This window comes from Lynx canadensis, chromosome A2 (assembly GCF_007474595.2).
Source record: "Lynx canadensis isolate LIC74 chromosome A2, mLynCan4.pri.v2, whole genome shotgun sequence".
Taxonomy (NCBI): domain Eukaryota; kingdom Metazoa; phylum Chordata; class Mammalia; order Carnivora; family Felidae; genus Lynx; species Lynx canadensis.
This window is the reverse complement of record NC_044304.2, coordinates 111,370,654-111,514,832: the sequence shown is the minus strand read 5'-3', so window position 1 is coordinate 111,514,832 and position 144,179 is coordinate 111,370,654. Positions and strand designations below refer to the sequence as shown.

General features: G+C 36.2%; 2 protein-coding genes and 1 pseudogene across 2 annotated transcripts; 2 read left to right on the top strand and 1 right to left on the bottom strand.

The window, feature by feature from the left end:
• Positions 1-62,906: 62,906 nt before the first annotated feature.
• LOC115501681 (triosephosphate isomerase-like) lies at positions 62,907-63,903 on the bottom strand. Its single transcript, XM_032592499.1, is given in 3 exon segments — positions 62,907-63,323; positions 63,326-63,797; positions 63,799-63,903. Coding segments are annotated over 3 exon segments (846 nt in total). The 3' UTR covers positions 62,907-63,054.
• A 17,212-nt stretch (positions 63,904-81,115) lies between these two features.
• Positions 81,116-143,012, top strand: LOC115501670 (annotated as a pseudogene).
• A 417-nt stretch (positions 143,013-143,429) lies between these two features.
• On the top strand, positions 143,430-143,927 carry FERD3L (Fer3 like bHLH transcription factor). The gene has a single exon (XM_030294935.1). The coding sequence runs from the start codon at positions 143,430-143,432 to the stop codon at positions 143,925-143,927; it is 498 nt and encodes a 165-aa protein (XP_030150795.1).
• The last annotated feature ends 252 nt before the right edge of the window (positions 143,928-144,179 follow it).

Sequence of the window (144,179 nt, the reverse complement as noted above, 5' to 3'; positions counted from 1 at the left end):
AAGTATTAAATTTAATACCAAAATACACAATGGAATTTACATGTTACTCATGTATAAATAAATTGTACAGACTCCATTTAAAACAAAATCAAGCATACACAAAGTTTCTCTCTGCCCACAATTAAACAATCTCTTCTGAATATATTGTACACTTACAGGAATCCTGAACTAATATTTTAGCACATTCTCTACAAACTAGGCACTTTAGATTTCTAGTTAAACTTAGTTCATCCAATGATACTTCAATTACCTCCTTTTTACAAATGATGAATTAGACTTAAAATGTCCCAAAACCTACAAGCAAAATTTAAGAGAGTCTGAAACTAAAGCCTGTGCCCCCCTTTTTTCTTCCATTTAGAATAAGAAAAGATTCTCCAAAACCTTTTTCCTGATATTTCCCCAAATAGGTAAAAAGGAAGAAAGTATTATTTTTGGCATTATTAACATCCAGATTGGTCTATAAATCTTAGTCAAGGTACGAACTCATCATATATTTCCATATTCAAAAATGTATATGAGAAAGGGCTTTCAAACTATCCTAAATGGACCCAAGATTTAAAATTTAGGGAAAAATATATCTCCTTTCACATTCAAACCTGACAATAAATAGAATAAAGTGCTTTTTTTTTTAAATTTTTCTGTATTACAATGAACCCTGACTTAAGTCATCCATTTAATTGGCTTAAAAATACAATAAGATATATGCCAACTAATAAGTAGATAAATTTGAGGAAAAACAAAATTAACTTTGGTGGCTAGTTTTTAAACTTTTTAAGAGTTCTGTATCTATTTTGGAAAGCAGTCTTTTATCAGATGTGCCTTTTGCAATGATTTTCTTCCAGACTGTGGCTTGTCTTCACATTCTCTTGACATTGTCTTTCACAGAGAAGTTGTTTACACTAATGAAGGCCAGCTTATCAATTATTGTTTTCACTAATCTTGCCTTTGGTGCTGTGGTCAATCAGTAATTGCTATATATTCAAGATCATCTAAACTTTCATTATGTTATCTTCTAGGAGTTTCAGAGTTTTGCATTTTATATTTAGGTCTATGATCCATTTTGAGTTAACTTTAGTTAATAGGGATATAAGATATATGTTTAGATTCTTTTTTTTTTTTTTTTTTTTTTTTTTTTTTTTTTTTTTTTTTTTTTTTTTTTTTTTTTTTTTTTTTTTTTTGCTTGTGGGTGTCTAGTTGTTCCAAGGACACTTTTTGAAAAGAACTACCTTTGTTCTACTGTACTGCCTTTGCTCTTTTGTCAAAGACTCATTGACTTTATTTATGAAGGTCTATTTCTGGGTTCTCTATTCTGTTCCATTCATCTATTTGCCTGTTCTTTTGCCAATCCACACCTTCTTGATTACTGTAGCTTTGTAGTAAGTCTTGAAGTTAGGCAGTGTTAGGCCTCCAACTTTATTATTCTCCTTCGATATTTTGTTGGCTATTATAGGTCTTTTGACTCTCCATGTACACTTGAAAATGAGTTTACTGAAATCCATGAAATAACTTACTGAGATTTTGCATTAAATCTATAGATAAATTTGAGAAGAACTTGACAATACTGAGTCTTCTTATCCATGAATATAACTAATTTATTTATTCTTTGATGTTCATTCATAGTTTTTAACTTTATTTTTCTATTTTCTTTAAATTGTTTTATCTTTGTGTCTATTGGTTTAACGAGAGGGTAGGCACTCTGGGAGGATTAATGGTTTAGTCCTTCAATCATTCATTAGTGCTGTTGAGGAAATAGATACTTCCTAATGAAAATCCATAGTATAACTTATTCACCTTATTTTTCTCTAAAATTAAGTAAAAGTAATACTCATGAGTATGTTTCTGATTTAACCTTTATGAGCTAATTAAATGCGTATTTCTTAACTGTTTAGTGCCAAGATTCTATATTCAGGTACAAAAAAGCATAAATTGCAAGAGAATGAAATACTTGGTTTTGATTTTTTTTAAATACAAGGTTCTACATTTATTTAAGTCAGAAAAAAAAATTTTCCCCTCTGTCACTTCAGGGCTGGGTAGAATATTTCAGACTCTGCATGACACCTTATTAAGGAAGAAAATGAATGGTGAAAATCTTAAGGAGTCATCCCAATATTAGTATCTATAAAACACACAGATTCAGTGTGTGCCTGGGTAGATCAGTCGGTTGAGCATCCTGCTTCGGTTCAGGTCATGATCTCACGGTTCCTGAGTTCGAGCCCTGTGCCGGGTTCTGTGCTGCCAGCACAGAGCCCGGAGCCTGCTTTGAATTCTGTGTCTCTGTCTCTCTGCCCCTTTCCTGCTCTCTATCTCTGTCTCTCTCTCTCAAAAACAAACATGTAAAACACACACACATGCACACACAGACTCAAGCTTCATTATCTCCTCAACACTAATTGGGTTTTATCATTACAATTGTTAGACAGTTTTGGCCATAATTAGATTCAGGGTAACTGGTATAAACCTAACAATTTTGGAATAACAATTTTAGTTCCTAGTTTGTAATTTCATTCCATGGTTGTCATTCAAATGTCGGTGAGTCGTTAAGAATTTGGAATTATCTCCCCAAGGGTTTGCTGTGACTTTTGCAAACTCAATCACAGCAGAGCTCCTAGTGTGTAGAGCAGTCAATGTCAACAGTTCCTCAAGATACTTTGCATTAAAAATAAAAATTTCAACCACCTCACACACATTTGGATGGCTACTATTTAAAAAAAAAAACAACCATAAAATAACAAATGTGGATGAGGATGTTGAAAAACAGGAATCTTTGTGCACTGCTGGTAGGAATATAAAATGGCTCAGTTTCTATGGAAAATAATATGGCGGTTCCCCCAAAAATTAAACACAGAATTACCCTGATCTAGCAATTCCACTTCTGGGTATAGACCCAAAAAACCCATAAGCAGGGTCTCAAGGAGATATTTGTACAAGCACATTCATAACAATATTACAATAGCCAAAAGGTGAAAACCACCCAAGAGTCCATTGCTGGATAAATGGATAAATGAAATGAAATGGAATATTATTGAGTTAAAAAGGCAGGAAATTCTGACACATGATACAACATAAATAAACCTTGAAAACGTTATACCAAGCGAAACAATCCAGTAACAAAAAGACAAATACTGTTTGATTCCACTATATGAAATATCTAGAGTAATCAAATTCATAGAGACAGAAAGTAGAATGGTGGCTTCCAGGGGCTGGAGAAGTGAGGGGAAATGGAGAGTTATTGTTTAATAGGCATAGAGTTTTAGTTTTGCAAAATGAAGAGTTCTGGAGGTGGAGTGTGGCTATTGTACCAACAACGTGAACGCACTTCACATCACTGAACATTTAGACATGGTTAAGATGGTAAATTTTATGTTGTGTGCATTATGCCACAATTAAAAGTTAAAATACACTAAAAATAAAAGATTTCTAAATTCAGGACTATTCGGTATACCATACTGTGCTATGAACTGATGGGAATATAAAATAATTGATAGGTGATTCTACATTTTCAGGTTGCTAATAACAGGGAACATTCTTTGAGTGCTTTTTATGTTCAGCACTTAAATGCACCCACTACATCCTTTAGTTCTCACTCCGGAAGAAATGAGTACTATTAGTTTCCCAGGTTTACAGCTAGGACAACTAAATTATAGAGCCTGCCCGAGGTCAAACCTGTCAATGGTTGAAAATGGATTTGCACCCATATCCATTCACTTCCAGCCGATATACAAATTCTGATTTACTTGGGTAATTACTTATTTTTTCAAGTATAAAAGTAATACATACAATTCTTTTAACATTTATACCAAATCTTTCATGAGAGGTTTTGTGTGTGTGTGTGTGTGTGTGTGTGTGTGTGTATTTATAAACACATAAGAATCCTGTTCACTATTATGCATGTCACTGAAAAGTACAAATTTGGAAATGTAGCACTGTTAATCCAATACTGGGACTAGCAATCTGGTGGCTTTAGTGATTGATATTCCTGCTTTTGTTGCTGACATTATAGCCTCGCACATCACCTGAGTCTTAAATTTTTCGTTAGTAATGTGGGATAAATTTATGTTTTCACTCACAGTGTGGTGTATTGGAAAGTGTACTGTTAAAAGAATCGAAAGATTTCAGTTCAATTTTAATGGATGTTATTTAGTTATGTGGCTTTGGAAATATCACTTCTTTAAGTCTAGTTTTCTTATTATGTTCATGACCCTATTGCAACAGGATCACATGGGGTTAATATTAGCTACTTATCTTGAGTTCCTTAAATATTGTAGGTTAATCCAAATTAGTACTCAACATTTGAAAAGTAGCATTTAGGTGTAATATTATGAGCTATAAGCATGTATATCTGAACAAATATTGGTTTATAAAATAAAAATAATTACACCAAATTGGTTTTAAAAATAATTTTTTCTTTTATTGATTTCCATCTTTAGGAATGCCACCAGGAAAGGGAAAGAATTCATTACCGTAGTATTTACTTTCTTCTTTCTCTTCTTGCATACTGTGATGAGCCTCCTTACTCTGTCATTCTATCATCATCTTGACAGTCTCCAAGCAATATTTCATCCTTCCCTTTTCATCACCATCCTTATTTTGTACATTCCTTCAAGAAGCAAAAACAACTCTCTCCCCTCATCACAAATAATTTAAGAAATCCTGATACATATGCAAAAACAGCCTGTTCAAGGTCTCTCCATATTTTCCATTTCCATGCAGTTCTGTTTCACTTGTTGAATGTGGGAACTTTGGTTTCAACTTCTTTCAGAATATGGTTCTATACAGTGTCATTTATCTTCTGCTTTCAGTGAACATGATATGCTCTAATCAGTGAAGAAACATTAAACTATGTAAGGATGGTCCATTCAAGTCTTTGCAGGTCAACAATGCACTCCTTAGAGAGCTAGTCAAAATATTATGGTGGTTAAGATGAAAGTATAATTTAGATAGGATCTTTAAGTTTTGCAAATACCAAATTCAGTTCAATGTGTTGAATATGTCTCTTGACTACTTCCAGTTTTCTCTATATGCTCTATGCTCTATGGCTTTCTTCAGGCTATTTTTTCTTTTAATGAATATAATCCTAGTTCAATTTTTTTAACCAATATTATCTGTTACATAAGTTAAACATATTGATTTGACTTTAAAAAATAAACCAAAACTTTCCCTAAAAACCCCATTTTCTTAAAACTGTTGTATATAATTTGTCATCAAATTAGGTGTAAGATTTACACAAATTGGAAAGTACATTTTGAGGGCAAAATTTTAAATGTTGAGGAGACCAGTGCAAAATGAGAAGACACTTTGTTGAGTTCTCCCATCCAGAAAAAATATTACTGATTTGTGGAGTAAGCTACTGTAGCAACATGTTATTTGGCCTGACCATTACATAAAAAGGGGCTCCTGCCATTCTTATTCTTCCTTGCAAATTTACCTCCCAGAAAAGAATGAGATAGGTAGAATTTTCTTTCTTCAAAGAAAGAAATTTTGGACCTATGGCTTCAACTACTCTGCCAAATCCTTTTTCGTGGGTGTCTAGCACCAAATTCTCCTCGATTTTAGGCAATACATTTGAGCAGTTAAGTTAGAAAATTCAATATTCATTCAATTCATTAAAGCAAGATAGGGAGGAGTCTTTGGAAGCAGTTTGAAAAAATTTTATACTACAGGTTGTATTATTCTGTGGTAAGACTGGAAAAAGAGCATTAGTACACTTATATTAAAGATTTATTGTACCAAGTAACGATTGCATGAGTAAGATCTGAACAAAACAGCCTCTAATCTCGTCTTCTTTTAAGAAAGAGCTAAGCATATCAGTGAAACTGGCAGACATATAAGGCTGTTCTTTGATCTGTGCATAATATAAAAAATGACTACAATGTCATCAATGTGAGAGTTCAGAAAAAAGAGAACTCCGGCAGCTTAGGAATTGGTAATCCTGGTCTTTAAGAAGTACTGTGCTGTTAGTTTCCTCTATCTCATTGTAGTTTTCATCTGTAAGGCTTTGTAAAAGATGTATATGGAAGAATCCACAGGTATGTTCAGTAAATACAAAAAAAAAACCTTAATAAAAACAAATGAAGACATCTATCTTACAAGAGTCTGCACAATGTCTCCAATTAGGCAAATCCTCTCATTACAATTCTATTCTTTACAACCTATTATAGTCACTTAGTAATTGCTATCAAAACAGTCCTCTTGATTAATTTATCTGGAAGAGTGGTTCTTATCTTCTTTTGGAAACATAGAACTTCATATTTTAACTTTTCTCAAGGACCTTTAATTGTCAGCAATTTTTCACTAAATCATCTGCAAAGTACTCTACAAAAAACTCCAGATAGGAATTCTAGACAGATTAAGCCTTTTAATTAGTTATTCTTTTTTTCCTTTCAATGGCAACAGAGCTAGGGGATGTGGCTTCCAAATATTTTAGTTCGATTTCCTCAGGCAGGATACTGCTCCAAGATGAGGAAAACAAACATTTAACACATTAAAGTACAGGAGTACTTGTTATGAATCAATGTATTTCACTTTCTGCCTAGTTTAAATATCACATTGTCAAATGACAATTTTAAGCACCTGATTACAAAATACAGAAGTAATTGTGTCTCATGCTTCTCCATCTGCAAACCTTTTCACATATTGAAGGGTTTTGTTGCTTAGTTTTACTGATTTTTTTTTCTTCACTTACCTTGGCAGTGACCCCCATAACCATCAGCAGATCCATTATTAGTGTTTTTCTAATTGACACTCAGTTTCATGTTTCGGGTTATAAAATCATTTTCTCCCTGTGGTTCCTAAAGAAAGTCATATTTTTCTACAATAAGGGGTATTTATCACAGAATTATGTAGAAAGAGTATCTGTTTTCTTGTTACAGAAATAACTTGAGAACTAAAAATATAATCCATTGCATAGGTAAAGATGGCTTGGCTTAAGAGCAATTGTTTTCTGAGAACACACCGCATCTTCTAGAAGTTCTCTGATGGCCACCAGTCTCAGTCTGGGTGGGTTGCATTCCACTGCTGAGGTACTTAGGTTTTCTATTTAATTCAAATGTCACCATCAGGGATGTTGATTTTTCAATGTTTTAGTCTTGGAGACCCAACAAATCCGCAGCCAATGAAAACTCATTCTTTTAGTTTTGTGCCCGAAATATATCATCATGTAACTTTAAAAGATCATAGTTTTTATTGCAATATCAGATGGGCTGCATTTGTTACCTCCCAGCAGATTAACCTCCAAGTCTGTACCAATTCATTAAACACGCACATCAGTCACCAGACTGCAATATAATTTATTGCAATTAAGCACTTCTGTGTTGGGGAACCAAAATAAGATTGTCCATTATCAGTACTGTTAATGGTTTTCTGAGCAGTTGCCAGTTCATTCACCCCACCCACCCTTCAATAATAAAATAATTTTGACAAAGGGTCCATGTTTCAACATTTTTAATAAAAACAAAATAGAAAAACCATCAGTAACTGAGCAGTAAAGTTTCCTCTCTCTTTCTTCCTTGCCAAAACTAACAGAAAGGAAAATGTCAGTCTGGCGTTTTGCCAAAAAAAGAGGAAATTGAATGGTCTCAGTTCTTATTCTTTGACTAGTAGCATTGTGTACATAGAATGCTTGGCTCTCGGGCTCATTTTGACAGAAGTGAAACACAGATAAGAAGTTTTGAGGACTCCATTCTGCAATTTATAGACCTTGATTCTGTTCAAGATCTTTCAATACCACATAACAAATCAATGTGATTTAGAAAATAATGTTGTTTCTGCCACTGACATAAGCCATATGTGAACTGCTAAGCTACTATGCAAGCCACAGCTATAAATTTTGGTCACTTGCAGGAGATACCTTATTATTTAGGGGCCCAAAATAATTCAAACCATTATCATCATCTTGAGTGATGTCTCACTAAACTGCTGCCTGGCAATGAGCTGAATGAAAGGTCTCTCACACTAAGGGCAGATAGAGCTGTTCTTAAACAAATTTCCCAGATAATTCATTCAGAATAATAGGACAGTAGCTTCTGTCTAAATAACAGATTTTGATATATCAAATCATTAAGGTTCCTTTCACAGATACCATGAATGTAATCTATAGAATTCAAAAATCTGACACAGACAATGTTTGATCCAGATAGCAAAGTGATTAATTACAAAACAAAAACAAAAAACAAGTGTGGCAATTTGTCTCCCTGCGGAAAACAAAACGTGCTCTTGCTACACTGTTAAACTCAGTCTGAATGTCTCACTGAGAAGCAGCCTGAATGCTCATCATTTTTGCTGGAAACAGCTGAATTAGTGTATGTGGTACAAAGGACAGATGAAATACTACACTGTACATAGGATAGAAAATTTTCTGCTTTGTTATCTTCTTTTATAGTGTATGCAAAGCATGGTAATGAAATTCCTTAGTCATTAGATATAATCTCACATAAAAAGAAATCTAAATTATTAATACCCTCTTCAGATTTGGCCAGTTATTCTATTTCACATTACAAAAATAGGGGCACCTGGGTGGCTGAGCCAGTTAAGTGTCTGGCTCTTGGTTTCTCATGAGTTCAAGCCCCAAATGGGGCTCCACAACTGAGAGTGTGGAGCCTGCTTGGGATTCTCTTCCTCTCTCTCTGCTCCCTCCTGCCCTCGCTCGCTCTCTCTGCCTCTCTTAAATAAACTTAAAAGAATTAAAAAACAAAACAAAGGAAAACAAAACTACTTAGAATCACAAAGTATTTTCTTTAACATCAAATCCCCTATTAAGCTTACTTTGTAATTATAGGGGAAAGAATTTTTCTGAGAAATAAAATGAGATTAGATTAATATGTCTAAAACAAGTTTCCAAAGACTACTCAGGAGCTATATAGTCTCAAAAGAGTATTCTAGTTTCTCTACTTTTCTTCTTCTCATCTCTTAAATATTCATTTTTATCCAAATATGGCCTCTTACTTTACATTTGCACAGAGAGCCATTCAACTGCTTAGCCAATTTCTAAAATGAACTCAAATCCTCCTTAATCATAATCATATGAAATATACTTAATTACTTTGTATAAATTATTTTTAAGCATGCCAAGTTCTAGAAATGTTGGGTTCAAAACACATAACCAATTAATATTAAATTTCCCTCTGATATTCTTAAAGCTAAGAATATTTGCTTATATTAATTATATTAATAATAATATTAGCTACTAGGCTAAGCAAATTAATTGTTTTAAAACATTTTCATTCTTCAAAATTGAATATTTTGAAATGATTGGCCATTTTAAAATATCTTATTTAAAATGATACCACAAGAAAACTATAAGGAGATCTTAGATTATTGGTGCAAAAAGTTAATACTTTTTAAACTTACCCCTATGAAATGTAAAATATTTACTGAACTAGGTTTTGTAATTAATATCTATCTTCTTATCTTTAAAAAATGACTTTTCAAGTTGAGGAAAGGGACAGAAACAGAGTTCAAAATTGTCATTTGCTTGAGTTTGAAAATAACAGAAAAAGAAAAAATAATTTTTCTACTGATTTTATAAACACATAACATGTAAGACATATAATGTAATATATATAAGTATATACATATATATATAATATTGCATATAATACCTTGTATTAGGAATGAAGGGAGACATAAAAAAGTCTAAGGTACAGATCACTGGATAAAAGTGATTAATTAACATAATTAAGACAGTAAAAGAAATATTCATTAAGGGACATTGTGACATTGCTCATAAGTTTTTTTATGGATTAAATTTGTTATGGTTCAAATTTGAAAGAAAAAGATTTGACTGTCAAAGGTGGAACACTTTCCTGGAGTGGAATGTGGAGAATGAAAGCATGAGGGTTGAAGGTGCACCCCATGGGTACAAGGGAGAGAAGCCAAACAGAGTAGTCATTAAGGTGAAAACTGGGTCAAATCACCAATAAAGAGAAGTTGAAATAAAACCTGAGTGTGAAGCAATAGCTTTCTAATTATAAATATGCTTGGCTAGAACATAGGGGGTGAATTGGCAGGAAAAGGCCAACATTAATTTTGGTGGATGTGTTGTAACATGGAGAAGCTCTAAGGAGTTTAGAAAATCACTATACATTAGCAGATAATGTATATAATGCAGCCAATTAAAGATGAGGAAGGGGCACAGGATCGCTGTGGTTTACATTATTATCTTGTTTTAAAAGAAATGGCCCTATATTAATGTTACTAATGTTACGTTTGGGAATCAAAGAGGAAAAGCTGAAACCATGCTGGGTTCATTTCCATCCTGCAGAAGAAAAGGCACAGAATGCTGAATTTAGTTTCATGATATTCTTGCATGGTTAAAATAACACATAAATCAAAAAACAATAACCAAAGAAAGGATCCCCTTAATACATGGACTGCAGTTTAAGACCAATTATCTAAGGATGGACAGTGATTACATGTCCTCTCTCAAATGTATCTCAAAGGGTAATTTTACATGAGGTACTACTACAGGTTAGGAGATTTAATTACAATAAAGGAAACACAATCCTATGATTAGGCAAGACCTCATATGACATTAACCTTTACCCATTATGCCTCTGGAAACAGAAAAAGAGTTGAGCTTCCTGAACTCTGGTTTTCCAACCTATTCTGACCATTTTCTAAGCATAAGAGTAATAGAATATACGAGAATATATAGAGAATATATAGAGAATATATAGAGTATAAGAGAATGGCGCTTTTAGCCCTACTTTAGAACTGAGGGAAGAAGCTAGCATGGTGGACTGGCTCCAGGGAATGTGGACTTCGTTGCACGGATATTTCTGGTGGTTGGCTGACAGGTGGGAAGAAGACTTTCCAGAGGACCAAAACTACAGAGAAAATTAAATAGATGCTTACTTATGTTTCTCCTTCTTTCCTTCCTTCCTTCCTTCCTTCCTTCCTTCCTTCCTTCCTTCCTTCCTTCCTTCCTTCCCTCCTCCCTCCCTTCCTCCCTCCCTCCCTTCCTTCCTTTTCCCTCCCTCTGACTTCTGAAAGGTGAAGTGCCTATAACTTCCAAGAAATTGTCAGGAAAGGACTTAAAGCTGCTAACACTGAAACCTCCATATCCTCCCCTAGCTTTTCAGTTTACTGTAACTGAACTAACCAACATTTTCTCATGATCAGATGAGGAAACCCAACTAATATCAATGCCATCAAGGTTTCACCCTTTCACTGAATTTTAACATAACCTTCTTCAACACAAGTGTAACAGAGTGAAGGGAGCGCCTATTTCCATCATCCTGCAACTAACTGGATATCTTAGCGTTCCCCTGTCTTTAGACACAGAAGTTCAGGCCAAGGACACTAGGGTGGATCTGTGGTCTTTACAACATTCATGAAATCACTAATACACTGTAGAACCAATGGGATCTCGAAAATTAAATCGTGTGGAACTCAACTTATCTGCCTCAGAGGGATTAAGAGTACAGTTCAGTCTGGCAGAATTCAGAACTCTGGTTCCATGGAGTCTAAGTACTAAAGACATGGGGCTGAACCATCCCCCCAGCTATAATTATGCAAGTCGTGTATGGCAGGCAAATGCTATAATTAAAATCAGAAATTTTTTTATCATAATTTTCTTTTATTGGTGCATAACTTTGTGAGAAAAAAATGCTCTTGTGTGTCTAAAATTTTCTTCTCTGGCATTGCACACTTCTTTAAAAAGACTTGGATAAATAGTGGGTCAACTCCTTCAGAATGAAGGTTGTATGAAAATATTACAAAATAATTTTAAAAGTTAACATTTTTATTTTCAAGTTGAACTTTGTACTACTAAAATGTCTCACATCTTCCACGCTAAAATATTTCCTCTTCTTAGGTAAGTTCCCTTGAAAAGTTACTGCAATGTTTTCTTGTTAGACTATTTTAACTTAAAAAGAATACAGAGGTACTTAAGCCTTTTAAATGAGAATGCAGAAGAAAATAAATAACTCATAAACCATTAACCTGAAAACTTTCCTCCAAAGAAGCATTCTTTCTTGCTTTCTGTAAATTCTATATGTGCCTGTTTCCATTCTCCAATTTAATTATAATTCCATGATCCCAACACTGATGTGGAAAGTGTCACTGTTTCCCCTATGACACCTGGAACAACACATTATACATGGGGGAGATCCTCAACAAATACTAGTGATCCCCAAATCCTGGAAGATGTCTTACTTTCCTTAAATTGCAGATTGTTTTTAAGTTAACTGCAATTTTAATAACTAGATAATACTCAAGGATGTGAAAATATAAACTTAAAACACATGGGAAATATTACACCGGGATATTTTTCATCAGTTTTATTTGCAGAAATCAAGCAAATAAAGCACATGATTAACTAAAAAGAAAACTGTAATGCCTCCTACAACTATAAATAACTGTTGGCCCTTGGTATCAGTGGAAGAAAACAGAAGGGTGAACAACCGAGCTGACAGATCCTTGTCGGAAAGCCTGTGTTTTGAATCAAGTGATTGTGTTTTTATACTGACATTTGACTAAGGTGGAATCTGCTCCTAGGGGGACCCACTCCAAGGGAAATAATAACGTCCTACTGTAACGACACCACACAGGAGGCTCAATAAAGTTGTTCAGTTTCTCCAACCTTTTCCCTTCTTCACATTCCACCCCATGCTGGGCGTATATCATCATGGAACAGATTCACGTAAAACTCCCTCTTTTACTTTTCCCCCAAAGGATTGCAAGTGGTTCAGTTTTCAAGTTTACAAAATCTTTTGTTAAAAGCTAAGGTAGAAATGACAACAAAAATGCTAATCAAACACACGATACACAATGAATGAATTTTGCCTGATGAATCACATAGCAAATACAGTGGTTAGCTGGAATTGTGATGCAGACATTTATACCAGATATTAAGAGAGAGAAGCATGTGTCCTAGACTTGGATGCTCACCAGAGTGAAAGTGTTTTTTTCCCCAGATCATTTTTTAGAAAGAGTATTTTACAATCCTGTATCAAATTAAAAAGGAAATCTTAGGGGTGCCTGGGTAGCTCAGTCATTTAAGCGTCCAACTTCGGCTCAGGTCATGATCTCACGGTTCGTGAGTTTGAGTCCTGCATCAGGTTCTGTGCTGACAGCTCAGAGCCTGGAGCCTGCTTCAGATTCTTTGTCTCCCTCTCTCTCTGCTCCTCCCCAACTCACACTCTGCCTCTGTCTCTCTGTCTCTCTCAAAAATAAATAAATGTTAAAAAAAAATAAAAAGAAAATCTTAAAGGTTTTACTTATCATTAGTGAATTTAATAATCACAGAAGTTGTAAGTAATTAAAAATATTTTTCTCAATAAAATTAAACTATGCTCCAAAAGCTCTTGGCAGCCTGTGAAATATAACAAAGAAACTTTGTTCATTATAATATGTACCTAAAAACAGAAAGTTAATCTCATAGAAATATGAACATAAAAATGATTAAAAATCATTTTAGATTTGACATTTCAACCTTACTATTTAGACCAGCGTGCCACAGATGTGCAATGTGAAATCAGAAGGAGTCCACCAAGTAACAAGTGTGAATACCAAGAAGACAGAAAAGACATCGGTTCACTTCTCTCTACTCTCCACACCTAGAACAAAATCTAATGAACAGAATGGCTCTTTAGAAAGTACTTATGAAACAAATGAATACTCTACAAACATGTTTTTTTAAATATTTTTTTAAGTTTATTTATTGAGAGACAGTGGTGGGGGGCGGGGCTGAAGGCAGAGAGAGAGGGAGAGAGTATCCCAAGTGGGCTCTGTGCCATCGGAGTGAAGCCCCATGCAGGCCTGGATCTCATGAACCCTGAGATCACAACCTTAACTGAAATAAAGAGCTGGGCGCTCAACCGACTGAGCCACCCAGGCACCTCTCTACAGACATGTTAATAGGCTTTTCACTCAGAAGAAGGAGTAAGATGAAAGGAGTTAAAAATTATTAAGACCCTCTCCCAATATTAAATTATTCTTCCAGATCTAAAGCCAATCTCAAGAATCCTGAACTAATCTGCACTGGGGGGGGGGGGGGGGAGAGAGAGAGAGAGAGAGAGAATGAGAATGGATGACGACACTCAGGTTGATTGCGACCTAGTCACAACTTCTCACCCTTATCTCAGGGGCAGAGAACAGATGTTATTCATTGTTGGATATACTGTTCTCCTCACAATACAGACACGTATATAGGTTGTAATACTGACTGTTTTATAAGATAAAAAGAGCAAACAAAACATTTTCCCAGGCCTAAGTACACCTTATAGAAACTTCCCCATTTCTTTGTTTTCCTCTCTAGCAAAGCTCTTCAAAATACCTGCCTATATTCAGAGAACAGTGTGTGGCAAATTGCAGGGCTCAACACATATTTGTCCAATGAATGAATGAAGAAGAATAGCACCACATTTAAAATGTAGTATCAGTATATTCCATGTTCTGGTTTGCCACAACCCTTTCTTGATTTACATACTCAATATAAATGTTTTGACATCTACCACCTACGGTGGCAATACTCTGAGCAAAGTACCGTGTGTGTGTGTGTGTGTGTGTGTGTGTGTGTGCACTACATGCATATATATGCACAAGGATGTGGTGGTGAGAAGAAATGTATCCCAACATTACAGCCCTCAAAGAACTTATAGTTCATATGTACAAAATTTAACTATACAACAAAGCAGTTTAATATGGTAAATGCAAGAGATACTTTATTTGTTCATTCCTTCAACAAATATTTGTTGAGCATCACCAAACAGCCCACGCTTAAGAAAAGCAACAAAAAGTGGATGGAAATAAAGAGCAAAGTGAGACCACAGGGGATAAATGGCAGTCTTCTAGATATATTTAAGACTTGTTATAAGTGGCAGGTTGAACTGGACTTACGAGAGTTAATAATAGATAAGAAGGAGGATTTTAGTGCATTTAGAAAAATAAGAAGAAACAAAAATGTAATAAGTGACATTTCTAAGCAAAAGCACCTGAAAAAGTGCAGGCAGTAAAATATCCCATGTAAAGAAGCATTTGCTTCAGTCACTCCCTGGAGAAGAAAGATATTTTTGTTCTGAATACATAGTATGTAGAAAAGACACAGACTCCACAAAATTTATTTCAGGCATGAGGGGAAAAAAAGCCAAATACCAAGAAAAATATGTTCCAGACTATGACGATCAGATCAAATCATATTTTTATGAAATACTATGTGGGAGCATCCTATATGGGCTTTTTATCCTAAATTTTTTTAAGACCAAACTAGCCAAGTTTTCATATGGAATTATTGCCCTGCTTTGAGTCTATAATGGTAGATATTATAGAATTGTCAAAAGAGGTTAACTTCAATTTTAGACCATTTACATTCTTAGGCATTTTAAGAATTGCTCAACAGGAATATCTAACATCAACTCCGAAAAGCCTTTCACTTTGAAAAAAGTATTAGATACTTTGAAAAATACATAGTTTATAGCAGAAATGCTGTGTTCAGTATTATGTTTTTCAAAAGGAACGTTTGTCTGTTTAAGTGATAAATAAAAAGTTTCATAATGTGGTAACCATACGGGTCTGGGAAATTACCTGCTGCTCAATTGCTTCTGAAAATTTCATTTAGATCAATATTTGTGTTTAAAAATCAATATGCAGATAGTTATCAAGGCAGAGAATTGGTTCCAAATTAACTAAAACATTCAGAGGGAAAAATATCAGGAAACGGTGTGTCCTTGTTTCAAGTACATGGGCAAATTAAATGTCATGTTAGCAAGCTCTGAAAAACTTTTCAACTTGGGCTGTAGCTCCTCATAATTCACCTGAGCCCCGATGTGGTTCTATCAGTCTGCAATGCTCTATCTTCAGAGCAGACTCTCATATTCAATAACAAAAAAAAGAAAGAAAGAAAGAAAGAAAGAAAGAAAGAAAGAAAGAAAGAAAGAAAGAGAAAAAAAACAAAAAAAAAAAACCAAAAAACAGCACTTCTCTGCAGTAAGGAAGGATTAGGAAGGGCTGGTCCTAACAGACACAAAGAGTGGGCTCAGAAGCAGAACACCTATAAATTCACATTTTATTAGCCTGGTTCACATCCTGCTCAACTCCTCTCTCACCCCACAAGAGAAAATTCCTGTTTACATGTACAATCTCCTTGGGACTATGGAGGAGTATGAATTGTGCTCTCTGAAAAGAACTACAGTCATATGTGGGGAAAGTAAGCTTAATATGACCTGTGAGGGCTGTACATCTCCTAATCTAAATTCCTCTTAAGAGATCTACCATCATCAGTCCAATGAACTCAAACAGGAACCTCCTGTGAGCATCAGTTACTTTCAAATGTTCTACAGTTAATAAACCAATAAAACTGACAGGTATGACTGACATTCTTATTTTAAAAAATGAAGACGGACTAGCATGACTAAAGATAGCTTCATATTCTTAATGTAGCAGGCTCTTTGAAACATATATTGAGTGAGGTTTTTTTTAATCTGTTTTGTTATATAAACAAACATTCCTATTCATATGAATTCTAGCCTATCGAAGACTGAAGTTAAATGACTTATCAGAGTAACCTAATGGAAAAAACACATAATGAAAAAAGAAAAAGCCAGGGTGTCCAAATATTTTACTCAATGTGTTACCTGTGATAAAGACTGTTAGACTGGGTTACAAAAACATGAAGTTCTTAAAGATGCAGTTGGTGGAATTCAAATAAGATATAACAAATATATCATGCAACCCTATCTTCAGTTGCTTAACTTCTTGTTTCAGGTAAATTGTTTTGTTTTAACCACTCTCTGTTGACATGAGAAGCCTTAAGAACAGTAAACCATGGGGACACGGGTAGGAATCTGAAGATGGTTCAAAAGGGAATGTTCCAGAGCCAGGTTTGAAAAGTTTGAAAGAAAACAGCAAGCAGTCACCTTACACCATTGGCTCACATTTGGTGTGACTTTAAGGCAGAGGGGTTTAGAGTAGTTTACTTCTTTAAATCTCTCCTGGCCCTTATTATTTTATTTATTTCATTAATGAATATATAGCCGGCCCTGTTCCCAAAGTACTTGCAGTTGCTTATAAAATTCCACATGGTAAAATAAAATTTTAAATTAGGGAAATCATGGAATAGAGAAAAATGAGGCTCATATATTATGCAAAAGCAAGAGAGTAAGAACTCAGAAACAGATATGTACATTTCTGCAAAAGAATTAAAAGTGGGCCATAAATTAAGGTCCATCCAAGTCCTCTATAAGACAAACTGAAGTGAGAAATATGATTAGTTATAAAATTATCGTCATGCATAAAATAAAAATATGCCAGCTAGTCCAGAGGAACACACATTTTCCTACAATGAAGTCCACATAAAATTCTCCCACAGTTCCTCTTAGAGGCAACACTGAGGAACTTTGGAAACATCATCCTCAGTAATACTCCTACATCACATAGAGATCTCCACAGAGCTGTTTCTTACTGTGGCTGCCCTACCATGTTCGCAGGAAATTCATGCCAAAGCACAGTTTAATAAACATTGTTTCAAAGGATTGCCAAAACCACACAATCTATGCACACAGCTTTCTGTTTGCCTCACTTGATCCAGGGGTAAATTTGTACGCAATTTAGCACACTAGATGGACTAGACTCCTTCAGGCAATCTTTTTCAGTATTACTTCTCAAAAACCAAGTTGTGATAAGGGTTATAGTCTCTGACAATAAGCTGGAGTGTGTAGATTGTATATGGCTGGCATGCTTGACAGTTTGTCCAACCCAGTTCCAAAATCACTGCTATTGGAAAATACAAGATACTGGTCTGAATCATTTTCCACTCCAACTCCACTGATAAGTGTACGAAAGTAGTATCTTCAGGAAAGCCAATATTATTTTGGGAAATAATTCTGGATGTGCTACAAACACATACATTGTAACACAGTTCACATAACACTAGAATTTAAACTCCCCAAAAAGTGGCGATCTTTGTCCATTTTCTTCAATGCTATCTCCCCAATGACTAGAAACAACATCTGGCAGATAGTTGATACTCAGTAAGAACTTTTTGTTTTTGTTAATAATTGGCTAGAAAAATGATAATAATAAAGCTGCTAAGAGTCAGTGGCAATTAAAAATTGAACCTACATTTTATCACAAAGCTTACATTTACATTTAATAAAGAGTAGTATGTGACATCTTTATTGTCTACAGATAATGCTTTCTGAATATTTGGACTCAAGGATGCCTTATATTAACTTGGATGTCACCCAGGGACCCATGATCTACAGATTGGGAAGCGCTGGATAACAACTTTGCTTTTATTATTTGGGCCTTGAAATACGTCTCAGAGGATTTCTCAAATTGCCCACCAGTGCTGTAGAAAAATGGTGTGGTTAAGTGAGTGGGATATGAACTTCGCAGACCTACATTTCAATCATGGCTCCACCATATTCTAGCTGAATGGCCTTAGGTAATGCACTTTGCTTCTCTGAAGTGTCCAAAAAGAGCATAATTATATGTGCATCAACTAAGTGTTGTGAAGAAAAATGAAATACTTAAAGTGTTTCACACACAGTAAAAGTTCTTTTGTAAAGTGCTCCTGTCTTTCCAACAGATGTGAGATGGATATCAAAATTTAATTCATGACACCACTCTTGGTTCCTTGTAAGAAATTATTTCCATTAACATCTTTTTCTTTTCTCTACAACAAGAGGACCTATAGCCACATTTGAACCCAGTATCTGATCTACCAGGGGATTTTCAATGGACTTTGACTCTTACAGTGTCATTGAGATTCAGCTTCTAAGTAAGTTTAATATCTGGATTTCTCATATAATTCTCACGAAAGCTCATCCTATAAGCAACCCCCTGAACTTAATGGTATGAAGCAAAGAAAAACACTAATAATTCTCCATAGTTGTCATATTACTCCACAAATATTATATACTTAGTGACCTACTTCCATACCAGACCAGAAGCAAAAATAGCAGCCCTGACAGTTTCCTGGTAAAATATTAACAATTAACATGATACTAACAAGTGAGCATTGCTTTAATATTTTTACCTAATATTTTGTTTAGGGTTATCCAAGAGAAAATCTAAATAATCAATGACCCTTTAGCGTATCTGTGACAGGGACTACAAGGATCTCTTTCATCTTTTCCTTTTCTTGTAGCACCAGACAATAGTTTCTTTATTGTAGTTATTACTGACATTAATGCAAATATTTCTGACAAGTGGAAAATCTCCTTGTAATTAAATTTCTGTTGTACTTTAATGTTCCGTTTTTCCCTTAAGAAAGTCCCTGTTAACAGATTTCAAGCTGTGATAATAATATTTTCTTCCTATGTTATCGAAAATTGTAATCTGTTTTCTTTCTTGGACAGCACTCAAAATAGCTGTAAGATTTAAGAAAACTGGAAAAGACACTTTTTTCAAAGTTTGGGTGAACTGTTCTTGAATATCAACTTAGAGTTTCAGTAGAATGAAGAACACTACCAAACCTAACTTAATAACTTGAGCTGGAAATTAGTCTCAACAAATGTTATACTCTAGAAATTGCTGACTTCAAAATTTTTTTTCATGTTTATTAATTTTTGAGAGAAAGAGACACACACAGAGCATGAGCAGGGAAAGAGCAAAGAGAGAGGGAGACACAGAATCCGAAGCAGGCTCCAGGCTCTGTCTGAGCTGTCAGCACAGAATCGGACACGAGGCTCAAACCCATGAACTGTGAGATCATGACCTGAGCCAAAGTCGGATGCTTACCTGAATGAGCCACCCAGGCACCCCAAGAAACTGCTGACTTTTCAGAGGTGGATGGGGAAGTAAAGGGAGAGATAAATTAGAAAAATTGAATTTATATGTACTTTTAGACCCATAGCCTTTGTTATTTAACTTGTGACTTTTGAATATGACACAAATTCTGAAAATAATCTCACCGAGCTCAACTTCTCTGTTTTTGTTTTGATTATTTTACTTGAACAGGGATAGCCAACTATGTGTGATATCAAATTCCTTAATAAATAAGACTAAGTTCATGACAGATAAAACTCAGCCTTTTAAATCCTTATATTTCATATTCTAACACACCTACTTTGAGCCTTTTTTACTTTTGATTTTTTTTAAATGGAGTCTCTCAAATAAACCAGTTTTCTTCAATTCCAGCCAAGTAACTGACTCCATTAAAAAATAGGTTATGGTATGTAAAACATTTAGAGAAAAATAAGCTGTTGTCCCCTCTGCACTAATCAAATACTTGTAAAACATAGATGCGATAATAAAAAGTGCTGCAGAAAAAAAGCCATAGCAGCTTCATAAGCTTTAGTCATCATCTAGTATTGCTAACTAAACCAAATGTTCATTTCTCAGGGTTTACCAACTGGCAAGAACTCACACCCACAGGGAGGGCAATGGATACAATTCTTGGTCTCAGACAAAACTGGTGGGGTTGAGACCAATATCATTCACTGAGTTGGGGCAACGAGAAAATTTTAGAAACTGAGGTTTTAGTTTAACAAATGAAAACAATGACCTCAGATACATTAGAGGACTTTATCAAGATGTTAAGCTACTTTATCATCACACTAGAACAACAGCTTAATGAAGGCTGTTAACTTCCAGCCCCATAGTCCTTATTCCATACTGTACTGTTCATCAGTAGAGATCTCTTGTTAGAACTTTACTTTTTTTCTTTTTTCTATTGTATAAGTAGGCTCCGCACCCAACATGGGGATTGAACTCACAACCCTGAGATCAAGAGTCACATGCTCTACTGACTGAGTCAGCCAGGCGCCCCTAGAACATTTTTATTCACAGTTGTTTTATAGCTATGTGAATAGAGGATCCAAACTGTCCAGATGAACATCAGGGATTTTAAGTATTGGCAATTCTTTCTTCTACTGCATCTGCAAAACTAAATCATAGTCTCTGCAGAGATAAGCTATCAACTCACTGTGGACGTCAGGAAAATGTATCTGTAGAACATTTGATGAAAGAAGGATTTATAGTTTATCACAAGCCACTTAAATGGCCAAGTGGTAGGACAGTTCAGAGACTTCTGGTTTTCATTAATAGATAAACTTATAAAACTTGCTCCCATTTCAAAGATGAACTGCCTATTTGTAATCCTTGAACAAATAAAAATAACCATGAAAGAGACTCAGAGGTTCAACAGACTTCAAATGGATGTGTTTGGGTTATTAGCACTTTAACCAACAGATGTACCCTTCAATGAAGACAGAAAGTTAACATCTTGGAAGGTTCCTGATAAAGGTAGAGTTGAAAAAAGAATCAGCACAGCCTTTATCACAAATAGTTGAGAAAGTTTGCTGCCACAATTACTAATAATTGATTTATCAAGGAAATATTTCCAGTTACTCACCACTAATATTTCACTCTGCTAGTTCTCATCCTAGGCTGTCAGTGATCGTTTTTTGAAAGCAACAAATTAAATTCCCAATTTGCTAATGCCATCAGAGAGAGACAAAGCCCTCCTAAAGAAAGACTTCCATGTGCCCTCAACTGTTACTTCCAATCAGAAATCCCAGCTCCTAAATTACCAAACTGAATGATGATCTACAGCTAAAGACTTGTTTCTGGTACTATATATCTCTTCTCTAGAGCTTTCAAGAAATAACTCCCAGGATAAAGAGATCATATGCAACAGTAATCAGCATCCCCTGGTCCTGTGAAGAATTAACTTTCTCTGAAATCCTTTCTCCCCTTCCCATCCTACACACACACATTATTTGGTTGGTAGTCTTTAGCAAATGGCAAAAAGATGAGTGACAACTGATACTCAATGACTTCTAATGGCAGAAAATTAATCTCTCAGTGGCAGAATTAACCAAGAAACTTGCAGGCCATCAACAGTACAGCTTCATGCCAAATGCATGAAAATGACTTGTTTCCTAAGTAGTTTCTTTTGCAAGAATGTGGAGCTCAAGGTTCTTAACTATAGTCCTATCACTCAGAATGTAACATCCAGCTAGTTACTTAAGGTTTTGGACCTCATTTTTCTCATCAGTAAAACAGGGATAAAAATAGTACCTACATTTATAAGGTTATTACATAGCACAAATGAGATTATATACATTTACTGCTTAGCATAGTGCTCAATAAACATTAGCATTCTCATTGGATCCCTTTGCTTTTTTTAAAAAAGAATTTTTAAACAAGATTGCAAATACTGTATTTGGGAGAACATTTACAAGTCAGACCCAGGAAAAGAAAATTCTATGGCTCTCTCCAACATGCTTCTTAGAATGCATGTTCTTTATGTGGTAGACACTATAAGCACTCTTGGAGTATATGTTTATGATATTAAATATGTGGTAACATATGCAAATTCTGTTACAGAATGGATATCCAAAAACATATAATGTAACTAAACTAAGAATGTAAGGAAATATGAGGGCATGCAGGAAAAAAAGGTTAATATATGAAAAGAATGCTTTTGGTCCACTAAACTTTTTAGAAGTGGGGCATGGATTTGGCTCTGTTTCTAGCAGTCAATGCAAAGAAGGTAATGTGATTATTGCATGAACCACCATGTTTAAATGATAGAAACACTGTAGATGCTGAGGATAGGAAAAGGGATTTTTTTTAACCAAACACTACTGATTACTATAACTCTACTAATACATTCAATCCTGATAAACTATAAAACTATCTACAGACAGCAACAAATAATATAACAGGAATTTATTCGGGGATGAATGAGATGACATTTAGGAAAAGAAATTATGTTGTGGCATTTGATAAAGTAACATATTATTTCTGGTACATATTTAAATCTAATGTTAAAATGATTGTATAGCACTATAGTATTTTGGTCACTGTGTATCTTCATTCCTTATTATTGATGTCTAATATTTAACTCATGTTATATGCATTTAATCAGAAGATCGAAGTAAGGTTTCTAGCATTTTTGTAAATTCTGGCTTTAGTCTAGGCATACCACATGATGTCATGTTCTTCACAAAGCACTCTCCAAAAGAGCATTTCTGAGAAGTGAATGACTTAGGGATTTCCTTAGAGGAAATTTATTCTTAAATCTGCGCCCCCCCCCCCACCCCTTGCTCTCTCTCTCTCCATTTCTATTTCTGTCCTTATCCCACTCCAGCTTGAAGCTAAAACTGGGCCCTAAAATCTAGAATTTACTCTGCTAATGTATAAATGTTGAATATGGTTGCTAAAACCTTTAAGAATCTTATTGGCTTTACAATATCAAACAAATAATGATAATATTATGACTACATGATAACTTAGCATTAAACTTATCTTTTAATATAATATTGTACACAGAAGGAACTAAGATTAAAAAAAGAAAATTATGTATATTCTGAGGGTTTCTATTATAGGTAAGTATATCAATAAAACCAACTATAAATATTCTTCTCAGTAGCTGAAGTAGAGAACTAGAGAAGCAAATTTTCCATCATTTAAAATCTAAATTCACATGAGAAATTGTCAATATCTGTGAGTTACTGCAACTAAATTCTCTATGTTACCTTAAATAGAACATAGCATTGGCGATGTTTACTGAGAATTCATCTTTTCATCACGTAGCTCCTTCTTTAATGCTTGTTTAGGTTTTGACGAATAAGGATAACTTAAGGACATCTCAAAATAGAGATACTGTTCCTTGATCTTTTACTGCCCAAACTCTCCTTTTATTTACTTATTTTGAGTGAGGGGTTTGGAGAAAAAGACTAATCATTGCTAATGAATTTGGTGCTGGTGAAAAATGCCAGATGGGCAGTCACAGAGACTGAAGTTCTTTTATTCACAGGCAAAAGCAGAGCATTTTCCCTGTTATACATGGCTTTCAGATGCAACTTAGAGTACAAAGTTATCGTGCATTCCCAGAGCTGTACAATCTCTTCTTCATTAATCAGCATTTTCACATTTCATCAAGTATCATTTCTGATAGGCATATTCCAGCTACAGAGAAATCACCATTTCTCGTTACTCATTTCTCAGACAACTTTGCAAAAATAGGGGTTTTACATTAGCAATGTCTTTTGGCAGAAGGTTATATAGTGTAGGGAAAACAAAATAACATATATGATGACCTTTTTTTATTCCTTCAGTCATCCAGTTAGAGCAGATTTCTGCCAAACCAGTAGATGTATATATGTGTGTATTGAGCCAATCTGCCCAACTTAGAGCATTCCTGATTTTTAAAAAAATAGAAAATTCATACTAGCTTATAATGAATGGTGTTCCCAATTATTATGCCAAGAGAAATGTTCAGTTAGAGTGAAATGACAGTGGAGATGGCAGAATAGCTTTTTATGATTATTATTTCTTCAGAATAAACATTTTAACTGTGTCTACAAAGTACCAGTCCAAAATTCTTAAAGAATTGTTTTAAAAAACTAAGACCCCTCAAGGATTTACCTAACATGCTTAAGGTTACCCAGATAATAAACAGAAGGAATAATAATAAACCTGAATCTCTATGAACATAAAGTCTATGCCATACTATTTCTCTGTTGTCAAATCTGTATCTCCAGACCAGATCTCCAGTCTCATGTGTCCAACTGCCTTTGAGATATTTTCAACTTACTATCAGCATGTCCAAAATTAAACTTAATATTCACTCACTAATCAGTTCCCATTCTTTTGGAGTACACATTTAATTTTTTTATCATTCAGGTATTCAATTTTCCATTTTTTTCCTGTAAAATTCTTTTTGGTTTTCAGCAATGGGAATTGTCTATATATATATATATATATACATATATGTATATATGTGTCTATATACATATACACACACATATATATGTATATATATACACACTATATATATACATATATATACACACAATATATATATACATATATACAAATATACACAATATATATATTGTGTATATATACATATATATAGTGTATATATATACATAACACACATATATACACACTATAATATATATATATATATATATACACACACATACGCACACACACTATTTCACACAAAATTTTAAACTATGTACCTCTTTAGATACCACAATGTCAAAATACATAAGACAATCAAGACTAGGAGGGTACACCCTAAAATAAAAATTCTTGTATTTGAATAGAACAAGTAAAAGTGATATGTTTCCTTTTTTTTCCCCAAAGTAACCTTTAATATATTGCATCATTGTAAGAATGTGAAAAATCCAAGGAGTGTCACCAAAAGTGTCAGTACTTCCTCTTTCCATTGCCACTACCCCTATGCCACTAACTCTTTGGGGCCTTGTCATGAAAGTTTGCCACACATTCTGTTCCCTCTCCAAAAAGCCGTTCTGCAAAACTTTACGTACCTGATCTTCTTTAAACAAATCGTTTTAAGACTCGTTCCTATACAAAAAACTTGGGCAGTTGTTTCAAGTCTAAACAGACTTTCCATAACTTTATCTAACTTATGTTTCCAGCATCATCACTTCTTTAAAATGAGTACTTTCCTCCTGCTAGCTATCACACATGTCTTACTCCCATCCTTTGTTTATGTCTGAAAAGCTGCTGCCATCTTTAAATAACGCCTTTCGCTGAGAATTTAGTTAACATGCCAGGTCCTTTATAAGTCCTTCTCGATGCCTTACTTTCTGCTTCCTTCATGTCTTGAAAATAAAGTCTATACCACATATTTAGATACTTGCTTACTCAGTGCTGTTTCATATTAGTCCCTTTGTATTTTTTTGCATATGTTTTGTTGAGACTAGGAAGTAGGTCTTATTGCCCTTCCTTTGAGCATTCAAGAGCATTCAGTAAATAGCAAAAGATTAATAAACTCTGATATATTGATTGAGATTAATGCTTCCTCTATAGCAGGTATTTACTTTAAACACAAAGAGATGATTTCAAAGATTTCATGAATTTTCTTTTAATTCAAATATTAGCATATTAAAATTTAAGACACCCAGGATTGAATAAAGCATGAGTTCTTAATCTTAATGGGTTAGGTTCTTGGATTTGTGAACATTCCAGTAATTTCCTACCCAGAGAACTTCTATGGTTAAAATATATATATATTTTTTAATTCTGTAATCTTTTTTTAATTATAATTCATTTCATTCTGCTTGACAATGAGTTTTGGTTTATTAAGAAATATATTATCAATTTCCTTTATACAGAGCAACCATAAATACTCTTCTACTAAAACTGTAAATAATCTTTTCTTGTAGGTAGTAGCGTAACTGTGTTTAGTCCCTTTAGGTGTTTCTACTCAAATTGGCTTAATTTCTTAAGGATCTCAGGAAAAGATAGGTTGTATTAGTTTTTTTTTTTTTTCATCTCTTTTTAAAACAAAATATTTGCAGAATTTTTTACTTGAGTTACAGCTTTTTTTTTTTAGTGGTACATTTTACGTTTTTAATTTTTATTTTTTTAATATAATTTATTGTCAAGTTAACTAACATACAGTGTATACAGTGTGCTCTTGGCTTCGGGAGTAGATTCCCATGATTCATCTCTTACATACAACACCCATTGCTCATCCCAACAAGTGCCCTCCTCAATGCTCATTACCCATTTCCCCTCTCCCCCAGCCAACCCCATCAACCCTCAGTTTGTTCTCTGTATTTAAGAGTCTCTCATGGTTTGCCTCCCTCTCTGAAACTATTTTTTCTCCTTCCCTTCCCCGATGGTCTTCTGTTTAGTTTCTCAAATTCCACATGTGAGTGAAAACATATGATATCTGTCTTTCTCTGACTTATGGAAAGAGCCCAAATGTCCATCAACTGATAAATGCATAACGAAGATGTGGTTTATATATACAATGGAATACTACTTGGCAATGAGAAAGAATGAAATCTTGCCATTTGCAACAATGTGGATGGAACTGGAGGGTATTACACTAAGTAAATGCTGTATTCTTAATAAAATAAAACCTCGGTAATTTAACTGGTGTTTGGATATTGTTTAAACCAAACTTAAAATCTTATTATTAATTTTTTCCAGAATCATGGAGTCTTGGAAACCTTATATTACCTTTTCAAGTAATTGTTAAAAATATTCACTGCATTAAAAAAAGCAAATATTATTCTTATATATTTAATTATATTAACCTTATGGCAAACTACTGACATTAAGATTTTTTTTAGTTAATTGCCAGGGTGCCTGGGTGGCTCAGTAGGTTAAGCATCTGACTCCTGCTCAGGTCCTGATCTCAACGTTTGTGAGTTTGAGCCCTGCATTGGGCTCTGTCCTGACAGCTTAGAGCCTGGAGCCTGCTTTGGATTCTGTGTCTGTCTCTCTCTCTTCCCCCCAGCACCCTCCTCCCCAGCTCATGATCTGTCTCTCTGTCAAAAATAAACGTTAAAAAAAATTTTTTTTAAGAAAACAACAAAAAAAAACAAAAAACAAAAAAATTTAGTGCCAAATATTAGCACTTCGTATATACCTAGCAAGTTTTGCAAAATTATGAGAAAAGGAAATGAGCATATGAAAATATAAAATTATGAAAAATGAGCAAAAACATACCTAAGGTTTCACAAATGTTACAAAAAGAATAAAAACGTTCTAACTTACTACCTAAAACTCTATTCTGGACTACAAAACTTTTAATAAAATAATATATAAAACAATTAAATAAAGGAGATAAAATACCTAACAGCAGATAGTTCAAATCTAATTCTATCATTAATAGGTATGTACTTTGGACAAATTCATTAACATCACTGAATTTCCAGTCACTTCATCTGAAACATAATGAAATAATAATTCTTATCTGTCATCATGATGGGAATTAAATGTGAAAGTATATATGAAGTATATAGAACAGTAAACTGATGCACATGAATCACTGGTATTTTTATTGTCAATAAGATCAATGAGATGTTGAAACAAAATGACCTAGAACTGGGGTTGACTTCTAACACTTCAGATTTCCCTGTAGGATATTTTTACATACTTTCTTAAACTCATTGTTCAGCTCTGTATGCTTATACTGTACCCTACAAGAATCATGAGTACTATTTTTTTAAAGTTTATTTATTTTGAGAGAGAGGGAGAGCACCTGTGCAAGCAGGGGAGGAGGAGACAGAGAGGAGGAGAGAGAGAATCCCAAGCAGGTTCCATCTAGCAGTGTGGAGCCCGATAGGGAGCTCTAACTCTCCAACCTTGAAATTATGACCTGAGCCAAAACCAAGAGGCAGACACTTAACCAACTGAGCCATGCAGGAGCCCCTCAGGAGTATTATTTCTAAGTGGCAAGAACATGGCCTCTATTTCCAGGCTATTCTTCACTTGCCTAAGTAGACCTCCTTGCTTATTAGTATGGTTTCCTCACCCACTATGTCCTTATCAGGATCTGGGTTCCTCAGTCCTCAGTACTTAACTCTCCTGTATCTTCAAACTGCTTGTCTGCATTTGTTTTCTCACCAGTATGATAACGCATCTTTCAGGAACCCCACTTGGGACCATTAGAATAGGAAGCCAACTTGAACTTTACCCATACAATGCTACCAGGTGCATATTATAATTATATGCACCACAATTTAACTCCTTTTAAATGACCAATCAAATATAATTTAAAACTCCTTTCCTCTTATCTTCCATGGCATGGCTGCAGAGATTAACAGGCAAAAGAAGAGTAACCAGAAAGTTATCTGTAGGTATCCAGAAAGTTATTCATCTCTGAGACATATGATCATTCTGATCTCTGTGCTACTTAAAAAAAAAACAATCACTTCTATAAGAAACATTGTTTTAATGACAAAAAAATAGATAAAATAACCTAAGCAATATCACACCTAGGGAGATTTATAAAATGCATCTACTTGATCCCAGCCCAAAACAGTTAAATAAGAATCATTTGGGGTCACCCGGGTGGCTCAGTCGGTGAGTTCCAACTCTTGATTTCAGCTCAGGTCGTGATCCAAGGGTCAGGAGATTGCATCCCACATCTGGCTCCATGCTGATGGTAGAGCCTGCTTAACATTCTCTCCCTCTCTCTCCGTCTCCCCCTCTGCCCCTCTCTCCTACTCGTGTGCTCTCTCTTAAATTAAAAAAAAAAAAAAAAAAAGACTCATTTGAAAACCAGTGCCCTGAAAGAAGGTAAACACGTGCACATCTGCTTACCGAGGCTTTCAAGCATTCTTCCTGATGTGGCCACCAGCCTGGCTTCCATCTGAGCAGACAAAGGTTTCAGGTTCTTCATATCCAAACAGACTTCACAGTTCCTGGGCAATGCCATCATGAATGTGTGTTTTCTGGGCTCTGAGGGGGAACTCCTTGGCGGTGGCTGTGGCAGAAGCTAGGACAACAGGTAATATAAAACTCTGCAAGGTTGATTGACTTTTATTTTAAGACAAAGTGACTCAAGAAAATGCATTTTGGAAGATTAATTTAATCCACGTTTTGTTCTTTGTGATAATAAAACTTTATCTGAGAGTTGCTGTGAAACTTTTGTGAGTCCCTTTGACCAATGTGAAACTTCAGTCAAGTAGAAAACGAAACCATTTATTTACCAGAGTGATAAAACATGCAAGCGTCACATGTAGTCTCTATATAGTTTTTCTTTAAACAGCCTAATGGTTTCTTTAAGGTACAATTTAAGGACATGATATCAATTCATGTTACTTGAGCTGTGTTTACATTAAGACTTAGTTTCCTTTAAGTACTGTAAACATAGTAGCTTCAATGGTGCTTAGCGCATCCAGACACTCAATAAATGTTTTTTGATGATGATAATGACGAAGATGATTTTAACTCGTGTGTTCTTTCTCTTTACTTCCACTGAATGTCTTACTGAAGATCAGACCACGGGTTGTCTTATCAGTTTTATTTTTTTCTCAAAATTATATAGTGGGGCTGTTATATAAGTCTATTTCTTTGTTGTCTTCATTTTCACAATGTCAAATTTTAAAAAGGAGGGAGCGGTACATTTTCTTAATCCAAGCTGCAATCTTCTATCAGTAAGGCAGGTAATATGCCCTTTTATGCTCTGTGCCTTGTTTTTCTTTTCCTCACTCCCCTGATCTTCCTCAATAGCTGCTCTTCTGGTTACAGGCAATGTTCCCACAGGTAGTGCCATGAAGGGAGGGCAGGGGTCAGAGGTCAGTGGACTTGCTTTCATGTATGTAGCACTTACTGTAACCCAATGCATCCCCCTCCCCTGAGCAAAGCATTTGTCTTCTCAGCATGAATTGTCTACATGCAGAGCAGAGTAGGACCCCGCATAATGCTTGAAGATCCACATTTGGAAAGTCAAAACCCACACTTGAGACTTAACTGCATTCCAGTCGATGAGAAAACAAGTATCAAACCACGCCAGCACCTCGTTATACTTTGAAAATTTGAAAATATTAATTGCCTGGAGTTCCAAAGAGTAGTTCTCAAACATCTCACTCGACTACAGACTACATGCAAAAGCGAGTTATGCACAGTTAGTTGTTGCAGTGGCTTCCCTATAAAACAAAGAATAGCCAAAAACACTACACAGACCCCTTCCAATCAAAGAGCCAGAGCTTTAAAAGTTAACTTTACTGCCTGATTCTGAAGTTTTCATTTTCTTTGCCAGACAGGTTCAAAAAGAATGTCTGTTTTCATTTCATCAAGCTTAATCCATACATAACATCCTTTCCCACTATTTACTAGACTACAGCTATCAAATGAAGATATGATGTCTGTGTTTGGGTTAGTTGCTTTAAATTCTAATGACCATGATGTAATCACTGTAATCAAGAAAAGCTTGTCTGTCTTTAGATTTAGGTCCTTTGCCATTGGCCTGGCACACTTTTGAGACTTTTCATTAAGCTAACCACAATTTTGCCTGATTTGTAATTATCAGTGAGCCTGCTTTACACAGTCTTGTAGCCCCAAATTAAAGCTTGTTCCATTGGTTTTTGTTGTGGTGGTTGTTGTTCCGACAAAACAATTTACAAATATTTGGATAAGAAAACTTTATCAGCAGTACGTTTTTTACTATACTGATGTGTTTGTGCAATTTAGCATTTTTTTTTCAAATTATGCGATTTTTTTTTTTTACAATCACATCACAAGTAGAGGTTCTCCTCTTCCCTAGTAAATGTTTAGAGAAACTTGGACGTTTAGAAAGAATTAAGTTGAAAAAAAAAGATGAAAATCATCTTTTGTGTATATTCATGAGTGTATATTGTGAGTGTATATTCATGAGAATATATTTGTGTATATTCATGAGTATATACATGAATGTAAAATGTTCTCAAAATCTTCATTTCTTTGTTTCATAATCATCTTCATAAATAAAATGGAAATCATACACATTTTCCTAGTGTAAGGTAAGTTAACTTTTGTAAAGAAAACCCCATGATGTCCCTCTTCTAGGCACCAACCTTAAGAGTTACAAGATAATTCTTTTGGTTGTTCACTAAAAAGGAAACTTAAGACCCTCTTTCTCTTTTTTCCAGGGAAAAATACTTGCTAATGAATTTGGAAATCAAGGGCCATTAAATGATTTTGGTAAAAATAACTACTACAGTTGATAAAATTTTGCTACTCAAATCCACTTAAAACTCCTTTCATCAGAGATGCCCTAGAAAACATTTGCATTTAGCTACTTTCCTGACATGTCTGTAAACCTACAAAAATCTGAATGTAGATGTCCCTGTATTTATTTTGCACATATGGGATAGATTTTTTCAGTCTTTTAGGTTGCAAGGTGAGTTGACCAAAAGGGGAAGGAGAGAATGATCTAGTTGCTAAGCAAAAGATTGGCAAGGACCAGGGATTTTTCAAGGAAGGCCTGATAAGCTTTCAGTAGTGTCCTGGGAATGTGATAGAGAGAGGGAGTATTCTCAAACTCCCTTGTTCCTTTTTTTCCACTTCTTTTAAACTGAAGGCTGTGGGGTATTCAAATAGGAACATGAACAGTTGTTGGGGTTTTTTTCACAGTACGTAAATATGACTGTGGAAGACTTTAAACCTTCTGTGATGCCTTTACTCCTTTGCCTCATCAATGGCAGAATTATAGATGGATGGTCATCACTTAACCCCCACGGGATACCATCCAGCAAGGTTAATTAATTAACCCACATTAATTAATCACTAGGTTGGTTGAAATAAATGGATTGTCATGTACACTCTAGTACAATAACCCTTTGGTAGATGCTGCTTCATTTTCCCCAATTAAAGTAATTCATGAAAGCCAAGAAAAAGAAAGAGACAGCAGCATTAATTCAGCTTATTTAAACTAAGCTCTCTTTAGAACTTATTTCATACTGGTTTTAATAAAGTAATACTTTAAATGCCTGATGTGAATGTCACCAATAGAATGTCACCAATGCCAATTTCAGAATGGCAATAGTGACTTAGTTCCAGGAATGTAAGGGGAACAACAATTTTCCTAGGTGGGAGTGGTGGAAACTGTAATAAAATACAACCCAATATGACAGATATAATAGGGTGTTTAGGTTAATAGGTGTGGTACATGTATATTATAAAAAGTTGTTGTTGAAGCCATGCCTATTAACCTTTAACCCTAGAGCCTTATTTAGCAGTCAACTTGCTTACCAGCAGGATAGCTTTGTGATTTCTTAACTAGGTCTAAGCATAAGTAAGTCCTGACAGTGTGACAGGAAAGAGAAAAAAACAATTTCTCATGTTTCCTAGAACATAGTCTAGGAAACTAAAACTAAAACTAGAACTAAAATTTTTCTAGGAGAATTTTAGTAAACTGAAAAAAAAATAGGTTTTTAATTTGTATTATGTGATAAGAAAGCAACTATATCTATTTCAACATTATCAAGTTTTAAAATGCAAAATTTTGAAGAACCACGGACCAAGAAATTCAAAGAACCATGCAATTTCAGTGTGTGCTTTTAATTTGTATTAACTTCTAGTAAATGTTCATTGCGTGTTTTTATGTGTGTATATATGCATGAAATTGAGGTGTAAATTGATATAAATTGCATTTGTGCTTAGATTTTGTTTTCAATTTAAATGAATAAATTTTTTAATTGACATTTTAGCGATACCCTTGAAAGAAACGGAGCTACTCTCGCACAGCACAAAACCAGGATTCTGATTCTCTAGCCTAAGGAGATGCAGATGATGCACAGATCTCTGTGGCGCCACTGGTTACACTGCTTCATCATATCTTCTCCATCATTCTAGTGATGTCATTTAATGCCCCATATGTTTAATTTAATTTTTATGTGTTTACTCCTCCAGATACTCTTATATCCTTATGGGAATGGATCCCAGAAGCATCAAACACAATGCCTCCTGAATAGTGGCATCTTAAGGGAGTATCTGTGGTCTTGGTTTGACTTAACTCTTATACGCTAAGGGTTTTGTGAGGCTAAGAAAATACTAGTAGAGTATGCGTGTGTTGTTTGCAGGGAAAGGACATCAAACATCATGAGGAAAGGAATGGGGTCAAACAAACACAAGTGAAGAAAGTGGAGCTGTGTTTGAAGAGGGGGAAACTCATAAGGAGATAATGAAAGGCAAAGCAGAAAACATAGATTCAGTGGTCATTGGTGGGGGGGGACATGGGTATAGGATTGAAGCATTTATTTATCCTTTGGATGCAGAAGTCACAAATCCAATGCCAAAGAGTACCAGGGAGCTGAAGGCTATGAATGAAGCCAGTCAGGGGGAGACAGCAGTATTGCAGTGTCAAAGTGGAGTACATCATCCACAAAATGGGCACCAATTCTCAGCTCTAGCGATCAGTGGCATTCAGGAATTCAGGCACCATACTGCCAGACCTTCAAATCTTTTCAAGAGTAGCCAGACTCTATTATTTTGTAAAATATTCTAATTTTTAAAGATAACCTTTGGGGGCGCCTGGGTGGCTCGGTCGGTTAAGCGCCCGACTTCGGCCCAGGTCATGATCTCACGGTTCGTGGGCTCGAGCCCTGCGTCGGGCTCTGTGCTGACCGCTCAGAGCCTGGAACCTGTTTCGGATTCTGTGTCTCCCTCTGTCTCTGCCCCTCCCCTGTTCATGCTCTGTCTCTCTCTGTCTCAAAAATAAATAAACGTTAAAAAAATTTTTTTTAATTAAAAAAAATAAATAAAGATAACCTTTATTTAAAAACAACCACAGTGTACAGGTCAAATAAAACATATCTATAAGCTTGATACGATTCATGGACTATCAGTTTGTGACTTCTAGTGTCTATAAAGAAGAGTTGTGGAAATATTTTATCATTTTGTTTTCTAAAATCATAAGGAATGAATTTTTTACTGCCATATAGGAAAGGACACAATATGACATCACATGACACCTTTGGACACTCTCATATAGTGATGCTGCTCAAGAGACAACCAGCAATTTCAGCAACCGGTCCAGAGCATTGCTCAAAGTATAGGTGGGTCAGTAGTCCTGGAATATGCTGAGAAAATGGAGCTCCTTTACGCAGCTACTCTTCCACCTACTGGTTGGGAGCAACTGTGGGGAACTAAACTCTGGCTTTTTCCAGTCTAAAACTCAATTTGATGCACAGATATAACTCACAGTCTCTTTGAGTAGTAGTTGCTATCTCAGATGATTCCTGGGCACCTCCCCTCCCAAACCTATACACGGGCTTCATCCACTTGTGCCCAGCAGAATTTTCTCTGTCCATCTGGTTTCTGGGCACTCTGTTTCTAAACTGTTCCTAAACTTCACAGCTGACTATTCTTGTGCATTGTTTGGGACAAAGGAAATCCCCCTGGGAACAGGGGCCACTTGACCTTTGCTAAGTTTTCTCCTCAGTTAAAACAGGTTCTCTTCTCAGGTGTCTACAGTCTCCAGCTGGACCTTGGACCGATGGCCCATTTCAGCCTCTGCCATGGCTCACCACACCCCTCCTAAAAGGCCCAGTGGATCCCACTTCATCAACCACACCCATCTCCTTCCTTCTCAAATTTCCCTGAAGACAGAGAGAGGAAGTATTCTTTATCATATCTGTTTTCTACAATGAAAGTGCTTTGTTGGCAAGCAGAAGGGGCATCCTATCTATACTAAGGTCCAACTCTACGTATGGATCCTCCATGGTGGATTTTTGATATCTAAATGTGAGCTAAAGAAGTATGGACAATTCTTTCTCTAATCCCCAAACCTCGTTTCAAGCCTACTACCATCTTGCAAAAACATAGTTAAATATTGTCTAAGCCTCTCTCTCTCTAGAAGTGGGGTGGTTCAGTCAGTTGAGCATCTAACTCTTGATTTCAGCTCAGGTTACGATCCCAAGTTTGTGGGATCGAGCCCCGCGGAGGGCTCTGCACTGGGTGTGGAGCCTGCTTGGGATTCTCTCTTTCTCTTCCCCTCTGTCCCTTTCTCCTGCTCACTCTCTCTCTTAAAAAAAGAAAGAAAAAAAAGAAATGTATCTAATCCACACATCACCCTTCACACCAAGCCCAACCTCCAGAGACAGGGAAATGTGCAAGCAGCATAAGCATGAAAGTCATGCATTTAGAAATGCAAAAGGGGAAATCATACCACAAATTCCAAAAATTTACCTGTGTTACCTAAGTTTTGCAGGGAGCTACAGAAATCAAAATCAAATGAAGCCATATTCCCTTCATCCCAAATTTGCCAAACTCCTTTTGCAAATCCTGTTTCTCCAGTTCCAACTCAAGGCAACTTTTAAACACTCAAGGCTTGTGCATCGCAGGTCTGATATAAATATGCCATGAACTTTTTCTGATAACAGGAACATGGATTCTGAGGCTTTTAGACATATTGAACGACTTATCTTTTTACTCCAACTAATTTCTACTCTCTGACTCTAGAAGGCACTCAAAACACAAAATGATTTAATACAAATGATGTAATGCCATGGATATAGTTTAGGCTTTTCCTTGCCAAAGTTCCATTAAAAAAAAAAAGGAGAAGAGAAGAAAGAAAGAAAAAGAAATTATTCTCAGAAGACACTGCACGCGATGAAACCTATTTTTATCTCTCCACCACTCCCCCTTCACTCAAAACGAAAACCTCCTCTTAAAAGCTTGTCAACAAATGTTTCAGAATGGTACAGTAAAGAATCCTTGTTTTTAATGTGTCACAGTTAATAACAATGCTTGCATTTATTGCCTCCATAAAAAGCAAATATTCTCTGATTATATAAACAAAATCAACATTTGAAACCCCAGTGTTTTTATGTTGTTTCAGGAATATGCCAGCAAATCAGGATTATGTGTTGAAGGATTTGAAGTTAATGTAGCTAATTCAAGTCCAGTCACCTACAGTTGTAATTAGGTGGAGAAATTAGTGTATAATCTATACTAACTTAAGGATAGGGATACATCTTCACAGCAGTGTGTGACATTAGTTTTATTTTAAAGGAAAAAAAGAAAACCTACACAATCTGTTTCAATATTCATCCTCCCCCCCCCCCAAAATTAACAGACTGTTACTGAAATGAAAACTGTGATATTACGAAGAATTGTAACTAATGAATGAGCGTAAAAATAGCAAACAGCAAGGTTTAAGACGTTTGCTGTTCTTATTTTAGAAGATGACTACACAAAGCCAGCCTAAAGAGGAGGATAAGATTTCACATTTTATTGGCGTTTAGGGAAACTTTATACCCTGTCTCTGGAAAATCAGAAAGGGAAGTGGTTATAAGGAATCCACATAATAATGTATGGGAAAGCCAACTAGAATTTACAAGGGAGGGGATTCTGCTGGTGAATCAAAGAGCTGCCAAGTCACATGTTGCACAATTTATTAATCGTGGGCTGCTCCACCAGCCAGCAGTTTCTCCATTTTCTCCTCATTTATGACTCTATTCCCACTAAGCCAGTAAATTATTTTTGGTGCAAAATATGTGTTATGAGTGAAAACACAACACAGAACAAAATGAGAAGAAAGTAAACATTTGGCAGCTTTCAAAAGCAGGTGGAACAGGTCCAGCTTGTACATTGTCTACATTTTGAGATTGCGATTTTGGCCAGGGAATGGCATTTTGTTGTTAAATGCTACACAAGTCTCAGTTTGGTCTTCAAGGAACAGGGACACAGCATCGTTTTGAAGTCCAATTACTGGGGATCCGCTGGCACTAAGAAATGGTATGTGCCCTTGACCTGCTCTAGCTTCCCACTGTGACCGCAAGTAAAAGAGGTTTATAGACAACTCCTGACAGAAAAGATTTTTCCAGCAGTTCTCTTGAAAGATTCTCTTTAATCACTAATATGTATTGCCACTATTATCTTCTATCTGTGCGTGAATATCTATATAATCTCTTTCTTTGAGAAAAAAAGAGATCTTTATACTTGGCCAAAATTTTAAGGTAGTGCATGCCTAAATGCATGAGATTTTCTTTCTTTCTTCCTTCCTTCCTTCCTTCCTTCCTTCCTTCCTTCCTTCCTTCCTTCCCTCCTTCCTTCCTTCCTCTTTCTTTCTTTCTTTCTTTCTTTTTTTTTTATGCACAAAATTTTCTAAACCTGGATAATATCAGACAGAGGTTTGCCTCAGGGCTTCTCACTCTGCATGCCTCTTCACCCTCAGTCCAAAGCTAAGACACTTCCGACCATGGTAATTTGGGCTAAGCGGATGGAAAAGAGGAAAATCCTAAGAATTTTGTAAGCCTGTTCCTCTAAATAAAATGCAATGGCTCAAAGAAACAGTATCTCCCTTCCAAACGATATCAGATGCCTTTTCCCCAGACCAGCCTGTGTGCCACTGAGCTTCACAGCCTCAATTAATCTCACTGAAAAAGGACGATAGGAAAAGGTATGTCCATCTATCCTTACATTTCCCAGAAAAACAGTATTTTTTAAATATTCTGAATGATCACTGTCTGCCTAAACAAATAATACAGAGTTTGAGCAGGCAGAGCCACAAAGCAGCACAGAGCCTCACAGGTGTTTGGAATTTTTGGTGCATCCCCTCTTCTCTGTTGCGCTCTTTGTAGCAAGTATTCGCAGATGTTCCCAGGACTCCTCCCACTCCCCAAAGAGGAGGAGTTTGATACACCTTCTCAAATCCCTTCTATATCCCTCCTCTATCTTTATCCACCTTCTCTGTCCTCGTGGCCCCTGTGGACTCCTGCCAACTTGCCACAGTGACTGTCCTCCTCTTCGCCTTAGCTCTCGTCCCTTCCTCCTCGAGGACTCTGCCTCACCACTTCTCTTGTGCTTCTTCACTATCTCTACTCCTGTGGACCGCTGCCTTTTATTTACAAATGTAATCAAACCATTCTTACACACAATACCTCTATTTACCCACTTCCCAATCTCTCCAAAATTTGCTAATATTCGCAGAATCTTTGACTTCCAGAATATTACAGCAAGAAAGAAACTTGCAAATCTTTAATCTAATTAAATGATGTTGCAAATAAAGGGAAAATCCCATGCCTTTGTTAGTCTTTCCTCTATGCCCACAATTTTAAGAAATCCATTCAAAGGTAAGGAATGACTCATATTTATTTTTTCTTAGTCTTTATCTTTTCTGGCTTTGCTATTTTTGGTAATTGTTTCTTCTCAGAGAATTATTTCCTCCCAGTTACCCAGAACCCTACATTTATTCCAACATATAGTCATCTGGGATCATCCCAGATCCACACAGCTATCACTAGCCTTCCCATCAGATTTTACCCCCAATTCTTAGAACCATCCATGATTCCCTCTTTTCATTTTTACTTTAAAAATAATAAGAAATTGGGGCACCTGGGTGGTTCAATCTTGTAAGTGTCCGACTCTGATTTCAGCTTAGGTCATGATCTTACAGTTCGTGGGATCAAGCCCTGCATCAGGTTCTGTGCTGAAACTGTGGAGCCTGCTTGGGATCCTCTCTCTCTCTCTCTCTCTGTCCCTTCCCTGCTCATGCTCTCTCTCTCTCAAAATAAATAAACTTTAATAAAATAGTAAAAAGAAATTGCATCCACATTCTCTCTTTTCTATTGCCCTTTATGGTTCTCACTTTTTCTTTATGAGCCCTTATAATAAGCTCCTAAACAGGATCCTCACATTCTCTATCCTCCCCAGTAAAATTGCATGTTGGTCACTCTACCCTTAAAACCATTCTTAAGCTTAAAGCTCCAACCCCAAATGCAGTTGCCAGCTAAATAAACTACAACACCTAGCACTCAAAGCCATTCTGAATCTGGTCCCAATTTTTATTTCAAGCTCATCATTCACTAGTGTTTTTTTGAACCTTAAATTATAGTCAAATTGAGGGACTGGATGCTCTATAAATTTATTCCATGATTCACACCTGTATACCATGCCACTCTCTGTTACATTCATTTCCAGTTTCCTATACTTCTTTCCTTCACCACCATTTCTATTAACTAAAAGACTCATGCAAGGTAAACCTCAAAGAACATCTCACTCATGTAGCCCATCCTGATCATTCAAAGAGAATAGAGCTTTCTCTCTTTGGGAAATCACAGCACCACACATTCCATTTGATGCCACCTAGGATATTCTGTCTTATCTTTGAAACACTTGGGTCCTTATATCATTCCTTGCCTGAGAGTATAACTGAGAGGCTTGAAATTGTTTGATTTTGTTCCTTCCAGAAATCTTTGCACATTGTCTTGTGTTTAGATAATCAGCTATCAGCTATAAGTTTAGGTCTTGTCTTACAGATTTTAGAAAACTCAACATCATTTAGACTAAACACTCTACCCACACCCCAACTTGATCCCTCACTAAAATTTCTCTTTACAGAAAAGCCCTAGACTGGGCTAAGGGTCCACCAGTGATTTGGTAATCCAGTCCAAAAAGCTCAGAGTCTTCTTAAATTTCTCATCTTTCAGCATAATTCCCACCAATCATTCACACTGGTAAATAAGTCTTGTTGATGTGCTATTCAAACTCCTTATTAATCTCTCACTCTTTTCCATCAACACTCCTCCATCTTAGATCAATTCCTCAATATTTCTTACTTTGACCATTGCCATAGTCTGGAAACCATATCTGACTTCTCCTTGTGACCTGCCTTCCACACTGCAACTAGGGTGATTTCTCTCAATAAGACAACTGATCATTTTAACCTTCTTTAAATTTTTCCAGGCTCCCTATAACTTAGAGGTGTGTCCAAATTCTTTGTATGGCTTGCAAAGTCTTTCACAATTTGTCCTCTGCCTTCCTTTCCAGACTCATTTTATGCTACAAGTTTACATAAATCATGCAAACATAGAAAAATTTTATGATACCACTCTCCCTTGCTTAAGTAAATTCTATTTATTCTTCAAGACCCAACTTGATCTTCCTTCTGGTACACAACATAAAGGTATATAGCATATCTTTTGTCTGTCAAATCACATAGTAACTGTAAATTTACTTATCTATTTTCACCAGAAACAGAGAATCTCTCCAGAATGGAACATTGTAAAATTTTAGTTCATATTCATAGGGTTTAACAAAATACCTCGAATATATCTGTAGAATTTTTAAAAATGTATAAATTAATTACAAACACACAGTAATTCACCTCTGATTTATATCAAACTACATGTACTTATAGTAGCCTTTTCATAAGTTCAAAAACAAAGAAAACTAAATAAGGTTTTGTTTAGACATGCATATTTAAGTTAAAAGTAAAAAAATAAACAAGAATACAATAAAAACAAATTTTAAAATAATTGTTTATTCTGGTGGGAAGGTGAGGAAAGACAGGATAGTGGAACACAGAAGTAGATACAAAATACTGTTAACCTACTTCTTTGACTGGACAGTAAATTCACTGTTGCTCATTCTATGTTGATTAATTATGTTTTTAAAAATGTGGCCATTCATGTACCAATAATAATAAAGTGTCATGAACCAAAGGATGCACTTAATCTAATTTAAGGGGGTGTTTGGAAACCACATTGGGCATCAGATTTCTTTGGCTACTAATTAACAAAAACTGCAATAGTTATTTTATAACTTACATCATAAAAATCAAATGTTTATTAAAAAGTGATGTTTTTATAAGAGGATGTACCTTTTGAGAGAGAGAGAGAGAGAGAGTGCAAGCAAGGGAGAGAGGTAGAGGGAGGGAGGGAGGGAGGGAGAAAGAGATAGAGACAGAGAGAAAGAGAGAGGGAAAGAGACATCTTAAGCAGGCTCCACACTTAGCACAGAGCCCAACACAAAGCTCAATCCCACGACCCTGGAATTGCGACCTGAGCCGAATCAAGAATCAGGCACTCAACCAACTGAGCCACCCAGGTGTCCCTCACTATACTCTTTTTGATCTATTGTGTCATTGGGAAAAATATGAAAATATGACAGAACAGATAGGACTCTACAAATGTGAACATGCAGACAAATATATCTACACTAATGTTCAGATTTGTTGTGGAAATTTACTTACAAAATGGATCTCTTCTCTGAGGAAAATTAACTACAATAAAAATAATACTCACAATTGAGTGTTCTCTTGAATACACTAATTAGATTAATTCAGTCTGTCATCAAGCATTTATTGAGGAACGGCTATATTCCAGAATACAACAGATACCGGGGGCACAAAAATAAATACAACAGGATTTCTGACAACAAAGAGCACACACAAACCAAAGCTTCCTCTTATGTCACATTTGTATCTTGGAAAATAGGCTTAGCAGCAACTTGATAGAGTGCAATTCATAGAAATGATTTCTCCTCTGTCCAATTCAAGTGAAATTCTGAAAATTTTGTGAAAGGTTTCTTTATATAAATTTAACAGAATGAACTGTTTATGGTACCTTAATTCCCACTATACACGAGTGCTTTTTTTTATTTCTCTAACAAATTCTCTAACAAAAATCTCTAACAAGATGAATGTGACATTTTAAAAGTATCATTAGAGGCTGGTTTCTCGGAAAATTAATATTAAATGCAGTAATAGTTATCAAATCTTCATATTATACTTTTAAAGCCTTATTATTCAGTAATTTATAAAGGGAGTTTTATATAATTTTATTTAAAATGGAATAATAACTTTGGCCCATTTCATAGTGACTTTGGAAACACTGTTTAAAATAATGTGAATCAAATTATAAATTCTGACTTCTTGCTTTTGGAATTTTATAGTAATTATTTATAGACCTTTTTGATATATACACAGTATCTACCCACTTAGTGGTGATATCATACATAAGAAACAAAAGTGATACAAAACTTCATTCAAATGAGAATGGAATAAGATATATGTACATCAGAAGACCACAAATGTGAAAAAGTATAAATAAAACTCACTACAGACTTTATACAGAGTAACATTACCTGTGAGTAACAGGCATGGGGGAAATGTTATAAGTTGTGTGTAGTATTGTGAATAGCATACATGAGTTAAAGATTCAGCTCAACACTGTTTTATGGTAAGTAAAGAAAGTGAAGGATACAGTGACAAAGTAGAAAAGTGAGATTAAGGTAAATGATAAATCGTCTGATTCTTTTTACTTTTATTTTACTGTTATTTAACATATATTTCACAATTACCGTATGATTCACAGGTGATATGCTTGGAGGGGGAATCCATACTTGAAGAAAAGTATTTGTACAACACTCTTAGAAGTGGCATGTGTAGTCTAAGTCATCTAAGTCATCAAAACTTCATAAAAGGAAAAGAAAAAGAAAAAGAGGGAAGAAAGGAATGATAGTTTTGTCGTAGGGATAAGCCTATGAGATTTCAGTGATTTATCATAATGGAAAGGCAGTAAGTAAAGAGAGAAAAATGAGAGCTTTAGCAGAAAGTACTTAGCATAAAACTTCAAAGAGACTTTCCATAATGTCTGTGATCCTAGTTATAAAGAAAAAAGAAAAGAAAATATCCATCTACTTAAATCTAAAACAAATGGTCATTTATATGGCATAAGTACCCTTGGTCCAGACAGGAGGGTCAAACCTGAGAAAAGAAAGAAGGTAACAATTCCTTCTTTGGAACACAAAGAAAACTCAATTTCATGGCTACACTTTCTAATGTTAGGAATGGAAAATCTGAGCTTCCTTATTCTAAATTCTCTGCATTCTCAGTTTTGAGAACTGAATAAGCCAAATCTAAACACATCTTTATGATTTACATGGATACATTTGTTTCTATTCCCAATCATAATCTATCACTAAATCTTAAGACATCGGGAGGTAAGAGAGAATAGTTTTGTTTTTTCTCAATATCTTGATGGGTTTATAGCCACAAAAAATGACACCTGATGATTTATAAGGAGTTGAATATTATTTTAAATGTGAACTGGTAATTTCATGAATTGTTATTGCACTTTATTTTTTCAAAACATATATATCAACTCATTTGATCATCTTGGCAGTGTGGTGACATACTTTGTCATGTTACAAATAAAAACACAATGACAAAAACATTAAACAGCTGACCTAAGAACTCAAACATGTCAAAGATAGATGTGCGAAGGAAGCCAGGCTCCATATGACCCAAGAGTACATTCTGAAAAGACAAAAAAACTACTCCTATTACAATCAGGAGGAATTCAGATGACCATTCAGACTCTCAACACTATTTTAGGAGACCTGTCTTGGGAGGTCACCTGTACCTTCACCTTGTGAGTCAGTGTCATGTAACATTCAGGTGTACCTCTTAGTATTTGTGTTCTCCCTCATACCAGCATCAGATGATCACACAACTATGAAAATTACACAAATAGTACACGTTGACTATGGAAAGATGAAAGGCAGAACAGATTGAGTCATGATTCCTAAAATATACCTTGAAATACCTCAACATAAGCAATGTGATATAATGTATACCACATTATATGTATAGTATGCATGCACATATAAGTAATAATACATATTACTTAAGTTAAGGCAACACCCAAGTGCCCACCAAGAAAGCATATTTGCAAAGTGTTCAACTGACATGCGAATCAAGAATACCAAGTTTTAACGCAGAAAGATACAGCATAATTTGAGAATGGGCCACACTTGAGAGATGGCTACCTATTCCTACTAAAATTTCTACCTTTGATCAATAGCCAACGTTTTGTTAGTTAGGTTACTGGATATCCAAAATGGGTTTTTACTGGTGAAACTAGTGACATATCTTGTTAATTTGAGTGATGAAATGAGCATTCATTAGCAAAATTAGAGGTAATCGAGATATATGGATTGCCTAAAATAATTTACAACTTTGCTACTGAAAGCAGGTCCAGTGTCCAACAGCATAAACATCACGTGGGAGCTTATCATAAATGTAAAAAATCTCAGGCTACACTCCCACTGGCTATATCAGAATGTGCATTTTAACATCATCCCCAAGTGATTCACAGATACTAGTTTAAAAGGATTCCTAGGCAGGTTAAAAATGAACTCTAGCAAGACCTGTAACTTATACCCTAAGGATACTGCCTTGGGCTCAACCCTAGAATGACTCTTCAATCATAACTTGGCCTCTGTTGACCAAAAGAATAATATAAAGCTGCTCTGGAATTCCGCGCCTGCTTAAGTAAATCTTTTATTCACAGTGCTAAACAGGGTAGATAATAGGACAAAGAGCTTTGATTCATCAAATCTACAGATGAGGTAACTATACATCCAGGACAGACTTACTTTATGCCTACTGTCTCAGTATAATTACATCTAACACTTGAACAACAAGAGCTTGAACTGTACTGGGTTCACTCATACATGGATTCTTTTAATAAATATAGTAGAATGCTATAAATATATTTTCTTTACTTGGGATTTTCTTAATAACATTTTCTTTTCTCTAGATTAGATTATTGAAAGAATATAGTATATAATACACTTAATATGCAAAATGTGTTTTAATTGACTATTTAGGTTATTGGTAATGCTTCCAGTCAATACTAGGTTATTAGTAGTTAAGTTTTCTGAGAGAGTCAAAGTTATATGTGGATTTTTAACTGTGCCCTTAACCCTGCGTTGTTCAAGAGTCAAGTATATTAATAATGACCCATTTCACTTTCAAAAGTTTCTGAGTTTACATTATAAATTATGTGATCAATCTAATTATCAAGTCATATGAATTTTCACTTTTGGGCTTGCTTATTAATAGTAGTCTCCCACATTGATAGTTTTTACGGGGATAAGAAATTCAGAGCTTTTCCTTTTGGACCTCTAGCATTTATGATGTCTTAAGATTATCAGTTTATTCTGCCATCCCTACAGTTCATCCTATCTAAAAGAATTACCAACTATGATGAAGGAGGTCTCGGTGGATTGAGAATTACAAAAGAAATCAAATGTACTTTCAAACTTATAGTCTGCTACCCATAACTCTGTAAGTCAGCTCTTCTACAAAACGTTTTATGATTTTAACAATAAGATGGGCTGGAAGATGCTCCAGTTCTAAAATAAACATATTGATGTGGAAGTAAATCAAGATTAAAATTTAAAATGTCTTAATCCAGGGGCGACTGGGTGGCTCAGTCTGTTGAGCGTCCAACTTCAGCTCAAGTCACGATCTCGCAGTTCATGAGTTTGATCTCTGTGTCGGGCTCTGTGCTGACAGTTCAGAGCCTGCTTCGGATTCTGGGTCTCCCTCCGTCTCTGCCCCTCCCTCCTCTGCTCACTCTGTCTGTCCGTCTGTCTGTCTCTCTCTTTCTCAAAAATAAACATTAAAAAAATAAAAAATAAATAAAATGTCTGAATCCAAAAACTTAGTCCAAAAAAAAAAATCTAAAATGTTTATTATTTATCCAGCCACATCTTTGCTAGCATTAATACAACCACTAAAATCATATGCATTTTAGCCAGTATTAAATCTTAATCAATGTTTTGAATCCCTATCATAATATCTTACAATTAATAGGTAAATTGATGGAATTTTCAGGCTTTTTAAGTTCAAAAATCGAAGCACATCATCTAAACCAAACCACATTTGTAACAATGCAATTCTAGGCCATCATTCTAAGTTTTTGTTTTCTGAAAGTAAATAAAATGGTTTGGAGCTCTCATTTAAATAGATTCTAGATCTGTGGTATAGTTTTGGCAAAGATAAGTTTTCTTGGTACATCAATGTTACCATAATGGTTAAGGAACTTACGAACATAGCATTTGTGGTAGTCAGTTTACAATTGAGAATCGAAAGATGCATTTTGAGGATCATAAATAAAACTAAATACCCTCTTATTCAAGAGAAGGAATATCCAAAACCTGACCAATTGTACAAGGATCCCAATTAACGAAGACATTTCTTTCTAGCGTGCAGGCCAGTATGTGATTACTGTACAATTGTGGAAGAAGATCTCTGTGGACTTACTGTCTTAGACAATTCCCTTTTAATCTCAGCGACTTTCAACTATTCTTACATCAAACGTGGCAAATTAACTTGAACGTTAAGAAATAACAATAAATGCATTTATCAGACAGATTTACCAGGAACAAAATGGTAAATTGATTGAAATACTGTATTGATTGGTCATGGAATTTTGTCAAAAAGATAGTTTTTGAGAGTACTGATAAATCAGGAGGAAAAGCTCACAACACACTCAGTTACAATGTTGCAACTGAATGAAATGCAAATAACCATTAATTTTTCATTCCAACTCATGTCATACTCCTCTCTCAATGGTTCTATATTAGTTTCTATTGGAAATTTATAAAGCACTGCTTTCAGAATTTGACAGAATACAGATAATTGTTTATAACTGATGAAAAATGGCCATTCAACACCACAAAACAAATCCATCCAGACAACTTAGCAGTCACACCAAAATATAGAAAGATAGGAGTATGTACAAAGAACTGAAACATATAATCACTTAAACTAAATTTTTTGCCTTATCAGCAATTAATGCAATTTAAGAGTTAAAGAAATCAATGAGTTAAATTCTCAACATTCCCATCATAACTGACATGTCAAATGTGTTGAAGACTAAGTTGCTAGAGATGTCTTTCAAATTTCAAATCTGTGAATATAAATTATTTTACCCTTGAACTTAGCAAAAGGAAACTAATGGACATCAATAACCTATATTTATTACCTACTATAGTATACCCTATAGTAGGGTATAGTATAGGATACCCTATAGAAAGCACTAAATCAGAAGTTAGGAGATATCATAGGAGTTTCACTTCTACTCAACTACTCTTGTTTTATTCCTAACCACTGAGAGCATAGGATCTAACTAGGTTCATATCTTAATTGAGCCACTTACTGGTCATGTGACCTTGGGCAAGTTACCCTCCTTCTGCCTCAGATTGATCATTTGTTATATGGGCGTGAATATAATAGTTTTTCTTTGAATAGTAAGTGTGTTCATTCATACAAAAAGATTTAAAACAATGCCTGGCATAGAGAGTATTTAATAAATATTATCAGTACTCTGTAACGTACTTGGTTTCACAAAAATTTAAGACGAGTGTTTCATAACAAGTATAGACTAAGTTTCTCCTTCCCCCTACATGCTCACTTGAGTAGATCTGATTTCAAGGCAGTCATCTTCAAACCTTTTATCTTACTCAGTACTGCATAGCTGAGGCAATCATAAGATAATCTTATTTAAACATATTTAAACTGTATTTTCAAACAGGATATGTATCTACAAGGAAATACCAAGGGAATATATGATGTCACAAAATAGTGTGACACATCCATATACAAATATAATCATATAAAAATTGAGGGGCTATAAAAAAGCAAATAATTAAACAATTAAACAGAACTATGAAGTAGAAAACAGAGGTCACTACATTTTAAAGTAAAGCATAACAGAGATACTTCAATAGAATAATTTGAGAATCAGTACTCAAAACAATAAAGAAATGTGCCTTTTTTAACATTTATATCTCCGTGATTTGCGTAAGTAAACTTAGACCACGGATTCTACTACTGACGTGGCTGTTGACCTGATTTAAGTCAACTCTGGCACTAGAGACTGAGAAATTCCAGCTGTCATTCTTGACAAACTGCTTCTTTTGTTGAAAGGTTCTTCTCCAAGGTTGTCTTTATGATAGCTGAGACATAACAATTTTATTATAACCAAAGACTCAAGTTCACAGGTTTTTGTAAAACCATCTTAAAGTTGCATGCATCACTTTTATCTTTGTAAAAAAAAAAATACTACGAACACTATGTACTTAAGAAAGCTCACAGTGGTTTTACCCAAAAGGAAAACATTGCTTTTGTCACCACACTGAAAACAAAAATACCTTTTAAAAACCTTGAAACAAAAAGTCATCCATCAAATACTCTTACTTATATAGAAACTAGTCATAGTTGTCTGGCAATGTGAATATTTGAACTAACACACATGAGATTTTCTCATATCATAATAACAAGAATTTTGTACAAAATATAGTCATACTAAAACAAACAAAGACCTTAAAAGAAAGGGAAATCCTGGTTTCCAGAATTATGGAAATATATCAAACTAGAAGTGGTAAGCAGAAGTGAGAGCTCAGGGGAGTTTAGATCCACCTGTGGGTTCAAGAGTCTGATGACTGGAATTCTACTGCTGGTATGGATACAGGAGATGAGAAACATGGTAAGCACAACATCTTTAATAGAGCCTGAAAATCTACTTCCTCCTTGAAAAAGGAACACAGTCTGTCACTGACGCAGATCTAGGGACCAAAATAAAATAAGACGAAAAGAGGAGAGAAATCAAAATTTCAGGAAGGGATCAAGCATGAGAATGCAAACTGAATTTATACTATTTTGCCTTTATTGTTTTTGTATAGTTTTCTTTTTGTAAAACACAAATCCTTTGGGGGCGCCTGGGTGGCTCAGTTGGTTAAGCATCTGACTCTTGATTTCGGCTCAGGTCGTGATCTCAGCGTCATGACATGGAGCCACACCTTGAGCCACATCTCATGCTGGGCATGGAGCCTGCTTAAGATTCTCTCACTCCCTTTCTACCCATCCCCTGTTTACACTCACTCTCTCAAATAAATAAATAAGTAAACAAACAAACAAACAAACAAACAAATAAAATTACAAATCTTTTTTACCTCAAATTGTTAAATCTATTTTTTTTCTAAAATTGTAACTAAAAATTAACTGAATTCTATATTTTATTTAACATTTTACTCCTCATCACTATATTTCCCAACAGAACTATTTGGTAAGAACCAAATTAAACTCAGAAGGAAGAAGTGGTATGCAATGATGAAGAAATAAAATATTAAATGCTAGTAAATCTAAATAAGTTTTTGCCAATAATAAGTAATAGTAGTGCCTAATTTGGATAGTTTAAATATAAGATATAAGACACAGAAAGATGTAAATAAACAACTTTTTAATTCCCATGGTTGCCTTCAAGTAGAACTTGAACCAAAGCTTACTGGTGAGCTTGCTCCTTACTTGTACACTCAACATATATATAACAAAATCACCCAAAAACCCGAGCAACTATGACCATACTTCATTACAGCAATTATGAATGAAATGGAAGATAATATGAATAAATACTAAACCACTGAGTAGCAGAGGCTCTAGAATACATGCATTTAATTTAAAAGGCAGAAGAGTTCTGTGTGGCTCAAAACGAACACTAAAGTCAAATTAATTTGTAATTTTCTACAAGGTTATTGAAATGATGCAGAACAAAGGTTTTCAGTATGATGATCATTTGCATCATTTCGCTAATACAAGAGAAAAAAAACCTCTATATAAACCTACTTGACATTTATATACATATACATATATACATACATATATACATATACATATATACATATATATATTTGAGACAATTTGTTTTGATCACCCTTGTAAACTTAGAGCATATGTCTATGATTTGCCTATATTTACACATGAATATTTGTTGAATGAAAGAACGTAAATATTTGCCATATTTTTAAAATAAATAATAAATAAATGTAAGGAAACTAATACACTTGACAAAAATAATAGAAAAAAAATAGGATAGAGGAAAGTAGAGTTAAGGCATTCTTGAGTTCTTTTATTATTCCAGTGAAGGACTCAAATGCCCCTAGGGGCACCTGGATGGTCCAATCTGATGAGCATCAGACTCTTGATTTCAGCTCAGGTCTTGGTCCCAGGGTGATGTGATCAAGCCCCAGCAGCAGGGAGCCTGCTGGAGAGTCTCCCTCTCTCCCTCTGTCCCTCTCCAACTCATGTGCACTCTCTCTCTCTAAAATTAAAAAAAAAATTATAATGCCATCTAAATTCAGGCTTTTTTAGTCAAATATGAATATTTAGTTCCCATAAAACTAAAGAAATAAAAGGTAGGGAAACATGATGAGGGGCAGAAAAATAGAAACTGCAAAATAAAATAGTTGAAATTATTACAAATATCTGAGAAATTATAAGAAGCAAAAAAAGCCACTTATCTATTAAAAGACATGTAATTTCATCCTATATAATACAAGAGAAAATCCATGTATATCCTGTTGACAAGAATTTTGCAAAAATGAATAGCAAACACTCATAAATAAACTAGGACAAGGAAATAAAATAGAAACTACAAAATGGAAAGGAAAAACTAAAGTGTTACTTCTTGCACAAATATGATTTTCTGCATAATATATGGATAAGCATCTATAGAAAAATTATTACACCTAAAAAGAAAGTTCAGCAAGCTTTCTGAATTAAAGGTTAACATGTAAAAATCAACTGTACTTCTTTTTTTTTTAATTTCTCTAAGTTTATTTTTTGAGATAGAGACAGTGCAAGTGGGGGAGGTGCAAAGAGAGAGGGAAAGAGAGAATCCCAAGTAGGCTCCTGCTACCAGCACACAGCCTGATGTGGGGCTTGAACCCATGAAACTGGGAGATCATGACCTGTGCCAAAACCAAGAGTCAGATACTTAACCACCTGACCCACCCAGGCGCCCCTCAACTACACTTCTGTATAGTAGCAACAAATAAACAGAAAAAGATACTTTAAAAATGTGTAAGGTCCCCCCTGAAAAACTTAATCTGAGATTTCTCCATTAAAATATAATAAAAGCAAGAATAAAAATATTATTTAAATAACTGAAAAGTTATACCATTTTCTTTGATGGAACAATTCAGAGATTCAGTATGTTGAAGATATCAATTCTACCCAAAATAATCTACAATTCCAGTGAATTTCAATTATAATCACAGAAAGGTGTGTGTGTGTATGTGTGTGTGTGTGTGTGATCAACATAACAAGCTTATTCTTAAATTCATATGGAAGGGTAAAGGGCAAAAATAATCAAGAAAAGTTTAAAGAAGTAAAAGAAGAGTGACTTGCCCTACTAGATAACACTGTAAAGCTAAAATAAAATTTAAAAACCTGGTAATAATTCATGTTTTATATAAATCAGTCGGAACAGAGAATACAGAAAGATACTTTTGCATACATAAGAACATACCGAATCACAGAGGGTAGCATTATTATAAATGAACAAGGTAATACTAGGATAGATAAGTAAGTAATGGTGGAGAAATTTGTTAGCCATAGAGAAAAAAGTTAGATTCCCACTGTATACCATCCATAAAAGTAAACTCCAGATGATCTAAATACAAATCTAAATATGAAAAACAGAACAATAAATTTTTTTTTCAACGTTTTTTATTTATTTTTGGGACAGAGAGAGACAGAGCATGAACGGGGGAGGGGCAGAGAGAGAGGGAGACACAGAATCGGAAACAGGCTCCAGGCTCCGAGCCATCAGCCCAGAGCCTGACGCGGGGCTCGAACTCACGGACCGTGAGATCGTGACCTGGCTGAAGTCGGACGCTTAACCGACTGCGCCACCCAGGCGCCCCAACAATAAAATTTTTAAGAAAATATACGAGGATATATTTATGACCTCAATATCAGAAGCATTTCTTTAAAGCCATAAACACTAAAATCCATAAAGAAATATTTTGAAAGTTATGAAATCTAACATGTAGTAGGTACCTTCTCTGTACTGCTGTACTAGGAACCTGTGAAGAAGTATTATTGTTATTCCCGTTATACAAATGAGGCTCAGAGAGGTTAAGCAGCCCAAGGTCTTAGGACTTACATGCAACCAAGACTTGATCCAAAGTCCATGTTCTTCATTATCATTTTATTTTGCATATTTGATTCAATTAAAATGAAAATCTTCAGTACACCACAAACCCAAGTTAAACATAAGCCAGAAACTGAAAGACAACTGTCAACCTCTAGCCCATAAGTGATTACTATTGAAAAGATACTAACAACTCCCAAAATTAATTAAGGGCAATGCTTCTGTAAAGATAGGTAAAACAGTAACCACAGATATCAAATTAAAGCTACAGTAATACACTGGACTGGTAAAAATTTTAAAGTATGCCAAACCAAGTATTTGAATATGTGAAGAGACAATTTCATAGGCTGCTGATGATGGTAAAACCAAAGGAACCCTCTTCAAGTAAACTGGCATATGCTAACAATGCAGATCCAGTGATTTACGGTCTTAAGGAATTCAGGATATTTCTTATACAAGGAGGTGTATACAAAAATTTTTACTAGATCACTCATAATATCCGAACTGTTTGAAAATTAAAAGCCTATCAACACAAGAAAATATGAAAATTTGTTTTATCATATGTGGAATTCTATGTAAGAGTTAAAAAGAATGCATACTTTGTCAACACATTCATCTAAAGTATATAATGCTGACTGAAAGACTGCAGGAAAAAAGTACAGTATACCTGCATTAGTTTCTCATAAAAAATAGAATACACTAAATATACTCTACATTTGTGAAACACATGGTTACGATAAAAATACAAAAGCTGAAAACATGGTTGGTTAGGAGGAAGACAAACAACTTCAAGATGTTCATTACATCCGGAAAGAAAGGGCAAAGAATGGGCTCAGAAGACATAGAAAGGGGGCGTCTACTGTATCTCTGATGCCTATGCCTTTAAGCATAGAAAGTTTGAAACAGGGGCACCTGGGTGGCTCAGCCGGTTAAGCACGTGACTTCCGCTCAGGTCATGATCTTATGGTTGGTGAGTTCAAGCTCCACATTGGGCTCCGTGCTGACAGCTCGGAGCCTGGAGCCTGCTTTGGATTCTGTGTCTCCCTCTCTCTCTACCCCTCCCCTGCTCATGCTCTGTCTCTCAAATGTAAATAAACATTTTAAAAAATTAAAAAGGGGCGCCTGGATGGCTCAGTTGGTTGAACTTCCGACTTCGACTCAGGTCATGATCTCAAGGTCTGTGAGTTCGAGCCCCACGTCAGGCTCTGTGCTGACAGCTCAGAGCCTGGAGCCTGCTTCGGATTCTGTGTCTCCCTCTCCCTCTAACCCTCCCCTGTTCATGCTCTTTGTCTCAAAAATAAACATTAAAAAAATTAAAAACAAAAAAAGAATTACTGGCAATTGTTCAATACAAACTCAGAAAGTTAGTGTTTCTCAAATTGTCCCTGTACCACTAGCACCAGAATTACCTGGGGAGACTGTCAGAAATGCTTATTCTTGGACATAACGCCACACATTTTGAATAGAAATCTCTAAAGAACTTGGGGTAATCTTCCTATTTAACATGTTTTCCAAATGAGTTTTTATTTTAAAAAATGAATTTAAGAACTGATATGTAATTAGTATCTAATTAGTAACTAATCTGTAATTAGTATTTGAAAAACAAAATGACATTCACTACATTAAACCAAAGTCTTGAAAGCAAAGTAAAGACACATACATAATGTGTGTTAGGAGGACAGAGATTTTTCAACTTAAGAAACTTCTAATTTATTAAAGTGTTGTTGCTTCCACCTGAGTAACGGAAGTACATAGCAATAAATGCTATGTATAAAAATATGCATTTTTTCACAAGTAAAATTCTTTAGATTTGCAATTATTAGACCATTACCCTAGGACTCTATAAGATGATTGTTTTGTAATCATGAAGAGTGTCTTCTATAACCACTTTTGTAATAATACAACATAATTATTTTTATATTATGTATCCTCATATAATATAAATGTTAGGGTCACAGCCTTCAGAGAGAAAAAAAAAAGAATAAGTCAATTAGTAATTAAGGTCTAGGCCATTTTACCATTATTAATTGGTAAGAGCATGAGAATAATAAAAGATAAAACTACAGGTTTCATCTGATCCCCTAACTTTGAGCAATGTTACAACAATATACTTTTTTTATATTTATTGCAGCATTATTTACAATAGCCAAGATAAGGAAGCAACCTAAGTGTCCACTATTAGATGAATGGATAAAGAAGATGTGGTACATTTTATACATTATGCTAACTGAAATACTTAGAGAAAAACAGAGAAATTCCATAGGATTTACTCATATGTAGAATCTAAAAAAAAACAAAAACAAAAAAAAAGGGACAAACAAAAAAATAGAAACAGACCCATAAATACAGAGAACAAACTGGTGGTCATGAAAGGGGAGAAATGATGCTTTACTTATTATTTACATTACCATATTTTGTGTTTTCCATTTAACAAACAGTGGAAATGCATTAATAAGCACAGTACCTTCAAATATGGGCAGGAAATAGAAACTGGGGAGTTACTTTTATTAAAAGAAAAATTCTCATGGAACATTTCCTAACCTCATTATAAGAAGAGTGCATCAATAAAACATGGGAAATATGGAAGGAAATATATGAAAATAAAACAAAGAAGATAATAATATATCAAAGTAAGGGGTAACAAAAAATAGATATATGTAATATATTTAAATACACAGTAGTAGGTCCTTTTTCTAACAATTTACTTTATATTTAAAGAAGGGTCTCTGGGAAGAGCATATAGTTGTGTCTTGTTTTTTGTCCAATTTGGGAATCCCTGCTTTTTAAATGGAGTGTATAGAACATTTACATTTAGTGTGTTTACTGATATGGTTGAAATATTACTAGTTGTTTTATATTTGTTCCATCTACTTGTTCTTCCTGTCTCTCTTTTCTTATCTTCTTTTGGATTAACTGAAAAAAAGTTTATGTGTGATTCCATTTTATCGTCACTATTTGCTTTTCATGTGAACTCTTTGTTTCTTTATTGATTGCTCTATGGATTACATCATACACATTTAATTTATTATGGTCTACCATTAAATATCATACTACTTCATATATATTGAAAGACTCTTAAAACAATATAGTTCCAATTACTTCCTCCCATCCTTTCTATTTTTGTCATATATTTCACATTTTTGAGCAAAAAAATCAAGTATATAATAAAGACCATGATTTAAAGTTCTTTTTTTCCTTTTAATTCATTCTCTCTTAAGACCTATAAGAGAGCAATCTATCATTCCACAATCTGTACTTCTTTATTGAAGTTTAATTATCACACAGTGTTATATTAGTGTCAGGTGTATAATGATTCAACGATTCTATACATTACTCGGTGCTCATCAAGATAAATATACTCTTGATCCTCTTTACCTATTTCATCCCTTCCCATACCCACCTCCTCCTCTGATATCCACAAGTTTGTTCTCTGTATTTAAGAGTTTGATATTTTGTTTGTCTCCTTTTTTCTTGGTTTACTCATTTGTTTCTTAAATTTCACATGAGTGAAATCGTATGGTGTTTGTCCTCTCTGTCTGATTTATTTCACTTAACAACATACCCTCTAGGTCCATCCTTGTTATTGAAAATATCAAGATCTCACCTGTGTTTTTGGGCTGAGTAATATTCCATTGTAAATACATACCACATCTTCTTTATCCATTCATCTATCAGTCGACACTCAGATAGCTTCCATATCTTGGGTACTGTAAATAATGCTTCAATAAACACAGGAGTGCATATATCTTTTTGAATCAGTGTTCTCGTTTTCTTTGGGTAAATACCCAATAGTGGAATTCGATTATGTGGTAATTCACTTGTACATGTTATAATTTTTAAATATTTTATTATTTTTCTTTTAGTTGTCAGTAATATATCAAGGATTTTTTAAATATGTATTTCCAGTGATCTTTAGTCCTATACAAAGATATAAATTTTAACCTGCTATAATATTTTGCCTGACAAATTACCTGTAACTTTTCATACAGCACAGGTCTGCTGACAATGAGTTCTCTCTGGTTTGTCTGGAACAGTCTTTATTTTTCTTTAATTTTTGGAAGGTATTTTGCTGCATATAATTCTAGAGTAGAAATTTTTTGTTTGTTTGTTTTTTCTTTCAGTTAAGATGTTACTCTAGTGTCTCCTCACCTGCAAAGTTCATGACAAAAATTCTGCTGTCATATTTATACTTGTTCCATGTGTGTACTGTCTTTTTTCCTCTGCCTACCTGTAAACTGTCTCTTCATTACTTCTTTATCAGATATGATACGATTGTGTGGTTTTCTCCATATATCTTCTTGGAGTTCACTGAGTTTTTGGATCTATGGTTTTATAGTTTTCAACAAATTTGGAAGATTTTTTACCATTATTTCTTTTAGTATCATTTTTATTCCGCTACCTCTTCCTCCTGAATCTTCAATAACACATGTTAGAATACTTAATGTCCCACAGTTCAATTTTCCACTACTTTTTTAAAGATTTTTTTTTCTTTGGACTTTGGTTTGTATGTTTTTCACTGCTGTATGTTCAGGCTGAAAGAACTTTTCTGCAATGTTGAACCTGGTATTCATTAAGGCATTTGGTTGTATTTTTCGTTTCAAATGTTACGTTTTTCATCTCTAGAAATTCATCTGAGTCTTTTCTATATATGTTTCTCTCTTATTAATATTCATTTTTCTTTACCTTCTTGAACATATAATAGCTGTTTTTCCATCTTTTTCTGCAAATTCTGTCATCTGTGTCATTTCTGGGTCTTTTCCTACTGATTGACTCATAGTTCTCATGGGCCAAATTTCCCAGCTTATCTGCATGCCTAGTAATTTTTAACATGATTCCAGGCAGTATGAATTCTATTTGTTGTATTACTTTAAATATTTTTTGAGAGAGAGAGAGAGAGACAGAGAGAGACAGAGTGTGACCAGGGGAGGAGAAGACAGAGAGAGGGAGACACAGAATCAGAAGCAGACTCTGAGCTGTCAGCACAGAGCCCAACACAGGCTCGAACCCACAAACCGTGAGATCACGACCTGAGACAAAGTTGGACACTTAACCAACTGAGCCACCCAGGCGCACCAAATATTGTTTGATTTTAACTTAGGGATGCAGCTAATTTCAACGGAATCATTTTATACTTTGAGACCTGCTTTTTATCTTTTAAGAACAATTTCAGAAAAGCCTCTAATTGAGTATAATTTTGTTTTGCCACTAGGGTAATACACTTCTGAGGATTCCACCCAATGCCCTATACATTAGAAAATATTTCCACTTTGGCTGGTGGCAATGTAGATTATTTCCAGCCTCATGTGAGCTCCAGAGATTGCCTTGTCTACTCCTTCCTGTTGGTTACTTAGTTTCGTGTATTTTCCTCACATGTATGTGCACCGCAGGGCTCAGCTAAAACCTCAAAAGGATACCATGCAGATATATGGAATTCTGTGTATGTGTTGCTCCCTCATATTGCTATTTTGCTCCACAAATTCTAGGTGACCTGGTCTCTCCAAACTCTCTCTCACCAACTTCACAAGGCTTCTAAGTATTGTTGAGATTTCTCTTAACTACACCACCTCCTGGAAACTTAAGGCCATGAGTTGAGGCAGTTATGAGATTCACATACTTTGCTCTCCTTCTCTTAAGGATCAATATTCTGTGCTACCTTTTGGCCACTTCCTGAAAATGAAATGTTCCACTTATTTTGTTTGGATTTACAGTTGTTTAATGTGAGAGAGTAAATTTGATCCCACTATTCCATCAGAGTGAAAAAAGGAAGTCTATACTGTTTCTTTTTCTGTGTAAGTTATTGAATGTTTTAAACAAGAGAACCTTCTAATAAAAGGAATAAAAGGTACAGCATAGGGAATATAGACAATGGTACTGTAATAATTTTGTATGGTGACAGGTGGTAGCTACACATGTGAGCATAAATAGTATAACATATAAACTTGTTGAATCACTGAGTTGCACACCTAAAACTAATGTAACATTGTGTCAACTGTATTTCAATATTTTTAAAGTATAACATTAAATTTTAATTCTTTTATTTCTATTCTAAGTTCTTCTCAATATACAAATTTTCAAATAAGATATGCTAGAAAATAAGTGTATTTTGAAGCTTATTGTCATTGTATATTTAAATCATGTCTGAATATGTAATCAAATTGCTACATAAGATTGGTTTTCTTTTAGAGTCAAAAGTGTTAAGTTCAATTGTATTTTCCATTTCCAGTAAATATTGGGTTGCTAAATTCTAAAGACATTTTCAATGATTTCCTTTTCCTAAAAAGCAAGCAGAATCAGAAATAATGCCAACTTTTAAAAAAGAACTCCTCCTTGTAGAATTACATTTCAAAAATTCTGTGGACTCTTCAAAGTTTTCATCTTTGCTTTTTCATTAATTATAGGACTAAAAGTAGAAGAGCCATAGCGTTGGGTCTCTCTATTGTTGGTTCTTCATAAGTAAGGGATAAAAGAATTTTTCATTCATCTCGGGGCTTAGAAGGAAAGAAGTTAAATGTTATCAAACATCATAGCTGAAAAGGAGATGTCTTTGTGAAGATAGGTTTATTGCCAAATAAAACTATGTATCTGCTTGGGCTTCTCAGTCAATCTCCACTGAAAATACGGAGACACTGAAAATACAATTTCCAGTTTCTCTCAACTGAATATAAAACAGAAGCTACTTGTGGTATCCTATTCAAAAGAGGATCATCTAATCATCCTTGCTTATTTCACCATGTTTGTTTGTTTTCATTTTTGAGGCTTTTTTTAAAGCAAGAATGAAAGATTGTCTTTGTCCAGAAAACTGGAATGAATCCACTGAGTCATCCAAAAAATTGAAAAAAGGAATTGAACTGAGGTAGACCCAAAATGATTGATCCCTGGATTTTAAATCCCCACAGCTCAATCTAGGTCAGCTAAGCCTCAATCTTTCATTTACAGAGTAAGTGCTTTTGAAACACATGTACTAAGAAAAGATTGTTTGGCAAAGAGTGCCGTGTTCAGTGGTTGGGTAATATGCTATAATGACATTTTGATTGTGTACTACACAAAACTGTTATGTCGTTATGAAAACACTAGGCAACATTTGTCAAATCTAAGAGAAGGAGAAATTTCAAAGTTGCACCTAAAATTAGTGCAGTGTGAAATTTAAAATACTTTCGTTTTTACTCCCAGACCAGATCTTGAAAGTGGTTAGAGTGACTCTTCCAAGATTTTGGATTAAATTAGAGGGCACAAACAATTTTTTTTCTTCCTCTTTAAATGACAGGAAAGGGAAACAACTTCTCAATTAGGACAGACCTTAGATATTGCCTATGGAGAATGGTCACAAAACTGTTAGCTGCTACTCCCAGTTATTGTCAAGTCCTCTGATATGAGTCTTAACTAAAATTATAAGAGACCCATGGCATTTAAGCAATTGACATCTCCAATTTAAAATATTGTAAAAAAAAAAAAAGCAAAAGAAAATAAAAGAATAAAGAAAACATGAAAAATACAATTTCAAAAAATTTCAAAATGCTATGAAACTAAAGTATATTTTTCTGAGTTACAATTTGAATCAAGTGGACTTAGAGGCTGGTGTAGTAGTGAGCCTTGGTGTCCACCCAAAGTATCTATACATCACTTTAATGTTCTGATTTCATGGTTTCATTTATCTCCCTTCCCCAATGTTTTTAATAAGTCTCGTGAAATGAATAAAGCATTGTCTCTACAGAAAATCCCCCAAAATATCAAGAGCTAGCCTTGTTGATAGAAACAAAAAGAAAACGGAGTGGTCTAAAAAAGTAAGAGTTCCTTAGCCAGTAAACAGAAGTTATAGATAAATTAGAATAAACAATTCAAATATGATGGTTGTATGAATAAGTTCACCACACACTATGTGCATTAAGTACAAAAAAGAAAAAAAATATATAACTAAGGAAACTACTTTAGCAATTACTTCTTACAGTACAAGAAGTGATCATTAAATGAGATAAAACTTTAAAAGAAAACTTGTGGTGTGAGGTTACACATAGGCCACACATAATTCTAAATGGAAATGTAATTGAGGAAAAAGCCAGAAGCCTATATAAGTACCCCATAAAGTAACAGGTGGCATAAGGCTTGTTTGTTTTAGAGATGTAAAGAATTAGAGGCTGTTCCTTAAAGTCAAGATTAGCTGATATAGAAATAAAATGCTTTTGCTCACATGAATCTCTCCAGTGCTTAACCCATGAACTATCAACACCATCCAGAGTTACTATTTTAATTATGCACATTCAGGTAAGTCCATGGTTAATGTTTCCTTAGAAATGGTGTGGTGTGGAGTGTATTTTATTGGCATTTATTGTAAAAGCATTTATAAAGGACTTCAGTGGTTTATTTATACTATCATTACACATCTGGGGAGGTTCCTTATATTTTTCAGTTTTATGTCACTGATTTTTTATGGAGGTAATTATAAGGTAGAGTCATATTTTCAGATTTTTATTTACTAAAGATGATGGGATAAATTTTGTAGAAATAGCTAGGTTTTATGGCACACTTAAGGTGTAAAAACAATTGTTAAATAAAATTGGTGATTAAGATTTGAATATTTGTAGCTATGTCACACATTATGTATTCAAGTGCTAGACTTCATATGTAGAATTTTAAAAATGTGTATCAAGATTTCATTTCTACAATTTAATTCACAGTTTTGAAGGAATATAATAACAACCAAAATAAAGACAATTCCATTCAAATATGATGTTTTACATAAAGTTGGCAGAAAAACTGCTATCTTAGTCTCAATATCTAAGATGGATTAACACCTAGACAGCCATCCAGCATGATGTTAAATAATAGCTTGTTGATGAACATCAGTTATAGAACACATGTAGCCCAGATGTCAACTGGCGTCTGCTTATGACTTAAGATCTCAACTAGATTATTTGACTGCTCATTCATCCCATGTCCTTTAGATGAGTAATACCTTCCCAAACCTCTGGTCTTTCTGAGCAGCTGCTTCCACTGAATGAACTCAGTTTTGGATTATCTGAATATTCAGAGTGCTCTGTACCTGCCTACAATGCTTCAACCCAGATGGAGAATCCAGAACATTCTGTAATTTCTAACAAGTCAAAACAAAAGCTACTCATTCAAAATATGGGTCTGTCCTGTAAACTTTCCTGAAGACAATGAAGCAGTTTGCCTCCAGGGAGGGAAGATTTTCTGTTACAACCATGTAGATGACTTCAAAGAGAAAATTAGACACAAACTTTTTTTAAAGGCTCCATCTGCCTATTTCTCAGAAATCACCCCATTAAATGCATGTCTCTTTTCCCAACCATAGGAAATTGGGAGATTTGGGAAGAGTTCAGCAGAGTGATTCTGACTTGGGCTGTGGTTTCAAGTAGACAGTAACTAGGGCTGCAACAGGTGGGGACTGGCTATACATTTCTCTCTTCATGTAGTCTCAGGGTTTCCCCATGTGACCTCTCCACACAGGCCAGTTTGTACTTCCTCACAGCATGGCAGCCTCTGAGAAACTGAACTGCTTACATAGTAGCTCAGGCTTTCACAGCGAACATTCAAGACATCAAGGCAGAACCTGCACTGCCTTTTAAGACCAGTCTCAGAAGTCACAGAGGGTCACTTCCATGTAGTCACAAGTCCATCTAAGCTCAAGATCAAGTAAAAGACTCCCTTCTCAAAATCACATATAAAATCAGAGCATGGGATAGGACATACTGTGGCCATGTTTAGAAAACACAAATCTGCTACATATGTTTAATTATTTATCCTCAATTCTTACCCAGTTCTTTTTAACATACAGTACGAAAAGTAACAGTTACATATAAATGCATTAATCTAACGTTTTCTTACTATTATGAGTACTGTTCTTTCAGTCACTAATGGAATGTTTAAAGATCTGTAAAACAAACAAAAATGCATGTATTTTACAAAATTAATAGTATCATTAACCTGTCTACAGGGTAAGACTATTTCAGCTGCTACAGCTTTAATTAAAAGCATGTCAATGCCACTAAGTGTATAGAATCTAGAATTAGATTCTATTAGAAGAGGATAATGGTCTAAATCCCCCTGTAAACTCTGTGCCCTGAGGAAGGTGTTTAAACTTTCTGGCCCTTTTGGTTTGAGCCTCAATAAAATGTTTTTTTAAATAAATTGATAATGTTTTCTCTTTCCTTGACTGCATATAGGTATCATTATATCTTTTATAGATGATCCAATAAAGCTCTAAGAGATAAAGTATCTGTCCAAAATTGAAAATCACTGTCAAAGTTAAGACCAAAACTGAGTTCTAAGTTCACTACTCTCAACCATGCAACCTACTTGATCAATACAACAAAATACCAACAGGTGAATGCATTATTATATCTAGAATAAAATTAGAGTGGCTACAAAATTGAACGCAATTTTCCATCTGCTTTATTGATAAAGTCACTAATTACTACATTTCAACCATACTGAAAATACAGTCAACTCAGGCCAATTTTTCTCATCTGAATTTGCCAAGATTTGTGTCTAAAGAATGCCAGCAGACACATCTGTCTTTGTATATGCCAAACTAGACTGACACAATCCACCCTATTGTATTTTGGGCACACTCCAATGGCTGCTCTACCTGTACATTTAATCTGTTCATACCCATAGTCTGAGAGTAATGCACATTTGTTTACAGAGTGTACTAATTGCAGTTATTATGTTAACATATTTAGATGATGATGTACTAATACACAATGTAAAAATATGCTCAAATGCCAAAAAGGTAACAAGTTTGCATGCATCTGGCAACTTCTGATACATTGGCTTTCTTAAATCAAGAATGAGAAGGGAAATCCTTTGGATATGATTTAACAATTGCATTGCACACTATTTCTTTCCTTCTTATTTAAAAAAAAAAAGTTTGTTTATTGGTTTTTTAGTGCCAGGTGTTTATTTTCCCCACACAGTGAGATTGCTCACATATACAACACACACAGGCGCTGGCACCATGGGAAAGAAGAGCACCCCTGGCCTCTGTGGGGAGAACAGGACTTTCTCTCAGCTCTTTGTCTCATGGCACAAGATGGGGGAGGAGAAGGGCTTCTCTCTCCTACCCTCACTGGGGACTGAGGAGACCCATGAACAAATTCCACACCTTCCACCTCTCAGCCAAGGAGGAGCCACCTTGGTGACATGTTTAGTTCCAAACATGACAGTAGGTGGAAAAGGGACTGGCCTGGTCCCAACCATTATAGGGTAAGATGTAAATGATAAGGAAGGGGTATAGTTTGGCCACGAAGGGGGCAGGTGACACCATCAGAAGCATGTGCGGGGTGGAGATGTGTGGGAGGTAGGAGCACAGTCACTGGGCTTCTGAGCTACCTATTCCCTGGCTTATCAGGAAAAGGAGGGGAGATGGATGGGCTTATTGTTTGGCATTGATGATATCCACAGACTTGGGCTTGAGGAAAGCCCCACCCACGAGGAAGCCATCCACATCAGGCTGGCTTGCTAGCTCCTTGCAGGTTGCCCCAGTCACAGAACCTCCATAGATGCTACGGGTACTCTGAGCCACTGCGTCACAGACATTAGACGTCAGCCATCCCTGGAGCTTTTCTTGTACTTCCTGAGCTTGTTGGGGCATTGCAGTCTTGCCAATACCAATGACATATACAGGCTCATAGGCTCCAGTCAGTCCTTCACATTATCTGTGATGATCTTGGTTTGCTCAAAAACGACCTTCTCAGTGATGCCAGCTTCCCTCTCATCTAGTTTCTCCCCCATGCAGGGGTTTACTCCAAGTCCCTCTGCCAGGGCAGGGGCCACTTTCTGTCCAATCAGCTCATCTGAGTTCCCAAAGACACACCTTCTTTCCCAGTGCCCCGGGACTACCCACGTGGCTCCACAGTCTTTGATCATGGCAGGGCTGATCTCCCCAGTAAAGGCTGCGTTAGGCACTTTGTAGCAGTTCTGCACAGCCACAGCAATCTTGGGATCTAGCTTCTGTGGGACAAAGTCGATTAGGCAGTTGCGGGGGGGGGGGGGTGCACAAACCAACCACTTCGATGTCATGTCAGCCAGCACCATGGTCGTATTCGGAGTGGTGATGAGTTCCTCCAGGTTCTTCTTCCGCCCATACATCTTCCTGTCCCCCTCCACACGCTCCCCTCCCCACGAAGAACTTCCTCGAGGGCACCGTGGCGCTGGAGTTGACACATGGAAGGTGTATCACCCTAAAAAATAACTTTTGAGATCTATCACCTATGCACTTCATTCCAAGGGCAGAGCTATGTACATTAAAGCTCTTTCTTGAAACAAAATTTCCATGGACTATTCCATGTAATTATGAAATTCTTAATTATACTGAGAATTTTCTAGGAAGAAAAAAAGTAGCTATCAACACTAACCCGGAGAAAAACAGAAAACTTGAATAGACCATCAACCATGGAGAAATTTGCAAAAAGTATTGACCAATCATTTTTACAAAAGACTGCAAAGACAGATAGTTTTACTAGTGACCTCTTCAGAAATGCAAGAAACCTTTCATGTTTTGTCATAAAATTCTCTTAGGCTTTCTCAGTATATAAGCATACCTTCAAATATTAAATTGGATTTTCCTTTTTAAAAAAGGTAGTCTAGATAATCATTAAAAATAGGGTTACTGGAGTCAGACCTGTTTTTGCATGCCAGCTCTACCATGTATAAGATGTGTAACTTTGGTCAATTTAATTGACCTCTCCAAGTCACAGTCTCTTCATCAGCAAAATTAGAATAATAGCAATAATGGATTTCTAATAGCACCTGACATATGGTAAATGTCATTAGATATCAAATAATATTATTGCTCATAACAATACTCATAAACATAATTATTGCTTTATTGGATATTCTGAACAATTCTAAAAGACACAGAATGGAAATAAAAGGTATAAGTAGAAAAGATTAAGTGACTATTATTATTAACCAGTGCACAATTTCCATAACTGGAATTCCAAGAGAACTGCAAATTTCTTCAAATTATCATAGATTAGAAAAGTAGCCAGGTATAAGACAAATAAATAAAAACAACAGCTTTCCTTAATAAGTCAGAATAATTATTATAAAAGTATTTCATTTGTGGGGTACCTGGGTGGCTCAGTTGGTTAAGACTCTGACTCTTGATTTCAGCTCAGTCATGATCTCATTGTTTGTGAGTATGAGCCCCCCATGGGGCTCTGCACAGAGCCTGCTTGGGATTCTCTCTCTCTCCCTCTCTCTCCCTCTCTCTCCCTCTACCTCTCTCTCTCTCTCTCTCTCTCTCTCTCTTTCTCTTTCTCTCTCTCTCCTTCTCTCTCCCTCTCTCTCCCTCTACCTACCTCTCTCTCCCTCTATTTTTCCCTCCCTCTCTGCCCTGCCTCTGCTCATGCACTCTCTCTCTCTTTCAAAAAATAAACAAACATTAAAAAATATATTTCACTTGTATATGCAGCAAAATTTTCCTGGAAGAATAAATGGAAGAATATATATACAACAAATTTGGAAAGAAGAAGAAAGGGAAATTGATAAAGTTGTCATGAGAACTGACAGAAACCAATATGTCAGAAAATCTTTGTCTGGAAATACACACATTCAAACACACTTATGAGTTTAATATATGACAAAGAAAACATTGTAAATCAATAGTGAAAGGATAGAACACCAATACTTGTTAGGAAAGCTATTTGGGAAATAATCGAGTTAGGTCTTCATCTATGTAATGACCACATGCCTACTGGTTGTGTCTGCAGCTCAAAATATTACCCCTTCCCCGGTAACTACCCTTCCCCTGATTCTTTGATAACGAATTTGATCCAGAGAATGGACTCTTAAAAGCCAGCGTTCATCCAATGTGACCTCATTTCAGGGCAACATTAAGCACCATATCCAAACTAGAAAAACAGGGCCATTTTAGTGGAATTTGGACTGGAAGTGAAGATTTAGTCTTTCTCTGTATTGTTGGATGGTTCCCGCTGGGACAAGGAAGTAGAGAAAACAAATGGGAAGGATGAGGAAATGGAATAAGGGCATAGGCCAGAGATGAAAAAGAATGGAATCCCAACAGCATGCCCATCCCGGTTCCCTGTCTCTCCCCAAAGTGTGACTGCATCCCAAACATGGTTCCGTGAAACATCCCTGTAATAATTAGAAGCAACCTAACCTTTGAAAGCTTCACAATTATTGTGACTTTCATCCAAACTATTCCTAAATAAAATTACTTTATCTACCAAAATAAATCCCAAATGAAATATACACTAAATTTTAAAATGAAGCATAAGGCAACTATAAAAGTGTTCATCTTTAGAAGGTAAAGTACATTCTAAACGTAAAAGATCCATAACAACAAAAAAAAACTACATACTTAGTATTTCATACATATGTAGCATTAGTATGATTACAATCAAATAGTGAAAAAATCTGCAACATATATGGCACAAATATACAAATGATTTATTAATATTTTCATGTAAAAAGCGCTTTAAAATATGAAGAAATATACTAACACCCTAAATTAAAAGCAGGCAAATCAGAGAACAGACAAATCACAGGAGAAATATAAAAGATCATTAAACACGTGAAAAATATTCTAGAAGTGAAAAGGAATGTTTTCACACTTAAAATGCATATTACTTGTGTCAATATTGATACACAGAAATAAGTACTCCATGGCTCACAGTGCTGTCAGAAAGTAAATCGCAAGATGTATTAAAGACCTTCACATATGAAGCCAGTGTACTAAATCATAAATCAGCATGTCTGCTTACAAGGGCAGAAACCCAACTCAAAATGCTGTCATGAGAAAACGGATGGATTGGCTCACATAGGTAAAAATCCCAGCAGTGCTCATATGGAATCCCCCTGCTCAAACATGCATTATGAATCTCTTTCCATGTCCAGTCTGCTATCAACTGTTATGGCTTTTCTTTTTTTTTTTTTTTTCCTGAGGCAGGCCTTCCCTCAAGGTGAAAGATGGCAACCTGCCCTTGAGACTCCATGTTGTGCTGCCTCACTGAGCCGGCAGAAAGAGGACCTGAACTTCCCAATAGTTTACTGTAAAATCCCAAGATTACACCTCACTATATTTTACTGGCATGAATTGGGCCACATGCTCCCCCTGTGAAACAATCACTTTGATGAGGAAACAGGTTCAACTTCTTGGGACAAGGGCTGGATATGGGATTCACCCTGTGTGAATCAGGGCTTGACTGGCAGGGATAGAGATTAGGAAAGGTAGTTTACAAAGGAAAATCCAGATGCTATTTCTAAGAGAAGCAAGATGGATGTTGTAGACACATGATAACAGATGTCAATACATACCCCATACATACAATTTTAACTTCTACTAATCTAGTCTAAAAACATAATGAGAAAGAAAGAGGGGCGCCTGGGTGGCGCAGTCGGTTAAGCGTCCGACTTCAGCCAGGTCACGATCTCGCGGTCCGGGAGTTCGAGCCCCGCGTCGGGCTCTGGGCTGATGGCTCAGAGCCTGGAGCCTGTTTCCGATTCTGTGTCTCCCTCTCTCTCTGCCCCTCCCCCGTTCATGCTCTGTCTCTCTCTGTCCCAAAAATAAATAAACGTTGAAAAAAAAAAAATTAAAAAAAAAAAAAAAAAAAAAAGAAAGAAAGAGAAGATTGTGTTAGGCATTTTTAAATAACAGCTGTATTTCTTATAGTAGAAAAATGAAAACTATAGTAGAAAAATGACTACATAAATTACAGTATAAGTATGTTATCATACAAAAGAGATAAAGTTACATACAGCTATCACATCTAATAGGGAGGGAAGGAAGGAACGCCGAGGGTTTTGAGACATTTGGGCTTAAGATAGATATTTTGGAGCAATTCGTATATAAACCCAAGACATGAAGACAAGACCATACAATAGATGTATTATTTAAATATATAACTCTATCTAGTTTTATAAAAAATACATTTTTTTATTTTATTTACTTTATATACTTTATTTACTTTATGTATGTATTGATTTTATGTAAAGTATAATGTAGACAGTGCAACCATGGGGCAAACACAATAGTATAAAAAAGTAGAATAAAAATCTATATACAGAATATAATACCAGTTTTGTACATATTTGTATTTTCCCAGGGGAAGAAAAACTGAAAGGAAACAGACCATAATGACAATCTAGTGTGGTAGAATTTGGGGAATTTTCTATAGACACATATACTAGCTTTTATCAGGTAAAAACTCTGTTAAACAGTTACAAAATGCCAAAACTTGTTAGCTAATTATTTAGGTGCTCAGTACCTACTGTGCCTAGGCAGCCTGAAGTCATTAAATGCCTACATGCTAGTTAACCTCTGTACTACCTAAACCTGAGCATTGCTTGAAGACTTTGAACTTTAGTATCTACATCAGCAAAAGTGGGAATAAATTACATCTGCTTCGCAAACTTCACATATTATGAAAAGCAAACAGCATAAGTCAAAGCACTTTTTAAATTATAAAGTGCTAAAAATACTGATAGCTACTAGTGCCTGATACATACAAGGCACTTAAATGTAAATTCTCTGCCCACTTTTCTTCTTATACCCTACCTATTCCCTCATTTGTAAAATGTGCATGGCATAAATAGTCAGAGAGGAGAGTTGAATCCCCCCTTCCTTCCAGTTTTCATTTTTCCATGAAAGCCAAATCTCTTTCACAGAGCAAGGCAGCAGATTATGCAGTACAAAGAGCCAAACCAGTAGCTTCACAGATCCAGTGCTTACTACCTGGGGCAAGCTGGGCAGGTGTGACAGCACACAGTACTGCTCCACCTGTGGCTCAGAAGGTAGTTAGGCATACATAAAGGACCAGTGGGACTTTAGAGCCTTCAACATACCTCTTTCCAACTGGCTCCCCTAAGAAAATTGGGAAACTTAAACACAATGGATTTCATATGGAGTCATAGTGAGCGTATACACTACCTGCACACATTGCCAAATATTCAAGTTTAACTCAGTAAGAAGTGGGCCAAGGAATGATAAAAGAAACTACTTGAGAAAGCCATAGGACCTTCTAAATTTCAAAACTGTGACATTCCCTCTTTTGTCATAAAATTCAGCCTATCCCTATGATTCCTGACCACCTAAATTCGGCCCCTCCCTTTTTCTGCAGCCTCTAGGGAAGTATATGCAGAATGCAAGTTCACCAGCGCCCACACTTCCCTTGCTCTGGCCTTGACCCTGTGGCAATTCTTCAAGACTTAAGACAAGAGCCTGTTTCTTTACCCAAATTACTACAGCCTGCTTAAAATGTTGGGCAGCTGAGAATGTAGCCTGTCCCCACAGGGTAGGAATGTATTAACCACCCTATAAAAGTTATTTTTAAAGTTTTATTTAAGGAACAGCAGCTGGAGAATAAAGAAAAGAAAGGCAAAACACAATTCCTTTATACCCAGGCTGCAATCCCTCCTACACCAATCTCCCATGGTTCTCTGTGGGAATTGCATCCATGAAAATGCTTTAAGCCTGACCTCCAAAACTGGAAATCAGAGAATCTAAAAATAAAACAAACAGGAAATGCAAAACAACCCTGTTTGATCAGACCCTTGTGGGTGCCTTGCTTAATTATATTAGGTAAGTTTGACAACAGACTTGGAATTCTTTCATTGGATTTGGAGGGAATTACCAAAAAATTAAAAAGATATTAAAATACTCTCATATATAATGAGCTCACTGCCATTTGGAAATTGTTTCTAATCAACAAGCTGTAGATGTTGACAATGAATATTTTCCAGGAATTCATATCCTATCGATGAGAGAATAATCATTTGAGTAAAAGGGAAAAGAAATTTAGCAAACTACAAAGCCATGAAATAAATAAATACTAATGCAGACTATATTTCATTAATCTCTAAATTGTGATAAAAATAATTCTGCCTCTCATTGCCTTTTTACTAATACTGCATTTGCAATATATGGTTGCTGTATTTGTTTGTTTAAAAAAAATGCACTGCCAGTTTGCAATTCACCTCAATACAATAAGATTTATTGAAAGCACCTACTGTGCGTAAAAGACAGTTTCTACCTCAAGGAACTTACACAATCACAGAAGGAAAATATATATGTGCACACAGGAAAATAAATACACAAGATGGAAAGTGCTATGAGCTGAGAATGGGAAAAAAATCACATCCAATCAAGGGTTCCAGAAAAGGTCCACTGGAGATCACTGTGAAGAATGGGTAGAATTCTAACAAAATAGGAGAGAATAGTATAAGCAAGGGCAACAGTAGGAAAGGAGTGTGCATGTCTAGAAAACAATAAGTAATCTCTCAGCAGCATGAGACAGTGAACAAAGATTTCAGAGGAAAATGGGCTCCCAGCCTGATTCTACACTTGCTAGCTGTTTGACCTCTGGCAAGTTGCATAACTTCTCTAAGTCTCTGTTTCCTCCTATTTAAAACTGAGCTACCAGCATGTGTGCCTTGTGAGGAAGACCATGCATGAGAAACACTTATCATTTGAACATATAGCGAATACTCAAAAAATGTTTAAAACAAATAAGAAAAGAGATGGAAGGAGGGAGAGTGGGAAGAAAGGAAGAAGAGTAGGAAAGAGATAAAGAGGAAGGAGGGAAAGAAGGAACGCTGAGGGTTTTGAGACATTTGGGCTTAAGATAGATACTTTGGAGCAATTCGTATATAAACCTAAGACATGAAGACAAATGTCACAAACTAAACAAGGCAGAGGACAGAAGTACAGGGATACTTACCTTTTGTGGGTGGAAAGACAAAATGACATATGAGGTCACCATGCAATGGAATAAGGATAGAACAAAGGTCCAGATTTGGGTTCTACCAAAGTCTGTGTAACTTTGAAAAAATTGCTAGAACTTTTTGAGTGGAAAAATATCTTCCCCACAGAATTGTCCTGAAGAATGAAAGAGATAGGATGTATATAAAAATCACATAACACCATGCCTTGTACATAGCTAACCATCTATAACTATTAGACCCCTCCTCACTTTCTTACTTGCCTCCCTTACAGAAAGGAAAAAGAACAACAAATTTAAAGAAAAAAAAAAACTGAAATAAGGGCATGACAGTGGCTCTAATGGAATAGAAGAGGAGAGAGAATAAGAAATGCTGTGAGGGTTATTGCATAGGCTTACCATTTATCCTAAGATTTCAGTTTCAGTAGAGGGTTTAGGTGGGAAAAATAGATTATAAATTGAAAACATTAAATCGGTGGTAAGGTCCATTTAGTGTGTTCCTACCTCATGTCAGGGTATTAAAGCAAAGATTTAAAAATAGTTTAACATGCATGGGAGTTAAGGTTAAATGAATCCTATTAAATTTATTTAGGTATTTATTTTTATGGAATGGATAAAATGAAACCAAAAAGAAAATAGAAAGAAGAGGTGCAGGATGAAGGCAAAATAAAAGGCATGTTTCATGGTGGCAAATTGAATCTAGTACATTGTTAGTCTTCAGAAGGAGATACATCTCCTCTTGAGTCACAGGTGTTGTGTTTGGTGGAGACACAAATTTCTTTTTTTGTTGTCGTTAATGTTTGTTTATTTCAAGGAAGAGAGAATGACAGGGGATGAGCAACGGAGGGGCAGAGAGAGAGGGAGACACAGAATCCAAAGCAGGCTCCAGGCTCTGAGCTGTCAGCACAGAGCCCAATGCAGGCTTCGAATCCACGAGCTGTGAGATCATGACCTGAGCCGAAGTTGGACACTCAACCAACTGAGCCACCCAGGCACCCTGAGACACACAAATTTCTTGAGAGGGAGAGGATGACAGCCAAGAAAGGTCATACTAAAAGTGTCCACCTTCTGAGTAGGATTCCAGGAGTGACTCTTATGAATGCTTGATACCCAGGAAGTAGGATGTTATCAATAGCTAAGAGTCCCCAAGTACTAGTGAAAGGCCTGTGAAAATGACAGATTATGGGGTGTTAACAAAACACATGGAGACAGAACAAAGGTGATAGACCAAAAGGATTCTGAGTTGGTGGAATGACGTCTTAAAATATCCATGGGAAAAGATGATTTAGAGTTCAAAGACTGGATCTAAGAGTTTTCAATTTTGGTTGGGCCCTCCCTTGCTGGAGGGGTGAGAGCATTAACACAATTGGAAGATCTACAGTTGATGGTGACATTCTTCTCAGCTGAGGCCTCAGGGAGATGCTAACATCAAGTGATTGGAGAGAATACCAACTAACAAACTGGGTATAGGGTGAAAGAGATGGCCCAAACTGAGGATACCAAAAGCAAATAGTGAATGCAAAGGAATGAGCCAGCATTCAGCAAGCCAGTGAAGTAAAACCCTAATGGGTAAGAAGCATTCCTGGGGACACGCTTGGAGGAAGAGTCAGTTGCACCACAGCAGGAAGGGAGGCCTACCAAAGAGGCAAAGTAGACTCAACAAAAACTTTTCTATGCTCTAAAGGGGCTGAAGTGGAATGAAGGAAAAGGGTTCAGGTAGGCAAAAAACTGTAAGATCAGAATGCTAGAAAGCTCACTGATAGACTTTATGAAGTCTCCAAAGATGGTAACTGATGCACAGTGGAGAAATTGTTTAACAGACTTAACAAAAAATAGATGTAAAAAAGCTAGCTTCCTGTGCACCTGGCTGCCTCAGGGGAGCATGTGACTCTTGATTTCTAGGTCATGAGTTTGAGTCCCAAGTTGGGTGCGACGCCTACTTAGAAAACAAACAAAATTAAAATTAAAAAATAAAAGTAGTGCTTCAATAAACATTCTGATGTAAAAAAAAAAAAAAAAAGCTAGCTTCCACAATTTGAAAAAAAAAAAAAATGATCACAGAATAAAAATTATGTATGTATCTTTAATTATAATAGCATATTATATAATTATATACTATACAATATGAAAGGGCGGGCCTACACCAGCCAACTCCATCTTGTTCTGTGTCCTCCACCTTGACCAGGGCCTCCTCCCCTTGAGTAACCTCCCACTCACCTGTTCAAACTTCCCGATCAAAACACACACGGCGACCTGCGTAACAGGACTCTGACCCTTCCCCAGCCAATGGGCTAAGGCCACAGCCATTACCTCATCAACTGCCCCTAGACCCCAATAAAACCTTTGTGCTTTTGAAACTTGCTCTCTCTCCAATATCTCACGGCTGCATCGGTGCAGGTAGAAGATTGAGCTCGAGCTAGCTTGAATAAAGGCTCTTTGCTTTTGCATCAGATTCTGCTCCCTGGTGGCCTTTGGGGGATCACGAATTCTGGGCATAACATAATACAGTTTGTATAACAGTGTTTCCCTATAGTTACTACTATATATCTATAAAATAATTAAGAAATAATTTGCATAAATGAATGTAGTCCTATTTGAAGACGCTAATAGAAAATTAAATCTGGGGCACCTGATGGCTCAGTTGGTTGAGCGTCTGACCGGACTTTGGCTCAGGTCATAATCTCATGGTTTATGAGTTCGAGCCCCGCATCAGGCTCTGTGCTGACAGCTCGGGCCAGCTAGAGCCTGGATCGGATTCTCCGTCTCCCTGTCTCTTTGCCCCTCCCCCACTCACATTCTGTCTCTCTCTCTCTCTCTCTCTCAAAAATAAATAAACATTAATTTTTTTAAAAAAAAAGGAAGATAATTAAATGCTATAATTCCAAGGAAAACACTAATTTCAAACAATTTTTTTAAAAATCTGAGTGAATTATTTTGATTAAAATTTATAAAGCAATTATTTAGATTTTCTAGAAACTAAAGAATGATTGCATCTATTTATTTATTTAAAGAAAGTAATTTGTTTTCCTAAATATGTAATGTCCACATGATATAGGCTGGAATTATTTTAAAAAATTGGACAGTCTTACATTTGATAAATTGTACCAGGCAAAATGTGGATTATATAAATTATATAGCACACATACATTCAAAAATTAAGCTAGAACAATCAAAATGTTGTAAGATAATAACACTTGGAACACTGGCACATGATAAACTCATCTTATTTCCAATGTAGTTAATATTGAAGTGCTTACATTATTGTGTACATGTTTCTCTTCATCAACAAAGCAGCTACAGAACTGCAAATGACATGTTATAGGCATGTTGCACTATCATCCAAAACTTAATAAATTCTTATAATTACTGAATCAAACACATACCTCTACATATTTACTTTTCACATCTAAGTGCTACTATTTATATACTAGAAACAACTTGCATGTTTCTATTTAGAATAGGCTCGGGGCGCCTGGGTGGCGCAGTCGGTTAAGCGTCCGACTTCAGCCAGGTCATGATCTCGCGGTCCGTGAGTTCGAGCCCCGCGTCAGGCTCTGGGCTGGTGGCTCAGAGCCTGGAGCCTGTTTCCGATTCTGTGTCTCCCTCTCCCTCTGCCCCTCCCCCGTTCATGCTCTGTCTCTCTCTGTCCCAAAAATAAATAAACGTTGAAAAGAAAAAAAAGAATAGGCTCAATTTATTTTTTTAATTATTTTAAATTCTGCTGTTTAGATATGATCAATGGAAAAGAAATGTTACAAAACATCATAACAGAATATGTGCAGTGGAATTAGCAGAAAAGAACTAACGAGGGTAAAAACATTTGTTCAGTTTAAAAAGTAGAGTTGGGAAATAATACACATACTGATAGGCTCCAATAATTATCAAACACCAAATCTACACAGGAGAGGTAGACTGATAATTCAATGGGTCCAGAAGGTAAGAGATTCCATAAGAATACTACTAAAAAAAAGAAAGTCAATGATTTCTAATCCAGTGACAGGAAATAATTCCTTCTTGATCTGTTTTATCTTACTCTAACAAGGTGGTGAAAGAGCCACAAAGATACCAGAATACATAAGCAAAACCTGTCTCAGCTTTGGACATATTTCCACATGATATGAAGATCTTCACTGGAACCAAAAGAATTCTAACATACAATTATTAGGAGGCCTTTTTTCATGCTTCTTTCAACTCGACACTTGATATTAGCAATCACTCCCTAATTATGCAAACACTCTTTACTTCAGGGCACCATTCTTTTCTGTATTTATTTTTTTTTAATAACTTGTTTTTTTTTTTATTTTTTTAAACTTACATCCAAATTAGTTAGCATATAGTGCAACAGTGATTTCAGTAGATTCCTTACTGCCCCTTACCCATTTAGTCCATCTCCCCTCCCACAACCCCTCCAGTAACCCTCAGTTTGTTCTCCATATTTGTGAGTCTCTTCTGTTTTGTCCCCTTCCCTGTTTTTATATTATTTTTGTTTCCCTTCCCTTAGGTTCATCTTTTTTAACTCTTACAGTCCTCATATGAGTGAAGTCATATGATTTTTGTCTTTCTCTGGCTGACTAATTTCACTTAGCATAATACCCTCCAGTTCCATCCACGTAGTTACAAATGGCAAGATTTCATTCTTTTTGATTGCCTAGTAACACATCTCTGGAGGCAAGGGAAACAAAAGCAAAAATGAACTACTGGGACCTCATCAAAATAAAAAGCTTCTGCACAGCGAAGGAAACAATCAGCAAAACTAAAAGGCAACTGACAGAATGGGAGAAGATATTTCCAAATGACATATCAGATAAAGGGTTAGTATCCAAAATCTATAAAGAACTTATCAAACTCAACACCCAAAAAACAAATAATCCAGTGAAGAAATGGGCAGGAGACACGAATAGACACTTGTGTATTTCTTCACACAAATCTGACCCAATTTCCAAATTCTCTTTCCCTAGTTTTTCTTTTGACTCCAATTATAACTCCTATATCTTGTCCAGTTTCCCCTTTTATTCATTCAACATACTGTATATTTATCCAGCTCCACTGTATGCCAGAAATTGCTCAAGGCACTAATATAAACAAAACATATTTAATCCTTGTTCTCGCTTGACATTCTAATGGGAGGGGGAGTGAAAATGAGCACAAACAAATAAACTAATATTAAGTCAAGGTAGTGAGTTGATATGTAGTGAGTTGATTGGCACCACCACTGCCAATAAAAAAAAATACGTCTAAGTCTTAATCCCCAATACCTATGAGTATGACCTTACTGGAAAAAGGATCTTTGTAGATACAATTAAAAATCTCAAGATCAGGTCATGATAGATTGCCGGGGGGGGGGGGGGGGGGGAGCTCAATCATATGACAGGTGTCTTTATAGGAAGAGTTTATATAATGAATTAAGTATGCACTGACCTGTTTTAACAGTGACATGATGGAAACAGAAACTTTTTGCAACACAATAAACGTAATTATAAGATAAATAAAAGAAAGAGTTTTGTTCAGCAAATAGCAGTATGCGAGGTCCATTACTTTAAGATGTGACAGAGTCTGATGATGCTCAGACTTAGCTCACTAGATTGTTTAGAGGAAAAGAAAGTTAAAACATGACATTTCATGGCATGGCTATTAAAAATGTGGATACCTGAATACTTACCACTCTTTCAGGTTATTTTAGTACTTTTGCCACAAAGATAAGATCTGTGAAGGAGACATATTAAGAAAATCTCATGCTCTCTCTTTTGAAAAGAGAATAAAAGGATGAAATTCTCCAAATACCTTGTTTCCCCCCATATTTACTAAATGAATGGGCCACAGCCTACAAAGGCAGGGCAATCAAGATCACTACAGAATCATGTGAAAGTAATTACTGCCACCTTGAGAAAAGAATGAATGACTTACAATCTGTGCCATGGTCTAGTTGGGAACACATCTAGATGTGGAAATAATAACAGTCATTATTTCCACAAGCAACAATCTTTAAAACTGCACCACAGGTTCTGGTAAATTTATGGTATAGTTAGATTTGTGGTCCCCATTTATTTGTAATTGGTCAAAAACAGCAAGAGATTTTAATTATAAAAATCATCTCAAAGTGAAATGAAAATTACATTAGTGATATGGATAATTTGGCCACAACTTAGACTCTCTATTGGTGTTTTGTTTTGTTTTGTTTTGTTTTTTAGTGAATGGGAGAAAATAAATGTTTGAAAAAGAGATAGCTATCACCACACAATCTTACCATTGGCTCTAAAGCCACCAGGACAGAGAGACAGAAAATTTGGGACTTCATCTTTTATTTCAAGGGCTCTATCTTATATCTTAGGATTCCAGGAATTCAATTTAGTTTTACTCACAACCTCATATGTTATTTTAAAAATTGCTGAAATTAAAAATAGTGGAAAGCTGATGGAAAATCTTTGTGGATGAAACATGTATTTTTATGAAGCTACTTTATTCCTGGCAACTATTTTCGTGGTATGGTGGTGATAGCATTCTTTAAATGCCAACATTCTGCTGGTACTCAACATTGGCACTTTTCACAAATAACTGAGAACTCTGAGGGCTAATCCATGTGAATTTCCCACCTCATGCTTGGTAGACTGCATCTCAGGGTAGACTGAACAGAAAGACAGAACCTCATAATGAATATTCAGATTTAGAGGTAGATTATCACTGTATATGCCCACTCATGCCTAATAAAATTTTAGGGGGGAAATGTGTTTAAACATTCAATCAATGGTTTCTTCCTGTTTTCTGGTTTAGTTAGCTGGCTAGCTAGTTATTTAGTCTCTTTCATGTGAACATCCTAGTCTTTCTAATTTCTCTCCTTTCCTACCTTTCTTCCTGATGCAACTGGGAATCAAGGGACTGTATGTGACCCTCTAGCAACAGCCTCCTCAATGGTTCCTTTTTCTCCCCCACAAGCAACCAGAAATTTGTGGATCTTCCACATGGCATGAACAGGCTATGACCAGGAGTATAGTTTTTGGTTCATCTGTCTAATTAACCTATTCTAACTATGGCCAAGGCTTGCGCAGAAAGCTATGTTTCTGCTGGAGTCTCAAGCTTCTCTGGACTATGCCTAAATGAGCAGACTTCTAATGCCAATACATAATCTCCAAACAATATACATGTTTGCCCATGCCCTTTAAGGTTTCACCCTAGTACAAGAACTTTTTGCATCTGACCGTCTCCCAACTGTTCTGTTCTATGATATTTAGCAACCTGGATGTGTTGATAAAAGTTTAAGGGATTTTGAAAACTCTTCAACTCTTTTAATAGTATTTTCCACTATAGACTCAAAAAAAAAAAAAAAAAAAGCATCAGTACCTTCCCTCACCATCCCTTCAGTCAAGGTAACATCTGCTTTATTTCTGAACAGAAGAAAACCACTCAATGAGAAAGAAGTCAAAAGAAAACAGGATTTCATAACATTAAAATGTATCTGAAAAAATATCTAATTGCACCCCAGGAAACAAAGCAATAGTTTGTACTAACTACTTTCTCAGTACTGATAAACTTCCCAAATTCAAAAATAAGAATAGCCTTAAAAATGGTCTTCCAGAGATGATCTTTCTATCACTTCTGGGGGTACAAATGGGATGAGCGGCTCCAGAATGTCACAGCATTGACATTTGAAGGAAAACACTACATATTTAATGTAGTTGTTTGAAGGAAAACACTACATATTTAATGCTAAGTGTTGACAGCATAGTTAATGATGGTACAAAGCATGAAAGAGAATGTGCACAGTCCCTACAGATCTTCTCAAGAATCACTTTCATTAGTAACATATGTGGAGCCTGTTACTAAGACTGATTCCATAGACACAGTCCAGATCTACTGAATCAGAATATTTTAGAATGGAAGCTGATATTATCTATTTTAACAAGTTGCAGGGATAATTGATATATACATCTTTTGGTATCCCATGAAGGGCTTACAGACATTCTCCCTTCTCTAGAAAATCCGTGAAGCCTGTACTCCACTCCACTGGATCTATGCTGATCCAACCTTTGGTAGTTTGCTTAGCAGAGATTAGAGAAAAGGGATACATGTATTGGATTCTAAATAATAATACAAATAACATTACAATGCAAAACTTACTATATGATGTCCAAAAATCCCCTATTCATTATCTCCTGGCATGTAGCAAACCTCAGTCATCACTAATGATTCATCACCTATTGAATTATATTTCATTAATCATGAAGACTCTTCTTGAAGCTACTGATAATTTAAGGTTTTATGAACACACAATTTATCAAATTCATATACTGATTGGCAAACGTATCTGCTTTCATGTTAACAGGCAACAGAAGGCCCCAGCAACTTTACCTTATTTTTAAGGTATTTTAAATTATTGTTTTTTAATTATTTTTTTAACATTTATTTATTTTTGAGAGAGAAACAGAGGGAGAGAAAGAGAGAGGGACACAAAGAATCTGAAGCAGGCTCCAGGCTCTGAGCTGTCAGCACAGAGCCCGACATGGGGCTCGAACTCACAAACTGTGAGAGCATGACCTGAGCCAAAGTCAGACACTTAATCGACTGAACCATCCAGGTGCCCCAGTTATTTAAATTATTTTTTAATTGAGGTATAGTGGACAATGTTATATTACTTTTACGTATACAACATAGTGTTTGACAATTCTACACATTATGGAAAGCTCACCATGATGAATATAGTTATCATCTGTCACCAGATAACATTATCACAATATTATTGACTACATTCTCTATGCTGTACTTTTCTAAAAGTTTCTTAATTTTTGATGCATCTGCCCACACTCCACACACAACTTACCTTATACATTTCTTGTCCTTATTTTCCATATTCCTCCAACATCATTTTTAAGTTTAATTAGCTTTAATTATTTATTTTTGTTAATTTACTTTTTAATTATTTTATTTATTTTACTTTTGAAAAGCCACACATCAGCATATCTCCCCAGAATTTAGTTTGTTTTTTTTTTTTTCTCAACGTTTATTTATTTTTGGGACAGAGAGAGACAGAGCATGAACGGGGGAGGGGCAGAGAGAGAAGGAGACACAGAATCGGAAACAGGCTCCAGGCTCTGAGCCATCAGCCCAGAGCCTGACGCGGGGCTCGAACTCACGGACTGTGAGATCGTGACCTGGCTGAAGTCGGACGCTTAACCGACTGCGCCACCCAGGCGCCCCTCTCCCCAGAATTTAGTTTTAAGTTATGTACCATTAGAAAGAAATATTTATTCCTCACTATTCAAATTTCCCTAAAGTGAGATTTCTGCTGAACACTTCTAGTCTCTCCCCATCCTCTGGGAGAGAAGGACAGGATGGAGAGCTGTACCTGACTAACAGGATGTGCAACAAGAAATTGACCCTCAGTCCCCTCACTTTTCTTCCTTTTGAAAACCTTCCTGTCTACATTGAGAATCCATTCTGGTTTGCTCTTCCAAGGCATACATTTTACAAGACAAGAATGCCCATGTAGGGAAGTCTGTGGCTGGTTAAGTCTGTCTGTAACTTGGTGGGTAAACCTAATTCTGAGGATCAACATGTCATCATTGCCACATCCTGCGATGTATCACTCATCTGCGTTAAGCTCATATTTTGATAGCCATCTGTCTAAATGGTTTGTGTCTATCTCTAAATTGGTATTAAACTCAGAAGGAAAACAAAAGTAACATTTATTGTATTCCTTCAAACCCCAAACCTATTATATAATTTAAGTAAATATATGTCTAATTTGTAACATACGGCCACTCTTCTTGGGATTTCCTATTCCTCTTTGTCAACCTTCCAAGTAGACTCCATATTTACATTTAAGAAAAGCTATGTGGGAGTCTGCAAATAGTAGCCAATATATTCCAGAATAAAAGTCACCCAATAAATTGGAAGGATAAGTGAGGCAGCATTATAAGATCTTTTTTACTTTAAATCTTAGCCGAAGATGATTAGTAATATAATTAAGGGAGAATTTCCATTCCCCAGTCCTTTGGTTTCTCTGTGAAGAAGCTTCTATTAGAGTAAAATACTTGACTCTGTCTGAAGGATGAAGTTATGAGGGAAAACCTGAGAATATCTGGCCCAGCCCTTCTGAATCCTTTCTTTGGGACAAACCTACCTCAGAGAATATCTGTACTGGGTGTTCCCGAATAAGGAGCATTGGGGGTGGTGGCCTCTGCCTTTCCACAATTTCTTGTGCCTTTGCAGGGAATTCTGCTGAAGATCAGATACAGTGATCTGAAGCCCATTATTTCCACCAACCTGAGCTATATTCTCCAAATAGTTTTGTCAGTAATTTAGGACACAGTTTAATCTCTGGTTTTCCCAACTCCTGTGCCTACTGGTTGTTTTCAAATCAATTGGGGTAGGGGGTGGGGGGGTGTTATTTATTAGGTGTCCCTAGACATCAACAATAATATACTTCCCATTTGAGCAGGCATTTTATTTTTTTCATTCCCATAGTGTCAGCACCTAGAATTGTGCTTATTGTACATTAGGCACTCAATAAATATTTGCTATATTTGTTGAAATAACTGGAATTTTGTAATTTTCATACTTTACCTGAGGTAGTAACAATGATATATGCCTTCAGTTTTTCGAGGAAAGACTCAAAAAATATGAGGAACTGAAGTTCTACTTTAGATATTTATATATCCTTTGGGATTAAAAGCTTTTTAAGGTTCATTTTATCTTTATAAGCCTAGAGATCTTAGACTCTTAGAATAAAGAATACTCAAAGCAACATCTTAAAACACAATGAACACCTATCAAAATTCCTATAAAATAACAAGCACATCAAACGCTGATGAAGATGCAAAGGAAGTAGATTGCTCATACATTGCTGGTAAGAATGTAAACTGGTGCAACCTATCTGGAAAACGGTCTGGCAGTTTTCTTTAAAAAAACTAAATATGCAACTAACATACAACCTAGCAATTGCACTCCTAGGCATTTATCACAGAGAAGTGAAGATACGTATTTATACAAAAACTCGTACATGAAAGTTTATAGCCACTTTACTCATAATAGGCAAAAACTGGAAACAACCCACATGTCCTTCAGTGGGTGAATGGTTAAACACCCTGGCATACCCATACCACAGAATATGACTCATCAATAAAAAGGGGGGGGGGGAATCTATTGATATAATCTATAACTTGGATGAATCTCAAGGGAATAATGCTGAATAAAAAAAGATCAATTCCAAAAGGTTGCTTAATGTATTATTCCATTTATATAATATTCTTGAAATGACAAAACCAGAGAAATAAAGAAGAGAGTAGTTGCTGCCATGGGTTAGGGATGGGGTGGAGGAGGAAGACAGATACAGATATAAAAAAATCATAATAAAGATCTTCACGGTGTTGGAACTGTTCTATGTCTTGATTGCAGGAGTGGATACACGAACCTACATAAATGATAACACTGTGTAGAATTAAATACACCCACACACATATGAGTACACATAAAGATGGGAAATTTAAATAAGACCTGTGATCTTAGTATCTTGGTGCAATACTATATTACAGTTTTTCTAGTATGTTATCAAGGGAGGAAATTGGGTAAAGACTTCACAGGATCTCTGAATAATTTCTATAACTTCAGGTGAATCTGCATTTATCTCAAAATAAAAATTCAATTAAAAAATCTAATTATTGGTGGTAGGGGTAGTTAACAGCAACTATCAGAAAGAAAGCATTTGTTTTTTCCTAAATTACATGATTTATGTTAACTCATTTATTTCCTTCTTTCTTTTTTATTTCTTTAAATATGTTTCAAAGGTTTTTTTTTCTAATTACAAGAACAATCATACACACAGATAATAAGTCAATAAAGAAATGTGTAAAGCAATGTTCATAATCTTTTCCTCCCTCTCTCCCAACCCACTGTCCCCAAATAATAAACAGGTGTTCATACTTTTTAAAAACACTTTTAGATATATCCTTCTTACACCTTCTCCATGAAGCATAGACATATATACTTATATGTAGCTTTTTTTTTTAGAGAGAGAGAGAGAGTGTGTGCATGAGCAGGGGAGAGGGAAAGAGGAAGAGAAGGAGAGAGGGAGAGGGAGAGAGAGAGAAACAGAGAGAGAGAGAGAGAGAGGGAGAGAGAGAGAGAGAGAGAGAGAGAGAGAGAGAGAGAGAGAATCTTAAGTAGGCTGTATGCTCAGCGTGGAGTCCCATGGGGGGTTCAATCCCACCAACCCAGGATCATGACCTGAGCTGAAATCCAGTCGGACGCTCAACCAACTGAGCCACCCAGGCACCCCTATATGTAGATTTTATATAGCAACATCATATTCCATATGGAGATATATCATAATTGAATCAATCAGTAATAGAAATTCATATATTACCCATTTTCATGAGGATACTTGGTACCAAAATTAAGTTTTAATAAATATTCTTTTAGGTTTATCCTTATATTCTAGTGTCTTTATTTTTAGAAAACAGATTTTTCTAAATAAGTTATTCAGCCACTATTCACATTTTAACAAATAATGTCTAGATTTTAAAAAGCTCAACACTGAACATTACTTAAAATCTTCCATTTGAGGTCTTTATGAGTATCTAAGGAAATATGGGATAACCAATGACAGTCTGGTAATTATAAGTGTAATTTTTCTCCACTCAGAGGAAAAAGTCCAGAATTTCAGCATTTTAATGCAATATTTCATAAAAAAATTCTTCCCCTTTTTATACTTTGCAAGATTGTAATTTTTTTTAAAATTATTGGTTGTCTAGCTTGCATCTTATATTTGGGGCTTTAACTTAAAAAAGCTTATATTTAATATTTTAATAAAATTTAATTTTAATCTATAAATACTCTAAAAAGCTAAGAAATTTGTGTATGGTGCACTATTTGCACTATTATTATGCTTTCCAGTATATGTATCATTAACTTGCACCCAATTTTGTAATTTAGGTAGTTGACAGAGGACATTGATAGAAAACAGTAAAGAACGAAATCTATCATGATCTAAGCAACATTCCAACACATATAGTCTTTACAGCCAACTTCCTAGTAAACAGTCCCCTGTTGGGTTTTAATTCAATTGGGTACCAGTTTTGGCTGGTTCCCAGTGGAGGTCATGCAGCCAGAAGCAGCTAGACCAGGGATGTGGAAGGGATCACGTTAGACCAATGAGGAGGAAACCTCACACAGGAGTCTTAAGGTTGGCAGCTGTGCTGGTCACTTAGGTGGCCGTCCCTTGCCCAAGAAAGACAACTTTGTATAAGAACAGGAATAAAGAAAGGGCATCAAGTTTCTGGGTCTTATTACCATTCTAGCCAGGGTACAAACTTCCAGCCAAAAGGCAGGCTTTCTCCTCCCGTAGAGTAGTCATGGGCTAGAGGACTGCAACCTAAGCGACGGACATGAAAGTGTTCCAATAAGACTGTACTCCTTGAAAAGCCCCTGAAATAAAAGTAATGGAAGAAAAGAGAGAGTATTTGGGGTGCCTGGGTGGCTCAGTCGGTTGTGCGTCCAACTTCAGCTCAGGTCATGATCTCACAGTTCATGAGTTCAAGCCCCTCATCGGCCTCTATGCTGACAGCTCAGAGCCTGGAGCCTGCTTCAGATTCTGTCTCTCCCTCTCTCTCTGCCCCTTCCCCGCTCATGCTCTGTCTCTCTCTGTCTCTCAAAAATGAATAAACGTTAAAAAAGAAAAAAAAAAAAAAAGAAAAGAGAGAGTATTCACCAAGTTTGTACCAGCTCAGAGTCCAGATGAAAAGCACTCGAGGCCCTGTAGTATTTCTACTCTTATCGGGATACCCAAATCTCGATTATGAATTGTCTGTGTGGCACAACCCTCTTGATTTCTAAAGTCCACACAGCATGCTGAGCAGAGGGACGTATGATTTTTGTTAATGCCTTCCAATCCCAACAGGTCATTTCATATCCATTTCCTATTGCTTCAATTATCTCCTTAGTAAAGGAGCTTTGGACACTGTTCTCAGCAACACTTCATTTCAATTCCCTACAGACAGTAAAAGGGAGGGAATCATTCCTAGGTTGATGTCCAGCAGTAGTAATGACGGGGAATGTATGAAACTCCCCAGTAGCATATCCCTCTGGTAAACATTGCTGCATAACCCATGGTTTATGTCCCTCCCATACAGGTATTGGTTTTAAGCAATCGGGAGGAATAGGGACAGGAGGAGATGGTGGAGGAAGGTCATCCGTTGTAGGAGGTGACAGAGGAGAGGCGGATGTTAGGTTTTCTTTCTTAATTTGTTCCTTCTCTAGAGATACATGTAACATACAATATGCCGTAGGGACTAAACTCCAGGTCACTAAAATGGGAGCAGGAACCTTTTCTCCCTTTTTATGTTTTCTTTTTAAACGTCTTCCTTCTTGTTCTTGTAGATCTAAATCAATTGTACCATGGTTGGGAAACTAGGGGTAGATGTCTCATATTGCTGCTAACAATTTAATTAATTGATCTTCTGTAACAATACAATGAACCACCTTTAAAAGCTGCTGTAAAGTTTTTAAATACAATAGCTGTTTTGTTATCATTTGTTGACCCATAGTAAAGAAGGAGAAAAGAAATACTCTCACTGAATACTAGACACGTTGGCAGCTATCCCAAGCAGGCACTGCTGTCCCTTACCGAGATGAGGTCTGTTTGAAGTCTAGATGGTTTCACTTTCGTCTCCTGAACATGTTGATTCTGCTGCCTGAAAATCTTCCTCTCAAAGCTATCACTATCACATTGGGGTCACCAAGTGTCTGTTCTGCTCTTGGCTTTGTCCAGCAAAGCCAAGGGTGGCAGAAAGTATTACTCAAGACTCTATGGAAGTCAAAAGAGGTGAAAGGGATACTAAGGGAAGTTCTCCAAGCTGCTGTCAAGCTTGCCTATTTATTAAGTGTCCATTTAGAAAAAGAGTACGCAATGCATCAGTGGGCTACGTGCCAGTAAGAAGGTATTGAAAGCCTGCAGAAAAACAAGTTAAGACATTCCCAAGACTACAAAAGTGGAGATGTAGAAAACAGGGTGGAAAACAAGATAAGATATTCTATATGATAACATGGTCTAAGGAATTTATGAGCACAGGCAGGACCCAACCCCTAGATATACATTAGATAACAGGCAAGGCATGCCCCTTAGGTATACATTAACTAGACAAGTGAAAGCTGTTTTCAGCAAGGCCAGAAAGCAGAGTTCTGCTTTGCAATGTGTTCCTTATGATCTCCTAACCCAGGACATGGCTATTTGATTTCCCACAAAGTTGAAAATGTCAATTTAAAATATTTGTTACTAATAATACCCAGTACTGGTAAAAGTATAAGAGAATTCACTGATTCATAGCTCCTTCTAGGAATTAGTAAATATTGACAAACAGCTGTGTATATATTCATACTCTTTAACAGAGTACCTACACTTCTGGCAGTTTGGACAAGCAAATAATCACAAAGTAAAAATAAATTTTTAGAAAAAATATTTAATAAGATTGGGAAATGTCCACAATATGTTGCTAAATAAAATAGTTTATAGAAACATTATGTTAGTTAAGGTTATTCTGCTATTAAAATAAATAAAACCCACTCCAGCTCAGTTAAGCAAAAAAGAAACGTATCACAAAAAAAAAGACAGGAATTTATTGGAGCCTTGGAAACATTAACCATGGCCTTCATGGTATTTAGAACCCCCTCCCTGTTTCTGAATTCTGTTCTTTTCCACTGGTTTGCCTTACCTCCGTCCCCTGCTGCAACCTGACTTTCTCTGACTTCCGGTCTACATGTCAGAAAATGTTTGGTTTCCTTGTGTCCAACAGACTAAGGAGTGTTAGGCTGGAATCTATTAATTCCAGTTCCAAATCCCCTAGATAAAGGTTTCATTGGCCCTGGTTAGGCCACTTATCCCCCTAATCAGCTGTGTGAGTATGGAGTTGGGGGAAAGGAGAGAAAGAGAGAAAAGCCATGTAATATGGCTATAGACACAGGGAGTCTTGCTCACATGAGTAGGAAAGATATATGTATATATTTGTGGTTAGCCACCCAGCAATTTCATTTCCATAATATATTTAGGTGAATAGACATATAAAGCCATGGATATTAATAAAGATTATACTATTTAGGAATACATGTAAAACACATCTAAATGCTAACCAAATATTATCTGGTTATTACAGTGATAAATTGTCATTTTTTATTTTTCTATATATTTTTTAAATTTTCTCAATAAATATGAATTACTTTTATAATAAACACAAATATATTAAAATAAATATGTCAAATAAAGTTGAATAATAAATTATCAAAGACTTGCATTAATTTTCACTTATTGTTTCATCAACAGATGTTCCAAAGATGTACATGCAAGTTTTAAACTAAATCAGCCTAAAATATAGGAGGACATTTGAAAAGTAAGTACACACTCAGTAAAATATTAAATTTAGTACACATAAATTACTGATATAGATTATAGACTTATAATGTTAATCTATTGTGGCACCTGGGTGGCTCAGTTGGTTAAGAGTCTGACTTCAGCTCAGGTCATGATCTTATGGTTTGTGGGTTCGAGCCCTACATTGGGCTCTGTGTTGACAGCTTGCTCAGAACCTGGAGCCTGCTTCAGATTCTGTGTCTCCTTCTCTCTCTGCCCCTCCCCTGCTCACGCCCTACCCCTCTCGTTCTCTCAAAAATAAATAAATTATTGTCAATGTTATTGAGAATAATTACTAAAGCATGCCAAAAGAGAAATTTGGTTAATGAAGCATTTTACAGATGTAAGTACTAAATGTTTTTCTAGGATTATAATAATTACTATGCCTAAAAAATTAATGCGATAATCATTTAAGTTATTTTTATCTATATTTTTTAAACAAAACATAATATTCCCTTGAATATCACTGAAAGGGTCTTAAAAGCCAGTAAACAGACAGTAAATATAAACTATTATCTGGAAAATTTTTGCATGGCACTGTAGCTAGGTTTGTGCATTTTTAATGAATTTCCATTAAAGCTTGAATTAATTGTTCTGTAACTAAATATCAGTACATAGATTGAAGCCAGAAGTCAGCTAAAATAAGAAGACTGATTCAGGGAATGGGAAACTAGTCGGGATCTCTAGCTCCAGATCATTTCAGTGGTTTAACATTATTTTTATAATCTTTGTTCATTGATTTCAAAAATATAAAATATTATTCCATATACTCATACCAACAAATTGCAAGAAATATGAATGTAAACTCAATTTCTTGATCAAGAGAATCATAACTGAACTGTATTCAGTGAATCTGCCATTTTGATACTCTTATAATTATTGTGGTTTCCCTCTTGATACAATGCTGCTTCTTAACATCCATGTAACTCTGACATTAAGTTGTCCCTAGAGCCTGCGGTTGCATCCAGAATGCCTGTGCCACTCAGATTTGATAAGTCTGCCACTATAAAGGGGCACATTAAATTCTGCCAGGTGTAACTTGCATCCACAAGTAAAGAACGGCACAATTAGGTCTTGGAGTTAGCAGGGATCATACAAATGTTTGAACAGTTTTTAGATTATCTAAGGGCTGTGACTGTCTTAGAAAAACACTTCAGTTGTTTTGGCTAAAGTCAACCTAATAAAACCTCTCCCTAGGACAGTTGGAGTTAGTAATAGGAGGAAAGAAAGCAGGCTCTGAAAACACAATTCCCCTGATGATGTAGAATGTAGAAAACACAGGGAATTGCCCACTCAGTCTTTGGTCCTCCTCACAGGGTGTACCTACCCTAGTGTTCAAATATAGCATCCCCAATAAATGGGATAGGGCCTAGAGCTGGATGAAATCATCTGTGTACCTTCTGAAATATGTCAGGGTTCTATCCGTTATGCCCGTGCTATGCTGCTAGTTTTCCTTCAAATTAGAAGCCAAAGTAAAATTATGAACTCATCTAATGGAAAGACATATTCAGTTGTGTTTTTCAAACTCAGCTGCAACTATTTTTTTCATGCTATATTCTGCCTTTTCCCCCAGAAAATTCCTTTTTTGCTGATGCTGGAGAGCAGGAGCCAGGAGTGTGGTGGTCCTTACACCTTTACACCCCATTAGTTGAGGGACCACTACCTAGAAGTGCCAAAACCTGTCACTTTGATATCTAGATGACAAGAAAAACTAAAAAGTTACATAGGGACACATGAAGCTAGAGGAAGGGATTACATAGATGTTGAATTCAGATTTCTATTCCCTACTCTAAAAGACAGAATGATGGCAGAGGCCCAGGAATCACTGGCCTTAAGCCCAGAGCTAGGCTTGTTAAAGGGTCCAACAGTGACCTTGAACACAGATCTAAAATCATGTGGGTTTGGGAATGGGAAAACACCAAAGCCTTATTTTCGTTCACAAACTCCTAGCAGCAGTTTGAGCTTCTCTCTCCCTGTGAACTGCAAGATCTTAGGCAGATGTGATCCTAGACCATTTCTTTCAAGGAGTCTATCAGAGAGATAGCATATTTGATATGTCAATTTTGAAAAAAAACAGAGCAAAAATATGCTACTGCCTGAACATCAGTTGTAAAAATTAAAAAATAATAAGTTGGAAATGCTAGAAATATAAAACCCTTCTATAAAGTTTTATGCCCGCCGTGCTTAAAATTACACATTAATCCAATTTGCAGAGTTGGTAATCTGATAAAAATAAACAAAGCTCATATTTAGATATGAACTAAATTCCTCCATCTGTCAGAAAGCAACTACCATTTAAGCTGCTTTTTCACTAAAATGTGTCTATTTTGGGTCTTGCAACCACTAATGTGTTTGAATCATAAAATGAAAAAGCCTAAAATTTCATGTAAGATAACCTTTCCTCAGCATTCAAAATACTTTGCAATGTGATCCTCTTCTTAGTTTAAAAATCAAACTTTGGTTTACATCAAAAGCACTATGAATAATGAAATTGCTGTATGGTAAGCCTGGAAATAGATCAGAGCAGAAGTGGGGGAGGTGGATGGAAGGGTGCCCTAACTAGAAGACTTCAGTCTTGTTTCCCCAGTTAGGCTGTATTAGTTCAGGTCACCAAGAGCACAGAAGGCCTCCTTCCTTCCCCTAAGCCTAATCTTTATTTCTCTCTTTTTCACCCAGAGGCAATGTAAATAACTAAAGTTCATTAGGTAATTATTTCACACAAATCATTATGTTAAATTCTCACAAAACCCCCCCAGGAGGTAGGCCTTATTGTTATCTTCACTTTAAAGATAAGCAAATGGTTCACCCAGGGTTCCAGCAGCCTTATTCACAACAGCTCAAAGGTAGAAGCAACCAGGGTGCCTTGACAGATGAGGGGATAAACAAAATGTAGTGTATGTGTGTGTGTGTGTGTGTGTGTACACGAATATCTATATCTGTATCTATATAGATAGATGGATGGATATAGATAGATAGATAGATAGATAGATAGATAGATAGATATAGATATAATCCAGCTTAAAAATGAAGAAAATTCTGACATGTGCTGCAATGTGGATGAAACTTACAATATTATGCTATGGGAAATAAGCCAATTACAAAATAATAATAATAATAATACTGCATGATTCCACTTACATAAGGTACCTAGAACAGTCAAATTCATGGAAACAGAAAGTAGAACAAGTGTTGCCAGAGGCTGGAGGGAGGAGAGAGGGAGTTGCTGTTTAAGGAGTATAGAGGTTTAGTTTTACAAGATGAAAAGAGTTTTGGAGACTGGTTGAAAAGCAACTTGAAGGTAATTAGCAAAAACTGTACATTTAAAAATAGTTAAGATGGTAAATTTTATGCAATGTATATTTTACCACAATTTTAAAAACATTTTTAAAAAGATAAGCAAAGTGAGATACAAAGTCACAACATATTAACTTCACTTATACTAAATTACATATTAACTTCACTTAGAAGTTTTGTGTTACTACCATGGAACACCTGAGTGGTTCAGGAGGTTAAGCCTCCTACTTTGGCTCAGGGTGTGATCTCACCGTCCATGAGTTCGAGCCCCATCTCTGGCTCTGTGCCGACAGCTCAGGGCCTGGAGCCTGCCTCAGATTCTGTATCTCCTTTTCTCTCTGCCCCTACCCCGCTTATGCTCTCTCTCAAAATATATTAAGAACATAAAAAAAAAAAAAAAAGAAAAAACTATTTTAAAAAACATTTTGTCTTACTGCAATGCTTTATTGAAATGGCTTTAATATTTTTAAAAATAACTTCAAAATTTTTAAAGGAAATAAATTCATGACCAACATCCAGTCAACCACTAATTCTTATTGATTAAACCAATAAAATATCCTTTCTTTTTTTTTTTTAATTTTTTTTATTTTTGAGGCGGGGAGGGACAGAGAGAGACAGAGGATCTGAAGCCAGGTCTGTGCTGACAGCAGAGAGCCCTATGTGGGGCTCAAACTCATGAACCGTGAGATATGACCTGAGCCGAAGTCAGACGTAACCAAATGAGCCACCCAGGCACCCAAATACCCTTTATTTCTACCTGTTCCTCCTTACCACAACTTCTCCTGCTTTATTCCAGGCTGTCATCACAGGAACCTCTGTATTCACTTCCTGTCTTATCTCCCTGTGTCCAACAAGATTCTTCATCCTGTGATCATGAGTCCCTAGACTGAAATCCGTCAAAATCAAACCCTGTCAAATGAAGCTTAATGTCCTTCAAGTGACAAACAAGGTCCTTCCTGCCAAAGAAATGTTTCATCCCCTATCTCATCTCATACCACTATCTCTGTTCCATAAGCTCCAGACAAAACCTGCACTCTGGAGGACCCAACTATGTCATGTCACTATTCAACTCTGCTGCCTCTGAATATGCTGTTCCCTCCATCTGCAAATCCTCCTTTCCCTTCTCACTAAAAAATATTTCCACGTATCCTTAAAGACTTATTTCACAGGTATCTAGTATGGGAAGCCATTCTTAGTACCCAAGGCTGCAAAGGACTCCCTCACAATGACGTAATAGTTTTATCGACTATAGAAAGCAGGTGAGTTAAAAATGCTTCTATATTCTCCATTTCATTATGGAGACTGAAGATTCGCTAGAGAGCACAGAAGAATTATTCAGACAGAGGCGCCTGGGTGGCTCAGTCAGTAAAGCGTCCGACTTCAGCTCAGGTCACGATCTCACGGTCGGTGAGTTCGAGCCCCGCGTCGGGCTCTGTACTGACGGCTCGGAGCCTGGAGCCTGTTTCAGATTCTGTGTCCCCCTCTCTCTCTGCCCCTCTCCCGTTCATTTTCAACGTTTATTTTTTTTGGGACAGAGAGAGACAGAGCATGAACGGGAGAGGGGCAGAGAGAGAGGGGGACACAGAATCTGAAACAGGCTCCAGGCTCCGAGCCGTCAGTACAGAGCCCGACGCGGGGCTCGAACTCACCGACCGTGAGATCGTGACCTGAGCTGAAGTCGGACACGCAACCAACTGAGCCACCCAGGCGCCCCAAAAAATTTTTTTAATTAAAAAATAAAAATTAAAAAAAAGAATTCAGACAAAAGAAACAGTTTCTAGAAAGAAGATAATTCAAAGCTAGTCTCAGGGGGTGGTCAACAGAAAAAAGTAATACTTTGACATAGACTAGGAAAAGAGAAGAAATTCTTTTCTGTACTATTGCAACACTCGATCAATACATTTGAGGCTTTCCACAGAGGCTACAGCTAGAATTTTTGCAAGAGAACAGATGACACCTTTTTCTTCAAGAAATGGTTTAAAAAAATGCTGAGTCCTTGAAAAACCTGAAGACAATTATTAATCCCAAAATGAAAAGATGTACATTAGCAGTTGACAGCTTCCTGATTAAAAAAAAAAAAAAAATACAAAGACCAGCATAATGAAGAAGTGCTGTGTCTCATTAGGAGGGGAGCTTATACTTGGAGCAAGTATATGAGATGTGAATAGAAGTTCATCATTAGTTAATCAAACCCACCAACTGCTATCAGTTGATGACTGACTCACCTGGGAGGACACCTGCCTCACTCACAAAGGAGAATTTAATACAAAAGAAATAGAGGGTGCATTTCTAATGACTTTAAAATCCTTATTGAAAAAAAACTGAAGGACTTGAGTGCTTAAGTATTATTTTCTTCCCCAGTTGAAGGTCTTGAATTTAAAAGGAAAGTAATAATGAGGTTGAGAAGTAGCTTAAGTCAGATCATGGAGCAAAGAATTTGGAGTTTACCCAACAAGTAATTAGGAGCCACTGAAGTTCTTTGCAGAGGGAAGTAAATTTGCATTCTACCTTATAAATTAGACTCGCATAAATTGAATTTATGGAATCAATTAAGTGTGACATAAATGTCTCTAGAATCTATTAAAACTAAATAATTTCACAAGACTTGAAAGACAAAGTATTAAATCCTGAGTGGCAATAACTCTACTAAGCTTTATTGGACCCTGAAATCATTGGCCAAATATTCTTCAGTCCTCTATACATCGCTTCTTATTTTTTTAATCTGAAATGTGTAAGGGTACTTATGAATACTACATGTACATCAACTCATATGTGTCTTGCAGGAATGTGAGAACAGTGCCCACCCCGAGTCCATTCTTCCTACTAACAAGGGTAATAAAACAGCAGCAATAATAGTATAATGACACATATACATGCACATCTATCTTTCCTGAATTACATCCCCGAAAATGGATAGGTATGATCTCTCATTCTTAGAGGGTTTATTGGGGGAATGTCCATTAAAATAATAGATTTATACCAGACATAAATTTTCTTATGGGGCCTCAAGTACCAAGGTACAGCAAGATGTTTATGTGTCTGCCAACTGGAAAGGATATGCCATATTTTAAAAGGTACATTGGACATAAATAAATATGAATTCATACTTAAAACTGAAAAAGTCTCGGCAGTATACTCTCTTAGTTGCAAACATGGTATTTAATTAAACTGCTTGTGATTTGTACAACTCTACATAGTTTGCCCAGGATTGTGAGAACAGTATTATTTTTAACTATGTTCAATGATTCTCCAAAGCAACCCAAATGAGATTTGAATGTATATGTATTCAACACACTGTTGCTAAAAGGATGTTCATTATGGGACCCATGGAGTCTTATACGGTTCCAATGAAGCCAAGAAAGCAGAAGGCCCAGCACTTCGTGTTAACTAAACTGTTTGACAGTACAAGTATTACTGGCCCAAATTTTATCACAACAATAGCTCATGTATGTATGTATGTGTGTGTGTGTACACACACACACACACACACACACACACACATATATACATGGCACTTGCTATACGCCAGGTACTATTCTAATACAGAAGATGATAGATTGATAGATATATTCATTTCATCTCCATCTATAATAAATACAATCTTCATAACATCCTATAAACTAGGTATTTACTATTCACATTTACATAAGAGGAAACAGAGACACATAGACCCTAAATAACATAACCAACATTACAAAGGGAGGAAATGGCAAAGCTGAGATTTAAATCTAGGTAGCTGGGCTCCAGAGTCCATTCTCAATCACCAAGTTTCAATGGTGCTTCTATAAGTGTTGACTGCATTTCACCCTTGTCTGTGCTTGTACAGCACCCTAGAAATGCCTCCACGGTGGTGCTTTTCAAACTATGGTAAAATAACAGTATATGTGTGTGTATACAGTAATATTTTATTTATATATATATACACTATATGTTTATAGAAATATAGTAATATAACATATTAATATTAATAAATAATGATATATTGTTAGGGATATATAAATAATAATATATTATTATTAACATGTAACAATATATTAATATTATTTTATATAACTATGTAATTTTTAGTAATATAGTCCAAAATCCACTGTGAGCCCATTTGGGGCAGAAAGGATAATTATTCCACATCTCTTTGTGCCCATATTCCTAACATAGTGATCAATATACCATAAACACCTAATGAATATCTGCTAATGAAAACCCATGTAAACATCACAGCTGCTTGCTACTATGGGGTTTTCTTACCTGCTCAGCTGGCATTTGCACTGTCTTTATGACACCTGACTTTCACTTTCAACTTCTGAACCCTGGTCCCCTTTCAAATTCCTGCCCTAGAACTAAAGCAGCAACAATATAACACCTATTATTAATGAAAATAATACCCACAATAAGGATAGGAGTTAATATTTATTGAGCATCAACTATGATTTCAGTCTCTGTTACCCATCACTGTCACAGTGACTGGGCTCTATGTGACACAAAAAGGAGTTTTCTCGAAGGCTGGTCTGCATGGGCCATGCAACTGTCATCCAAAGGGTACTCTAGAATAGAATACTTATTCTAAAAAAAACAATACTTATTCTAAAAAAAAAATAATCAAGAAACACCAGAGAGAACACTGTACTTCCTTGCTCTGTGAGAGAATCTATACCTTTTCTTTTTAAAATCAAACAATGTTTTTTTTTTCTTGTGGGTCACAGAGTATCATCTCTAGCCAGGGAGTGCACTTAATTGAATGCAAAACCCTACTGCTTGGAATATTAGCTAATGTTTCAACCTACCTTTGGAATGCAATTAGAGGCAGTAACACCAAGTCACAATTTATCTCAGTGTAACGATTTCTGGCTTATATATATATAAGCATATATATATATATATATATATATATATATATATATATATAAGCATATATATACGTTATATATATATAAGCATATATATATATATATATAAGCATATATATATATATATATACACACACACACACGCATACACACACATACACACACACACACATGCTATTAAAGAATGAGACCAAGAGCTTTCTTCTTCACAATTAATATTTACTAAGTCTCCAGGGCTGAAATTACCTCAGTCTTTTTCTTTAAGTCTACAATCACAGCTGTAGTTTTTTTTTCCATTACTATAGCAACCACAGGAATGCAAGCATTGTGTTTCCTTCTCTATCCAAAACATATAAAAGGGGCCAAAGTAGCAACAACCACCAAGAGACAGATAAATACCCTAAAAAATGGTCATAATTAAGAATTTACATTTATGGGTGTATTCTGAAAGCACATCTGACTTCAGAGCACTTAGATCATTCAACTATGACAAAATACATATTCATTCAAGTTTATTGAATCAAGATTCATTAGTTTCATTTACAGAGACTTCCCACAGAAGAATCCTAAATTTACCAGTTTTGTCTTTTCGTATAAACAAATGATAGGAAAAAATCTCCTCCATTAAAGTTATAGAGAACTTTCCAAATTACATAAAACAATGTCTTATTTATACCCAGAAGGGAGCTAGAAAAAGACCAAAGTGTAAGAAGTTAATAGGTTGATCCCCAATTTTGTTGTTTATACTTCAAAATCATGGTAATAGTAAGGACATTCCTTCATGCCTACAGTTGTATCTTTAATCTAAATTCATTATAAAGTAACACAAGCACAGTATTTTAAAAAGAACTCAATGGAACTTTCAAACATCTGACTTCCATTCTGTGTATCTATGGTTGTGACTTTAGAAGTCCTCTGCCCCATTCTGCTATAATAAAACAAATTTTAAGGTGAAAGACCCATGGCATAAATAACATTATTCTTCAATGTAAATCAGTAACTTGAGGTTTTGGACGCAGGCACATCTGGAGATTTGGTTCATATATATATTTGGGGAGAAATAAAGGGATCATCTATTCTGATCTCTTTTTTCAGAAAAAAGAACTGATGAAGAGATAAAATGATGATAGATAGGTAGACAGATATCCCAGTTCTCACAAAGGAGGTTTCCATCATTGACTGTTGTTGTTGTTGTTGTTGTTGTTGTTGTTGTTGTTGTTGAATTTCCAAGGAAGATGGCTACCCTAATTATTTTCTAAGGACAATATGTGCACTAGCTCCGCCAGACTATGTAGGGCTCTTCCTTGGGAGATGGACCCCGACTTCAATATGTATAATTTACTGAGGTAAGTGCTATAATAGACACATTTACAAAGCACAATGGAATCACATAGGATGGGCCCAACTCTTCCTGGAGCAGCTTCAAAGAGGGAGGATTGCTTTCTGTTGGGTGTTAAACACACTGTGTTCACCAGAGGAAGGCATGAATTTTGGCACAGGGAGCCATGGGGAGGAAGTGTGCCAGAAGCAGAAGATGAAGCAGAAAGTGAGCAGGAAACGGGAGAACTAGCAAATAGGTGATAATTTTAAAAGGATAACTGGGGACATGGATTGCAGTGAGGAGAGACTGTAGAACAGTAAACCAAGGAAGAAGTTGAAGTTATGGTAAAATAGAGGAGATTAATTAGAAAGATATTTAGGAGGGAGACTGTACAGGAGTTAATTGCCTTGGATACATCTAAGAGTCAGTAAAATAAACTAGTTACAAATAACCATGATAACTTCTTTTTGTTGGCATATACTTGACATATAATATTATATTGGTTTCATGTGTACAACATGATGATTCAATATTTGGATATATTGAATAATGATCACCACAGTAAGTATACTTAACATCCATCACCTCACACAGTTACAACTTTCTTTTCTTTAAGATCTACTCTCTTAGTAACTTTCAAATATACAATAACAGTATTATTAACTATAGTCACCATGCTGTATATAACATCCCCATGGCTTATATATTTTATAACTGGAAGTTTGTACCTTTTGACCATCTTCACCTGTGATAACTTCTAATTGGAAAAACATAAAAAGCATAAACAGTGAATCATATATAAAATTCTAGATTTGTCCTCAAAATTATGTGTCAACTTCTCTATTTTGTAGTATTCTCCACTCTATGCACTCTATCTTTGCTCTCCAGTTTACCATTATAGTTAAAATTAGTTGGTTTAACACCTTCTCCGACATTTAACTGAAAATGGAAAACACGTACCAAAGTAGTCTATGTAAAAAAATACCACAAAAAAAATAAACAAGTGATCTCTTCAGTTCTCAAATAAACCAAGAGATTTAAATATGTTATAATTATTTTTCCTTCATCCTTTGACTGTCATTCCTTTTCAGAGAGAAGAAAAACTCTTTAAAAATGTAACAATCTGGACCGCCTGGGTGGGCCAGTTGGTTGAGCATCTGACTCTTGATTTCAGTTCAGGTCATGATCCAGGGTCGTGGGATTGAGCCCTGCATCAGGCTCCGGGCTAAGCATGGAGCCTACTTGGGATTCTCTCTCTCTCCCTCTGCCCCTCTCCCCTGCTTGTGCTCTCTCTTGCAAATAAAAAAGAAAATGTAGCAATCCAACAAATATAGTTTTAAATATGAAGGAAAGAATAGCAACTCACAATCATATTATTGGGAAAAAAATCTACCTTATTTTTTTTCTAATAAATTCATCTTATTAGGTAGTATGTTAAGAAATAACTATAGCTTGGGACACCTGGGTGACTCAGTCAGTTGAGCGTCCAACTTCGTTTGGCTCAGGTCATGACCTCACAGTCATGAGTTCGAGTCCCATGTCAGGCTCTATGCTGACAGAATCCTACTTCAGATTCTGTGTCTCCCTCTCTACCTCTCTCCCACTCATGCTCTATCCCTCTCTCTCAAAAATAAATAAATATTAAAAAATAAAAAATTTAGAAATAACTATAGCTTTGGAACATGTTACATAACTAACTATGTAATATTACTATAAAAGCTGCTGCCTTGCTAATAGGACAACATAAGACAAAACTATAATCATATTACTTCATTACTATTAAAGCATAAGAAAACAGCATATTAGAAAGTGTAACTATCACATTCTCTATATTTCCTTCTTTATTCAATATTATGTTGTTATGATTTATATTGTATGTCATTCAGTTCCTTTGTTTCTAACTGCTGCATTGTAATAGGTCACATCTATTTCATTTCTTGTGCAATTTGCTTATATTAGATATCTAGGCTTCCTTCACCTCCCTGCTACCACAAATAATACTGTAAGAAATAGACTTAATTTTGCTATGTACTGTAAGATTGCTTTCCAGAATGACCACTTAGGTCTGCACTTTCATTAGCAGTGCAAAAAAAAATTATGTCTTCCCACACCTTTGCCTGCATTTGCTAATAACCCCCTTTCTTAATTTCTGCCATTCTGAGTGAATTGAATGATGATTATCAATATATGAATTTTCACCTCTTGCATTACTAGTAAGTTTGAGCATCTCTTCATATACTTGAAAGCCATTCATAGTTCCCCTTCTATGAATTGCCTAGTCATGCTAGTTACCCATTTTGCAACTTTGTTTCCTGTTTTATATACTCATTATATAAATTAAAGTCACAGGTGCACATAAACTCCTCGCATTTTACATAGATAACTGACTATTTTAAGTATGTGACTAAGTATACAAAGCACCTCCTGTGAATAGGTTTGCAAAGTACTTTTCTTTCCTTTCTAATTTAACCTAACAATTGTAAGGCATTATTTATCAGAAACTTTATTCTTCAATATTCACATCACCTGAGAATTTACACTAAGTGAAAAATTCAGTTGAAATGAGAATCTATAGGCAGAGCATCAGGAATCTCTAAAATTTCCACAGTAGCAGAAATGTGAAGTAAATCCTACTAGAACAGTATGGTAGAACATACTGTTACCAATAAAATTACAGTTACAAAGGTTGTATAATAATTCACTTCAGAAATACCTATTGAGTGCTTATGGAGGACCAAGCGCCACATTAGATGCAAGGAATACAGACATTACATTTTGGCTCCACACAAAGAGCTCATCATCTAGTTAAGAGAAAATACATGCAAACAATTATTAAAGATTCCTTGCATCCTGTATAGACATGCTTACGCACAATGTGCTATAAGATATAAGAGCTCAGATGACAAGAAACCTGCGCCAGGTGAAAGGGAAGTGCTTTGAAGGGGAGTCTAAAGGTAGGCTGAGTTGTAAGGGACATATGTTTGTCAAGTGCCCCAGCAGAGGAGAGAGACTGCCCTCTGGGAAGAAAAAGAAAACATATGCAAAGGCACTGAGGTGTGAAGGGAACATCTTGGGAATTCCCCACTGTTCCTTACTACTACAATCCTAGATATGTAACCAAGTCTTGCTGGAGTGAGATTCGAGGCTAGGGAGATATGCAGGAGGCATGTGATGAAAGATTTTTATGTCCTTCTGTGGAGGCCTCCAGATACTGGGCACATAAGTAACAGAGGCTTATAAACTCAAATATCAGGCATTGGCCTGGGGGTTGGGGATGTGGTAGTGTACAGGACAGACAAGCCTCTGTCGAAGGGTGTAAAGTGAAGAACTGACAATCCTATCTGATATTTTCTATGGTTAGTCTAGGTGCAGTGTGGAATTAAGAGCAGGAACTGAAGCATAGAGGCTAGTTACATTACTACTACAATACACCAGACCAAAACTAAAGCAAAAAAAGTATTTACGATATAATTATGGGAAGTAAAATATGCAGATACAAAGTTGTGGTAATTAGCATAACCACCTTTTGAAGAGTATTTCCCAGTATAAAAACTTTCAAGTGAATGGTCTAATTCTTCCAGTAGTCTCTGAGAATAATATGATGATTGCCTCCATTTTTTAGGCGGATACCGAGCACCGTATCCAAGGCAAACAGCCAGGGGATGGAAGAAAAGGGATGCTATCGTAATTCACTTGGTTTGATATCCATCAAACGTTTAATGAATAACCTGCGTTATGTGTCCGACACTAAGAGGAGGGGCAGAGTGGGGGATTCCACCAAAGTAAAGCCTTCTTCCCACAAGAGTCTGCAGTCTAGAGAAAGAAACCAGTAAGTGAATAGCCAATTACAATGCAGTACAATTGGTGTGCTGATCAGGGCTAAGCCAGAACTGCCTGTCCACTCAGAAATGTGTGAAGTATAATAAAGACATAAAGCCAAATAAGGAAGGAAAATGCATTGCACGAAGGGTGGCAGGGCTGGAATTTGTGTGTTTTCTTAAAAGTCACTTAATGTTGTTACGATGACACTCTACAAGGGTAAGGTCAGACAAAGGAAAGAGAATAATCATCAAACCCAGAGCAAACATGACTTCACGGCAGTCATTTCTTTCCTTTCTATTAACAGAGCTCACAGAAACTGTGTGGTAACTCACAGGTAAATATCTGAAACAAAGGAGATAGCTATGTAGAATTTCCCTCAGCTTAAAGCTAAGTGTTTAATAATCAATACCAGGAAACAGACTGAAGAGGTGAAACATAGTGAAATATCAAGAACTAAAGAAACTGGATCAGATGACACTGTTTACAGTAAAGGATAAACATGTCAAATTGGACTGAATTACCAATGATGCCTACAGTTTTGCCAGCTGCATCATAATTCAAATCACTCCTCCACTTCTTCACCGAAATATGTTTGAGAATTTGTTTTGTGATACATGAGAACCTCATGTAACAAGTGCCAACTCTAGACTGAGTTTTTAAAAAAAAAAAAAAAACACAAATTCATTTTTCATATTGCATGAAGACATATTATCCACAAAATGCTCAAGTAAATTAAGATTAGGGTATTTGCCTGTTAAATATAAATTGTTAGTTTGGGTGTGGGGGGAACTATGGGTAAGGGTGGTTGGGGCGACGGCCTGGAAGATCAAACCATTATTTTATCATTACATTACTATGTAGGTTTTGTCTTAGTACATACTACATATCGATCAGAATGTTCATCAGGCACAAGTCTGAGGGACAATATCTTTTTTGTCTTTGATGAGGCCGTGGTGGATTTTGGACAGAACGCTGGATTTGAATCTGGAAAGTCTATGTTTTGGTCTACTTCTTGCCAGCTGTGTGTCCTTGGGCAAGCCACTTAATAGCTCTGAAATCCAAATTCCTCGGGCAATTTCACATAAAGTTGTTGTGATGTTTAAGTGAGATAACATGTGCCAGCATTTGCAAAACAATAAAATGCCACATAAATATCAGTTATTTATTACCCTATGTGTAATTGTAAATGGCATTACTAAACTCTAATCAAAACCAAAACAGAGTTAAGTTTAAAAAAAAATTCTTGACTAGAAGCAGGCTTTATCTGCTTTCATTACCTTGTCACCTCATAATATTCGTGTTGAAGCTTTTTTTTGGTTGTTGTTGTTGAAGATGTAGGGTCATAATTGATGGGCTCCAACAGAACACAATCCAGAACTTTGGAGAACAAGGAAAAGATTAACATTTTTCAAGTGCTGCAGGGAAAACACTAGTAATTAAAGAGTGTACTTTCTGAGAATTTTGATACTCAAAATCCCTACATAATTAACTATTCCTCTGTCCATTTTTGGTTTGGGTTAGTAATTTTATCCTCTTCTTAAGGGAGAGAAACAAAGGTTAAGTGACTTATACAAAGTTCACGCTAGAAACAATCTTTAGATCTTCAGACTCTGAATCCAGGCCTTTATTAGCTATGTCACAATAAACCTTTCAAGTTGCCATTGACTCAGATAAAACCTTCACATCAGCCCATTTGTGCCATTGTTCCTTTATCTGTTGTGCCTACTTGAAATATTACCTTGTTTCATAACAGATCGAGATAGTGACCTAAAGCAGGCACATATTCCTTCCACTAACACTTCTGTTACCTTGAGAGATTCAAGCCACATCTAAAAAGCCTCAATGAGAAAACTTTCTGTGAAGCAAAATGGCAAATAAAGCATTTCTAAGTATTACATAGAGGAAAAAATTTAGGTAAAGGTTTTTTTCTCATTAGCCTTATAATTAGCAAGTTGAAGTTCTGACAGGGGTAACACTAATTGTTTCCTTGAGTTCTATGATACGCCTATTTAGGGTAAAATACATTTTCTCTGGTTACTACATAAGTATTTCCATTATAGTCTGAGATAAAAACAGCAACAACAGTAATAATACCTGTAATTACACAGCATATACTGTGTGTCATACACTGTCCTATGTATTATATTACCTCATTGTCCCTACATATCACCAACACTATCTGTAAAAGTAGCCCACTGTTACCCTTCAGGTAACAACAATAATCTTTAGGAAACTCTGAAGCAGCTCCTAAAAGAGATACAAGTTTCACCCTCCTAGCAAAACCACCATCTAGAAAACAAGCAGAACAATTTTAATCCCCTCTAGTGTCGTCAGGGGATTTAGTACCAAGAGGGAGGAGACATTCTGAGAAACAAAATTTCGTGAGCAACATAAGAAAGAAATTTCTTTCCAGATAATATACAAATGAAAACCAAACTTTTCCTGCCCAAATTGAGGGAGGTCAATGAAATCCTGCTTACCCCAAGCGCAAAAGGCCTTTTGCAGCAGATAGATTTTTGCTAAGTGTTAGCAGAATCATTCACATTGAAAAAACATCTGCTTCCCAAAAATTGCACTTATTTGTGCCATAGAAAATAGGAAGAGAAATAACCAGGGCCAGTAGAAATACAGGCACAATAGCTCGATGCTTCACAGATGGCATCTGAGCAAATGCAGACATAAACAAAGCACTCTGCAATGAGGATATGGGCTCAGGTTCAAGGAAGTGATCAGCATGTGGGTCTGGAAGATGTGCAGGGCAGTACAGATCATGGGAGTGAAGACCCAAAGCCAGGGAAACGGCGGGAGGGGGTCTTGTATGATCATGTTCTCCAACACTATTCCAGCGTGAGCAGGTCAACGGCAGGCTGTTTGCTGTTTTGTTTTGATTTGTTTTAACTTAAAAGCTAAATTTGGTTGTTTAAAAAATGGTCTACTATGAATTCAATTCATCTCTAAGCAGTCTTTTGTTGAACGCATGAATCTGCTGTAAGAGGCTGCCTCTCTCTGTCTTGTCAGGAAGAATTCCCCAGCCTGTTGTGACCAACCAAAGTTGTGGCCACCATTTTGAGAGGTCCATACGGGGGCAGAGCAGGCAGCAGCCCTTTTGACAAAAGTACTTTTCTTGAATCTGCACACCCTTCTTGTTTATAGCCTGAGCATAGAGCATGAAGAGAGAGCAGGAGGGATTACTTGTACTAACCCCATAACCCTTCACAGAGCAAAAGGCAGCAATTACAGCACAAAAGCAAATGCACATGAGCCTGACCTAATTCCGAAGCAGTTTTAATTAACTTATAAACTAGACTTGAAATCACACCCAATCTCAACAGAATTATAACAATACTTTTTTTTAATTCCAGACCACTGTGTTGAATCTAGAAATTAAGGGAAAGGGCACAGTTTGTCTTTTGAACTGGCCAAATACTGCTGATATGAAAGTAAAATAATTCCAAAATAGGAATCACAAAACTTTTTCTATAATTATTAAAGGCTGTATCAGAGCATAAAGCTCCAGTTACTTAATTCCATTAAGTATCTACTTGACAAGGCTAAATGCAGGCGAAGTACATCATTGTTGCTATTTAAAATAAGATGAAATGTTAAGCTCTTTAGACATTACAAAGCAGTGGAGCCCGATTTTCATACTTATAACTCGATATGACTATTTCCACAGAATAAGAACCCGGCTTAAGTTGTGTAATCATTTCAAAGGTCCCAATGTCTACTTCCTGGCTCTCTTCTCACCTCTCAAATGTCAAAAACACATTTCCTGACACAGCTGAGATGCATGCCAGCTCCCTGTCAATGAAAAGTAAGAATGAGAACTTTGACAAGATGGCCATCAACAGCCCTCTGTGGACGCCACTGTTTGGAACCTGTTTCTCTCTCTCGTGATGAAACATCTTGGTCTGGTGCCTCTACTCTCAGTTCTACATCCTTTTCAAGCAATCGTGTCTTTGTGGGACTTTTCAAGATTCCAAACAAGCCATGTAATTTGTCTCTACTCTCAGCCACTACTTGGTTTTGGAACACAAAACCATTTCTTAAGATGATCAGGCACCAAAATAATCAAACCCTTAATTGTCTAGCATTCCTGTAATTCTTCAGTGACTGGAAACCCAAAAGAAAATACATACCCGGGGAAATAATACAATATGTAAATTTTAAGCTTACTGGAAGTTTAGGAATCAAATGATAAATAATGGAAAATTGAATTAGGACAAAAGTAATGTCAGGGATAAGTAGGGTTGTACCATTTTGCCTTGCCATTTTATTTAGTGAACTCAGTGTTTATTCACAATAACTAGCATATAAATATTCAATAAATATTTGCTGTTAGCATTTATAGTAGTGATTGAGGATCCAGGTATCTCTAAACAGGAATGAAAACAAAAGCAGAAAGAGAAATATATACTACTACATATAATATGAATTTAAAAATATTTAGGGCAGAGAGTTCTTCTGAGGAGATATTCCTTGGAAAAAATACTGTGCACATGGTGAAAGGCAGCAGCTACACTTGTGGTCAGCACAGCATAAGATATAAAGATACTGAGTCACTATGTTACACAACTGAAACTAATAGTGTATATCAACTCCACTCAAATTCAAAAATGTTTTTTTTTTTTTTTAATTTTTTTTTCAACGTTTATTTATTTTTGGGACAGAGAGAGACAGAGCATGAACGGGGGAGGGGCAGAGAGAGAGGGAGACACAGAATCAGAAACAGGCTCCAGGCTCTGAGCCATCAGCCCAGAGCCCGACGCGGGGCTCGAACTCACGGACCGCGAGATCGTGACCTGGCTGAAGTCGGACGCTTAACCGACTGCGCCACCCAGGCGCCCCTCAAAAATGTTTTAAATAATAATAATGAAAAAAATACTGTTATCAGTGGAAAACTCCATGGAGAAGAGATCCTGTCTTCTTGTTCTCTGTTTAAGTCTGAATAAATGGGAATAACGTCTGCCACATTTAAGACACTAAAAATATACTGAATGAATGAAAGAATGAATGAATGCAATCACTCGTACTAAAACTTCCCTGTGAGATTCACAACACACACGTGCTAATCAAAGGCCCTAAGAAGTCCTGCTGTAAAAGAAGTCTATTTACTTTCTTTTTTAACCTACAATTTTTAAAATTTATTTGGCACAGAACACTTTTTCTTTTTTGGATGGGGGACTACTCATATTTCAGGGAGCTGATAGATAAAGAAATGTATCTAAGGACTAGAAATTAAGGAACTACCCAGTAAGTGCAACATACTGACCCCAAACATAAAGATACAATTTGTATCCTCAAAGAGCTCAGAGTCACACAGTAAAGACTGATATATTATCTATGAGATATATATATGTGTATATATATATATATATATCATTATGATAAAAGACCAAGATGAAACATGCTATATTTATTATAAATATTTAAATATATTTTATATACACATTTTGTATACTACTATAAACGTTATATTAGTATAAACATATTAGTATAATATGTTAATAACTACTGTACTTACTGTTACAATCTATCATAAAATATTAATATTGTGATCATATAATAGTATTAGACTAATATAATGTAAATGTTATTGAAGGTTACAGGCTCTTGTGGTAAAACCAACTCACAGAGAGAGAGTAACAGGAGCAAACATTTTTTTTTAATGTTCATTTATTTTTGAGCTCGCGCGCGCACATGAGAGAGAGAAAGAGAGAGAGAAAGAGCAGGGGGTGAGGGGCAGAGAGAGAAGGGGACAGAGGATCCAAAGTGGGCTCTGTACCGACAGCAGACAGCCCTATGCAGGGTTCGAACTCACACACTGTGAGATCATGACCTGAGCCAAAGTTGGATGCTTAACCAACTGAGCCACCCAGGTGCCCCAGAGCAAACAATTTTTTTTAAAATGAACTCTCAGTTTAATGTAAGATTTTAGTAAATTGAATATGTAAAAATTAAAGAGAATTCTCATTTCCCTTCTAAATCTTCCCACTTTTCCATTATGTACAAAATCACCTTGACATCAGATCATTCCAATGAATCTTTTATCACATATGAGTCATAGCATCTTATCTCAGTAGGGTTAGCTAGCCATCAGTTAGTATAAATTCTCATTCACAAGATGACAAAAAAAACACCTGGTAAATTATTCTTTTCTTCTTTGCTCATGCTATACATAATATTGTTCCAAAAAATTTCAAAAAAGCTTACACAAACATATTTTCCAACATTACTCAGGTAAAGCTGAAACTAAAAGTTGGAGACATTCCGAAAGTGTCAAGCACTTTTCTGATGCTCAAAAAAGATAGCGAGTCTCAATCATATGCTATCTCTAAAAGTGTTACTCTGTTATTTTGTTTTTAATCACTGTTGAAAATCCTAATGTAACAACACCTTTATAAAAAGGAATTAGGGCTTGGACGTAGCCAAAAGTGAAAAGCAGAATTCTGGTCCTGGTAGAGGTAGACACATGTACAGGTAATAATAACAAATACCAATAATAAAGTCCACACAGCTTACAACACATGTCCTGAGAAAGCCCCCCACGAGATAGAAGAAAACAAATCTTTGTTCATCCAATGAGCAATTATATTCTAGATGGAGTATTTGAACGTTTACATCCATGACACCATGTAATCCAACAATATTTACAAGTTCACATGATACCTCGATTAAAAGCACGAACACTGGGGTTTAGAGAACAAGACTGACCATTTCCAAATATTCTCCTCACCCTCTCCAAAACAACCAAATCGACAAGCATTAAGAATTAATCCACACTAGAACTATGGCTTGAGCATTAGATAGACCACACTCCAAGTTCAAATCATACCTAAGTTAGAAGAAAGATAAAACACATTCCAGCAGGGTTTGCACCATCTGTCCACCCCTGAAACCAGCCTGTGGATACAGAAAACAATGACGGGGAAACTGAAAAGGATCTGTGAAAGGGCAGAGGATGTACTTAGAGGAAACACAGGCAAAATATCCACAGAAAAAGGAAGTGAAACAATAAATGCAAAAATGATGTCAACAGGTACAGACTTGGTAGTTCATGAGCCTGGCAAAAGGGAAGGAGGTTGCAAAGTCAGGGGACCAGAAGTAGTGAAACCCGTGTGTAGAAACTTCTGAAATTCCAGAGGTGGGGGATGACGATGTGAGAGGATACAGAGTTTGGGCTTGTTTCACTGAATTACATAGTTTGTGTCATGAGGCCACCCACAGTAGGATGCATTTTCAACTATGGCCCCAGTCAGGAATCGGGAGAAGTAAAACATTCCCATACCTCACTCTTTCCAATCATAGCAGAGGTATATAATCACAGAACAGACTCTCCAGTTAGAAGTTGACCTGCAGTATTGAACAAATGAGGGAAGTCAATGCTTGAGTAATAATAATTCATAAGATATTCTGCAGGGCTTATGAAGGGGGAAAATAAAAACTTCCATAGTAATGGTATTGATCCATATTGAGAGATCTTAGACCAGTTGCAGTAGCAGAGATAAAGTATCTTCTGCAAATAGAAACAGGGTCACTGAAACAAAGGAAAAAGGCACACAAGCACATGAGATAAGCAAAATTGGGAACACACAGAAGAAGATCATAACTACCTGTGTAAGACCAGAACTGAACAATTCTCTTATCCATACTCTCTTACCCATATCCATTTTCACCAAGTCCCTGAATAAAATGACTTGAGGTTTACAGTATTTCTCCTGTAAGTTGTTATATAATAATGTTTAGATTAAGTGAATAGAAATCTGTATTGTTCTTACCATAATTCAGTCATCCTCAAAGATTATGCATATCACCTTCATGAAGTTCTTGATTAAAGAATGTTTCTAAGTACTTATATTCAGATGTCTGGGGCTGTGTGAATTCTACCTCATTACTACAATCATATTTTGGGGCCCAAGGTCAGGAAAGCCAGTTAAGTTACACCCTTTAAAAAATATACCTTAGCCACATTTGTTTGTTTCCATGTGTTACATGTGACACCTTGACTCATTAAGAATTTTAACTGAAATGGAGGGCAGCTAGTTTTGCAGAAAACAGGTAATGATGTGAACACATTTATTTCCATGTATTTGTTATGTATCCAATTACAGACACCTATTTTAAGTTCGTAAGATAAAGATATTTCTTTGTTTTCATGCAGTAACATTTCATGCAAGGGATTGAATGAAGGGTCTATTTCCAGGAGACTGTTTTTGCCATTGAAAACTCTGTCTTCTTCAGGCATCTGCTGAATGATGCATTAGCAGGAGCTACAAGGATCACATTGTTTCACACCAAATAGCCTCTACACTTTGATTCATATATCACACATGTTCTGTTTCTTACATTTCTGTTTTCACACCCACTACCTAAGTGCAAAGGGATTTGAAGACAAGTACCACAGTTTTCTAACTTTCAGCTGCTTTGGTTGTATTGATGGAGGAAGTTATGGAACATGTAGAAAATAGAATCAAGATTAAGGAGATCATATTTCTGTTTTATGCCCTGTGATACAGTGAAGTTCACCAAGTAACAATTACTCAAAACATTCATTTTAGATCATTTAGCTTCAGTGAAAATCCCTTAAGTTGGCAAACACAACTTTTAAAAAAGATATTTATTTTAGAGAAGAGAGAGCCAGAGGTGCGACTTCATGGAATGTGAAGAAGGCTATCAATAACAATAAATGATTGTCATATAAGAGAAATTGATATATAAGTCTCCGTATCTTTTAAGAAGTCAAAATATGGAAGTAAGCTTAACTCACTCCAGGAAAGTTCATTTCTTATAGATACTGAGATATAATAATGAGGATGGTTACACACTTTTCTTAATGGTGTTCAAAAATACATGTGCGTTCCACTAATGAGTCCTGAAATCTTCAGTAGTTATACTGCCCAGTGATTCCCAGATTCTAAAAAATTAATTAAACAGATAACCTTAGGGAGTCTTGTCTAATACTATTAATGCACCTTTTATAAATTACTTTCGGTAAGTTCCTGATCCACCAAGTGAATAGGTAACCCATGTTCAACTCCCTAATAGAACAGAAATAATAGAACTAATTTTATAATGGAAGGGACCCAAGTAACCAAATAACTAAACCCTTTCATTCTACAGAGGATGGAAATAAGGCTAGAAAATATTACAGACCTTTTCAATACCACACAGTGGTAGTAACTAATTCTGTATAGCCCAGGAACCTGGTTTCCAAGTCGATGGCTTTTGCCACTATATCTCATTTGCCACTTTATCTGAAACTACAAATTTGTTATTTTTGTCAGATCTACCTTGAAGGCAAGCTTCCTAACCTCCAAAGTGCCTGTAAAGAGACTTGAGTATCTGTTCTCATGCCACTGCACAAAGTTTTCTGCATAATTTTTTAATGACCACCATGGAGCACGTAGATTGAAACTATAAAAGCAGTACTGTATTGATGTTAACAAAGTGAGAATGAGAAAAATCAAATAGAAAGGCAAGGGGTGACTTAGGCACAAATTAAATCAAGTTTATGAAGGAACAAGTGAGACGGTGACCAGAGAACAGAGAGAACAATGCCTAAAACATAGAAAGCACTAAATCAATATTTGTAAATCAATCAGGAGAGGGATAGAGAGTAAATAGTATCCACAAAGGATAAACATGTGGAGACTTGTCCACCTCCTTTTATCTTTCTATCCTAATTCACAATTCCTACTTTTAGCAACAGTTTGCCATCCACTGAACACCTACCTGCCACGTCACTCTGCTCTACCAGATTCTACTTTTCATTTGTCCTTAGCAAAAGTACTCCTGGAACACAGCTTAGCACTCTTATCTTTATTCAACTACATTCTAGTTTTCAACTTAATCAGAAACCTGAACAACCTATCAGAAGCATTGTCTAGTGGACCCAAAGACATTTAGACTGTTCAATGAAAAAAAATGCTTTGAAAACATATTTTTGACTAAGTAGGAAAAGATTCCATACGTATATTTGTTATATATATATACGCACATGCATATACAAATCTGGCCACACCAAGTAGATGGAGAATAAAATACTAAATATCATTTAGCATTCAATGCCACTTACCCACATTATCACCATTCCAAATGATTCTAAACAAAGATTGACATAAAACAAAAACAAAAATCTAATGTTTCCAAGCAAGGGCTTAATTAAAATAAAAAGCTGGTCTTCAAAAATCATTGACAGTAAGCACTAGGGCTTTTGATAGATAGAACATTTGACTTTAAATTTTTTTTTTCAACGTTTATTTTATTTTTGGGACAGAGAGAGACAGAGCATGAACGGGGGAGGGGCAGAGAGAGAGGGAGACACAGAATCAGAAACAGGCTCCAGGCTCTGAGCCATCAACCCAGAGCCCGACGCGGGGCTCGAACTCCCGGACCGCGAGATCGTGACCTGGCTGAAGTCGGACGCTTAACCGACTGTGCCACCCAGGCGCCCCTAGAACATTTGCCTTTAAAGAAATATAAATTCTACACAGAAACTCTTCAGTATGTCAAAGAATAAAGTCAAAATTCCACTGTTCTGATTCATGAAATCCTTAAAGCATTTTCTAGGCATTACACATGCAGATACCCATGATGCTTTCCTCAAGTAATCACTGACCACTAAGCCACCTGGAAAAGAAGGAAGACAATAACTCTTAAAAAGGAGAAGATCTTATCGCAAAGGGAAGCCAGATGAAAGTTCAAAAAGAAGGGAAAAGACTATCAACATCAGCAAAGCTGTGCTTAAAGGCAACTCCATCAGTATTGACTTGTCTAAGATCATCTAAGAAGCTACACTGTTAGCATCTTTCTTAGACCCCTTGTATTATTAAAACAAAATTTGAAATTGATTTTTAATGTTTCTTTTTGTTTTTAATAAAGTTTTCTGGTGATTCAGAAAAAAGAGTACAGTGCAGTGTCCCTTGCCTTCTCCCCCAAAACAAGCACAGGATCCAGACCAGTCTCTGCCATTTCCCAACACAAGACAAGAACCCAGACATCAGTAACTAACTACAAAGGAAAGGTCTTCGATGTTAGGTCATCTTGGATAGCACATGTCTGTGGAGGGAACTGATATACCAATACCTGTATTTTCTTTTGTGAACAGTGACTGGGGAGTCTAAGCATACCTAAAGTTATCTAGCCTCTTTAGATTTGTTTATTTTATCTAAAGAGAGATTTCCTAGCTTCTGAGTCATTTGTATTAAGCCATATATATCTCTCCATATTTATGTTTAACCAAAAAAGGTACATAGGTACAAAGAAATTTCATTCCTGCCACTTGAAAAACCTAAAACCATCTGGTTAGAGGTATACATTTACTTTATAATTAGTATTTGAAGAAGAATCACAAAGAGACCTATCTAGTCTGAAAGGTAATTCTTTGCTATGGTCTTTCCACATTTCACATGTCACCATAGTTTTTCCTAATGCATAAAATACTTTTATTTATTTGAAAAATAGCACAATTCTCACTCATAAAAAGTAGTCTTACAGAGACCACGTAATTCATAGGGTCCAACAAATACACATACCAACTGAATACCTGAAAAACAGCTGACATTACCTAGGTCCTTTATCAAAAGGCTCCTGATTGATTTTTAAAAGGTATGCCCCAAAACATCTTGCAAGTAATAAGGCTACAGCAATCTCCTGCATAATAGACACAGCAAATCCTGCTAAATCCTACCTTTAAATCAAATATTTGCATTTAGCACACATGTTCTTGTCAGTGAATGTTCAGTTCTCAGAAACATAATCTAAATGGAATTCAGACAACTGATGACATATGCCTATGGGGAACCTGTATAAGTGCAGAGGACTTATAGCATTGCCTTCAAAACCACTTTAATGTAATCATTGGAATTATTTTTCTCTATTTTTTTTTTGCTTTAACAACATATATGAGATGTTTTTAAAAAATAGACAGTGGAAGACAGAATGGTTCATATACAACCTGTGCTCTAATGTCCCTCAGTTTTGCATGAGAGCCATTCTTAAGGAGAAAAAACTGACAAAGCGAGAACTGACAGAATAAAGAAAATACAAAGCCTTGATTCTTCCCCTCTGGATATCTAGGATCCCATATGATACCACATCCTCCTCAGTTCTTGATTTTCAAAGAAAGGAATGTGTATCTTATCATGTGGTCTCTATATCCAGGCACAAAATTATGTTACTATGTGATTTAATTTAATTCCCTTGTTTGAAGATACCTGAAATGAATTACTTATTAAAATTTTATATTTGCTTTTGACTATTTCTACTGCACTTTTTTTAGTAGTAGGAAAACAGAATTTTTGTTTTCTTATTAACCTGGTGAGGAGTTAGCTACACCTAGAGAGACCTCACAGCAGTGAGTGGATAGCAATGAGGTACCAATTGAACCTTTTAAAAAGGAAGAGTCTTTCCAAATCCAAGAATTCCAAAATCTTGTTTAAAAATATATAATCCCATGGGGCACCTGGGTGGCTTAGTTGGTTTAGCGTCCGACTTCAGCTCAGGTCATGATCTCACAGTTCGTGAGTTCGAGCCCTGCGTCGGGCTCTGTGCTGGCAGCTTGGAGCCTGGAACCTGATTCAGATTCTGTGTCTCCCTCTCTCTGCCCCTTCCCCACTTATGCTCTGTCTCTCAAAAATGAATAAATGTTAAATATATATATATATATATATACACACACACATATGTATATATATATACATATACATATATATACACATATACATATATATACATATACATATACATATATATACATATACATATATATACACATATACATATATATGTACATATATACATATATATACATATACGTATATATGTACATATATACATATGTATATACATATACATATACATATATATATACACATATACATATATATATATAAAATCCCAAATAGGACACATTTACCTCTTTCTCTACCTGCTTGGTCCCCATTGACCATTAGTGTGTGACCTCAACAGAGAGGAAAATGGATTTTTTAAATAATACTAAATAATCCAGATCCTGGCAGATACATTAAAAATGACGGCAGGATTGTCAATCTAAAGGCAAAAGGATACCACTGTATCATTCACGAACTCCCTGAAATCACATGCAGTTTAAATGCACTCTTCTTTTCTATCCACCATTATTTATTACCCCAATTTTAATGTTTTTAGGCAAAGCATAACACATAGCTCCAAGCATAACTCAGTAGCCATCTCTCCTGCACTGAGTCTTTTAACCCCATTTTGATATTTTGTGTGTCTCTACACTGCTTTGTAATCATATTTGTGCTTTTATCCTTTACCTACTCCCTCTTTATCAACTTTCATTTATCTTTAAAATGAAGATAGACAGGGATCCCTGGGTGGCTCCAACGGTAAAGTGTCCAACTTTGGCACAGGTCATGATCTCACAGTCATGAGTTCACGCCCCGCATCGGGCTCTGTGCTGACAGCTCGGAGCCTGGAGCCTGCTTCCGATTCTGTGTCTCCCTCGCTCTCTGCCCCTCCCCTGCTCACACTCTGTCTCTCCCTCTCTCTGTCTCAAAAATAAACAGTTAAAAAAATTTTTTAAATGAGGATAGACAAACAAACAAATATTATGCAATGAATGTGTGAAGTGATACTGATGTAATGGTCATGGCTACTGAAATTTTGAATGTGCTGCTATGGTTTCCTTTATTTTCAACATATTACACACAAAGAAATCCTAAGTAACTACCTAGTAGAATCCAAGAAAGAAAATGGCTGCAAAAATATGACATCAAGGAATTTGTGCAAGACTTTACGCTTAAGCAAATAGAGAGTTTTGTTCTTCACAATGGAGTAACCACATTCTGATAGAATACATTATTAAATTTAGAATGTGAAACGCAAATAAAATACACTGGGAAGATCAACACATGTTAGGAACAGTATAAAATGCAGCTTGAACTAATAAGGGTTTGGATCTACTTAGTTATGCTAAATTGAAATATATCTACAAAGTGAACTCTGGTTTCCTAAGACTATGGTTTCAATACATTAAATGCTTAAGCAGATCTCACACTTAAATCATACGCTCGTGGCTTAAGGGTACTGATGATCTTGTGCACATGGACAAAACAGTAAAGTTAGGAATCACAGGTACACATTTATATTTTGAAGACCAACTTAAGATTGTGAAAAGTAATTTTTCTGTAAATATTGTTCTCTAATTTCTATCTTTTCTGTTGTTGCTTCCCTCTCTCAATTATGAAAACTTCAGTTCATTTTGTTTGTACAATTTGTTGCCAAGGCATAGGAACAAACCTACTATCAGGCCAACAGGGTAGTCCAAGGTGCCAAAATCTTGTTTAAAAATACATTATCCTGGGGCGCCTGGGTGGCGCAGTCGGTTGAGCGTCCGACTTCAGCCAGGTCACGATCTCGCGGTCCATGAGTTCGAGCCCCGCGTCAGGCTCTGGGCTGATGGCTCGGAGCCTGGAGCCTGTTTCCGATTCTGTGTCTCCCTCTCTCTCTGCCCCTCCCCCGTTCATGCTCTGTCTCTCTCTGTCCCAAAAATAAATAAAAACGTTGAAAAAAAATTTTTAAAAAATAAAATAAAAATAAATAAATAAATAAAAAATACATTATCCTGAAAGTGATTGAGCTTGCTTTTATGCACCTCACAGTGTACCACACGCTCATCTTTCTGGCAGCATGTGTGTGTTTGGGATGGAAAAGTCCTTTGTAACAGGTCATTTCCTGTAACGATCACTTATATTTTGGTTTAGTCAGAGAACTAACATTTGTTTCACAGACCTTCTCCTCTACCAGCTCAACTTCAAGCTGAATGCGGTTCTTTTGGAACATGCTAAATTTCCTCAGAGAGACCTAGTGGTTACGTACAGGATCGTTCCTACAGCCGGAATGATGTGTGGTGTGATTCTGGCCTGCCTCATCGTGGCACTACACAAGCAACCGGCAGTCACTGCTGTCCCTAGAAAACCACAGTGACTGGAAACACTGTCTTTGTGGCTGTGCCAGAATGAATTCCTATTATCAGTTCCTGCCTCAGATATCCATTCATGATTCATAATTTCACTCCTTGAACCTAAGCTCCATTGCAACGTGACAACTCAACAAAGAAGAAAGTAAGTGTCGCCACATGAATGTCATCCCAAGCTTACACACAAACATGTCTTTGGTTATTAGAGCTTCATATTCACACTGGGGTAACTTCTCATACCTCTAACATTTCACAAGCACTCACTGAAAGGTTGATAAATTGAAAAGATGGCATCTCCTTCTTTGTACAGTCTTTTGCCAGCCTCCCCAAAATTGCCATGCAGTATTATATAATACTTCCTTAGCTAGATTCCAAGAATTCTATAAGCTGTAATTTAATCCTAGGGAAACCAGAGGATATTAAATGATCTAAACTGTCTTAGCCAGAAATCTCTGATTTGGCTGCCCTTTGAAGTTTCTATCTGAAACTTTTTGATGTCTTAATATTGTTTTAGAAATTAGGGGGGAGAGTTGACTTTGTAAATCATTTTAGGATTGCAAAAATGACATTATGATGATGAATGGCATAAAGCTTTAAAAAAAAGTTTCTCTGAATATTAAATTAATCACAAACCAAGGCTGTCTAACATTAGCTCCTGATAACGTAGAGATCTTGTGGCATTCCAGATGCTCTATGAAACAGAAATATTCTGTCTCTATTATGAGCACCTTTCCACATCTGCAATTCTGTTATACAATAAAGTCTTGTTCTTTTGTTGCAAGATTGCCCTGGTTCATTTTTTTATTATTAATTTAAACCATGTGGGTAAAGGGTAATCCAGTAAGCCATAGGATTTCAGATCAGAGCTTTCATACAATCACATGTAACACCAAACATCTGGATATTTAGATGGATAGGATAGGAAAAAAAATTAAAAGAACGAAAGCATTGTCTGAATGAATAGATATTAATTGTATTTAATTTTATACACTTTGAATACAACATATTCTTAGCATACCTTCTATGAACAATGGCCAGGTTACAGAAATTAAAAACCATAACCCAATTGCATCAGCCACATATAAATATATAATAACCAAATTGCTTTCAGTAAAAAGACCTTAAAATTATTATAAATTGCTTAAGTAACCTAGAATCACTTTTACTATATCTAAAAGCAAGTTTAACAATCCACTTAAAGAGAACATAATATACAAGTTTTCTTGGAGCACTAAGTCACATGGCTGTCTATTTAACATAAAACCTGTCCCAGAAACATTTCCCCTCTAAGGCATATTACTCAATTATACACAATAATTAATGTTTGCCTTCCTCTATTTTTTGCCAATCCCTACACATTTCCTATCCCTGCTTCCATAAAAGTTTTGATAAAAAGGAAGTCATGATGATGTACAATTGGAAAAAAATCTTGTTTGAAATTTTTACATTCTTCCAAGCTACCTAAAACTTAAAGACAATAAATAATATAAAGGAAATTTCTAAGAATCTTGCCAGTGAATGATTCTCTCCTGCATTTCAGAAGTCTGTTTAAAGCAAAGCAAAAAGGTACATTTAAGAAGGAAAACTTGTCCTTCTTAGTAAAATACTAGATTAATATCATTCGTATTAAAATGAGATTGAGAATAGTAAAAAGACCTATTCAGTACCAAAGAGGGAGGCATAATAGGTCTATCCCCCCAAAAAAGTTAAAGTTGAAAATCATATAAAATTATATAAAGTTCCTACTGCAGTCCAAATCAATTTATTTCCAAAGCATGATGCAGATACCAAGGCAGCTATTCTTAAAGGTTTGCCTGAATGGATGTTATTTGCATTCTGTAATCCAGATGCTGTGTATTTTACTGCATTTGCCAGGTGTGGACATTCAAAAGTAAAAACCTAAAGATCAAAGAAACAAAGGCTGATCCTGTTGAAATGTTTAGCCACAAGTCATTCATATGACTAGAGATTTTTTGTTTCATGAGGTGTTTACATCCTTTGTTGTTAAAGCTATTTATTACCTTTGAAAACAGTTCACCTCCCTTTTTGGAATACTATAGAGTGTGATAAGGTCTTAATGTGTGTTAAGGGAACATCCACATTTGCAAAGGTGATCCAAATGCCACCACTATTACTGCAAAAATAAATTCAATCTTTGGGGCTAGAAAATAAAAACAGGTCAATGTTTTAACAAAGAGGGGGCTCAGGCCCATAAGTAAAATATGATATAAACTAGATATATATGGAAACACAAAAGCAAAGTAAATGGGAAGAAAAATTTTTGAAAACTCAACTAGCCTCCAAAAGGTGGTTAAACAAGACAGGGCTGAAGCCACAAGTTATAATTTCTGTGGCACCATGCTCTTTTTCTCCTGATCAGCCTCAAGAGTTGACCCTCTGACTTTAGCATCTTCTTATTCCTTAACTCAACAAATATTTACTGAGTACTTTCTTTCTTTATGCCACACAATGTACACACCAGCGAAAACAAGCTCCCTTAAGGAGCTTACCATCTACTGGAAGAGACAAAGGCGTTGCATTTTTCAGTAGAGTAGGACAGGGGTTAGATTGAGCAAAATTCAGGCAGTCACACAAACATTAAGAAAGGAGACATCTAACTTTTTAGTGCATCTGAGCAGACTTTCCAAAGTGATTTCTATTCTCAGATTAGAAAAATACATGTTGCTCATTAGTCAGAGAAAGGGTTAGGGGTGAGGGACCCTGGCAAGAGGAAGGGACGTGCAGCTTCCCAGAGATGAGGCAGCCCAACAAATATGCGTAACCACACACAGAAAATGAGGACTCTAAGGCAAGCAATGGGGAGACTTAATGAATAAGAGGTAAAAAAAAAAAAAATCTCCAGATCATGACGAATTTTATATCTTATTTCATCTTTTTTTCCCCAGGAAGGGAGTCATCTCAACTCAGCCTGTACTGTTCCATACTCAGTTCAACCTTAGGCAATAAATTCTTTAAGTATCATCTGAGGACTTAGAGTCTTTCACTACCTGGCCCAAACTGCAAGGCATGCATTCTTCCAAAATACAAAAGTATTCTATTTAAAATGAAAGAAATACACAGAGAACATTTTACACTGGCATCCAAATATTTACTACTTACTCAAGAAAATATTTTTTTAATCATCTGCAAATAGCAGTGGGAAGGACTGGGAAGGACTGGGATTCTACTGGACCCTTTGCTCAAAAATAGAGAAAATATACACTTAATCTGTTTGTAAACAATCTTTCTTGCTGCTACCTTTTATTTCCATTCTTATGATTTATATGGTGATAATTAAATTAATATTAATAAATTGGGCATCAGGCATCTAATATCTTCCAGACATTCCCATGGGTTTTTCATGAGTTCTCTATTTGTTCTTCACAATATAGACTTATAAACTCATTACAGTCATTATCTTCATTTTACAGAGTAAGATACTGAGTGTCAGCTATCTAGGTAGATCACAGGTCTGTTCAATACAGATTTAGGACACAAAGGTAGGACATATGAAAGTACACAAATATGCATGGTAAGTTTTCATACATTCTGATAATATATACACAGTCCCAGATGGAGAAATGAATAAAGATTCATCTCACAAAACAAAAATTTCCCAGGTCTATATGGTCCCACAGAGAAATGCTAACTGTTTTCTGGGGAATGATGAAAGAATTCCTAAGAGATACACTCTCCAGCATTATAACAACAGAATCATTTTCAGGTTCATCAGATTCATCCACAGTTGCAAATAAATTTGTCTCTATTTCTTTCTGGAATTCTTTGGCCAATAGGTCCCTGCAATGATTAGTTTCAAACTCAGTCCAATCCCTAAACATTTAGCAACTACTTATTATTTCCTGCTTTTTGCCCCTGTTATCACAGATAGAAATAAACTATTTTAGTAAGAAGAGAGTCCACATGGTCCCATTGACACATTTTGTTTTAATACAATTACCCATAACATCCCATAAGCCTGAGCAACTATTTGGAGATCAAGTGTTCCTATTATCCAGTACTGAATATGAGTCATCTCCAAAACTTAATGGCTTAAAACAATTATTTCTCTCACATTGTTCTGTGAGTTGACTGAGTTCAATTGAAGTGGCTCTTCTTTGGGGTCTCTCATTTGATTATAGGGAAAGAGGGGCTGAGGTTATCTCAAAGTTTCTTCACTCACATGTCTGACACCTGTACTGAAATGGCTGGGATAGCCAGGGGCTAACCAGACATCCATACAGGTCTCCAGGTGGCCCAATGAGTTTCTTCATAGCATGAATCTCCAGCAAAGTCTTCTTACATGGAAGCTTTTTGCACTCACAACGAGCATTCCACGACATTATCATTGGAAACTACCAGTTTCTTAAAAGCTAGGCTTGGAAAGAGACACAAGGTCACATTGTCATACTGTACTGATCAGAAAAGTCACCAAGCTCACTTAGATTCCAGAAGTGGGGATGAGACCCTAAACCTCAATGAAAAAAAAGCTCAAGTAATTTGTGACAACTTTTAATCTATGATACTAAACTCTTGGCTTGAAATAAGGCCTTAATTTTTATTATTATTATTATTATTATTATTTCAAAATTAATCTTAAAAATCTTAAAATTGATTTCAAAGAATTTTAAGTTCCTAAATGTCTAAAAGGAGAAAAAGAAAAAGTATTGAAATTCAATATGTTTAATCATTTTTCATAGGAAGAAAGTGATTTATATTGTATTAGATATTTAAGTTTGAATTAGCCTAAAACTAGTACAAAACGTTGACCAGTAGTTCAAGTGTACATATTCATGTTAGCCACTAGTCTGAAAATTTGATGGATGGTGTTATTTGGGTATTATAACCTCGATTCAGTTCAGAAGAATTGGCAAAGATGCCAAGATTCAAGATTAGAGGGAAGAAAATGGCAATTCTTTCATAGTACTTAAAATTATTTTGAAAAGTCAGAATTTATGATAGACTGCATAGCAAATAATATGCTCCTTTTGAATGACTTTATAATGATAGCAACAATTTTCATACACTTCCATGGGAGAATTTTTCTTTCCATAAGTATTTTTTAATGACTATTTAAACAATACTTGATATTCACACAGAATTTAAACCACACTATAATGGCTTGATTCACTTCATTAGTAAGTCTGTGGGAAAATCAGTGGCCCCTTAATTTGGGACTAAAAGGTTTCTTCCTCTGGCCTTTAATTTAAATTCCCAGGGAGAAGCATAGGATGTGAGTCTTTAAAGTTACATATATGAAGTTAGATTATCTCAAATCCAGTTTTAACAGCACTGTTTTATGCTAAATAAAATTTATGATCCAATCCACAAGAGAAGGTATGCAAAGACTGTTTGCAACGATAAGGAATAGGACATCTGTGAGTCCACCACTGGGAAGAGGACAGATAAAGTGTACATATGCCTATTATAAACCACTGTCTGGCAACAGGGGAAATATTGAATAGGCATTTAAAAAGTAACAGAGATCTTAAAATGTAATGCTAAATAGAAGAAAATAAGAAAATTAGACCTATATAATGATACAATTTATGTAAGCTAAAAATCCCCACAACAATACACATAATTTTTAAAACAACAAATACAAACAGTAGGATGTTCTCAAACAGGGTGAGAACATAGGATGGAAATTGAAGATAAAATGGGGTAAATGATTTTTTTAAACAGAGGAAATTTGCCCTGACCAATGACATGATTTGCTACAAAGTGAGAAGTTATGCTTGATTTAGACCTTGTCACCAAATAAGCAAATTATGAACCAATTACTATCATCTATTTTTAGGTTTACATGACTAGATATTATAGATTCTATTCTGCAGATTGATAAATACAACCACTGATTGGTTAAATGTCATATCGGACAAAGGAAACTATTATAACATCATTACACATAAAAGTCAGTCATATCAAAATAATTTTTAATATCGAACCAAAAGGCAACTTGCTAAAATCTCCCAAGATCTATTCACTTTTCTAGCCCATGTTAACAGCCTCTGTTAACATGCATATTTTAAGGTTGGCCTATGTCCAAACAACTGCTTTAGGAGATTGATCATAAAGGCATATTAATTCCAAGAGGATTCTGGGAGTATAGTGGAATAGGAAGCACCAGGAACCTGTGTCCCCACCTAGACTACAATAGCACTAGCAAAATATGTCTGATGCAACTATTTTGAGACCCTAGAGACCAGGAGGGTTTGCAATCTACAAAAAGGCTTAGAAGGTCAACTGTGGTTAATTTTGGTCAATTTCAGCTCTTGGCACAATAACAGGAACCTGGTGCCTATTCCCCAGCCACATAACAGGCAGCCATGCAGGCATTCCAGGAACAGCTAATACACAGTTTCCAAAAACCACAGTGGGTAAAAAGGACCCTGTCTTCCAAATATCAGGGATCTGTGCTCTGATTGCTGACTGCGGCTTCTAATCACAAAGATGTAAACAAAGAGGCAGGTGGCCATTTTTGCTGTACCACCCCGCTGTTGCAAGCCCTTGCCCTATAAAACTCTTAGAAGAAAACACAGGGGAAAAACTTCACGGCATTGGATTTGGCAATGATTTCTTGAATATGACACCAAAGGTACAGGCAACAAAATAAAAAACAGAAAATTAGACTTCATGAAAATTTAAAAATTACGTACATTTAAAGACACTATCAGCAGATTACAAAAGAAGCCCACAGAATGGGATATAATATTTACAAAACATATATCTGATAATTTATTAATATCCAGAATATACAGATAACTCCCAAAACTCAACAACAACAAAAACCCAATTTGGAAACAGGCAAAGAACTTGAATAGACATTTCTCTAAAGAAAATACACAAAGAACTATAAGACATGAAAAGATGATTAACATCGCTAATCATTAGGGAAATACAAATGAAAATTACAATGAGATACTACCACCTCATACACTTTAGGATAGCTACCATTAAAAACAAACAAAAAAAAACTCAAAAAAATAACAAGTGTTGACAAGGATGTAGAGAAACTGGCCTTGTGCACTGTTGGTGAAAAGGTATAGCTGCTGTGGAAAACAGTATGATGGTTCCTCAAAAAGTTTAAAATAGAATTACTATATGATCTAGTAATTCTACTTCCAAGTATATACCAAAAAGAATACAAAGCAAGGTCTTTAAGAGATATGTGTACATCCATGTTCATAGCAGCATTAGTTACAGTAGCTTAAACATGAAAGCAACTCAAGTACTCATCAAAGGATGAATAGAGAAAATATAATATATAAATACAATGGAATATTATTTAGACTCAAACAGGAAGGAGATTCTAACATGCTACAACATGGATGAACCTAGAGAACACTGTACTAAGTGAAATATGCCAGTTACAAAAGACAAATATTTTATTCTTCCAATTAAGAGAAGTACTCAGAATAGTCAAAAATCATAGAGACACAAAGTAGAATGGAGGCTGCCATGCGCTGAGGGAAGGGAGATTAAAGAGTCATTGTTTAATGGGTATAGTGTTTCAGTTTTACAAGACGAGACAAGTTCTAAAGCTGGATGGTGGTGATAGTTGCACAATATGAATGTATTTAATACCCTTAAACTGTACAGTTAAAATGGGTGAGATGGTAAATTTTATGTGAGGTATATTTTACCTCTAAAAAAAGGGAGAAAAGGGGAGGAAGGGGTAAGGAAGGCTCATAGCAATCGAGGATCTATTACAACTCAGAAATACAGCTAAACACTCATCAATTCCTTGATTAAAGCCAGATCAGTTGCCTGAGAGTGATTTACCATGGCTATTGGCTTTGCCTTCTGGCCTGTGTTTAGAGCTGAATAACTATCTCTGTCTGCTTCATGTCTATGAAAGATAGAAGACCCAGAGATCTCTTATCATCATAAGATGACTCTCTGCTTGTTATGTTCAAGTTAGTATATTTTCTTTAAAAGCCAGGTGGGTTTCTTGCTTATCAAATTATTATCCATACCACCCTGCATATGAATGAAGTAAAGCTGAATCAACAAGGAAAGGAAAAGCTTATTTATGACATTAGACAGTTGTGAGAATTTATGTTAAAATTCAAACTTCATAATATAGTCAACAATAATGCTTTTATACATTTTTCTAGCATGGATTTATATGCAGAACATTTTAATTGTTTTTGATAGCATTATGTAAATTGGCTGTAAATGTCTAAGAAATTTTGAATAACATTTGTTGATATAAATTCAGAGTTAATTTTAAATTTTATAATTCTTGAATTCAATATTATCACAAGAGTTAGAGAATTTAATTAACTTAAACACAAGTTTAAATCTGATGTTCTTCCAGGGCGTCTTGGTAGCTCAGTCAGTTAAGCATTCAATTCTTGATTTCAGCTCAGGTTATGATCTCATGACTGTCAAGCCCTGACAGTCAGAGCCTGCTTGGGATTCTCTCTCTCTCCCTCTCTCTCTCTCTCTCTCTCTCTCTGCCCCTTCCCCAGTCATGCTCTTTCTCTTTCAGAATAAACATTTTTTTAAAACTGATGTTTTTCCCTTAAGTTCATATCAATTCCTCTAAAAAATATGAATCAGTTTTGTCAAAATGAATGTAAATGCTAAAGGAAAATGATTTGTGGTTCTTAATTACATTTTTTGAAAACTTTTAAGTATATTTCAAACAATTTGGGTATATACATCTTCTTTTTCAACTGTAAGTTTTATGAAATTTAAATATAGATCAAGTACACCCAATGAAAATTTAGTGTCCAATTTGAGATGTGTTGTAAGTACAAAATATACCTTGGATTTTAAATAGTACTAAAAGATTGGAACATATCTCATTAATAATGCTTATTTTAATTAACTGTTAAAATGATATTATTTTGACATACTGCATTAAATACAATATATTATTAAAATTAATTCCACCCATTTTATATGTGGTTATGTGTCAATTATCAATTTATTGCCTATGAGCTCAAAATTCACTCTCCAGTACTTGTTCTTAACAATGGATGGGATTCTTTTTTTTTTTAACGTTTTATTTTATTTTTTTAAAAGATAGACAGGAACAGAGCATGAGCAAGGGAGGGGCAGAGAGGGAGTCACAAAATCCAAAGCAGGCTCCAACGCTCTGAGCTGTCAGCAAAGAGCCTGATACAGGGCTCGAACCCACAAAAGCGAGATCATGACCTGAGTCAAAGTTGGATGCTCAACCAACTGAGCCACCTAGGTAGGCACCCTGCAAGGGACTGAATTCTTAAAGCATTTTGCCTTTACAGTCCACATGCTTTCAAACTTTGTCTGAGGGTGTTAGATGCTGCGGGATGAAGAGGACTCCTCTACTTGATTCCAAATGCTGAGCTCTTGGTTTTTATCTTGCTCTTGCTGCACAGTCATCAGTAGTATGGATATTTAGGATATCTGGTGGTACTCTGCCCTAGCCAAATTTCTAGAGAACACAATCCCTCAGCAACCTCAACTTTGGAGTAGTGCCCCCTTTCCAAGATTATCCTTCCTTGAGTACTCTTCCTCAGGTCTAGGGTATCTTTTACAGTTTTCCTTATATCTTCATAGTTACTCTTCTTTCTCAATAATTCTTCATATTAAACTATATGTGATTTATGTCTCTTGATTAGACTCAAATTGTTATAGGGTACAGGTACAGAAAATTTGTAATAACCTATGTGGCTTGCATTGTGTTTATTTCAGGTAGTGTTGCTGTCAAGCATTTAACTAGAGAAGGCAGAGAGACGGAAAGAAGCAGAAAGTGTTGAAAACAGTAATTTAAAATTTTTAATTATAGGAGTGCCTGGGTGGCTCAGTCAGTTAGGCATCCAACTTCAGCTCAGGTCATGATCTCACAGTTCATGGGTTCAAGATCCATGTGTGGGCTGACAGCTCAGAGCCTGGAACCTGCTTTGGATTCTGTGTCTCCCTCTCTCTATGCCCCTTCCTCTCTCATGCTCTATTTCTCTGTCTGTCTCTCTCTCACTCTCTCTCTCTCTCAAAAATAAACATTTTTTAATTAAAAATTTTAATTATATTTCAATAAAATTAACTGAAAAATCATTTCAGACTTCAAGAGACAAATGAATTGTTTCAACTGAAACTTCAAAATGATATGGAAATAAGACTCTACCTATTAAGATTCAAAGATTTTGATGGAGAAAGTCTGGAAGTCTTACCTGAGAGGTCACAGTATTTATTCCACTGAAAGGTAGTTTAAGCCACACCTCAACTGAAGAAAATAGAGAAGAAGATGCAGAAATGATTTTTTTTAAAAAAAAGTAAATCTTTATACAAAATAGCTATGTTTGGAAAAGGTGAATGCAATATCAAAAATGACAATTTGTACAATTAAGCCATGATTAAAATATGAATATCTGAAAAAAAAGTCTGTTTACTCCTTACAAACTACTAGTCCAAGCCTCAATTAGCATAAGTGAGCACAAATTAAACCATAAAATAAAACCACATCTTAACCTTATAATATGAATTGAGATGAGCAACAAACATTCAGATATAAACAATCCACTTAGAAATGTATGATACTCCTTAGAAAAAGGACTAATCGTTATTGTCTATTCAGAATGGCCCCACCAAATCATTTAAAGTTAGGTGAATCTCATTGATTAAGAAGACAATAACTAATACTGTCTATATGAGCAATGTTATAATCATATTGATTTCATGTCTGATGGGAGACATATCTAATACTACTCCTTGGTCCAAAAATTCTAATTAATTTTTCTCTATGTGGTCTAAAAATGCATTTGGATATTTTAACATAATAACTAAATGTCTTCCTAACATGAGATATAGACCATCATATTAATCAATAACAACAGTCAGCAAAAGAAGAGAGGGGAATTTTACAGCAATGTAAATTCCAGTGCACTCTAACTATAATTTCAGTCATGCAAGGGCCAGAATATTAAGCCATCAAAAGAATAATCCATGAGAAAACTGCTGATTCCATGTTTTCTTGTACTGAGTATAGCCCTAAAAATATGTTTTAGAAAGTTTGTTTAGTATTATATAACTACTGGGGTTATGTGGTTTTCATATTTTGTAGTCTATTTACCAAAACCATTGGTCCTACATTTAATTGCTCATCACACAGAAAGGCTTTCTAAGCTTCCAATAATAGAATCAGACTAAATTTCATCAAAGTTTAAGATAAGAATTGCATCAGGTTACATAGAGATGATAAGTATAATCAAGACATTTTTACAAGCATGCTCAGTACATGAGATCCATTAAAAAATACTAATTTAAAATTATGATATGAAGGCCTTGTCCAGAGTTACCAAAATCAATTAAAGCAATTACAAATTCGACTTCACAATACTCTACCCACCTTAAATGTTATATACATAATCTGAACAACAGGGTACAGAGCAATCTCACTGAATTGCTGGCGGCACAAAACCAGGAGACTGATTTCAAGAAATGCATAACTGGACACCATGGGCCAGAATCCTAAGCCGATAAAACAACTTTTAAGGTTTTGGGAATTCCCAGTCTATACCTCAAGAACCCAGATCTATTCTCAAGCCACTGGCAGCCACATTCTTCACACCCAATGGTTTGTGACTCTCACTTTTTTGGTGTGTACCACTCAGTCTGCTGAGTAATCGCACCTCTCATCAACTCTGGAAAGCTAAAAAGGAGCTCAAGGGAAGTTTGGTCTATTAGGGATACTCTATTTTGTGTATATGTGTGGGTTTTCTTTTGGGTTTTTTGTTTGTTTGGTTTTGGGGTGTTTTTGGTTAAAGCAACCTTATTAAAGTGTAACTGATATATAGTAAATGTCACCTATTTAAACACAAGTTGGTAAGTTTTCACATAGGTATACGTCTGTAAAATTACCACTGCAATCAAAATAATAAGCATATTCATCACCACCAAGTTTCATGTCCTTTTCTAAGTCCTCCCTCCCAACCATATACCCTCGTTCACTGGCCAACAGGGATTTGCTTGCAGTTATTATAGGTCAGTTCACATTTTCTAAAAATTGACATAAGTGGAATCATAACATGTACTCTCTTCTGTCTTCACTAACTCAACATAAATATTTTAAGATCCATCTGTGTTGTAGTATGTATCAATAATCCATCCCTTTTTATTACTGAGTAGTATTCCAATTGTTTAGATATACCATTGTTTGTTTACCCATTTATCTGTTGATGTGGACTGTTCCCAGTTTGAGGCTATTAAAGTAAAGCTGTTATGAATATTCATGTGCAATACCTATGCTTTCATTTCTCTTGGATAAATACCTAAGACTGAATAGTTGGACCATATGGTAAGTGTATGTTTAAATTTCTAAGAAACTGCTAAATTGTCTTACAAAGTAGTTATATCATTTTACATTACAACTAGCAGAATATAAGAGTTCTAATTTCTCCAAACTTTAGTCTTTTTAATTTATCCTTTCTGATAGGTATACAGTGGTATCTTATTGTGGTTTTAAAAAAATTTTTTTTTCAACGTTTATTTATTTTTGGGACAGAGAGAGACAGAGCATGAACGGGGGAGGGGCAGAGAGAGAGGGAGACACAGAATCGGAAGCAGGCTCCAGGCTCTGAGCCATCAGCCCAGAGCCTGACGCGGGGCTCGAACTCACGGACCGCGAGATCGTGACCTGGCTGAAGTCGGACGCTTAACCGACTGCGCCACCCAGGCGCCCCTCTTATTGTGGTTTTAATTTGTATTTATTGACTAATAACGTTGAACCTCTTTTCTTGTGCTTCTCATCATGAATATATTTGCTTTATTAAAGTGTCCAAAATTTTTCCTAGTTTTTTGTGTAGCTTGTTTTCTTATAACTGAGTTCTGAAAGTATTTTTAATATATTCTAAATATACTTCCTATGTATTCAAATATACAAATTTGTAAATAGTTTCTCCTAGCTTGTGGCTGGTCTTTTCTGTCTCTTAAGAATGTCTCTTGAAAATCAAAAGTTTTCATTTTGATGAAGTTCAAGTCATCAATTTAGTATTTTTATGAATCATGTTTTTGGAATCAAATCTCAGAAAGTTTTGCCTAACTCAAGATCACAAGGATTTTCTCCTGTTTTTTTCTGAAGTCTTGTAGTTTTAGGCTTTACATAAGCCCAAGATCCATTTTGAAAATTTGATTTATCTCAATATACAAAAAATGAAATTTATTGATGTGGTGTCACTGAAGAAATACATGTAGATAGTTGGGTGGCCAAAGTTACAATCATAAGTTTTGTGATAGAGATTTTTAGGATTGTTTGAAAATCCTACCACCTGAGATGTTTTACATATATTTTGTCTAATTTTTTTCCGTTTTAAGCAGCAGAGTAAATTCATTTCCTATTTTTCCACCTTGCCCAAAGGTCCTCTATTCTTTTTTTTTCATGTTTATTTATTTTGAGACAGAGGGAGAAAGAGAGAGAGAGAGAGAGAGAGAGAGAGAGAGAACGAGAACACATGCAGAAGGGGCAGGGAAAGGGAGAAAGAGAATCCCAAGCAGGCTCCATGCTCAGCATGGAGCCCAATGTGGGGTTTGATCCCACAACCATGAGATCATGACCTGAGTCAAAATCAAAAGTTGGACACTCAGCCAACTGAGCCTCCCAGGTGCCCCTCTGTTATTTATTTCTTAAAAGCACTAACTACACAATCTCTGTAATTACTTCCTACCTGGAGAAATGGAAGCAAAACAAAACAAAACAAAAAACCAGAAGGATGTGGTACCAAGGGTGTGAAGAAAATACCAGGCCAAAGGGGTTGGAGAATAACTATGTCCTATCACAGGAATTCAAAGAAGCCAAAAATGTGTAGAATAAAGTAAAAAGGTAAGAGATGAGTCTAGAGAGGATGAGAGAAATGAGATTACTGAAGACCTTCTAAGGCATATAATGGATTTCTAATTATATCCTAAGAATAACTGAAGTCACTGAGAGGCTGTAAACAGGATAGTTGTGATTAGATTTGCAATTTTTAAAGAGTTACTTTTAGTGACAGAGTAAAAAAAAACAAAAACATTATAGTGGGGTAAGATATTCAGAAACCAGTAAGGAAATGTGAAACATTTTGAACAGATATATGAATAAAGTCAGGGCTGTGGATGAGAGGTTAAGAGTGTACTGTGACCAAAGGCAAATAATCAGGAACAAAGGAAGCATATTTCTGACATGGTTAAGAGAGAGCATGTGAGGTTTAGTGGTACATTAGAAAACAGAGAGTCTGGGGAGTCTTTAATGATAATGAATGGAGTTCATATTATATGAATCACAAAATTAAATATTGAGCAAATTGAAGGTTTTTTGTGGAGGAGTGTCGGAGAAGTTCTTTAGGTTGGTAATAAGACAGCCCATGTATTAAAAGAGATGAGGATGAATTTCAAGGACATTTGAAGACAGCTACAGATATTGAATCAAACCAATATAGGATTTAGATTGATTTGCTAAAATGGGAATGAAATCAGAACAAAAATCTCTTTAGTCTTAAAGCCTCACAATTTATTCACAGTCACTCATTAAAGCAATCTCATTTCTCAATTCTGCCATATTTATAAATGATTATCTTACACACCTAAAATACTGCTTAGCCCCCAAAATGTTTTATGTATTTTAAGTATCTTTACCATACCACTCTGTAATATTTTCTATATTATGCAAAGCATTTCTGACTATATTTAGCATTATTTCCAACTACATGATTCTGATTAAGCTTAGCATCTTAATTATAAAAATCCTATCCATCCATTGATTTATACCCTAAACTGCTTTAGCATTTATAGATTAATGGTAATAAAATGATTAATAGTCAAATAAAACAAATTAACATCTTAATGACTCTCATTATTTATCAATGAAGGCAAACGATAATAGACTGATGCATGTCCATTTCCCCTTTCCTTTAGGGCAAATATCCTTAAGAAACCGATCTCTTTTGTGAAGAAAATATGTTGTGTACTAAAATTTGAGGTTTGGGGACCACCCAGGAAGCTCAGTCATTTAAGCGTCCGACTCTTGATTTTAACTCAGGTGGTGATCTCATGGGTTCATGAGTTCAAGCCCCACATCTGGCTCTGGGCTGACAGTGAGGAGCCTGCCTGGGACTCTCTCCCTCTCTCTCTCTCTCTCTTTCTCTCTCTCCCTCTCTCCCTGCCCCTCCCCTACTTGTGTTCTCTCTCTCTCTCGAAATAAATAAGCTTAAAAAATAAAATTTGAGATTTGACTATTTGATTCAAAAATCTCCATTATAAAACAACTACTGATTTTTTTCCCTCAGTCTAAATTATAATTACTATTTTCAAAACCAAAATACTACATCACATCAATGAAACAAATGCTCAGGTTCAATAAAATTATTATCACCACAGACTTCAAATTAAAAATGACAATTCAGTAACTGTACAGGTAAATATACATCCTTTATCACACTATGTCTGATGGTTGAGCTAGATTCCATTAATATATGACTCACCATACCCCAGGAAGTCATTTAGGAGATGTCCTGATACACAAACAGCACATTAATCTGAGTTTTGAGTATGTCTTAGCAATATAAAAGTGATAACACTCAGCATCAGGTGTGGTAACCAGGCCTTTAAGCATCAGATTTCCATCACTTTCAAAATAGGTAAGATGGATGTAAAGAATTTTTCTTTTCAATTTAAGCGCTACTTTTATCATGATCTTTGAAAACTCAGGGGATCTTTGATGTTCACAGACAGATGAATGGATAAAGAAGATGTGGTAAATATATACAATAGAATGTTACTCAGGCATAAAAAATAACGGTATCTTGCCACTTGTGACAATATGAATGAACCAGAGGGTACTATGCTAAGTGAATAAGTCAGAGAAAGATAGATACCATATGATTTCTTACATATGGAACCTAAAACACAAAGCAAACAAAAACAGAAATGGAATCATAATTACAAAAAAAACAAACTGGTGATTGCCAGAGGGAAGGGGTTGAGGGAATGGGCAAAATAGGTGAAGGGTATTAAGAGGTACAAACTCCGTTATAAAATAAGTCACATGGAATGAAAAATACAGCATAGGGAATATAGACAATAACATTGTGATAAAACTGTATGGTGATGGATGGTAACTACACTCATCATGGTGAGCAAAGCTTAATGTATAGAATTGTCAAAGAACTATGTTGTACACCTGAAACTAATACAACATTGTATTTCAACTATACTTCAATTGAAAAATAAAAAAATATTAAATGTTAGTTGTTGTTACTACTAAAAAACCTATTCCATTTTTTAGTACAAAATTTAACTTGACTTCAAGATGATCACATTTTTATTCATAGGCTAATAACACAACACAAATATTCCAGTTGTTATTATTGATTCTAAATGCATCTCATCTTCCTTCTTGTTGGAAGTGCTGACTGAACTGAGTCTATAGGAATCTAACTCTGATTAAGCCCACATAACATGAGGTCAGAAAGAAGACAAAATCAACGTAAGACTTCACTATTTAGGCAATATTGCTTTCCCAACCCATGAATTCAACTGTAAGTGCTTTAGAGTCACTTGGGGAATTCACTTTAAGTGCTCATTTCTCTTGAATATTATCACACTATCAATAGTTTTCAATTCATAGCAATTCCAATATGCAGACAGAATTGAGAACAGCTATTAGACTTAACCCAGGAATGAAAATCTTTAGCATACATAACAATATGCTGGGTAGGGAAACCTCTGTCTACCACCAGATACTGTGATTCCGTAACTCAAGAGTGGGTCCAGAAATCTGTCTTTTAGCAAGCAGGTCATTTTGAGATAGGAGGTGTATAGATCGAGCAAGAATCATTGTCCTTAACACAAAACAAGCTTTGTATTTTTCTGATCTCTGTTTATTAAGGCCTGTCTAAAGTACACATCCCCAGTTTCAGAGGAAAAATAAGACCCAGAGAGTCAGAAAGGAGAGTGAAATCAGAGGCAGGGTGACATGTGAGCACTCCAGCACTTTCACTACATCCACACAATGTAATGAAGAGCAGTTAAACAAAGAATAAAATACCCAGATGAGACGTTCCTTCTGTGCAAGCCCTAACCACTTTGACTATGATCCAATAAAATGTCCTAGAATCTGCACCAGAAATTACTTCTCCTTGTGAGGTAAGATGAGGACTAGAGAGAGGCCTTGTGCTAAATGCTAGTGTTTTCTTTGTAATTACTGTTACTATAAAGAGTCTCAGTTGATTTCTTCAAGACTCTAATAGCACTCTATGAACTTTAATTTTTCATAACTTTAAATAAATTAAGAACCCGAAGATGGCATATTTTAGCATGTAAATGTACAACTTCATGCCACGGTGATTCCAACATTCATCAAAACCAACTTTCTCTCCTTAGAGAACCCTGAATTGTAACATTCCAGGCCAATATTTTACTGAGGTAAAATAACTAATCCACTGTTTTACTTGGGTATTATTCTTTGCCATATCCTATCAGAAAAAGAACTGCTCCCCCTGGGTATTCATGATGAAAACTAAAACTGATTGTTTAAATGCAACACAATGTCTTGGGAGACACACGAAGAGAAATACTTAATCTGGAATGAATTCATACCTTGGATGAGGAGAAACGACAAGTTAAGAGGTAAACAGCACATGCATAGATCCTGAGATATAGTTAAGTGCTCAACAGCCTTGTATCATACGGTGACCACTCCCTCACTGCCCGCCCAGGTGGGCTACCCAGACTCCACCGAGGTGGACAAGTCCTTGTCCAATTCCTTCCGGGAGGTGCTGCGGCCACCACCCACCACCCTGCCTAAGGCCGGCAGATTCTCCTGTTGCCCGGCCCTAGTTTGGGGCGGCGCTCAGCCCCTTTCACCCAGCGAGTTTGATCACAGCAAGCAAGGCCCTGCCCTTGAGGCTAGCACCTGCGTCTCCCGGAAGCTCCACCGCCTAGTCCCTGGAGCGAGGCCCCGGACCGATGCCCCGGGACCGAGGAAGCACCGCCCACGCCCATCAGCGAGTCCCCGCCCACCCGGCTCCTCTCTGGCCCCCTGCCCACTGCCCCCGGCGCCGCAGACTCGGCCGACCACACGGAGGGCTGTGGGGTCCCTCGCCGCGACCCGCTGACAACTCAAGTTTCCCCCCCACCCCACTGCCCACCCTTCCCCCATTTGTTGGGTGGACCCCCAGGTGATGGTGGCGGCGCTGCCGCCGCCGCCGCCGCCGGAGCAGGCTCGGCTAACAGAAGGCCTCAGTCGTAACCGGAAGTCCGTGGCCTGCCTCAACCCCGGCACTTCCGCCCCCAGTGCCAAAATCAAGGGGCTGGCGGGTGCCTACCGAGCCAGTAGACCGCTCAGCGTCCGAAGCAAGCACAATGACAAGGGAGGTCGGGCACCCCTGTCCAGAAAGTCCTCAGTCCCAGAACGGCCACTCGAAACCCAAGTGGGTCGGCAGCCCCGCCCAGCTTCCCATCTGCCTCAGCTTGGCCTACCTACCCAGTGCGAACAGCGCCTTCCTGGTGGACGAGGAGCTCTTCCCACCCGCGCGCGCTCCGCTCCTTTCCGCTAGCAGCGCCAAGACCAGAGCAAGAAAGGGCATGCGCGGGCGTCCTGGCCGTGCTGCCCACGGGCAAGTGGGATCGCGACTTCCAAGGTTTTAAAGTGGGCCCTTTTTATTTTAATATTATAGTGTCAGTGATGATAGAGCCTATGGCCTAATGGAAAAGCATGAGATCTAAAAGTCAGTAGAAATACGGCAAGAAGACCAAAGCAACATGAGTAGAAAGAAAAAGGCACAATATGGAACCCTGAAAAAGTCTAAGGCCCCGTCCATTGTAATACTGTGTGTTTGTGATATTTCTTCTCGGATAAGAAAAAACGAATCGACAGTGGCTAACAACATATGGTATTGCTTGCTATGTCGTTTTCTTTATTCCAAGGGCAACACTGAACCAGCTCATATTTTCCATACTACCCATAACATGCCAAGTTCAAACCGGATACCCAAACAAGGTCAAAGTCACCACACTGTGAACTACAGTTGAAACAAAACAAATCATGCAAATTTTTTTTACCTATAAAGTACAGATAAATTGTCAGAAACTTTAAAAACAACTTGATCTTTTTTCTCTAACATCTTAATTTAACTATAGTATCTGATCTTCCCTGCGATTTTCAATTGTCTCCCATATTATAACTGTACCTTGTAATGAATTGAAAGAAGTGTATCATCTACTTCCTGGTGGATTCCAACTGAAGATAACCAATCTGGAGATAATAGTCCCAAGAGCCACTTCAAAGTCAACTGCCCACGGAGAAAAATAACAGATCAAATCATGGTGCATAATCATAAATCCAAGTAGGAGTAACAGAGACTAAATTTTAAAGCCTTGAGAAATAGATAAACTGGGACTGCATACATTTGTGAGATAAATTTTTTTTTCAACGTTTTTTTATTTGTGAGATAAATTTTAAGGAGACTTGAGAATAGAGCTATCCATATGGCCACAGGTGTGGCAACTTAATTTTTAACGTCCTTTACGTTAGGGCACCTGGGTAGCTCAGTCCATTAAGCCTCCCACTTTGGTTCAGATCATGATCTCCCAGTTGGTGAGTTCCAGTCCTGTGATGTGCTGACAGCTCTGAGCATGGACCCTACTTTGGATTCTGGTTCTCCTTTTCTCTGCTCTTTACCCATTCATATTCTCTCTCTCTCTCTCTCTCTCTCTCTCTCTCTCTCTCTCTCCCCCCCCCCCCAGCACACACGCTCTCTCTCAAAAGGAAAAACCATTAAAAAAATTTAAAACTAACAAAGTTATTTGCATTAATAGTATGTGAGTGAGCCCGTGTGGCTCTAAAAGACAGAGGTGGGATAGACTCAAATTTGGATCTGAGAACTGTGTGAAATCCTGAGGGAATGTATTCAAAGAGGTCTAGAAAGTGGGTAACAAAAGTGTGTAACAAGCCATTTTGCCAAATAAGATGACTGATGTGATATTATTGCCACTGGGATGGGATTAAAAATAAATTTGTTTTAAAAGTTAGGATTTTTCTCTTGACATAGAGCAACACTTGTAAGACTGCTCTGGAGGCTCATCATCTTTCAGGACCCACAGAGATAATCACAGTAATGGCTTCCACCATGATGATGGTTTTCTCCATCCATGATACTAACCAATATGGAGATTCCATAATCCTCAAATGATAGCTATAAGAAGCCACAAAGAGGCTAAAGACAGTGGCAGGAGAACCAGAAAACCCTGCCCAAGGAAGGCTGGTGAGTCAAGAAGCAGAAAGATGGCTAGGAACCATTTCACTTCAAAGTTCCACTTTGTTTTGAAACAGCCAGCATTTTAAAGCTTAAGTAAATCACTTAAATTTAGAAGAGACAATATGGGACAGAAATAAATCTAAATGATACTCTTGGTATCTTTACTTAAACAAAGTTATTTAATAAAAAATATCTAGTTAACCTAATACAATATTCTTCCTTGAAGAAAAAAAAAAGGTGATAAAAGGCTTCCAAACTCAATGCAAATAAAATTGAATATTCAAATTCCATAGACTGAAAATTATTGAAGAAATATTATGTTAGACTCTTCCAGGTGCTGTTTTCAGAAAGATGAAGGCATGAGTTAGTGGGAAGCATTGTAACTTGGTAATCAAACCCCCTGGGTTCTGACTTTGAATCCAAACAGGAGCATTTACACATTTGTGAACTCCTTCATTTTGAGACTCCTTTTAAAAATGGGAAATAAGAGAATCTTCTGCATAAGATTGTTGTATTAAATGAAATAATACATGCACAGCGCTTAATATATAGTAAGTATTCAATAACTATTATTCTTATTGCAAAATGGTAGGGTTTTTATGGTTGTTTTCTAGTTTCTTGGGAGGAGTAACTCCCCTCCATTACTCATAGGTAACTCCTGTGAAAGATAAAGGAGGAGAAAACAGAATTGAGCTGGGAAAAGCTTGAGACTAGAATACTAATCTGACATCTGTGAAAGAAAAAAGAAAGAGGAGGAATGAAGACTACACAGGAAAACCTCATACTATGATGCAAACCTGAAAGAAAAAATCAGCAAACGTAATAGGGAATTCTGGAGCAAATATGATCTATTAAAAAGTCTCATGTTAGGCACAAATGGCCAACCTCTGGTACTCCTTTTGTGCTGAGGCTGACTAGAAAGAGTACATGTGAATATACTTGAATGCTGCAGTGACTCCTAAGGCACTGAGGATGGAGCCGGTTGGCTCATTGCAATCTTTGCACTTGAAAGAGAAATCCAATCAGTGTACTTCCATGGTCACCATTTGATTTCAAATTCTAATAAGGGAAACCAAAATTACACAAGTGAAGAAACAAATATATACCGTGCCAGATGTTTTGTGTGTGCTTTGGAGAAAGATAAAGCAAGTTAGGGAGTGCAAGGCAGAGGGAGCACTAGTTTATATAGGATGGTCAGGGGGTGCTTCCCTGATAAGCCAGCATCATCCAGGACCTGAAGGAAGAAAGGGAGTGAGCGAGGTGGATATCTAAGAGATGAATATTGCAGTCATAGGCAACAGAAATGTAAAGACACTAGGATAGATATTGTGCCTACATGTTTGAGGAATAGCAAAGAGACCAGCATAGCCAAAGCCAAGTGAGGGAGGAGGAAAATAAGAGATGCGTTCTCATGGGTAGGGAGTGGGAAAATAGTGTATCATGTAAAATGGTGCCTTTTAAGACATAGTGATAACGTTTACCCCAAGAGAGATAGAAAGAAGCTTACTCAGTGTCCCCACTTCACTGTTAATAAATATATTAAGATGTTCAGAGCTGAACTCCTGATCTTCACCCTCCCCCACATCTGCTCTTCCTGGGATCTTTCTCCTTTCAGTTGATCACACACTTTCTTTCCAGTTGCTCAGGCCAAAACCTTGGGATTGCCCTTGACTCCTTTTTCTTCAAAGGCCACATACAAGCATAAGCAAATCTTGTTGAATACTCCTCAAAATATATCCCAGATATAACCACTGTATGTCACAGCAACTGCTACCAACAGGTTACCAAAAGACCTGACCTCTGGTCAGGTCCCCCTATCTCTCTCTTGTTCCCCATAAAATTTATTCTGAACACATTAGCCAAAGGGATGATTTTAAACAGTAAGTAAATCTTCAGAAGGCTCCAGTGGATCCTCATCATATTCAAAGTAAAAACCAAGGTGGAAAAGGCCCTACATAATACAACCTTGCCCCATACTACCTTACTGACTCATGTCCTAGTATTCTTCCTTCAGTTCTTTCGGTCTAGTGGCCTCTGTGATGTTCCTCCAGTATCTCAGTCATTCTTCCACTTTATCTTCTCTGAAATGTTCTCTAAAATGACTCTGAAACACTCTCACTTGATATGCAACTAACTACCTCCCTGCTACTTTCAAGCATTTATTCAAATTACACTTTCCAATTAGACTGTTACATGATAACTCTATTTAAAATAGCAACTTTCAGTATTCGTGATCATATTTATACTAACCGACTTTTTTCCGTATTACCACTCTCAATACCATAACATTTTTTTGTGTGTTTCCTACCTTGTTTACTGATATACACCAAATTCCTAGATCATCCCCACAAGGATCAGGCACATCATAGGCATTCAATAAAAATTTGTTGAAAAAACTTGTATTGTGTATTTTTTTTTTAATTTTTTTTTTCAACGTTTATTTATTTTTGGGACAGAGAGAGACAGAGCATGAACGGGGGAGGGGCAGAGAGAGAGGGAGACACAGAATCGGAAACAGGCTCCAGGCTCTGAGCCATCAGCCCAGAGCCTGACGCGGGGCTCGAACTCACAGACTGCGAGATCGTGACCTGGCTGAAGTCGGACGCTTAACCGACTGCGCCACCCAGGCGCCCCTGTATTGTGTATTTTTTAATTTACTGTGCAATGCATTTGCTGTACAATAGAATAACAGGTTATAATTTAAATATATTGATGCAGGTAGTACATTCATGTATAATATTATTTTAAATATAATTCCATTTTCTTATTAAGTAGGAGTGTTTTTGAATATGTTAAGTTAAACCAGTTAAGTTGCCCACTTTTTTAGGTCAAAAATGGTTAGATTTTTGGAAGTTACATATGTCTCAACTTAATACTAATATTTTCCCCATATTGTAAATGAATAGTATAATGAAAAAAACTTGAAAAATTATTAAATTGCAAAGTCACACATATACTGTCCAATATCCAAGTCTACAAGGAATTTATGGACTTGAGGATGACTGTCAAACCTACAATGTTTATTACAAAAGAAAGTCACATTTAAAAATAATGTGCCAAAATATAGTATAGGAAATGAGATTAAAAAGGAAATTATTTGGGGGTAGGTTTATAACATCCTGAGGGATCTTTTTCTTCATATCACTTTAGTTTTCCACATGTTTTTCAAAAAGAAAGACTTTGGAGACGGTTCAAACAACAACCAATGTAATAACTAGTATAAGTGAAATTTGTAAAATAGATTTATTCCAAAAGATAACTGAAATGGAACTATTTCGTGTGAAAAAGAAAAACCTGAGACAAAAAAAAAAAGGATTTAATATCTGACTGTAAGCCAGTTTTATAAGTGACACTGTAAAAACAGATCTAAAGTAGTGTATCTATCTGTTTAATCCTTCAAATCATTGACTGTTTTTTTTTTTCAGGTACCAGTAGAAAAGACACCACAAAGTAAAGAGATCTGAGATACACTGGGAGAATATTTTTTCTCATATATTAATCTGAATTTGAGAGGTACAGCTCTACTCCATTATATCATTCCAAGTCCCAACTTTCTGTTGTTCTGCCATCACATAGGGCAGGAGTCAATAAACTACAGCCTGAGAGTCAAATGCTGCCTACCACCTTCTTTTTAAATAACATTCTATTGGAACTCTGCTATACCCATTCATTTATATATTTTCTGTAGCTGTTTTCATCTTTTTTTTAATGTTTTTATTTATTTTTGAAGGAGAGACAGACAGAGCATGAGCAGGGGAGGAGCAGAGAGAGAGGGAGACAGAATTTGAAGCAGGCTCCAGGCTCTGAGCTGTCAGCACAGAGCCCGATGCGGGGCTCAAACTCACGTACTGTGAGATCATGACCCGAGCTGAAGTCGGACGCCTAACCGACTGAGCCACCCAGGCACCCCATGTTTTCATCTTACAATGGTAGAGTTTAGTAGTTATGACAGAGATTGTACAAACCTGAAACAGGTACTATCTGGCACTATATAGAAAAAGTCTTTCAGTCCCTGCCATAGTGTGTTGTCCTTGTCTACATGGTCAGCGCTAACTCGCTGCCAAAGCACCCACATTCCAAGCCAGAAGAGAGCAAAGGGCCAAGTGGGAGGCAAGCAATTTCATTTCCAAAGACGAACTTGAACTTGCACATATTATGTCTCATTGACTCCACTGTCGTGGGCTAGACATATGCCCAGCTAAAATGCATTGGGTCAGAAATGGGCCCAACTAACATATGCATGGGTAGGTCTGTTACTAAAAGGAAAAAGGGTAAGTAGATGCCAGGGAATGCTGAGCAGTTTCTGCCACAATTATGAGGGGGAAAGAGTGGTTTAGGTGGAAATAAGAGGGAAATGATAAATAACCCTCTTGAAGCAGCTGCCTTCATTGAATGGATTTTGACAATTAGAAGCACTTCACAAAGTAAAAGACTGCTTTCCGGGAATTTTGCCTCTTCTTTACTTATTCCTACTTAAGTGTAATTCACCCAAAACCTAGTAATACTAATATTTTAAAGAGCATATCATCATATTTGTTATTTGTTTTCAGTGACTATAAATAAGCCTTGAGTCTCTGCAATGGTAATGTTAGCTTGGTGTATGCCTCCCATGCAGAGCCTCTCCTTGTTATTCTAACACCTCAGTGTAATTTCAAAGACAGTACATACAGATTCAGTTGCTTCACTTCAGAAGCATTTTTCCATTCCTTGTCCATCACACATATGTGTGATGTGTCAACACACATATGCACATGTAAACAAGATACATGCTCAACAACTTAATATTCGCTTATATGTTTGAGTGTCTTATCTTAGCAAGTCCCCCTAATAAGTATCCCAAGGAATGTGAAGATAGGCTTATTAAATAGGGCAAGGTCAGCAAACTACAGTTCAAGGGTGAAATCCTGCCCACTGCCTGATGTTGGAAATAAAGTTTCAGAGAATGCAGCCATTCTTTTTCATTTACATATGGTCTATGGCTACTTTTATACTACAAAATCAAAACTGAGTAGTTCAGCAGAGATTCATTCTATGACTTGTAAAAAGCCTAAATTACTATTTTGCCAATTAAAGAAAGTTTGCCAATCCCTGAACTACAGCATCCTGAGGAGCCCTTACTTTCATTTGAACTCAGGATTATAAGTAGAATAGCAAGCAGTTAGTTTGAATGTAAGCAAGAATTTCTTAACTCTAAATATAAACAAACCCTAGAATTTATTTCCTTTTACATTTCCTGAAAATTTTCCTGGAGCTTCCAAATGGCAGAAAAGGCACTTATTCCATTTGTAAATATTTTAATAAAATGAATAAGTTTCTTGAGGTTTAATGGTTCCTTCCAAAGGGATGAAATGTTTTAAATCATTTTTATTAATTTACTACATTTACTGTGTATATTTACTGTGAAACCAAATATCCACAAAAGCATTTTAAAAAGAGATGTTTCAAAATAAACAGAGAAAAACAATTTCACTTATTTCTATTCTATCATTATATTTATAAGCAAAAAATAGAGTCAGTCATTATAATTTAGATTTTAACATTTGTGTCACCATGATTAGAACCTTAAAGGATGAACTCAGATTATTGTGGTATAAACAGAAGTGTTTTCTTGGGATGTTATGATTAAAATTAAGAGAGAGGTATTTTTAAATTATTGCTACAGGCATACCTATTAAGATATTTTTATGTTTCCTAATATTTTAATATTAATATTTCAACCCCATCCTGTGTAGTGTTCCATTAATTCTGCTACAGTACCTAATTTCATTAATTTTCTTTTGTGATAAGATTGTTGAAATATTCATCCCCTTTCATAAAATCCAAAAAATCCAAGAGAAGTGCCTCTTTAGATTCCCATGATAGCTTTTTACACCTATTGTATTAAATTTTACTTCTAAATATCTGTCATGTTTCCCTTCAGTAAGTGTCCTAATGTATTTTATTGCCAAACTAGATTCTCACAAGATGAGGTATTTAATGCACTTATGTTGGCATTTAAAAGAGAAATGTTATGGGGCACATAGGTGGCTCAGTTGGTTAAACTTTCGACTTTGGCTCAGGTCATGATCTCATGGCATGAGTTTGAGCCCCATGTAGGGCTCTGTCCTGACAACTCAGAGCCTGAAGACTGCTTTGGAAAGAGTCTCTGCCCCTCCCCAGCTGGCACTCTGTCTCTCTTTCTCTCAAAAATAAATAAATATTTAAGAAAAATTTTTAAGAGAAAAGTTATGAGAAACATTTAACAACTACAAATCAAATTAATCTTCCCATTTACTTATTCTTTAGCCACTGTTGAAATTTCAATTCATTTTTTCTTATTTTTCAGTCTGCTCTTTGAAAGAGGTTGGGTAAAAATCAACAGGCAATCATAATCAAGAATCTCATTTTCATTAACATCTTTCAAGAACATAAATTTCAATTCTTCTCTGCCTGAGTTATCACAATGCACACTGGAGCATGAAAAATAAATGCAAGAGAAAAGAAAATCAACTAAAGGACAAAAGAACAAGAGAGAACACAGAGACGAATGTATTAAAAAATGAATGAAAGAAAAAGAAGAATTCATAACGATACTGCTTTAATAGTATCTGGGAGCACAAACTGGGAGGTTAGGAAGAAAAGGAATTGTGCTGACCTGTTAGAAATAAGCGGTTTCTGGGAGCTGTCCAATGTACTAACTGAACGGTCATACAACTTCCCTCCTTAATAGGAATTGATGTCTCCAGGAATTTTTTCTTGAACCAAGGCGCCTCTTTACTCGTCTTTTTAGGCTCTTTTAACCTATCTTTAAAACAATTTTCTAACATGTTTTTCTGCTCTTCTGTGTCTTCTTAAAAATCCCTATGCCGAATAATTAAATAAATATAGCTACTGGCAAAGAAGGAAAAATGAACACTTCTTTGTTAAAATATTAGCGATAATATGAAATTAGTAAAATTTTGTCTTCGTCACACCAAATTTCAAATATCTTTACGTCTCAAAAATATGATATAAAGATAACTTTAAAAATCTCCCTTAAATAGAATTCAATACAGCATAGTTTCCACTGGTAAGTCCTGTAGGGCAGTACAAATCAATGAAGAAAATGACCCAGATGGAAGTGAAGATTTATCTTTGTTCACAAATACCGAGCGGCAATTTAAACATTGCAAGACTTCTCAACAGAGAGTGAGCCAATCGACTTATTGCTTTATCAAAGGGTAAATCGCATTTTTGAGAGGAGATTGAAGCTGTTTTGTTTTGGGGCGCGAGTGTTTGCTTTTGCTCTGCCCCACGACCCCCCCCACCGCCACGCTGGGGTTACACAATTAAGCACACTCGGGAGAAAATATTATGAGCTCCCTTCCCCCCCACCCCATTATCATTTTCCCCTGAATTAAAATCTTCCACTTTACATGAGGAGGATATAAGTAGGGAAAGGAAAGTCAAGTATCTCAGTTGTTAGGCTGATTACAACAAAACAGACTTTGGAAGTCAGGGTTTGTAACGCGGCAGGAGAGCCGTTTAGATGCCCTGGAAGGAGAAAGCCGGTTCCAACAGCGACTCTGGGGAATGCGCTCTCGGCCCCCCCTACCGTGCTTACTTAAGCTAATGGAAGATCTTGCCTTTCAGTAGCCGCTGCACTGGGATACCAGACAAACAGCTCTCCTCGACCCCTGGCAGACAGGGCCCCTCTTCAGGACATCATTAAAAGCACATGCACTTGTTTCAGACCCAGTGGCAGCCTCGGGTGGCAAGATTCGGGACTTCTACTCTGAAGCCAAGGAGAAGCCAGAGCGGTGGAAAACATCCTCGCTTTGAAAATCCAAAGCTAAATTAAAGAGCTACATGAGATAAGGAGCCTGAAGAATATTAGTTGGCTGCGGGGGTGAAGAGAGACACAAAAAGCACAGCAGGTAAGAGCCGGGGGTTGTTGCCAAAAAGGAACTGTCCCAGGTGGCGAGCGAAAAGGATCTCCGCGTTGGAGGCCTATCCCTTTGAGATTCCCTAGCGCGCTCAAGCTTGCTTGTCTTTTTCCATCAGTTTCGAGAGGACGGACATTGTCAGAGCCTTCCCTATCGGTGCCACTAATCCTGTTATCAGCTTGGTTATAAATGTTAATTCCCCTGGCCCTTCGGTGATGGTGCCGCATCAGATTGGGAGCTGTTAGGAAGCCCCTCACCAGAATCTCGCCCCTCCCTGCGAGAAACCGATGAGAGGCAGGGCCAAGGCAACGCGATGGCGGCCTATCCAGAGAGGTGCGTGGACGCCACCGTGCTGGACTTCGTCGCAGACCTGTCCCTGGCCTCCCCGGGGCACCCACTCCTCTGCGACTTCGCACCTGGGGTTCCCTTTGGGGACCGAGACCTTGTGCTCCGAGAGGGAAGACGCAGGAGGCTGGCACGCTTTGAGGAGGAGGATCCCGAAGAGGAGGGCGAAGTAGACGAGGGGGAGGAGGAGGAGGAGGAGGAAGAGGAACATGGGAGAGGCGCGTCCCCGCTGGGCCGTCCCAAGAGGAAAAGGGTGATCACCTATGCCCAGCGCCAGGCAGCCAACATCCGCGAGAGGAAGCGGATGTTCAACCTCAACGAGGCCTTCGACCAGCTGCGAAGGAAGGTGCCCACTTTTGCTTACGAGAAGAGGCTGTCCCGGATCGAGACCCTACGCCTGGCCATCGTCTACATTTCCTTCATGACCGAGCTCTTGGAGAGCTTCGAAAAGAAGGAAACCGGCTGAGTCCGGGTGGGATGGAGGTGTCTGTCCCCTCCTCTCGTGGGCGTGCGCGGGCTTGGGGGTGCATCAGGACCCAGGAGGGTGCGGCCGAGAGACCTGGAGGGACTCTTTAAGACAGAAAGTCTGGCCTTCTGCAGCTTGGTCCGGACTTGAGAAATCCCCACAGCTATCGAGAAGAGTGGCAGCCGGAGAGTTAACATACACGCGATTGCTTTCTAAGGAGCCTGGGGCGCCTTAGGAGGTAGAATTCGCTGG

Bases quoted from the DNA above. Each gene is read 5' to 3' on its own strand.
- FERD3L (XM_030294935.1), top strand. From the start codon at position 143,430: ATGGCGGCCTATCCAGAGAGGTGCGTGGACGCCACCGTGCTGGACTTC.